General features: G+C 33.1%; 1 protein-coding gene across 23 annotated transcripts; it reads right to left on the reverse strand.

Annotated features, from left to right (window-relative positions):
* Positions 1 to 1,093: 1,093 nt before the first annotated feature.
* Positions 1,094 to 94,665, reverse strand: Patr-1 (Protein associated with topo II related - 1). 23 transcript variants are annotated; one of them, XM_076448364.1, is made up of 23 exons: positions 94,340 to 94,477; positions 89,930 to 90,000; positions 88,635 to 88,711; positions 83,907 to 84,013; positions 83,068 to 83,243; positions 79,848 to 79,887; positions 74,155 to 74,254; positions 72,981 to 73,105; positions 69,257 to 69,346; positions 67,750 to 67,821; positions 64,145 to 64,258; positions 51,510 to 52,115; positions 49,494 to 49,599; positions 46,452 to 46,544; positions 45,399 to 45,462; positions 34,876 to 34,944; positions 32,717 to 32,912; positions 30,450 to 30,564; positions 23,185 to 23,342; positions 15,163 to 15,402; positions 13,261 to 13,503; positions 8,215 to 8,306; positions 1,094 to 3,012 (listed from the first exon to the last, which is right to left on the reverse strand). In XM_076448364.1, exons 5-23 carry the CDS (start codon positions 83,100 to 83,102, stop codon positions 2,835 to 2,837), a joined length of 2,736 nt encoding a protein of 911 aa, XP_076304479.1. In that variant the 5' UTR covers positions 83,103 to 83,243; positions 83,907 to 84,013; positions 88,635 to 88,711; positions 89,930 to 90,000; positions 94,340 to 94,477; the 3' UTR covers positions 1,094 to 2,834. The 23 variants fall into 23 exon arrangements, with proteins under 23 accessions (XP_076304479.1, XP_076304481.1, XP_076304480.1 ...); XM_076448366.1 differs by lacking the exon at positions 89,930 to 90,000; XM_076448365.1 differs by lacking the exon at positions 88,635 to 88,711.
* Positions 94,666 to 115,189: the final 20,524 nt, after the last annotated feature.

Below are 115,189 nucleotides of genomic sequence, written 5' to 3' on the forward strand. Positions count from 1 at the left end.
GAAACTATGCTCAGATTCAATAAGACTAATCTCTTGGTGCCAAGGAAGGTTCCAGAGCATCAACAAATGTATGACAGTGCTACTAATATTATATCAGCCAGGTAGTTAAAGCATGAAAATGTAACTTGTTGAATATACAAGAACATTTTCCCAATATATCTACACTAGGTAGAAGTTTTCCTATAGCCACTAATGCATGTAAATGATGTAAAGTGCACACAATTTTGGTACAGAAAAGGCAATGAGCATAGATATTAGAGTATAACAGAACTTAGAGCATTTTGAACACATTTCAGATATGAAAAAGAACTACCATGAAAACCTATATAAAATTAAAAATGACAGACTGAAACTCAATTAGTGGCATTTGTTCCTTTTCGTGAACAATTGTTTAATTGTACTTAATATCGGAATTATGTATTATTAATAGTAACTATTACATCAATTGACTGTGAGCATCAGGTGCATGGTGTTGAAGATTAAAAGAGATAGGGAGCCATGTGAATAAATACCTTGACTGTAAGTTTAGTTAAATATAGTAAACTATCATATTATATCTAAATATTTTACTTCTCTCCTTAGGACAGGCTAGAACACTCAAGTGTAATATGTAATAACTGACCAAGTTAGTAAGATGAAATATTTTCTGTGCATACACAACAAATTTGCAAAGAAAATAAATGTGTGCATGGATATGTGTTTTTGAATGTCAGCATTATAATTTAGAACAATATGTTAACATCTAAAAGATTTAACACTGTCCTTCAAGAAACATAATGAGAACTAAAGTCCACAATAAAAAAAAGAAAATATTGTTATAAAAATATTAAAAATGTAAATTTTGTATTTACTCTGCTTTATTATTTTTAAAGTAGAATGACTCTGGAATTGTGCTGTCCTTCAAAAACAGTCATAAAACAGCTGGCACTTTACCCAGTACAGAAACATACAAAAATCAAAATGTCACATTTTTAAGCATAAAATCAAAGAAACAGTAATTTAAAAATGCTATCAAAACTTTGTAATAACTTCTTAGAAAGTAACATTAGAGGGAATGATTAAACATGTAATGGAATAAACTAAAACAACCAAATGTCTGAACATGCAAGTTTATTTCTCAATTTTGAACTACCAAGGATTTTAAAACTGACACTGAAATGTAAAAATTGCAAGTTTCCTTTGAGAGACAAAATATGAAAGAGCAACAGCTTATTGCCCTAATTATATACACAAACAAACAGCATCTCGTAACTGAATATAAGGTATTGTTTCTTACATTAAATAAAACAAAAATCCTACCTCCATTTTATTTTTTGATACTTGATTTACATCTCTATAAAAATAATGACAAAATGTTCAGTCACTTTTGTGTTCAAAAAACATGTTAATGAAATTTCTTTTCTTTAATCCTGAAGTTTTTTGTTTTTTAGCAGTCAGTATGAACTTTATTTAAACAAGTTTCCTTACCATAATTTAGAAATGCAAAATTAAAAATCTTATTGTTAAAAAAAAAAATACATAAACTAAATAGAAATAAACACATGTCCCTTATACAACAGGCTATAAAGCAAATGTATGCCTACAAGGACTTTGACCACTGACCTATGGTCTCACAAACACTGATTAACCAGCTGACCTAAACCAGTATCCCATAAACAATTTTTCCATAACACACCAACAAAATTATATAAATGGAAAAAGTATTACAAAAATTCATTATTTAAAATACTTAGAACAGAGGATTACATATATTGTCAGAACAAATATTTAAACTGTTCATAATCATGGTAACTCTTAGTAACAATCAAGTAACATCTATTGGTTAGCTACAATGTTATTTCAACAAAGAGCAAACTAATTTTTTCTCTATCTACCCTTTCTTTAACAGCAGACCTTAAATTATAATTAAAGAAAAGTATTTATCATCCTATATATTTTATACACGCCACAATGTTACCATAACTTTTGTTTTTTCACAATAACATGTAAGTAACAAATTTTCTTCTCTCATACATAGTTTGGGTGAAAAATATACACATTTTGTTTTTCCTCAGTGTATAAAGTATGTCTAATCACTAAGCAAACTTCTCAGTATAAAACATTAAAAGAAATACCAAATGTAGTACAGTTTCTACAGAATAGATAGCTTATAAAACAATAAACATACCTACAGCCTTTCTATCAGATTTTTTAAAAACTGTTTCACAAAAGAAGGAAAAGGCAATACATTAAATAAAAAGATAATTATAAAAGATGAGACAGACAAATCTGTATTACTAAATGCTTCAAACTTAAAGAAAATAAAAACAGCTGTGAAAACATATCATTAAAAATTAAGAGGTCCTAGCATTATCATTTAGTTTACTACTTTTGTAACAGCAATTAAATTGATCATTAACTTTCCTCATAGACATGAAATTGAAATTTTATTAACAAACTACTCAGCAGTTTAGAAGAAAGAATATTAATATTAAAACTTTACAAATTGCTTAATGATTGGAAAGTGGAAACCCAATGTTTTAAAGGATAACACATCTAAAATGAAAATTATGAATCATTAACTACATTTTCTTACAAAATACTGTAAAGTTAAATATATGATATCTTGGTCTAAACTATAAGCACGTGGGATAAAGAAAGCATTAAGTACAAAATAGTTCTTACCAGTATGGTTTCAGCTTCTTGTAGTTTAACATTTGAAGAAAAACAGTAAAAAGAAAAAATTTCAATCATTTTTTAAAACAACTCAATTCTAAGTATTCTTGATTTTTAACACTCGTCGGTGAACGTCAACTTTTCTAGTTTCACTTTCCCAGGTAACCAAACTTTTAATGCTATTGCTCGCCACTGGTTAAAAGCACCAACTTGTGTTTTAAGGCCTCAAACTTTTCCCGCTCTATTGGAAAGCGTTGAAAGTGGTTGAGCAGTTTAGGATGAGATACATGGGCTGATACAATAACAGAATCAGATAGTATACACAATGTTTCAACCATATGAAGAATAACTTTAGTCCTGTTAAGAATAAACAAAAAATGTACAAATTATAAATGACTAATCTGTAATTATAGAAAAAAAACCACAAGTAACATCTATTTCACAGCAATATTTAAGTGTGTAGATACACTCCTTTATAACTACAGGTCATGAGTGAAAGGCCATGTCATCATGTTTGTCGATTTGTGTTCAGAATTGTATTGAACATATCTTATGAATTTATGTTCATACATTTGGCATCAAACTCTAGAGTATAATTAAATTTGAAGTATTATACATTATTAAATTTCTTAGTTTAAAAGTAAATATTATAAAACACTTAAACATTGATTTTTGTGTGTTATGCAATATCTTGAATGTAGTACTGGTTCAAATTAGATGTTTTTGCCATCAAAATACAAAGTCTATAGTTTCATATAAATTAGGAACTCTAATTATTGAAATTAACAAGCTAGAATATAAAATAAAAACCTTCTCTTTTCTGTTTGTTCAGATATCATTCGTGTACTAAATTACACAGTGGCCCTGCTCATCTCTTACCATTTTTGAAATCAGCCCCTTGGATACACTTACTTGTGCATATTATATGTGAATCAAAAGCTCAGTATGTCTCCCATTTTTACATTAGAACACCATCTCGTTCTTTTGAAACACAATTTCAAGGAGGTGAGCGTCTTTAGTCTACTCAAAATTTCCAATTTTTATATAGACCAAAATACAGCTTCATTACTAAACTTGATAAATTATAACAGTTCTATGGTTTTTGGAGTTATTCAGAAGTCCATATAAAACCTAAAAAAATTATTCTTATTGAAGGGTCCCCATTAATTAATTACATTTCACTAATTTGTAAGAAGAGTTTCTTAAATCATGCAAATAAACAGTTTGCAGTGAATTCTACTCAGTAGTTCACAAAAAAAGTTGGTGATGCCGGTTAGAAGCCTTCCATCTAGTCAGCAGTTCAAAGATAAACAAGAAAATAAAGTTGCTTGCAGATGTGGTTGTGCTACCACCCAGTTACCTTTCCCTATACGAGGTCTGTTCAAACAATACCCGGACTGACGTCATAAAACAAAATGTACTTTATTTAGAAGTTACAGGTCTGGGACCCCTTCAAAGTACTCTCCTCCCCAACGCACACACCTATCCCAACAGTGTTTCCACTTGTTGAAACAGTCCTGGTACGCTTCTTTTGTAATGTCCTCCAGCTCCTTCGTCTCATTTGCCTTAATCTCTGGAATCGTCTCAAATCTTCTTCCTTTCAAGGGTCTTTTGAGTTTGGGGAACAAGAAAAAATCGCAAGGAGCAAGGTCGGTTGAGTAGGGGTTGGGGGTGGGGAAGAACAGTGATCGAGTGTTTGGCCAAAGACGCACGAGTTCTGAGGCACAAATTTCGCAGCAACGCGGTGCATCTTCAATTTTTCGGTCAAAATCTCGTAACAAGATCCAACTGATATCCCACACTCTTCAGCAAGCTCCTGACAGTCAGGCGTCGATTTGCCCGCACCAGGGTGTTGATTTTGTCGACGTGTGGGTCGTCAGTTGACGTGGAAGGACGTCCAGGACGCTCATCATCTTCAATGGACTGTCGACCATCCTTAAGACGTTCATGCCACTTGAAACATGCCGTACGCTTCATAGCAACATCGCCGTAAGCCGTGTTAAGCATAGCAAAAGTTTCACTCGCCGATTTTCCAAGTTTAACACAAAATTTCACAGCAAGTTGTTGCTCCTTCAGGTCATTCATTCTGAAATCCGCCAAACGAAAAAAATCGCACTTCACTTAAAACCGCGTAGCTAATACACAAATGAAGATATCTGCAATCGGGAAATGGCGTCGTAATCAGCTGATCTGTGCGAACCTAGCGACACCAAGCGGATTCCCCTGGAACCAACTGGAGCCGCGCAATTCAAACAGTCGGCGTTTTTTGGTTTTTTTTTAACAGCCCTTGTAGTCAGCAATCCAGATTTAATTAAAGTGGTAGATAGTCCGAGTAATTTTATCATAATGAAAATTAGGTGAGTAAGATTAGTGACAACCAAATTCTTGAATCACAAATGGTTTTGAACAGTTATAAGCAGTGTAAAAACTGTAAAACTATCAAAACTTTAACTTTATAGTCCTAAACAAAATAGTTGGTGCATTGCGTGAGTAAATATACTTTAATAAAGATAAACAACAAAGTTCACTAAGTTCAATCAATTCTAATATAACCATATAGTTAATTTCAAACTTTGGTTAAAGCAATCTATCTGCATAGATCAGAACTAAAAATCAATCAAGGAGTAGAATGTAGTGTTTCATCATTTGGGCAACCTCATTACTAGCAATAGTTTTTGCCATGATCCCATTATCTCATGAGGTTTTTGGTGAACTAATGATTTATGTTTCTAAATTTATATACTAACCTTCCAATGAAAAATAGTCTAATAATAAAAAGTATAACTCTAAAAAATAATAAAAATAGATATGTATTTCAGAAGAACACTTAAGTGCTTGATGAAAGTTTCAAGTTAAAATTAACAAATATATACACATGAAGCTGTTTTTAGTTTCAATCTCAAATACTACTTTCCACTGTTTACTGAGGCCATATGATTTTATCTTAGCTTTTAAAGCACAAAGCTACACAATGAGCTATTTGTGCTGTGTCGAAAACAGGTATTGAAACCCATTTCTTAGTGTTCAACGTCTTCTGGCTTACTGCTATGTCACTTAAGGGAAAGAAGTCATCTGAAGTATTATTTAGTTTTACTATTTATTTCCATGCATATGAATCTACACTTTATTGATTATCACCATAAAAAAAAAAATTGTTAAAAAGACTACAAGAAAATAATTGTAAACAAATCCAGTTCTTTTAAGCAGTGAAAAAAGCACTACAGTTATTTCACACACTGCAAAATAAACTAAGCATGGATTATAAAAAAAAAAATCATTTCTGCAACTAAAACATTTGTAACTATAAACTAACTAATATGTAAATAATAGTATCAAACTAAATTTCATCAAAAGATTAAAAAGATCTGTTGCACACTTAAACATTTAGATTCCACATGATAGTAAGGAAACTGAGTTACATATGATATACATTAGAAGTTTCCTGGCTATTTTGAGAAATGTAGAAAAAAATATTCATGCACATCTGCCAAATTGTAAGCTCACAGTACATTTAGGTTCCCATTCCTAAATAAACAAGACTTGAAAATTGCTTTCAACATTTTGAGCAGTGGATGTGGTAAAACTACAAAAGACAATTTTAAATAAACTTTGCAAAATGTTTTATTTTACAGTTTCTCAGACAAGCATAAAAAAATAACTACTGTTCTCAAATCCAGACTTGCATATTATGATCAACTACAGTTTACAAGAACAAAATGCCAGGTCCAATTCTAATGTTGAAGCCATTTGCTCCATGAAATGTTAGTGTTTTATTTGATGGTCATGATTATGAACTTGCATTTTACAATATAGCAAACTAATACAAAAAATATACCATGCATACATACATTTCAAATTTTTTGGATGCTTCTATTTTGCATTTTCTGCTACTTTGAAGAAGTTCTGTTTAAACACATGAAAGATCTTTATATTTTATTCATTAAGATATTTAGTTGATCCTTAGTGAGCCTTTGACACCCAAGTCCAAAAGGTTTTTTTTTCCTTTTCTTAATATAAGTTAAGAATATAATATATTAATTTCTTAATATAATGTTTCTCAGTATAACCCATTTTCTTTAAAGCTGATGTTTTATGAAATATGTATGCTTTAATGTACATTAAAAGGTATTATACTAGGTATTATACTAAATTAAGGTAATAATAAAGTGCAATATAAATTACTTTCACATTTTAAGTACTAAAAACGTTATGCTGTTATGTGACAGATACAATCCAATCAAAATCATAAAAACAAATTTATATTCTAAGAATCTATGAGTGTAAACAAAGGAAAATATATCAAATACTACATTCCCTACATTCAGTATCAACAAGTCCTTTTGTCCAATTCTAGTACTCAGGCTGGTTGAGATATTACACACAAAGTAGTAGTCCAAGTACTATATACATAATCATACTCCATGAACATTTATCAAGTAATTTGTCAATAGAGAGATGAGATTACTATACACTAAACTAAAACTGTTATTTTCTATACCTTAACTTTATACAAGGTTGGCCAATTTAACTGTCCTCAAAACTACCATAAAAAGTAGAAATAAACCCTAATTACCCTTTTTTGATTTCTAGATTGACTTCAAGTTGTATGCCTTCCTTTTTGCCTGTTGATGAAACTTAACCCCACTTTTTACACTAATGGTACTACCACTAAGTTTGTTAATTATATAATGTACCTAAGAGTACAAAATAACAAAAGGCATACAATATCCTATAACTAGGATTTTTCTAGCTTTCTAACTATGCAATAAAATCTTTCAAAACTTTAGTTAACCTCTTCAATGCATTTCCTATGAGAATAAAGTTTGACTGGAAGTAAAATTAACAATTCACTAAACAGCAACAATGGAATGAATCATTTGAAAGAATAAAACTTTGGCTATGTGTTTGTTATAAATAATATATAGGATTATATGTAGGAGAGAACTGCTAGCAATTTCTGAAAGAGGGGACAAGACAAGAATGGTGTGATTTTCTGCTTTATGGCTTTGTAACCAAATAGGATTGGAGGCTATAAAAATTATGGCTTGGTTAGCCTGAGTGATAAAAACATTTTAATTAGTAATTTGCATTATATTTTGTAGTACTCAGAGGTTTGGAAAATAAATTAGTGAAAATGGTAAATGCCAATACTCATAATAGAGGAAACTGAATAGCTTTTAAAAATTGCCTTATAAAATTACAAACTTAAAAACTTGTATAATATTAAATTTTGAGGTATTAACTTTTTTTTGAGCCAAGTTCGTTCATATACCTTAATGGGAGAAAAGTTCAAATTTTGAATGTAAATCAGTGAAATCTTCTGCATACAAAAAAAAAATTCCTGTAGCAGAAGGGTTAACTGATATGTTGATCCATCCATCCAAATGTTACATTGCTTGTAAAGCCTATAAAAATCAATTATTTTAATGAACTGATATATCCAATATATATGAAAATATTTGGATAAAACATGCAAAGAACCGCAACATAAATAATGGAAGTATAAATATTTTTTGACTGTGATACCTTCAACATAGCTATAAATTACTCTCAACATACCATGCTGCCTCAACTTCTAAATCCTTCTCCAATCCAAGGCTGTACAAATTTTCTGCTGTACTCAGCATGTGGCACATAACAAGAGATCCAAACTAAACAAAAAATGTACAGAAAAGATCCAGCCAAATGAAATAATTACAGTTGTCATTCCTTAAAAAAACTAAGCAATTATTAAATGAAATATTTTTATATAAGAGTAGATAATCCCACCAAGAATTATTTATAAAAGGCAAATAAGCAGGGGGGGGGAAGACTTCAAATAACCAAAATTAAATAAAATAAAATTGTAAATTAAAAAACATTTGGCAAAAATAATAAAGTATAAATAAAAACAGATAAAATAAGAAAAACATAACATTACAAATTGTGAAAAGTAACACGGAAAATATAACCAATACAAATACAATTATATTACTATATTTATTTTCATTTAATTTTGTGTTTGTGGAATATTGTAAACTTTATTTAATTTTTGTACCTCATACAGTTTAACCTGTCTTTAAGTAACTTTTAACTTCAAAAACAAATTAAAAAGAAACATTTTTCGTCTTCATGGAACTAACATTCCTTAATTGTTTGTCTTAAAACCACCATTTGAAATTGTTTATCCACATGGTTCACTGTATACAAGCTTTTGTTATTTTTAATTTTTCTAAATCCAGTTTTTTTGGAAGTACTTAAAAGTAACTTTTATATATAAACCTAAAGTTCTAAAGCTATCAGATACATTAATTTTAAATAGGTGATGTTTTAATCAACACCATAAAACAATAACAATGAAAGTAATATAAATCAAAAACATTACAGACTCAAATGTGTATAAACCTAACAGTTTGTTTCTACCTTGAAAAGGGGTACATATGATTCAGATACTGCTGAAATATTATCAAGAAATATCTTTATGAGCTTCTATCAAACAAATTTTTCTCTTAAACTTTACTCATGCTCTGAGTGTGTCAAATATGATTAATTGTTCCACATGAAAGAAAAAACATGTTATTTTCACTGAACAGGAAACAAGATAATGATGGCAAATAATGTTTACTTGGTTGCAATGTTTTCATGCATAACAATTTAAAAAAACAAAAACAATTCTTAGGTCAACACAATGCACTAAACTCAATAATAAAAATTGAAAGAAAGCTTAGACATTAAAACCATTCAAACTACTTTTCTTATCCCCCATATTTTATATAATTGAAGAAATTATACTTGTTTTACTGCATATTCTTCACTCATCATTTCACGATGTTAATTTTTGTATTTCTTATATGTTAAATCCCTAGTTATCTCAGCATGATCTTTCAGGAAATACAAGTAATGAAACAAATTTGAACACACCTTGATCTTTTTAAAATAGTTAGTTCCATATAAAATATACATTACACATAGTAAATATACATTCTTAAAATTATAACAGAATGCAGCAATTGCTTGTCAGATATACACATTAGCATATGCAGTTCACAGAATCTTTCATTTCTACTTTAAAGTAGAAATGGGACCTAAGTGACCAGCTTTGTATAACAGTGACACCTATCATCTTTGCTAGTAAACCTGAGTTTGCAGAAAGATGATGCCATGTTTTACCATTGGAGTACTGACAGTTTAGTAATACCTGACACAAGCAAGAGCCACACTGTTGCTTTACTTTCTCCAAGAAGCTCTAAAGAATATTAGAAAAACATGTTTTTGATCTAGTGTTATGGAAAGATAGAAGTCACAAATATTGCAGTTCAAATTTTTCACAGCTCAAAGATATGTTTTATCACTGGGATATTATAATTTCAAAAGTTGCCATGAGTATCCTACAGTTTCCTTTCAAGTGAGATTTTGCAACATTCTAAAATCTAGCTTATCTTTCTTCTGAGTACAGTAACAGTCATTGTTCTTGTATTATCATTTTGGATTTAGTTTATTCTGTTTTATGAAATACAAATGTTTGCACTGTTATCTTCACTGTAATTCCAGTTTGTTTTAATTACAAGTTACATGTTTCTTACTAAATATTATCTAGGTAAAATATTATTATGACTTAAACACATGCATAGTAACATACAAAATGTTTTAGCAGTAACAATAATACTCAAACCATACAAAAAAGCATATTCAAGCAGAGGTGCAGCTAGGGTTGTCAGCACCCAGGAACAAAGTCAGTTTACGCGCCCCCTCGTAACAAAATGTAAGCCATAAGGGGGTCTATCATGCTTTCCTGAAAATTTATGAGTTTCAGAACATGAAAACCTGCATTTCGTGGTGTATTTTTAGGGTATGAAGGAGATGAAAAAGTCAAATAATTGAGGCAACAATGGTACTTTGAAGATATAATTGAATCACAGAGAAGGACAGAGTCAGAAACAAGAATGCATATAAAAAAATTAATGCAGAATTATTTTATACTAAAATAATAGTCAAATATAACATTGCAAAAACTTAAACTATTTCTTCTACTTTATGTTAACTTTTCAGGTTACTATATCCAAAGTAATGTTTTGATGTAAAGCTTTGGATGTAATTATGTAACTTCAAAGAGAAATTTTTCTTGCCTTTGCTGCTGCAAATTTATTGATTAGTTCTTCAAAATTTATGCTGTCGGTAACCTCTCGTTTCACACTCAGCAAAGCCAAGGCTGACAATCTTTCCTGTCCCATGGATGATCTCAGGTAAGACAAGATAAGTTTTAACTTACTAAAAGACCTTTCACAACTGGCAATAGATGTTGCAACAGCCAGTAAGATCTGCAGACCAACTCTCAGATTTTGAAATACATCATCCCCATATTGCACAATGATGTGAAGCAGGTCCTCTGGTGTCGAAAGCTTAACATCAGCCCTTGTCTTGAGTAGCATTTGGCAGTCCATTATTTCACTGAGCATCTATCTCCAAGCCATCCAAGTCTGTATCATAAGAGCTTCCCAGAAAAATGCATCTCTGTTTCAAGCTATTCTCATTAGTTGTGGACAGGAGTTCCTTTGTCTTCAAGCTGATGAATCTGTTTCCCATTTCTGTGTGTATTTTGTCAGTCATACTTTTCATCAGTCGTAGCATTTCATTTTCTGCTGCGAGTCCTACATCCTCTGCTGTTTCTCCAGGCATTTTTTCTTCTTCCTTTGCCGTCTATCAATTTGGACATCACAAGAAATGCACAGTTCCTTTGCTTCTTTCAGAGAATTCTTGCATATGGCATCACTGTTTTCTAGAAAATACCCTTGTAAAGCCTGAATATCTTGAGCAGCATTACGGACGTTCATGGTGTGGTCTTGAAGCCTTTTCTGAACCCATTCAATCCTGACAAGTACAGTATTCCAGATCCAAAGAAGAACCAAAAACTCAAATGTTAGAATTCGATGTAACAACTGCACGGCATCACTTCTTGAAACCAAATCCCCATTACATTTATCTTTAACAGCGAAGTCGTTATGAGTACTTTGAAATGATATAACCGATACATGAACATTCCAACTAATAAACAAATTATAGATTTAATAGCAACAATTTTCATCTTGGGCACATAATGGCACATCCAAAAATCTTATAAAATCTAAAAAAGGCCTTGCTTGAGCAATTTTGCTCTCATCTAAATCATTCTTGTCACAAAAATAGCTACGCACCTGAGATGCATCTATCCACGAATTTCTGATAAAACATTATTCCAAATGAGCGTCACTCATCCACCACCTCGGACGCAACCTGGTCTCTTGGCAAGTCAGATTCCAAATTAGCCGTTGGTTCGGTTGCGAGCTCACCAGTTTCAATTTTAAGATTAATGCCAAAAAGGTGGGAAAAGTTGAGACTCGTATCTGCAATTCATGATCTAGTCCAGTGTTAGATTTTCTTGGCTTCGCTTAGATACTTCAGTCAGATTTCCTCGGCTTTGTTTCCAGCTTTACCAGAGTTGCAGGGGTCTGATAAAGTCATTTATATTCCCATTTCAATTATCTGTTATAGCCGTTCTGTTATTCCCAAAGGACAGGGTGCTGAAGCCATGGTAGCGTTCCAAAAACTGGATCAATAGACAATTTACTGGCTTTGTTCGATAAAGTATCCATGTAATGTGCGTTCTGATTACTGATTTACAGCATATAATGTTACACTTCACAACGTTTACACAATGTTACATAACGTTGATTATTCTCTATGAAGTGACTGCATTTTGACGTTTTCAAAACATTTAGACAACTTAATAGTAAAATGTGACCAATTACAACGCTACATAGCAACGTCCATTATTTGTCAGGAAGCAACTTTGCAATCTGATGTTTTTGCAACGTTTAGACAGTGTTATGGTATAACGTGACCAAATCACAACCAAGTTGTGGCAACACATGATGTTGCAACTCCCATATATGGGACACTGGGCATTATTTGGTTAAGAGGGGAAAATATTTCATTCATTCCTAATTATGTAACATCAATTTGGCCCCACCCCTGATGCTGCGCCCGGGGACAGATGTACCTCCTTGTCCCCCCTAGCTACACCACTGTATTCAAGATCAAATTAAATGGTTTTGTTACTTTTACCTGTATAATAGGTAATGGTAATAGAACTGATGTGTTAGTAATTATTTTAATCTGTTTCTATTTTCAGTGTCAAAAAAAGGTGCTTCTCTACATCAAAATCAAATCAGTGCACATGGACATCTATACTACATTTAGGCTTCAGGACATTAGCTACGTTAAGTAGCTTGGTTAAGTTTTAATGCTCTACTAAATGCTCTATAAATATTGCAACTCAATATTTTAAAAGACATGAACAATAATAATGTCTAACATTACAAACGTGTGTGTATTTACGTTAATTTGTCCACTGTTTCACTCTAATGTGTGAATTCAAACATCCTCTGAAACAGACTATAGAAAAAAACATGTCTACATAATATGAGATTACTTAGCTGCTCAATGCATGTTTTATCTGGAGAAACATTAAAGCTTGAAACAGCATTTGCCTACTGAACAAGCATATTTGCAATTTTGTGGAAAGAGGTTTTCTCTCTCTATTTAACCATGATATTAAAAGCACTGCTATTAATCATCTTATCTACTTACCTTACTTTGAAAGGCAGCCTGATAATGATTTCTGTCTTTATTTGGAGAAATAGATTTTCCTTCTTCTGTGGTTGGTAAGTTTTGTAATGCTTGACCTAAATCCACCAAATGTTTAAGAGTACAGTTCCTTATAATATTGATCACTGTGTCAACCTGCTGCAACAAAAGCTGGTCACTTAGGTCCCTTTTCAAAACCAGTGTTAATCCACGAAATAGCTTGACAAGAACATGCATCTGTTGTGACTGCAAAAACATATACAAAGACTCAGTTATGGATAATCAAAATAACAGCACTGAATTTAAAGTATAAGCACCAAACATTTTATGAGTACAAAACATCATTATACACAAGTACTCCTTTCTAAGCTAATATCAAACCTATTCCAATATTGAAGCTATGTGTGAAATTAATACAAATTCTATGCTATTACTTGTTTCTAATACTAGGCTCCAGAAGTTCTTATAACAAGTTAACATATTTAATTTTAATAAATATTATGTAATAAGTTTATGCTATACATGCTTCTACATAGCTTAAGCAAAATGGATAAATTCACATACATGTTCAAAAACACTACACAGAATTAAAAAAGTTCTTGTTAAATCATTCAACACAATCTTTCACTTAAAAATGGCATACATGACAATAGTTCCTGAATGATTTAGTCCTACAATCAAACTCTTCTACAGAATTCCACAAACACTGGTAACAGTTTTGGACAATATTTGGTCTTAGAATAATGGTTTATTTAATAAACATTCTTGGATGATAAAACTTGTTTTGGCCATCCTCTTTTATGAGAAATAAAACAAGCAATAATCCTTAAGTAATTCTCAATCTGACAATCAAAAAGTCACAATAATCCTTAGAAAAACCTTTCTAATTATAGAAATGCACACACAATTGTAATTACAACAAATCAGTCAACTTATAAGCTGTACAATAAATTAGTATTTTGTATTTGCTTTAACCATAAGAGTATGCCTTGTTTTATGATACAATAACATTATTATTGTATGAATGTGAAATACATAAACATCTTGGTACTATTTCCTAAAACTGAGTCACACAGTTTGGTCACCACTTGACCTTCTCAGTTTCCATACAAGTCCATACAGCCTTAATATTCAAACTGGAACTATTTGCAGGCAAAACAATGGTTGTTGTGTTCCATCAACTTTTAAGTATCATTTCACCATGCTTGAAATCATTATTTTGCTGAAAGATGAACTGATGCTAAACATGTTCTATTCCTAAACAGTGCCATCAATTTTGTGTAGAACTCCAACACCATCAACCAAGATGCATGTGCATAAGGATTTCCATGCATACATAAATGTTGTACATTAAGAATGATACCAATCTCTTCCATCCAAAAAGTTGTCGACTGTTGACAAAAAATTTAAATTTGGATTCGTACGTACACAACACCCTTATCCTACTTTTCTCATCCCATTATTTCAAGTCTGATGCCAATTTTTAACCTTTCAATTTTGTTATATCGCCTAAACAATTATCCTGAGTAGCTACACTTCCACAAAAGCTACTGCACACTAACATGTGTTAATGTTCTGGAGCTAATATTTACATCTAAACTTATAGGTGAGTCACTGAACTGAAGATACGTTTTTTTTACAAAATACTAAAGTTATGTAACATCACTTCTGAACAGTCTGGGATTTCTACAAATTCTTCTATTACTAACAACAATATTTCACTTACCCTCTTCATAATTTCTATACAGCTCTCACTTTAACAACATATTAAGTCTCAATTTATATTCTAAAGATGGATGGGATGGATATTAAAAACTAATTAAAATAAAGTACAGAACAACACTATGTCAATGTGAAGATGACCTAAGATGTTCAAAGACAGTTTCAAACTTTAATTTTACTTACCTTTGTAAGATAATGCAATGACTTCAGAAGTAATGTTCGCCCCTTCCTGACTAATGATAAGTTTAGAAGAAAATCTTCATTAGATGATATGTCATTCCCTTTGCCCATGAGTCCACAAAAAAGCTTTCCAGTTAACTGATCTCTACTATGTTTTATCTCGCGGACCTCAGTGATGGCATTTTTTAAGTGTGTGTCAATTCGCTTATCATCATCATCTATTTCCAATACCAAGCTGTACAACTAGAAAATTCAAATAGAGATTTATCATTAAAACAAAGCCAAATTTGTATTTAAATATGATAACACATCTATGGATAAACCTTAACCATCAATTCTTTCTTATTTTTGTGGATTTCCATGTAGGGGTACAAAAGAGAATAAAAATGTCTTCACATCAAGTTAATGATACTGAAAGGAATCTAGTACACACACCTCCCGACTCGTGCATAGGGCACACAAACATGATAAATTGATTGATCAATCTGGGAGCACAACATCCTCTGTATCAAAAAGATGTCTACTGAATGTAAACCAACTCTTTCAAAAGTAAATGTGATTGGAATCATCCCAAGTACACTAATATTCTTAGAATGAGGAACACAGAGGGACAGCAGAAAGATCCATAACAATGCACAATTATTTCCATTGCAATACTGATGGAGTATAAATGAATGAGGAAGACATCTGTAATATGTGTGAGGACTTGTGTTAATTGGTTCTACTCTAAATCCAAAACCCAGCTATTGGGAACTATTGAGGTGAAATGCAATTTGTTTTCCCATTTGTTTTCATATTCAAAAACACCACATCGTCTACACCAGCAGAATACCACTGCCATTTCCTCTTTCTTTCTTTTTCTTTTTTGTTTGTTTGTTGCTGTTGTTTTTTTTACATGTCATTAACCAATTCAGGAGGATGTCTATGATTCACCACCCCAGTAGCTTAGAACTGGAAAGTGGTAAGGACTTAAATTCCACTAGAAGAAAAGGAGGGTAAAACACAATGGAGAGTACAGAGGAATAACAACACCCGAGACAGTGGAATGGATGACTACAAAACCTTACTTTTAAAAGTAGATAATACAAAGTATGGCAGGGATGGGCAGCTATCTCCTTCTGATTTATCCATTAAGTCCATGGGTGAGTACAGTCCAGGACAGGCAAAGTTTTGAAACAATTCTATCATGAAGATAAACCTAAAAGCAATCTTGTGGAACATCCTATCTCCACAATGTGCATTGCATGAAAGTGCAGATTTCAACAGTTAAAGAATACTTGGTCAGGTATCACTTGTCAGAGAGTGGAATCCGAACAATGAGCATTACCAAAAGAGCAAGGAGTCCCTGAAAACAAAATAAAAAACATATCATGGCAAATACTCACCAATATTCTATAATAGTTACAGGTGAAAGATAACCCAAAGGGGGTAGAAAACCACAATCCAATGGAAATAGTGAGAGTCCATGTCTGATTAAAGTACTATCTCCAAAGGACAACGAAAATGAAATGCCAAAGCAAAGCTGTCTAATTGTGTGAGAAGTCACAATGGAACAAAGTATGAGAGGAAGACAATAAAGAAGATGAATTCAATCAAATGAAGACCTAAACCCAACTGGTAAAGGAGGAAGAAGAAAGAACATAAACAAAGAACAGCTGTCAAGAAAGAAAGAAGCAGGAAGGAGCACCACAGAAGGAAGCCATGCAGGCAGTAACAAAGAGGAGCACACATACATAGCACAGAAGTCTATCTGAATCAGGACAAGGATAAAGATGTGAAACAAAATGAAAGGAAAGTTACTAAATGGAAGAGTTATCCTCATAAGTTGCCATAAGCCAGATCAATTCACAATGACAAAGAAATCCAGACATTAAGACAGAGAACAAGAAGGTCTGGAAGAAACCAGTGGCTAAGGATGGTGAAGGGATGGAGACAGAAGAAAAGGTAACAGAAGAGAAAGCTGCAGAAACTACAACCGAGATGGCCAGGAAAGAGTTATTTCAAAGATGAACGAAATCACCCGAGAAAAGAAGAGAATGGTAGTATAGACAAATGTGTAGGTCCAATCTTCACTTAAAACACCAATAACCCAAGCAAGAAGACAACAACAAATTGCCTTGGTTTCGGTCTATGGTTCCTTAAGGGACATAGCAAAAGACTTAATGTAAGTAGTACCCCACTGAAATCAAAGACATTGTAAAACAAATGAAATGTTGTTTGAACAGGAATCCAACCCATATCAAGAGTAAAACATCTAGAATATGGTATGCAATGATAGGAATATTAAGCAAGCAAGCCCAAAAAGAAAATCCAACATATGAATACAGAGGGATGAAAAATGAGTGCTTCCCTGGTGATTTAAATAAGCAACCACTGAATTTGGAATGGATCATTATCAGACAATTAATGGCCAGATGGAGAAAATTAACCAAAACACAACCTGAGTGACAAACTCCAGAACTTTGATAGAATAAAACCTCTAAATTCACAGACCAAAAACCTTTGAAAGATAAATCTTTCAGTTAATCAATCCATGACCCCCAATCCCCAAAGGGATATATCCATAAAATGAGGAAAACTTGATTAGGAGGAAGAAGCTGAGCACCCAACAAAATACAAATCATATTTAACCAAAAATTCCAACTGACAAGGGTAGGAGGAAGAGTAATAAAAGCTGACAAATAATCCCTGCTAAATTCCATTGGTCAGGAATAGCCCACAAAAGCCTGACCTAAGGGAACAAGGGCATGAAAGATCACATCCCCAAAAAAGATAAAACTCTAAGCTGTAATCAAACTGAAAACCCATACAATAAAGGTGAAGACAAGAAGGGCAGGCTGACTTGGATGTGTGTAGTAAAAACCCAAATGGACAAGATACAGGATAGTTCACAGTAATGGCTTCTCTAACTTGATAAACAGCTGTCAAGCATAACTGGCAAACTCCTATTTAAAACAAGCAAACAGTATCCAGTCGACCAAAAAAAAAGGAAGGTGCAACCTGAGAGCACATGCTCTGAACAACTAACAAAACAGACAGGACAGAAGGAAATATAAAGGGTACTGTGCATAACAGAGAAACCAACTTGTATACACTGAAAAGATGTCACAAGTAACAAAATATTTTGATAAGTGAGTAATCAATCCCAACATTCCTCTTTGTCATCAATAAACCTGGAGAAAAAGCCCATCTAATTTAGCAGTGAACACAAACTGTAAAGTGGTTTCTATGTGCAACCATTGAATCACAACAAACCATAGCAGAATCCAGTCACCTTATTATGGTCAAATATAAGCACCAAGAACTTCGCCTTGGGGACCACAGGAAGCACAACTTCACTGAGACAGAGCTCAGGTAGTCATGTGAATACCCCACTGCTGCCAAAAGTACATGCAAATGGTTTGAGAGTGAGAAAAGGTAAAACCATGTGGTGTAGTCCACTTTGGTAAATGACTAAAGGCATTCTGTAGGTGCCTCTCAATAAACCTCATGCTTGAGGACCGAGATGAGATGTGGAAGTCGTAAACAAATAGTCTGTTTTCAACTGTAAGGGGTGTTGTCTAGTAATGCCATTAATCTTTATAATGAAAAGTGCGACACTAAAGGCAAATCCCGAGGGACTCCAAGTTCCTGTGGAAAAGAAGGGGGAAAATGTCAAACCCACATGAACTTGGAATCCCCAATCCATTAAAATGTTTTGATAAAGAGCAAATTGCTATGTAACCCATATAAGTGGAGGTCTCACAAAATGCCATACCTCCACGTAGTATCATAAGCTCTCTGAAAGTAAAAAAAATAAACAGGATGTTGGAGCTTGACAAAGGCTTCTCTGAATGACATTTCAATTCAAATAAGGTGGTCCACAAAGGAATGCTGACATCAAAACCCACACTGGGTGGGTGAGAGAAGGTTGCTTGATTCAAGGAAACAAACAAGTTGAGCACTGACCATCCTCTCCAAGATCTTAAACAGCTCATTAAAGCAACTGGACAGAAGTCTAAAGGAATTTTGGGATCCTTCGTGGACTTGGAAAAAGGAAGGACAATAGCTTTATGCCAAGCATCAGGAGAGGCATTCTCTCCTGCCACATCTGGTTAAAAACAAGCAGAAGAGTAGCAAGAGAGGCAGGAGAGAGATGGTAAAGCATCTTGTAGTGATGCTTTTCAGGTCTGACTGATGCACCACTAGACTGATGAAGAGCAAGTGCAATTTCTACCACTGTAAAGGGGTAACTACAGTCCTAGAGACAATCAGCCCAAAGGGAAAGAGGCAATCCCTCTACGCAGGTTACAATGGCTAAGAAGGTGGGGGATGAAGCAGAAGTGCTAAATGCATGAGAAAAGCTTTCAATAAGAGTATTGGCAATGCTCTGGGCATCAGCAACTTTCTGGCAATCAGAGAGCAAGATTAAAAGGGTGGCAGAAGTATACTGCCCACCACCCTTCCAATTCTTCTTCCCATATGACTTTATAACTGATGGTAGAAGAGATGCTAAATGTGTATTTAACCCACCATTCCTTCTGGCTCTGATGTCTGACCTGCCAAGTATGTGCATGAACCTTCTGAAAAGCAATGAGGTGTGGGATACCTAAGAAAGGTATCCCAAGCCCGTTTTTAAATAGTCCATGCTATGTGGCAGACAGGATTCCACTATGTATGAGTGTACTGTGGAGAATGTGTTAAAATTTTAGAAATAAACTGAGTAGCTGCCTGTACAACACAGTCACTCACTGCTGCCATGCAGTCATATAACGATGGTTTACAGACAATGGCAGAATCAATTTCTGAGAAGGCATTTAAAGAGGGCCAGTTGACCTGATCCAACATCCATCAATGCACAAGGGTCAGGTGGCACTGACCATGACCAGTCTCTCTCTAAATGATAGGAAAATGATCACTGAACCTTCCAAGATAAAGATGTAAGATAAAAGTAAATGGGAGCAGATGGAGATCAACAGCAGTAAAAGATTGACTAGGTGCATGAAGTATAAGAACCAGTACTGAAGAGAAAAAAGTTGTGATCTGAGAGCATATACTATAAAATGACCCCTCCCCATCAATATCATCACCACCTTAGAGGGGGATTAAGTTCATTAAAATTCCCCAGAATTAAAAAGGTAGATGGTAACTGTTCAATAAGGGCATCAAGGTCTGACTGATAATAGGTTCTTCAGGAGCCAGGTAGAGAAAAGAAACAGTGATGATACGACTTAAGGAAACCCTGTTCACTACATCTTCCAAGGGTGTATCTAGTGGAAAAGACAGGGTGAGCACATGCTGATCAACAAGCAGTGCCACCCCTCTATGTACTTGTCCATCACACAATCTGTCATTTTTATACAAAGAAAACTGCCAAAGGGTGATTGCATCTGTAGGTTTCAGAAACATTTCCTACAAGGAGAGACAGAGGATGGTAAGAATCGATCAAATTCTTTATATCATCAATATTCAAACCCCCAACAATTTCTCTGTATCCAAGTGGCCATGTTTGTTGACATGGGCAAAAATGGTGTAGGGTGCTCTTCCATTTTTGACCACAGTTTTTTTTCTTTACTGAACGTAGATCTACTGACTACCATGCATCCTGCCCTGGGTTGAGTAGGCAGGTCTCTATATCTGTGGACAAAGATTCCATCAACTGAGAACATGAACAAAATTGTTTTGCTCCTCAGGGCTGCAGAAGAGGATGGACCCAAGGAAACACCTGAACCTGAAGCAAATGGAAGTGGACCTGGGCAGCCACTGGAAGGATTGGTGGGGGCAGAGATGGAAGTAGACAGACTCATCAACTCTTAAACATAGAGGGCAAAAAGGATTCTTCAGATGTTTTATAAATGACTCTGCTCCACTCCCACTGTAGCAGTGAAACAGAGTGCATCAGCACATGTCTGAAATGGAGTAGGGCACAACTTTTGAGCCTCTGGGTAGGAGATATTGTTTATAGTCTCCAAGCATTGAACCTCTTTCTCCTCCACCCACTTAGGGCAAGAACTAAAGTAAGAGGGGCGTGAAGCACTACAGTTTACACAGTGGTTTCATTTCACAGTAATAAGCATCATAGTCTTTGCCACCACAAAGAGCACATGTTAAAAGAACCACAACATGATGTTTAAGTGACTGAACCACTAGGGCTTGGAATGTATGGCTGTACCTTACAGTTCAGATAACATGACTTGATTGTGGCAGGAAGACGTGATGTAAATGTCAACATCAGAACATAAATAGGCATCATAATTCCATCTTTGCAAGTAACTAACGGCATCACTATACAAATTAACTAGTGCACCAACAAAATACATTTCACCTTACAACATATTTCAAGAATCACAAATTACACAACAAAGTATCTAAAGAACTAAACTCACGTTAATAATATGTATTCTCTTTTTCAGATATTGGGCACAGGACAGGCAAAACTTTTGGCGCCTGTCCTGTGAAAGTGGGTTTTCTCGGGGCACTCCCGTTTCCCCCTACAGCAAAACCTTAAGCACTGGATTTTTAGATCCCAGCCCAAGCAATTTTATTGTCAGACCCTGATTCGGGTCGTTTGTGTTCGTGTTCATATTTACTTCGACTTCTGCCTTTCGGGACGGGACGTGGCCGTTCTCTCCGGTGCTGCCTTTGCCTTAGTCTTGGATAACATTAAGAGTGACCTCCTTCACCCCAAAAAAAAAAAAAAAAAATTTAATAAATAAATATTAAAAAAAAAACTAAACCTAATAACCTTTCATGAAATGGGACGAAGAGAAACCACAACGTTTCTGAACACCCCAGCTGGAGAGAGAATTCTTACGATTTCTCTCTCTCTCTAAACTAAACGCCTGCCACGTTAGTTTGCGTATCTTTACAAGTGGAGATTCAGAGTATCACAGAAATGTCTCGTCTGGAAAACCAGCAAGGATCTTTGACTCAGGAATGTTAAGTCCCTCTCAACAATAATTCCTCAAGGAATTCAGGGTAGCATCAGGAATAACCTTAGGGGGTATATTCCCAATGCTCTTCAAACTCAGGTGTTTGGTGTGTTGCAGTGAATATGTTTCCACCAAGATCTCCTGAATGCAGATTTCTTACTGACTTGAGAAAGCCAGCAAGCCCCTCGCATTCCTTTTGTATGAAAAAAAGGAGACATCTTCCCTAAAGATTTCTCAGGCAATGAATGCAGAATGACAAATTGTGGTGTTGAGTCTGACTTTGATGGAGACTGTTTAACAGTCATCCATATGTGGTCATTTTCCAATAATCAGTCTTTTCCTTTTTATTCATGAATGGAAGTATCCATAATAAAGTAAGAACATTTCAATGCCCACTGTCCCCATCCACCATGGAGCTCTAGGAAGGGATGCAATACAATGCCAAACAAGAAGACTGCAGCAATGGCAAGGTTTTGTGAGCATTATACCCAAAAACACCTGCATCAGACAATGTCCACAACACCTGTTGAGAACATCCAACACTGGTACTTGGTTGACCCTTGCCCAAGTAGACCAGGTGATTAACCCTGGAGGGGCTAGCCCACGGCTACCTGTCTACAGAAATTCAAGGCCAAAATGGTATGTTAGGGTTGGACCCCTCAACCACCAGGATCTTCTCCTCCCCTTCACAGGTTGCCATGCACAGCAAACATGAGGGTAAATGTTGAGATCCCAAAGGAAGTAAACTGAAATTACAGAACCTTATCACCACACACAGGAATCCACCTTAAGGTGCTTCTAGTTTTTAAAGGATTTTTTAAGCTTCAAATATCATCTTATACACCAGCATATGTGGTATTAACAAAAACTAATAGAAAGAAAAGGCTAGACTGATTAACTAGTGGTTTGATTTGAAATGTTAGAAAGATATTCAAATAAGCTTTTACTATTTTACCCTGATTTTATAATTCACACTAAACTATTCAGTAAGTTTTGATCATTAATTTTCCAACTTAACTTTGTGACTCAAATATTTATTAAATTTCTTTCAAGTGCAAAAATTACATAATATGTATATCCGTAAGCTAACTCTTCCTGTAAAAATCATACAAACCTTTTCTATGTCAAGTAGAAGTTTTCGATACATATGTAGATCCTTGTTAGCAGAGGATTCCTCTTCTTCCATTGACCTGTGAATACCAGTTTCCAAAAGTTTTCTAGGATAGTTTACATTAACTACCTGAAGTTTTCCCAGTGACCCTTCAAACTGTCCTACAAAAATATTAAAGTTACAATACCTGCTGATGATGATAGTCTTTTTTTTTTTAATAGTATTAGCTTACTATAACAAATTTCATTAACAAAATATTTTAACTGAGCATTTCTTTTGTGCTTCCGTGACTACACTAAGCACCTGGCTGTTACACAGAATAGCTGATAATCTCTTGTTCACTATAACAGCAGAAGATAAAGATACACAGATTATAGTAAAAAAAAATTCAACAACCATTTAGGATACACTAAAGTCACATTCATAAACAAATACATTAACCAATTAAAAAGGTATACATTTTCTAGTTTGGTATCCCAAGAAACTTCATAATTGTTTACTTTCATAAAATATGTTGTGTCAAGTACTGCACAGCTTATAAATTTCAGGAACTAAGTGACTAATACATCACAAAAAATAATAGTACCAAGATAACATTTAAGTCCCATAATGAACAAATAATTACTTTTACATAAACACATTACACTGTGTGAAAACAGAAAACTGCCAAAGTAACTGCATTTACATAAACGTACCTTAATGTTAAGCCAGAGTTACAAAGCTGCAACAGTAACATACATATCAAAAATTGCATTTATAATCTGTAGTAGCAGTTAAACAGTTATGCACATTAAACCTTTTCAAAAAAAGAAGTGATCTTATTTATGTTGAGTTTTACTTAATCATTCTCATAAGCAGAAAATGAGAAGAATTAGAAATAATGAGTAATTATTTGTATTATGTCTTAGGTGTCTGTTTTACAGACTGGGGAAAAAAAATATTTGCTTTTTTACTGCTACTTCTGAATAAACTGGATATATATTTTATGGGCCTGTGGGGTTGTTACTTTAGAACATGAAGTACAAACTTATAATTCTTAACTGAATGCATTGTGCCATATACAATTTTCCAATACCAGAGAAGCATGTTGCCATCAAAACAGTTGTCACTTGAAAATATTTTGTCATTCATGACTGCTCTGGTAACTGCTAGCAAAAGTCTAAAATAGATCTCAGTATAAAAGCAACATTAGGTTCTGAAAAAAAACCTAATGGTTCTAATTTCAAATGTTATAATAAAGCTGAGTTTCACTTCAGGACAATAAACATTTACACTTTCAAGAATATTTTTGTTTCAATATTTTGTACACCAATGACATGTGTCACCCAGGACCACCATCCATCCAGATCTGTTAGGATTGAAGTATGGCTTGCTTTAATAACTGGTGTTAAATTCAGTCAATTCAACATTACAAAATGAAGAGTTAACTTGTTCCAGGAACAGCTAAACTTTTATAATTCAGGATAAAATACAATTCATAAAAATCATAAAGTCAAATTGATAATAAAAATGGTTTCTGATGGTAGTGATGTATCTACTTCCAAAAGTTTGCTTTCTATCATATGCAGAAGAGATTATTGAAAAATAGACAATAATGAATTTATTTTTTATTCTGACAATAACAAAACAAACAAATCATCAACAGAACATTATTCAAAACAATCAACTGGTGCTAGATTAATGATGAAATCTCATAGGCCCAGTTACAACACCAAAAATTTGTCAAATGCAGACCTAGAAGCCAAACTAAGACACAGAAAAAGAACGATAGGCATACTTTAACATACAAATGATTACTACAACAGTATATTGTATAATATAAGTTAACATTAGTAATTCAGAAGGATTAGGAATTTTCACATGCATCAGTTGCAAGACCCTCCCCCTTCTCTACACACAAAACAACATTCATAATTTTCCAACTTCTTTATAGCCATTGTTTTATAAAGTTATTATTACTACAAGACAACATTTGGTACTCGCAGAACTTACTGAAATAGAGATTAAACCTATAGCAATTATAACATTAAGACAGATTGAGCATGCAATGAGTAAAGAAAGCCAATATTTGCATAAAATATTGAGAATTTTACAGATTTCAGAATTACTGTGAATTTATTTGTTTGTTTTGATATTATACACAAAGGGATGTCTATGCTCTGCCCGCTGCAAGTACCAAAACTCAGTTTTCAGCAGTACAAGTCAACAGACACCACTGTGGGGCCTGTACATTTGTCAATGACAAGCCATATGAAGGACTCTGCATCAACAATTAACCCTATCGATACAGGTAACTAGGGTTCAGAAGATATGTCATTATGTCTGTGACTTGCATTCAAATTTTTATTGAATGACTACATTCATAAAGTTGGTATCAAATTATAGATTATGATTCAAAATTTAGTATTGCAGATTAGGTAATTTCTTAGTTTGAAAGTAAATATTAAAAAGAAAAGCTAAATATTGATTTTTGGTTATAGACTTGTACATCTAGGTTTGATCAGATTACACTTCATGATGTCCACAATATATCTATAGTTTCATAGAAATTATTTATAAACTCAAACTTCCAAGATTGGCAAGCGAGAATATAAAATAACCTCCTACCTTTTCTACTTACCAAGGTACCATAATATTTATTGAATCCACCACACTGGCTTCACCTGCCACTTCATCATTTGAGAAGACTTATCTATGCATGATATTTATATATATACAAGTTTATAACCAATTAAAGGCTGTATATTTCCTCCACACAAGTCTGAGTCTTTTTAAAAGTTACTTATGAAAGAGCAGCTATTACACTGTTGGAGAGTGACATATTCAATAATATTTTAAAAACAGATTGTTTTTTTAAACCCAAACACAGTACAGTTAGAAAACCATGAAATTTACAATAGATTTCTGTGGTATCAGCAGTAATTTATACTTTTTTGGGGGGGGGATTCAAAAATGCACACCTAAAGTTTCTGAAAATTATTTTTTGAAATGAGTATACGAAATTGGACAAGTCTTGCAATGAGGATTAGCAAGCATATCTCAAATGCAAAAAAGAAAAGAACTGCAAAACATTTTAAGTAGTGGAAATAATTGTTTACTAAATTTCATTTTTCATTTACCGTTTTACAATTTTAGAAAAATAACTGAAATTTAAAATATTTATTCATGAATAATAATATGTATGCATGTAAGCATCTATGTATGTAGTTTACAATAACCAAAACCTCACTATAACTACACATTTGTTACTGTATATGCACAGTAAAGCAGGAAACAATGTTCATAACTTTCACACCTATGTTTCCAATAAATCCAACCATCAGAGTTTACTGGATCAGATAGAACTTTCTATAGAGCCACATCATAAATATACATTTTCCCTCACTTTTAGAAAGTACTTTAGGCAATTCTTTTCACAACTGAACAGACTGTAGGAAATGTCTGCTTATTAACCAGCATTCAAATATTTACCAAAATTATTGGATCAACCTAGACTTTCGACAAAGCCATAACATGAAAATTTAATAAATGCTTTTGACAATTCTCATGATAACAAGCACACTGCCAACAAGTTGATAAATCCTATCTCCACGAAGTTTTTAGAGCAGTGAAAGTCCTGGGAACTGTGCCATAAAAGCTTATTTGATACTGATATGTCAAAGTACTCACAGTACATTAATATTTAAACAGAAACCCTGATTTATTGCTTTATATTCAGCAGATTTCTACTTCAACTGCTAACAGTAGAATAAACATATAAAATAGATGTACAAAGAATAGAAGAAACCATTGGGAGATTTACTTTGAACCTCTGTTGTTTGTACCACAAATGACAGTATATTACTCAATTTTATTATCATTTCTAAGCTATCTGCTAGAAATAAAATAACTACAGAACAAATGAAAATGTAAGATATGTAAAGTCTGATCATAAGTACTTTGAAAATGTAAAGTGTATCATTAGTACTGATCACAATATTTCAAACTATTTAGTTTCATTATATTTTGATTACTTACCTATGAGTATCTAGCATGTCAAGGTAAAGAAAATATAAAAAAAAAAGATTTACTGCAAATACATGTTTCATATTTAATTAAAAGGTTCTTTTATTTTAATTTATTTTCACTAATTTTTGTAACAGTAACTAAAATTAAAAACACTTATTAGATAAGATAATGACAGAAAAATAATCTGCATAGGGTATACGTGCCATCAGCTTGTGCATTAAGCTGTTTGAGACAGTAATGCAAGCTGCATATGCCATGTAATTTTCAAATTGTGTTGCAGTATTTTTCAGACATGGTTCAAATGTCACTAAAAACAAAAACTAATATAAATAGATGTATATTGTTATAAGATTACTCTATTTAGAATAAACATTTATGGTTTCCTGTTACTACTTTAAGTTATTCTAAAACAAGTTATTTTAGATTAATTTCCTAATTTTTTTTATGATGGTTATGAGGTCAGTCAAATTGATCAACACCACACAGTATGAGCATTGATAAAATGTATTAAACACACTATTTTTAAATGTTTGATGATAGACATTTTCTGATGTACAGAAATTACACATATGAAACTTGACAATTTTCAGATAAAGAAAAGTATTTGTAATCTTAAAATCAAAATTACTTTTCATGCTTGATAGCCAACATTCTAAACAAAAATTCACAATCAAATCTTTAATTTAAAAAATCTTAATTTTAAAAAATCTGTATTTGATGTGTGAAAGCTTTGTAGTGTTTACTAATAATCTGCAAAACTTTGTAAAGATATGCACACACTATAACAATATTTGTATAACTACTCTCGTGAATACTTTTGTGGTAACAAGCTGGATAGATTCCACCCAGCTCATATTCATAGGGTTAATATAATTTATATATGGAAGTTTAGATATCATTAGTTTATATATAAACTCTGTGAAGCTATATCCATATTCAATTTATACTACCAGTCCTAGTATATACAGCTATACAGTATAGCTTTTTAAGTTTAATTTTAAAATCATATAAAGTTTAATTCACTTTAAAGATCTAGACCATTTGCTGTTTTGCTATCACTGCTATTGGATTTAAGTTTAGTAATGTTAATTATAAATTGAGATCTTGTCAAAAATATTCACAGAATACTGACAACAGTTGTCTCTAAATTGGAAGCCGAGTTCAGAGATGCTGTAGCATTTTCTTTAACTTCAACTTTTCACGGCACTTCATTCTCCAAAACTTTTACCCTATAAAGTTGTTTTCCACAAAATGATAATCGCATAAAGATATATTATCAACACCTGTTTGAATATGTCAAAAAACCTTAGTCCCTTTTAACCTAATGTTTTCACTGCAACCATGCCAGAAATTCAAGCTTGCCTAAACAGTCTACCAAAGGATAAGTTAAAGTATTCATGATAAACCTTTGAAGAATGGATGGCAACTGCCTGTTGTGGAGACAAGTGTAGGGGACAACATTTTGAAAAAGTCTTCCACCTTTTGTTTTCCGACTCGAATGTTGTCCTGTACACTTGTGTCTCCACAACAGGCAGTTCACATCCATCCTACAAAGTTTCATCAAGCTCAACTTTTTTTAAACGATTTATATTCAGTTAAAAGATACTGACCTGGCATGCTTACACACAATACTAAGAAATTTGTCAAAATATAATACGAATGATGTAAGCACTTGTAAAAATGTATGATCAGGACTGATACCAAGAACGGGTTTATGACATCTCCTTTAGTTCAATTTCCACGAACACTCAAACAAAACTAGTTGCTTATTATGTAAAAATTACACAAAGCATTCCATCTTTTACTAAAATGTATTTAAAATGAAAATTTTAATGCATACAAAAAAGCACATTTTTAAGAAGTACTTTTACTAAAGCTATGCTTATGAATGTACAAGGTCATTCTGACGAGTAAAAGTGCAATGCAACTTTTCTGTCAAGAATAAAAAAACTTCTTTCAGTTTTCATTCGTACATCCCTCCAGAACCTTCTACACTAACATCTAAAAGTTTGTATTTTGCTCTTTTGTAAAACTTTGTACTTTATATCTTATTTTCTCATCCTTAACACACTAGCAAAATCATTTGTAGATAAAGTTGAAAACATTGAATTATGAAATAAATTTAGAAGTGCATTTTTGTTTTAAATGTAGATTGTAAAATACAATTAGTTATTTATCCTAAACAGTCTTAGATTTCCAACAGTTACACATTTGCTTTCATTTAATTTTATATTTGTACTTTCTTACAATAAGGTTGGATTAGAAGAGTTAACTATGGTTCAAAAAGAAGTACAAAGAAAGGCCACAGTTCATTTTACAGTAATCAAGTAGCTTACACTCATATCTCACAAATGTTTTTTTTTTCTTAGTTTATGTTTTGTTTACCTATCCTAGTAAGTTTCGAATACTTGCACTTTAGATTCTTTTATAACAATAAATAAAAAACAAAAATAAAATCTAAAATTAAGTACTTATATATGAACCTTTTTTCTTTGCTGTTGAAGTACTGATAAAAGTTCTTGTTAGTACTTATTTATGTATTTTAAATGTGTAACTAAGAACACAAAATCATAGTGAACACAAGGAATACAAAGTCCTATAACAATTATAATTTAACTTAGTTTCTAAACGAGATAACAAGCCTTAAATACAGTTCCCTCAGCTGCTCGATCTAAACACCATAAGTTAAACTTTCAAACTGAAGACGAAACTCCTTGCCGAAAACAATGTAGCATCACATATCAATTGATAAATTAAAATTGACTTTCTATTAAGTTAAAAATGGCAGTATAAAACATCAGTTAATATTACTGGCAATTTGTATAAATGGAGAAGGTGAATGATGGATATGTCAAGTGAGTCCAATATTCTAGTTTTTGACTTTTACAAAAATAAGACTGAAAGTTATAAGAATTAAATTTTGCCTCACTAATAGCTGTGTTATAATTAATAATGTATCTGATGTTTAATATGGTGGAAATTGGTGGTACATAAGTTTGAGAAGAATAAAGATCTGGAGGACAAATGACACGATTTTCTTATCAAGCGTTGAGAAATTTGAAGATTTTTTAAAATCAAATTAAAAACTTAACACATTACTGAATATGAACTTAAACTGTTTTTGCAAGAAGTTTACATTTTGAATGTAATTAAAAGACTAACATACACTTCCATCCTACCTGTATGCACAAGGTTAAAAGTATTCTTACCACATGCTCATTCAGTTTGAAAATATGCACTAACAATTCTTGCATACTTACTTGGAACATATTCTTTTGCTTCAGATTTTCCTTTTTCTGGAATTATTAAGTGAGGCTCATCACCAAGACCTCCATTCAAGTGTTTCTTCTGTAGAGTTTTCTTTAGCAAAAACATCTAGTTGGAGAAGAAAATAAATATTTAATTCTTTATCCAATTTTGAACTTTAATAAATGTACATCATATCACAACTAACAACCTCCATTAAGTGCCATTAACTGAAGAAAACAGAATTTTCAAAGTGACATTTGTCCAAAATGCATTCAGTGAAAAAATTTCAACATGCACAAACTGCTCTTAAGTAACAAAATTACCAATTCATAACATAAAAATTTCACAAATAACTGTCACAGTTTGTTAAACCTAAGATTTCAGTAGCAAGATCCAAAGAGTTACTTTAACAAATGATCTTTCCAATGTCATATTATGAACACTACATTCATTCACAAGAAGAATGTAAGGGTTGTAAGAAATTAAAGACAAATGAAAAGTAGTGGTATCTTTCCACAAGATGATAGATCTACAAATCTCTCAGTTATAGCATCAAAAAAATACCAAACTTTACATTATTTATAAATTGCTTTAATTACAACAAACATTTTCAAGCAAGATTAATAACATCTTTATTTTTCATTTATGCTCTTTACCGTCATTTCATTGTAATAATTTTCAAGCATAACAAAATGTTTCACCAATATTACAGTTCGGTATTTGTAGTGTTTATCTACCATTACAATACTTCATGTAGTTATTTTAAATAAGAATCCACCTCTAAATTATTTGATTAAATTAATCAAATGTTTCATTCACCATAATTTAAATTTACAGCAGTTCTTTCAAATCAAAATTTAAAAATTTAGATAGAAGCACAATTAGAAACCTAAAGCTAACAAACATGGGAAAAGACATTCATTTATTTACATTACTACTCATTAGTTTGAATATTTTCAAGTTTATGGAATTCTTCTATCTGTTGTTTCTTCTATTAAACGCTTAAAATTTTATATATTTAAATATTTTTGCCCATAATTCAAAATATTTTGTCTTTATTACAAGTGATTTCTCTTTATAATTCAAATTATATTAACTACACATTAGCCCTTCTGCTTCAGGTATTCTTTACTATGCACGATAAAGTTTTGGTCTTACATTCAAAATTTTTATTACACTGCTTTTTTATTTATGCTGTACCAATTAGTATAGCATAAAACCTTAGCTAATAATCCATAATGCAAAAGTATACAACTTTTAGGTTCCTAATTCTGAAAAGCAGTATTTCACAAAAAAATAATAAATTTCCCCCAGTGTGACATGCAAAATTTTCTGTGAGCATCTTTATATTCTTTATTTTATCCACCACCCCTTAAAAAAGAATGAAATTAAATTACTCACTAAAGAATTGTCATTGCTCAGACAAATCAATTTTTATAGCCTTCAAAATTTTGTTTAGTTCTGTAACCATCGAACAGAAAAATCAGACCCCTCCTGCCACATTCTCTCTTTCAAGATTTGTTCATAGTTCTCTCTTACATTTAATTATATATTACATATAACTAATAAAAAGTCAGTATTTTTATATATCAAATGACACACTGTATAATGTGTTCTGTAGAGATAAGTGTCAATTCCACTCATAATGCAAACATTGCCATTAGCAATTTCATGACTAGCTTGAATGAGTTTTTAATTGGTCTTTCCACAATTAGAAAGCCTGTTTTTTGCATGTTTAGTCTAAGTTCATTGGTGCATTTATTTATTTAATTAAATAAAAACTTTTAATGAAGTACTACCATTAGTATACAATGTTATAATTGAAAGTCATTCTAGGGAGAAAAAAGGGTTATTCATATTTATTTGTTGGTTAAAAGGTCTGTCGAACATACCCATACTGTTTTGAGGTAGGGTTTTTTATAAAACTATGTATCTGTTATTGTATATAAACATTTGAAATATATTTAGGAAGTTTTACAGATCATACAAAATAAAATCTGAGACTTAACATGAGAAAAAATATTTTTAATTTTAATAAAGTTACGTTGCACAAGAACTATTCAAAAGAAGTACTTGATATATTCATGCACAAATCTAAATTTTATTAAAAACACTTCATTAAAAGATGGATTTTCATGTGAAAGACTTATAACATTAACTGAAAGACTGCCAAAATATTGAAAGTTAAGTGTTAAATCTATAAAGTACATTAAATGAGTACAAAGACATCACATGGTCTGTCAAGTTGGCCAAGCCTGTGTTGAGAGAGTTAACTTACAGTGTAGTAGTAGTCATCCACATAAGGATTTTCTGTATGCAGTTGCAACATCTGAATTTTAATCAACCAATTTTTCTCTCTTTGGGTCATTAAATTAGCATAACTATCCAATGAAGGACCACTCGAGTTTTTCATTTTGTTGTCTTGTTCTAGGCGTCGGTTGTAGAATCGAGGGAATTGTAGCCTGTTTTGCCAACTAAAAGATAAATCACAATAATTATTTTAGTTAAGTGAAATATATGTATAAATGTTTTACTAAAATGCTCAAACAATTCGTGAAAATAATTTCTCTGACCTACTTCCATACAAGTACTTTGACAACATTCTTTAGAAATGGAATTTTTTTAAAAGTACTATTTGTTTAGTGTTAAGCACTTACGTTGTCACCTAAGATGTGCCCACCATAAAGACTGAATGTTAAATATTAGTATGATAAGCCCTTAAGCTAAAACTTAACCCACTGAGAAGGAGCAAGTACCATATCATGTTGAATGCTTAAATTATATTGTTAAGCCTATCTACAAGTGCATACAAATTATTCAGAATGAAAATTCACTTAATGTTTTTTTTAATATAAATTATGTTTTTAACATAAACCCATTCAGCCTTGCATGAATCTTGCCTATCTGCTAGTTAGAAGACAAATTTGCTCCTAAGTTTTATCAAACTGTAAAAATTACAATACCCCTCAAAAACAAAAATCTTTCTTTACAAATAAAGCCACTCCAATAATACCCACAAGAAAGATACCACTGATAATTTATGATTAAAGCAAAGTTACCTACACAAGTCAAATTAATTCACTATTACTTAAAAAAACAAAATCCTAAAACAGTTTTGTAGCGTTAATATAAAACACTGAAAGTGCAGTATCAAAGCCTTTGCTGTTAATAAAAGTTGGAAATAAACAGTTTCAAAGGATAATTCAAGTAGTAATGATGTTATTCAACCTTTTATTCCTGTCATTTACATAACCATTGACTAAAAACTGAACACATAGTATGACTGATATCTAGGTTTTTCAGTAGCATTTAAATTGTTTCTTATAAATGAATTATATTTCTTCCAGAGACCTGTGTACAACACAGCAGTCATGTGTGTAGATAGTTAACATTTTCTTTTCACAGTAAAATCGTCAATATGGGAAAATAAAATCCAAAAAGTCCAAAGCCTCATGCTTCTCTTTCTGACCAGTTTTCTCAAAGTGAATTAAGTGCATTTTTTACACATTTTCTGCAATCACTGCATAATATATACAGGCAAGCATACACACATACAATAAACCATATTAAATTATACATATATGAACAAATAAATGTATTAAACAATATATGAAAACATGTTAAGCATGCAAAGTATAAACACACACACACTAAGCTGATATTAATAACATGCATCAAAAAACAACCTGATAAACATGTGGCATATGTGTACTTGAACTGCTTGCGTGTACTACATGGGTTATGCATACTAGTTGAACTGTGCCATGACATATTTAATTATGTAAATAATGGTAGTCAATTACTTCTTTCCTTTCTGTGTCCACAGTGTGCTATTGTTGGCACTTTTATTTTGCAAAAGGATCACATTCAGTACTTTCAGCACATTTTGGATACCTACAATTTTATATATGTAACCAGTAGTCAGATCTGTGTTGAGTAAAAAATCTAATCGAAAAATAAAGAATTCCCGCATAAACTCAATGTCTGCATTGTCATATTACAAGATCAGTATAAAGTACAAAATGCCATCACAGTGATGTCAATACACTGCATGATCAAACGATTACAAGTTTTAATTTAATTAAGTCAATGACATTTTAAATGATAAATACAAACATACAGATAAAAAGTTTAGATCTGCCTAGTCTCTTGAAGAACTCAAACCAAAGAACAACAAAAACTGAATACCTAACACCTTAAAAAAATAGTCAAATTTTGCTTTCACATGTTACATTCTGTGATAATGAAATAAGAAAAATCTGTTCCTTTATGTTTAACGTTTTAATTATCAAAAGTTTCATGCAACATAACCTCATGAAATGGAGGTTTCTTTCTTTACCATTAAAATTAAGCAGTTGAAAATATATGCAGTTTGTTTTTTAATTGTTTAAAGACATTTAGTTTAACAAAGTATTTTTTTTAATATAAAACACCTACTTGTTAAGTAGAGGATGGGGAATTTGTCTTGGATGTAACATGTGTCTTAAGCCTGGCTGAGGATGAATGCTGTGTATGTATATATATAAAAAAAGACAATTTGATACTTGTACCACAAAACAATCAGATGCACTGCAAGTCTTTCCAAGAATAAACCATGGTAAACTACAAAGTACATTATCCCACAATATCTACAGACCATTGAAGCACTCATGTTAAATATTTCCTTTACAAAACTATGTTTAAGTTACTTTGCTAAGTGCATAGGCTTACAAAAGAAACCAAATGTAACAAACACAAACAGAAGGAAGTAATTTAGAACTTAAAGTACATAATCAAGAAAACGTAACAACAATTATACATGGGAGGGGGATTTAGAAATGAAAATACTTGAAGAAGCTAAACAGTTATTTCCAGGAAAAATATTCTCCAGGTTAGAAATATATAAAAAATTATTTTACATCATTGATGCTTTTTGAAGCTTTCAATTTCAAGCTAATGATATAAAATGTATAGCAGTTAATTTTTTGAATTATCTTTTTGAAATATTGATAAAATATGTTTAGTCAAAACTTTTCAAAAAATATGTTGGCAAGAATACAGAACACTTCTTAAAAGCAACTAGAATTAACTTTTTTGCTCCAGGCAAGTCAAAACATCACAACTTTTAACAGTCACGTTCAAAATTAAACTACTTTATTATTAAGGTATATGAATAAACTTTATATAAAAATGTAGTTAACAAATCAAATTTTAAAATTAATTTTCTAGCTCTTAATTTTATAAAGTTTTTTTTAAATCCTCAGTCTCACCCTAGTATGACAATTGTGATATTTAATAAGTATACCTTCTTCTCTAATTTATTTACCACACCACTCTGAGAATTACTGAATTTAATACAAGTTACTCATAAAAACATTATTATTCAGCCAAAGCATAAATTTTAGTCTTCAATCTTACTTGATTACAAAGCCTTATAAACAAAAAATCAGATCCCTCTTACCATGCCTACCTGTCACACCCTCTCTTTCAAAAATTACCAGTACTTCTGACATTTAATACTATATTATTTATACCAAAAGATAGCCAAAGTTTTAATCTACCAGACGACTTATGTTTTCTGTACAGTACCTTGTCTATTCTGCTTTCAAAGTTTACTCCAATAAGCTCAACTGAATTTTTAACAGCTTTTATCACTTATTTAAAAGCCACAAAAAAAAAGTTTCAGAATATTGTCTGTGTTATTATTGTATATTCTTAAATTCAATATCTAAGTAAGAAAATTATTTGCCACTAAACATAGAAAGTGAAGGATACAACTGAAATTGGGTTTGAGAATAGTTGCTACGTGTAAAGTAATTACCTGAATATTTATTAAAATGACAATTTTCCAAAAATATTAATTTTAACTTACCATCAATGTTTCTTTACTATCTTAAATTCTAAATTTCACAATGCACAGTGTTAAATATTTGAAAGAAAAACCTTAATCTGTTTGAGGTAGGAATAATCAGGCCTAAACCAAAAGTTGTCAAGCACTGTTGTTAGCCAATAATTGCCCAGGAGGATAACTAAAAAAAAACTATAGTAGATAATCACCCTTTCATATTGGGTAGGTTAGTGTGCATATGTCACAACCTGCGAGTCACATTCAAAATTTAAACTACTATATTATCAACACATATGAAGAAAATTGCATCAAAAAAAAAAAAAAAAAGAAAGAAAATTTTAATAATTCATTTTTAAGTTCTTAATTTTAAGACTGTCAAAAAATCCTGAATTTCCTTAAATTAAAAAAAAAGAATTTTACACTTTTCTCTAGGACTTCCCTAATTTATTTACCACTTCAAGACATAATACAAATTTTTTAATGTAAATTACTCATTGTAATGTTCTCATCACTCAGGTAAAGCATAATTTTCTTAGCCATCAACCTTACTTCATTATAGAGTCATCCATATCAGAAGCCTCTTGCCAAACACACCTGTCACATCCTCAATTTCAGGATTTGTCAGCAGTTCTTTCCTAGTTTTAATCCTACATTATTTATAACCAACAGAAAGCCAAAGTTTTCATCTATCAAATGACTTATTATATTACATGTGGTTTTGTATAAAAAAAATGTTCATTTCTCTTTCAGAACAACATTCAGTCCTATGGGAAACACAATGACTAGCTTGCATAAACTTGTATTAACTTATGTTGCATAGTTAAGGAAGCCAAAAATTTATAGTTATTGGACATATTCTGCTTTTTCTTGTTAGTATTCTGTGTTCTTTGAAGCATTACTGTCAAGTAGTATCAACAGTGAACAGAAAATAAAAAGCACACACGTACTTTCTTTTTTTTTTTTCCCCCATGTGTGTTCTTTATTATAATAAAAGTAACTGATTTGTAAAAATTAGTAACATTGGTTAGATTAGATAACAAATAATATTTTTTCACAAGGTAGCCCATGCATTATGAAATTTGATAGGGTAAAATGAACTGCATATCCACCAAGTACTTTCAGATTTTATGGCTGAAATATTACTTCACACAATAGTTAGTTATGTCAAGAAAACCCACTTGTAGAGAAAAATATACATGTAAAAACAGCTTGTTTGAGTTGAGAAAATATTTTACGTAGATATTTTCTCAACCCAAACGAGCAATTTTTACATATACATTACTTCACACACATTCAACATAAATATTGTAACAGTATACATGTGTTTATGGTTAAGTTACTTAGGGTAAACAAATCAAGTTTCCTGTTACAATTTGAAGTCTTTCTAGAAGAAAACAGTAATTCAGATATATATTTATATTTATTGTGGTTACAAAGTCAGTCAAGTTGATAAACCCTGTATACAGTTAAGGTAGAGAAAATCAGAAATAATAGTTTTACTAACAAAAACAAATAAAAAATTGGAATTGACTTAGAAATTATGCAAATGACATTTGATCCTTTTCAAATGAAAAGTATTATTAATCTTAAAATGAAAATAAATTTGCACTTCAGAAATCAACATACTGACAAAATAATTTTTAAAAAAGACAAAAATGGCAAAACGTTGTAGAATAGATGGCAACTGCCTGTTGTGGAGAGAAGTGTAGAGGATGATGTTTGGATAGTCTTCAGCCTTTTGTCTCTAGGTCAAGAGTTTGAAATGTCATCCTTTACCCTTGTGTCTCCACAACAGGCAGTTGCCCTCCATTCTATAGTTTAATCATGAATACTCTGCTTAAACAATTTATCAGAATTTTTTTATTAAGTATTTGTACAAGTATTCTTTGATCTGTTTGTTTAAACACACACACACACACACACACACACACAAATATTATGTTTTCATTAACAGTTCTCATAATCCATTTCTTACACAAAATTTAATCATCCTATATTCATCCTACTACACTCAAATCTATAAATAACCATTTCAACATAACTTAAAATTATCAAAATCGGAATAAAAACTTTTAGATAAGCAGGTCTCATCAAAACGTTCTAAGGATTCTTCTGTTACAGGTGCCAGTACAGAGGCAGCAAGCTTCACTGAGGTGTGTACAAAGTAAAAGTAGTGATCTACCCCACAAACAAACCATTTCTCCAGACCTTATACCCACGTCACAAAAAACATGTTCAAAGACAGATGTGTCTCTTGCTCATCATAATAAAAATGGACAGAAAAATGCTAAAGGAGGAACAGATATCCTCAAAATGTCTAGAACTACCTTTGGTGACGATTGCTTAAAAAGTAAAGACTGTCATTTACCAGTGGATAAAATGCTTTCAAGATGGCTGGGAACCAGTCAAAGATGACCCACATTCGGGGTGATGTCAACATTATTTCACTGATAAAATGGTTGCTGAGGTGAAAGAAAAAAATTTGAAGGAATTGATGACTAACTATCCACAATGTTGCTGATGAACCAGATATTTCCTTTGATCATGTCAGGTGATTTTAACTGAAAAACTATGCATGCTCCAAGTGTCTGCAAAAGTTGTTCCAAAGCTGTTGATGGATAACCAAATGTTTTACCATCTACAAGCATGTGAGAATATGAAAAAAAAGGCTAGAAACTGATCCTAATTTCATAAACATCATTATTACTGATGGTGGGTCATGGTTATATAGTTATGTCCCTGAAACAAAACTTCAGGTCATCCTAGTGGAAGTCTCCATCATCACCACATCCAAAACAGGTACAACAGTCTCCATCAAATATGAAGAAAATATTGATCTTGTTTTTTGATGTTCGAGGTACTGTTCACGAATTCACACCTCATGGCCAGACACTTAACCAGTCCTTTCAGAGGTCTTAATTCCCTGGAGGAAGAAAGTTAGAAACAAATGCTGCAAGCAGTGGGAGAATGGTTACTTGTTTCTTCATCATGACAATGTGCCTTCACACACACACACACACACACACAGCATCTGTTCAAGAATTTTTGGCAGAAAAAAACATTCCTGTGATATCACATCCCCTGCATTCTCCCAACCTTACCTAGTGAGATTTTTTTCTGTTCCCAAAAATCAAATTTAAATTTAAAAAGGAAAGATTTGATGACATTCCAACTATCCATAATAATGTGAAAGCATAACCCAGTTGCATAATAGTTGAAGACTTGCAGCATTGCTTCCAAATATGGCAGGAACTTTAAACAAGTGTGTATCAGCTGAGGGAGATAACTTTGAAATGGTAGTATACAATACTGTTGTATGTACATTATTCTTTGGGATAAAAGTGAAGTATTAGAACTTTTTGATAACACCTTGAAAATACCTTCATAAATGTTTAACAGTTTTGGTGTGGAACATGTTAAAAATGATTGAAGTTGTGTGCTTATTAAACAATTTGATACTTTCTGTAGCAGAATTCAGTCTCGGACACTGTGAACTATGTTAGAAAATATATATCCAGATATATCTTGTATCTTTAGTCACATCATTTATATAACATTACAATTATCATAAAAAAGCAAAGATTCTTCAAAGTAATTGTGATCAAATTTTGAGAACTGGTAGGAATATGAAAGTGGGTGCATAAGTATTTAGAAGATTTATTTCTGTACTGGAAGATCAATACTTGCTCTAAAGCTGCTATTTTTCATGCTCATTGCATTTTCTTTTACCAATACTGATACTAGTGTTCTACTCTTTCAAATTAGTTATTTTCATTTCTTATTATCAGATACATTTTACATTTTTTTCCTTATACCTGAAAAAAAAGTCCATTCCATCATTTTAACCTGTTCAGTGCCGTAGACAAAATAGCTCATCCAAACCGATTGGTAACACAGTGCCATGGACGAGTTAATTCGTTTTCAATAATACAACGCAAGACGTCAACACCATACATGCATTTGACCTACTTACAAAATGTTTCACTTTTGATCCAAAATAGAGTCACGAAAAAAGTTACAAAATGAAAAGCCATTAGAGTTGTATTGTAGCAGCTGAAATACTTGGCAGTCAACAGGTTAAATCATTTCCCTAATACAGTTGACTTTTCCACTACATGATTAAATATTCCAGTCATTCTGTTATATATTTCAATATCTTCTCCCTTCCATTCCACTGCAACAAAATCCAATGCTTCCAGATACTAGGTATCTAAACCTTTTTTTTGTTGTGGAGATCAGTCAAATACATGGTTGGTGTACTCAATCTCACGATTACCAAATATCACCTCAAAAGAGGTGAAACTGGTACCATCTACCATTAACTAATTTTTTTGAAGTGGAATTGATATGCATCTTTGATTCCACTAATATTATTTCTCTCTAATACTCTTTTCTGAGATATTAAGAAATGTTTTTACAATATGGTAAAAACTACTGACAGAGGAAAACACAGCACAAAAAGAGAAATGTGTTTAGAGGCTAAAATAACAAATAAACAATTTACATATCTCCTCTCTCAAACATGGATTGATCTTCAGTATCACAGTAATCATTCCAAAGCTCTGTGTTCTTTCAAAACACCAACTTTCATCTTACCAAAAAGAATTACTGATAACAGTCATTTTTATAAAAGACATCCAAGGACGAGGATACCAAAGGAACAATATGTCATGAAGGAGTAACAAATAACATCCTAGCAGATACTTCCTGAGGTGGTCTATACAAGAAACTACAAAGAAGAGCATCCAAGGTTTGCAACACTAAATGCAGGATAAACCTCTTAAAACTTCCTACAAATAAGTTGCAATAGACTTAACTTCTTAACAGCCTGGCTTTACCTACAGCCAAATATATCATTAACATTAAACCAAATTTGTAATTTTTAACAAGTTAGACAAGAGATGTTCATAAAAGGGTAGATGTGTTGCTACCACATACCAATACAAATCACAATGCTAAAATTACTTCAGACAATCCTGCTTGCTTGAATGATGCATTGTTATGGCAGCATTAAAGGGAATTTACCATTCACAAACATATATGAATTTATGGCTAGAGAGAGCTGTTACTTGTTGATATTAGCTTTACATTCATTCACAAGTTGCATTTTAATAGCAGAAAGTTGCCCTCACTATAGCAAACAGAAAGTAATGAGGTGAAGAAAAATTTGCTTTCCTCAGTTAAGAAAAAATTGTACTTAAGTACTTTTTAACAGAAACTGAGAATATATTCTGGTTGAAAAGTACGAGTTTCCAGCAAGTTCAGCCAAATACCACTTGGGCTGTAAAGGCATTAATCCTTTAACTGATGAATTACTAGCTTCAAGTTGTAAGGTAATATATCTCAATTAACCTAGGGGAATTAAAAAACAAAAATTAATAGTAGGAGCCAAAGACACAACTTCTATGTGTAAAAATCCAACAATGTGAGGCTACAAATGAGTGTACCACACCTGAAGGGTTGTCTTGGAATGAAAAATATAAACTGAATGTGCTACTCTAGTTGTACCCTTGATGTAAATAGGAATATGTCTATAACCATATACAGCAAAAGGAGCAATGCTTGTTATAAGTATGAATATTCTACTCAATAATGGAACACATATTCCCTGTATATTTACACAAGAGTCTACACAATTACCAAATATACATACAAAGTTGTAGACAAAAATCTCAAAAACAAGAAGTGAATCTGTCACATGTTAGTTTAAACTAGTGGTCCCATATTAAATCTGGTCATTGATTTTGCAAAGAACAGCTATGCTAGTTGACTGTCTACTGGGATGAATATAGCTTGGTTTCTGTGAAAAACACTAAAAATTGTTTTGTGGCATATACATCTGTGTACAAAAGCAGCTGGGCTAACTGGATTGAATAAAAGAGGAATTTTCTTGCTGACAACCAGATCCTGGATATAATTGTGCTGTGAAACAATTTCAGCCATGGCAACAAACCATGTAAGTAATGAGGATTTGGCTGAAGAATACATACTGATTACTACAACAGAAAAGTTCAATAGCTCATACCAAGCTTGGGCACTACTAATGATTTAGCGAGATAAAGCAAAACCATCAGAGATCAGTGAAGATAGTAACATGGAAACTGATGATGATGATGATAAAGTAAAAACCCTGTCAGCCAGTTGTTTCTTACTTATGTGAATTACTGGATGTAGTGAAGGCTTGTATTTCACCTCATCATTGTTATTTTAATTATCTGGTTGGGGCAAGCAATGATGCAGCACTCTACCAACTGTTCTACAAACAAGTTAAGAGTTTTGAGTAAAAATTATACTTCCAGAAAATTTCACATATAGCCTCACATGCTTTAGAGTAGCTGAAATGTGAAATTGCACATACCAACTAATGAGACTCAATTTTGCAGATTATAAAGAAGTAAAAAGAATAAAAAACATAGGTTAAGATGGTGAAATAATTTCAGCTTAAATGAGTGGACCAAGTCAGGCTATAATATAAATGATCAATAACTCAATACATCAAACTATGAAATACAGTAATCATATAACATCCAAGTGCACAGAACACATTTATATGCCAAAACTGTTTACAACTGACAAGCCTTTCCAACAATACCTTGACCAGAAAGCAGTGTTTGAATGATCCAAAACCAACTGCAAATTCTGAGAAAATATAAGCATGTAGTTGGGTTGTACACTTCATCAAATATCACCTTATACTAAAATACGAGCTCTAACATCTTGCAAAATAGGGCAAGCAGAGCTTACCCAACATCTAAGTTATATACAGATAATACTCAAACTGATTTGTTTCATTTGTCAATCTGTATTGAACCAAAATAAAATTAAAAAAAAAACAACCATGGTGTTCTGTGGAAGACTTTGTGAGAGCTCCATTAACCAAGAAAAGTTTACTGATGCAATTACACCTACAGTTCCCGAGTTAACAGAAGTGAACCATCTTCTGTAACTCCCCACTCTTTCTCCTTCATTGAAAAAATTAGGATAAAGGTGTTGAAGGAAATGTGACATTTTCCATTATCTCAGATTTTAACTACATTATCACTTCCAAACTCCATAACTCTACCACAGGGACATCCTACATCCACCTTTTTAACTCTATACATGAAAAGAGAACATGTAAAATCACCGTTTAATTCAAATGTGTCTTTGGAATTTGGCTGACATTTCTTAGTTAAATTTTTGTTTTTTTTTTACTTCCAGCCACACAGTCAAACATCTCTTCTTTTACAGGTTTTATTGCATTGTTTTACACTCTTACGATTTATTTTTCTCTAACAATAATAATTATTACTGTAATTGTTTTTTAAAAAACATGTAACTATTTAATCAAGAGTTAATTAAGTATTTTACAAGCATTTCTTCTTTATATATTCATCAGGCTTTTTATACAAAGCAATTGAAAATAATTTCTTTGGTTTTTTTTTTTTTTTTTTTTTATTTGTTGTTTACATTTAAATACTCTTTTTAGTTTTTGAAGGGTTTATATCTTTCATATATTTAGAGTTAGTATGTTCAGATGTCTTTTTTTTTTTAGTATCTTATGCTTTAAAAGTATTTTCGTTTATAAACTGTTTAGGTGATGGAAAAAGTATTATGTCATGCCTGTAAGTCTAAGGTAAAGTTTTTGCAGCGTGTTACAATGTTTAATAACCCACATGGTTCCCATAATGTTAAAAGTGGTTATCTAGCAGAATCATATGTTGTAATCCTTGGTTTAACTGCACACTTATTTCATATTAAGAATAAATTTAACAGTTTTAGGAACTGCTCAGAATAAAGAAGTGTCAGTGGTATACAGATATCACATTTCAATTTCCTAGTGTTATTTTGTATTTACAAAACTTTAAACATCTTAAGAACCATAATTCGGAAAAATAAACCTGACTGCAGCTGCGCACTATTCAACTATGTGTTACTTCATGCAACAGGGTGCAATTAATGAGATTATCTAGTGTTTCACAGGATAGTTCACATCACACATCAACGTACAAGTGAGATTACTTTGAGGCTGTCTCACACTGTACAGAGACGCCTCAAAGTACTTGTGATCCATTTTTGCTTGGTCAGCTCAAGAAACAATGTGGATCACAACAAATGTTTTGATATTTTCAGTTAGGGAAATTTCTCTCAAAAAATTAGAAGTTGATTTGTCCATCCTACTGACCATTTCTGTTTATTCTTTTATTTTGAACACCAACAGTAACTTTCAGTTATTCTAATGCAGAATATTTTTATTTATCCTCAATAATTGTTTTCTTTTCTTTTCTGCAAATTCTTCTACCCACTCCACAGACAAATTATCAGCCAACAACTGTTCAAAATAGTTCTGCTGAATTTACTCAATGAATCCTTCGTGGTTTTTTTGGTTGTTTTATTCCATCTTTACCCCATTGAACATTCTGAATTTCTAATATTATTTTGTCCAAGACATAGAAATGTTGCAAATACTGATGGGAAATAAGAAAATTAAAGTGGTCTTCATTTTTCAGCTTATTTTCAATTTCTATAACAAACCTGTTTTGTTTAGTAAAACAACACAACAGGGAAGTTCCAGAAGTTATTAGAAAGGCATTTCAAATAATTCATATCTTTTAAACACATGTCAAAGAGAAGCTACAAATAAGTCAAAAATTTTAATTCAAAGCATTTACACTATGTAAAAATCCACCAAATTATTATTCTAATACATGAATCACCACAACTAAACATCCAATCATGAAGTGTTTACTGTATTTGAAAATTCTCTTTTCCTCACTTTCTTTGCACACGAAATAATGGTAGTCTAATGATTTTCATCTCCCTCAAACAAAATTTGAACACCAAACAATTTGCACAAGTGATTACTTTACCAACTTTATGAGATAATCCACTAGCAATTACTAATAAGGTACTACGTAACAACTCAAATTACATTCTCTTTCTTTAACACCTAATTGAACACTTTTTAGTATACAGAGTATATTCTCATAACAGTTATTTAAAATACTGGAAGTATGTTAAATACTATAATATGCCACTAAATCTTAAGAGGAAGACTCTTCTCTTTAAAATAATTAAGTAACATTACAATCCTAAAAGAAATGCTGTAATTTCAATTAATGTAAATTTAAAATAAGAACAAGTAATATTATACCTTGGTGAACAAGCTCCAAATACAGGTGGTGTTCGAACTGCCAAATGATTTACAGGTATATGATCTGTAAAAACAAAATTTCAACATGTAATATCTCTGTAGCTTGCCAGAAGAATAAAGCCTGCATGCCAATTTCTTAAGAAATCAGAAACAAGAGTCAGTAAACAAAATTGACTTTACATTACCATATTTTTTTATAAATATCTAAGGCTAGGTTAAATGAAGCTCAAGGTTTTAAAGCAGCCAGCTACATCACACTGACTAATTTCTTTACACACACAGTGCAAAACATTTTCATCACCAACACTTTTGATGCAACTTTGACCAAAGTGGCAAAAATTTAAAATGAAGGAAGAAACTAAAATTTTAGTTTGAAATTATTTATGTAAAAAAAAGAAAAAAAGAAGGAAACATCATTCTAATAGACATGATAATATGAGAGAGAGAGAGAGATATCTTGACCCTCCAAAAACCAATCATTTCTCAGCTGGATAACAGTCGAAATTTATACCAATTTTCATCCAAAACCCATTCAGCTACTTGAGCAATCTTGTCGACATACGCACATACAGATGAAGACATCACCTTCATTAGCAGAGGTAAAAAAGAAATAAAAACTAAAGAATCTCACATCTCAGGTTTTTAAAAGTTCTTATTATGTCTTAACTTTTGTTCCTTTTTTGTTTTTCTTTTTTTTAAGGGAAATAGTGCACAGGTTATAATTAATTTATTGCCTTTTTTTAAGGACTAACTATCAATAATCATCTGTTTTTCTTTAATTCCTTAGTTTTTAATCCAATTTTAAAAAGAATGTCCTAGAAAAATAGCATTATTTTGGCCATCAACTACTAACGAGTAACCTGAGTGCCTCCACTTGACAAGTTTAATACTAGTAGCTTCAAACAAAGCTCGCATACTTTACTACTTAAATTTGATTTATTTTAAATCCACAATAGGTTCATCCCAATTTTCTCATTTTCTGGATACTTAGCAAACAGAACAGTTAGAGGTTATGTCTGATTTATCCTTTTGATAGCAAAAATAAATACTTACCTGCTAATCGTGTTGCAAACCCAAATGGACTTATTATTCTTGGAGGGTTGAGTATAGGATGAGGGGGAAGTGTAGTGGAAGTCACCTGTTGTCCTGTATAAAACAAATTTATAAACTAGCAAGAAGTGGCATCGCACACTCAAAATAAGCACCTTTGGATATAAAACAGTAGGATTTTTTTTTGAACCAAGTTCTTGTGCAAATGTTCCAGAGCTTTGTAGAATGAAATAATAGGTATTAAAAATAAAGACATTTTTTCATGATGTATGGGTGTTTTAGAATAATAAATCAGTTCACTTTCTATGACCTAATTCACACTTAACAAAGTTGAAATCCACTAAAATTAAAAAATAGCATTTTATTTTAAAAATGCAGCAACAGCTGTACAAAATATTCACACAGTAACAATAACACTTGAGCTATTAAAAAATCTTAAAACAAACACTTTGAACCAAGCCATTAAAAAAAACAAAAAAACAAGTGATCTTGTTTTACAGAACAAAACACTCAAGTTCATTATTTACAGTCCTCTAAATATGCTACAACTTTTCCCAACTTCAGTTTAATAACAAGTGATACTCTTGGATCTTACTCCAAAATACATTGTTTTGGCTGGAAAAGAAACTGTTGCATGCAATAAAATCACAATAATTAAATTTGCTAACAGGCCAAAATATGTTGTACTTGATTCACCGATTGTTATGACATGAAACCATATCAACAAAGCAAAATTTCACACTCATCACCAAAATCATTCTTGTATCATTACGCTCATTAAACAATGTCACACATCTTCTGATTTTCCTATACAATTGTATTCTAATATTTAGACATTTTATCAGTTTTCTGCAGCACAAAAAGAACTCCCTATAAACGTGAAGCATACTAACATGTTATTTCAGTAGTGCACACATGTATTTCTATGACAGTGAATGGCTGAAATGCCCAATATACAACTGTTAAACAGTTATTTAAATTAGTGTATTAATTTAATAATTAATAACTATTCTGCATTTAGATAGTACAGTATTTTACTATAATAAATACATATTTATGTTAATTTGTGTCTAATTCTCCATACAATATTAAAATGATTTGTTGATATGTCAATGGATGTTTATGGATTTCATGTGAACCGTTTCCAAATTGTTCAAGCAACATTTCAAGCAAACCTCCTTTCAGATTTAATCTCATAGCATCTACGTTACACAAATGTTTTTTTTGAGAGGGATGCCCCCAGTTGACTTGCTTGTTACTTTTTGCACATTGACTTTAACTTCATAACTCAATTCTAGGTTTTCAAAAGCTATTTTCTCCAAAGCTGTAAGCTTCCACCACCTAACACTGCTGAAATTATAGCTTAGGCTGTTATTAGTGTTCATAATACTGAAGTAACTGCATCAGACAACAGTTCCTACTGTGTGAAAGCTGTTACTAACATGGACTAAAAGTAAATACCATGCTTTGGTCATACCCTGAACTTAAAGTTATCATGATAATTAAATATAAAAAGGAACAGAGTAATTACACACTGTTCCAAGTTGGCTGAACACTTTTATGGAAATGCTATTGCTGAATACTGTCCAAAAAACAAGCCGATTCTCCACTGCAAGATTAAAAATGGGACAGCATTTATGCCATGTTGAAAAGTATTTTAAAGCAACAACAACCCATATATGTGTGGCATTAACAGAATTGGATAAACTAGTGTTAATGGCAAAATTATAAATGGGCAATGTCAAAAAGTGGGATGAAACCTTAAAGACATTTCTTTGAAAAGTCAAGAATTCAGCAATTAATTTTACATCACCATATTAAGTCTGTTACTTACATTTTATCAGTTAAAATTCCTCCAAGAACCTGTAAAAAGTGCCTTAGGGTAGTGCAGATTAACAAGTACTGCTTAAGAATTTTGAAAATAAACACATCAGCTGGTGCTGCTGTTGAGATTATAATGTAAGCATGATTTCAAGATCTAACCTTAAGATGCCCCATTTCTGAATGAATATGAGAAAAGTGTATGGCAACTAACAACCAGCACACTTGCAGAAGGATTGTTTACTAATGCAGGTTATATTTTGAAATGTCAGACAAATCTGACTGAATCCAGAGAATTTTGACATGTTAAGATTCCTTTGCTTCAACTGTTAACCATTTTGTGAGAACCAGTCACTAAATATTAACAAATTGACATTAAATTATTTTATTAAGTGATAACACGAGCATTATAGTATTTGAGTTGTAATTCTACTTTCTATTGTATAATTTACGTTTCTTAGTTCTGTAATTTTAAGTAAACTATAAAATGTTCATTTTCTATATTGTGTTATTTCATGTATGTTCTGCATCTGTAGCATCAATTACAACACTGAAGTCCTCAACACTATCATAAACATACTTACGAACACGTAAAACAATGCGTCTGAAATGACAAGTCTAAAAAGTTGTACATTTTACAGTACTGTTGCAAAGTTGTAGAGTTTCAACACTGAAAGATACAGAAAAAGAAATCACAGCTTTTGAAACTGGTTATCCTACTGGTTGCTAGTCCCTGTACCATTCAATAAATTGTTATATTTCTACTGATTAGAAATAAGCCAACAGGAACTGTTCTAAAACATTACTGATATTTTTGAAGGATAAGAGCAAAGCAGGCAAGCTCAATTTTCCAGTTCATATTTCAACAAAATCAGAAGCATAAAGCATTTACATTTTAGATCAGAGATACCCGATATCAAAAACTTAAATTAATACAGGGATTGAAATAAACTTAAATTGGGCATAAAAGAGTGACCATAAGTCATGTGATAAATGAAAATGATAAAAAAAGGTTGAAATTAATAAAAAAAACTTGTATAATACTAAAACTTGAATCATAAACTACATTTTGATAAGAAAGTTCACTGATACACACTGAAAACAAATTTCAATTACATTTAAATCTCTGTAAAAAGGTTGTGTCCACTTTGATCAACCTGTGCTAGATGAATTAATAATTATTTCCCTTACACAATAACTAGCATCCTACAAACTACAGCTTACCAAGTCCAGTAGTTAACATAACAGGAGAAGACCGACCAGCTACTGGGATGACTGAAACTGGTGGATTGCTGACCAAATGTGAACCAAGGAGGTGATATGGAGTCCCCTGTTAATGGTTTGAAATTGTTAATACATCAAAAACAGCATTAGATAAAACAGAATAAAATGCTAAATAACAGTATTGTTCTGGTGCTTAACTACATGTAGACAAACACTCACTGAATGACAGTTTGCTTCAGAACTTTACACAAAAAGATATACTTAATAGTATGCAGCTAATTCACAAATTATTACTGGGTCATTTCTGTCTAATTTAATAATCCTTCTTGTACCATACCCATGATTCAAAGTGATGGACAAAACTTTTCAACAAAAACTCACACAGTGATTCCTCAGATTAACAGCTTGGGCACACACTATTCACTGTACAATACCCAGTTTGAATAATACTTAATTGTGACATTAAACATTAGCTGCAAAATGAGGCATGTTCTGACAGAATACTTAATTATTTCTTATTTTATTATTTAAACAGTGGCATTCATTTCAATTTCAAATTATTCAGACAAAGAATAACTTGATTGTTTGATGCCTGTACAATTTAAACACTTAGCTGAATTACCACAGAAAAGATGTGTATAAATGTTATATAATGCTCATATTTATGTTAGATTATTTAAAATTTATATCAGTTATTTGAAGAACTAAAGTGCTAGTGGTATAGGTTGAAAGCAAAAATGTAACCAATAAAATGGATTCAGTCTCATTACTAATTTATCCTAGCTTGATACATTAATATTAAAAGGAACACAAAATACAAAGTGTGGAATTTTGTATTAACTACTATCAACAGTTTAAATTACAACATATTAATTCATTACATAGGTAGAAAATTGCCAGTTTTTATAGTCACTGTTGAACTTATCACACAAATTATAGAATCAAATCTTACAACTTTCTTTCCAATAATAGTGGGTGTGGGAACAATTATTTTGTTGATGCCCCAAACTACTTCACAATATCATAAATGAGCTCACAGAAGAGACAAAGAAAAATTCATGCCAAAGTCCAAATTCAAATATTGAAACACTAATTACCACATTTTACAGTAAGGTTTTATTCAACAGAATTTTGTCATCCTAAACCATAACTTAATAAAAACAAATGGGCTGTACATTTACAAGTGAAATAGCAGCAATTTAACCCTTTCCAGACAGATCACGGATCAAATGCCATGTCATCTGATTTGTCAATTTATTCAAAATTTTACTGAATTTTTATAATTTATATGATTACCATCAGTGCACGGAAGGTAAAGACAGAAAAAGAAAGAAAAAATTGAAAAAAAACTTGCATATGAAATGAACAAGTACCAACGGAACTTTCTTGGACTCTGTGATATGCACTGGAAACACTTTAGGAAAACATCAAACAAGGAGGGACACAAGGTTTACTTCAAAAGCAAAAAGGATTAACATAAATATGGCATTGGATTCTTTGTACATTTTTTATCATTAATTATACTATATTCATAGTTTCAGTATATTAATTTTTTAATATTAATCATACTTTCAGTAATAACTAGTTTGCTTTGAATTTTCAGACTGAATTTTGAAATTTAACTGCAATAAGTAAAGCTGTATAATGGATGATACAGAGTGAAGGTATAGTCCAAATATATTCGGCTTTTTCTGTGGCAGTTTTGCAGCTGAAAAGCAGAAAAGTACGATTAATGACTGGTTTGTAGCAGAGGTAAGACATCATGGATTCAGGTACATTGGAAATTTACTATTGTAGTGAATTTAAATAATTTTCAAAATACTCAGACCTGATAGAGAAAAAAAAAGAAGTCATTTCCAAATTCAGGACCATCGAATTAATCAGGTCTTAAAACTAAATCAGCAACAAAAGTTTTGCAGGTGCAGGCTAGTATTATTTTTAATTTATATGCCTAGTTCTATTAATAAATTAGTTGCATTTTTTTTTTTTAATTATTATTATAGTTTTTATTTTTACCTGTGGTGGAGTACCAATGGGTGGTTGGGACATAAAACTTTGACTGTGAGAGGCCAATGGCACTGGAACTGACCCAGATAGGGCAGACACAGGAGAAGACCTTTTTGACCTGGAAATTTCTTGTAACTGCCTTTCAATTTCCTGTACTGACTGTGCACGTGGCTTTAAAAGGATGTCTTTTTCTACATCATCCAATGTTCTTATTTTGTTGCTCAAGGGAAGTTGTGGACTGGATGTTTTCCATTGTTGATCTCTTCTCAATTCATGGTAAGTTTTCTCATCTTGGTGGGTTTTAGGAGTGAAAGGAGACCTCAAGTGACCTCCAGATTGAGAAGATGGTGAAATAAAGTGATTGGTCAGTGGAGATGATGACTGCATACCTAAAACATGTTTCTCTAACTGTTCTGCCCTAACAGCTCCAAAGGATATGAACTCTTTAATAGCAGCATGAGATGAATCCTGGAGCAATTCTTGTTCAGCAGGCAGAGACAACTCTTGGAGCAAATCCTGTTCAATTTCATCCACTGTATGCACATTTGGAAGTAACCTTGGAGTTGATGCAGAGAAACTAGTCGTTGTTAAATGTGAAACTCCTGAAAATGAGTTCTGAAGAAAAAAAAAAAGTAGAAAGAAAAACCCAAATAAACTAAGAATTATTAGCATTGAGTTTATGTCATTCTTATAATTTAAAAAGTTTGTTTGTAATTAATATTAACACTTTCTTGATTTAGCTTGTAAATTAACTCAAATTTTTAATTACAGTTTTAACCTATAAAAAGCCAGTCTAAAAAGACAAAACCTTTGCCTGATCTTTTAGTGTAAAGGATAACAATTTCAAGTATGAAAATTTACCACTTATGTCTAATTATAATCCTAAAAAATGAATTCTCATTTCTAATTAGTTTCAGAAATACTTACCTCGCTCCACTTTACATTAATATTCAATTAGTTTAGTATTATTACATTAAAAAAAGTAAGTTTTTAGTATTAAAATATTTAAGTTCAAAATATTCCAATTAATGTTAGAAGTACAACCAGTAAAAATAATAAATGTTAGTTATTTGTGGAATAATAACTTAAGTCATCTAATAAACTATCCTTAATATTTCTTAACATAAACCAATATTTGTTTTACAGTTTGCAAGTTTGTCAATTACATGATTTTTTTCACTATACATAGAATAATTCTTCCTTAAAACAAACAAAAAACAGGAATAGGGTATACATTTGCCCACAGTTATATAATTTTGCTTTGAAAATCCAGATTCTAAATGTGAAAAAACAATAACTCTGAAAAGACATGAACCTCAGGAAAATTTTGTTTTCGTTTTTTTTCACAACTTATTTAGTAAAAATCTTAAATAATTTGCCTCACCACAAATATGTTCAACACAGAAAACAAAGTAATTTAAAGGCACTTACAACATCAATAGCCCAACAACAAAGTCTCTATCATCTTCTTTAATAAAAAGACCTTATGAAACCATAAACACAAGCACAAATTTAAATATCTATAGATTAACCCTTCCCATACAATCTCAATTCTAGAGTGCATATCATATTTTGTACCTACATTCGAAAGTTTATTAAACTAATATTTTACAAATGCATGTCCATAAGTTCAGAACTGAACTGTTGTTTTAATTCAGGTTTCAGTATTATAATTATTGAATTTCTTAGCTCGAAGTAAACATTAAAAAAATACAAATATAAATTTTGTGTTTAACATGGTATACAGTCTTCTGTGCTCATTCAAATTGTATTATGGGCACCATAAAAAGCAAAGTTTGCTATTCATAATGAATTAAACTTATGTTACCAATACTAACACTCTCGAATATAAAATAAAACCTTACTTTTTCGGTTTGTTGATATATTAAAATATTTTGTGAACCCACTACAGTAAGTCTGCTCTTCTCCCTCTTAAAAATATTTGTTCACCCACATCCACTTCCCTCAATTTAATAGCTATAACCAATTAAGACTCATTTTGTACAATATTATACTGGCATTCTTTGCAAAGTATTTACATGAGTAAAGCTGTTATTAACATTTAAGAGTTTGAAGAGTTGTCATCAAAATAATAAGCTGGTTGAAAATGGTAACTAGAATGTATTCATATATCACAAAATACTGATATGCTAGTACTAGAACTAAAAATAGTAAGACATTTGTACTTTTGTAATGGCCAGTTTTGAGGTTGTTATGAGGTCAGTCAAATTGACCAACCAAATGTAAGATTAAGGTAGAGAAAATAACAGACATTTTTTTCAACAAAAAATTTTAGTTACTTAGCAGGTTGTAGAGATTACCATAAATGAAATTTAATATTTGAAGAAAAGGATTTTTAATGTTGTAATGAAATTTACTTTGAATGTTGGATAGTCAGCATTACCAAAAGAAATTATTCACAAGCAAATATTTAAATTAAAAATCTTAAACTTAATTTAAAAAAAAAAGGACATTTTGTGCATGAAAGCTTTGTAAAGGTTACTAATAATGTGCAAAATTTCATGAAGATACATGAGCATAAATGTTACAGCATGACTTCCTCATGAATACTGGATATGAGTGCATCGCACCAAGTATGTAACCACAAGAGTTAACATGTAGTATAAAATAATACAAAGAATACTTTTAATATACATTTCTATATTATATAAGCTAAGAATTGGCAAGTCAGTACAAACTGACTTAAAATAAAACCAGAACTGCAAAGTAGTTAAAAATGTTGAGCAAAAGTGGAAATAGTTTTGTTAGTTGTTTGTCTGGTGTTTTTTGTCTCATTATTCATTACTTTGCTCACTTTTTACAAGTTTAGCAGCTGTATGTAGTCACACACATAAGAAAGAATTCTATAATCCTATGTACTATAAAAAACTGAATGGTTGATGCAAAGTAATATTTGTAGGTTAAGGAAACAGACAAACTGCAACTTTTTTTTACCCAAAATACAAAAAAGGTGTTTCCCACTACTTTTCTCATGAATATTTATCATCCATCACACAAGAAGATTATGGATTTTTCATTCTGCAAATATCATTACACATAGCCCCAAAAACACAGACAGACTCAAGAATTCACATACTAGATTAAATGAAATACAAATTACACTTAACAAGTACATTAAAGTACAACAGAATTCAATAAATAATCCCAATCACAAACTAAAACTTTTTTTATATACATTATACAGGTAGTTCAGTATATTATATTAAGAGGAACGTGAATATAGAAATCAGCAAATCATGTTACAATCACAGACAATATAAAAGTACTGTAAAACAGCATGAATCAAAACTATATTTTAACCTTCTTTGATACCACTGAAAACTGATCACTTAGGTAGAATATTAAAGTCATTTACAAAACAAAATTCATATCCTCAGATCATAAACGTGCATTTAGATCAAAGAGAATTTTGAAGATGAGGATAGCCTTCGTACTTAAATGGCACTGTAAAACAGTGGTATGATCAACAACTCAAGCCCAAAATAAACCAATACAAAGGAACACCTTTATACCTATATTAATAAATATAATCAAACATCTAAGTATGCCCTCTACATTCTTACACAACCCCCTTCAAACACGTGGTCAGCTTTTGGTCAGTTACCTTTCTTTCTTTGTGAACCTGACGATGACTGAAGAAGGTCGAAACGTTCAATCCTCTACATAAAATTTTCTAAACCCAAACCAGCCATTTTTATGTATATAAAAGGGGAATGAATTCAAAATTCAGCAGCAAGAGTTGTCCTAATGCCTCTTGCAAAAATATGATAAAAAAAATCATTTATCTGGAAAATCAATACAAGTTGCTTCCATGACATATCACATATCTAATGCACGAAAATGGAGTATTTATGCTATTACATAAGAAGACATACAACTTAAGTCACAGGATGCAGTATGTATATATTTCTTGAAAACAAGCAGCAAAAAAAACTGTAAATCTCATAAAAACTAGCTGAATTATGTTTGGTTGGTTGGTTTGGTGCTTTATGGCACAAACTAACTAGGCTATCTGCACCAAACATTCAGTAAAAAGTTAAAATTAAAATTATTAAAAAACTCTTAAAAGGAAATTAAGATAAAACAAAAAAAGTTAAATTTTTGAATTAAAAACATAAATGGCATTGAACCGAATTTTTACATCTAGTCTACAGCAGCAAGAGAAAAACTACAGTAATACCAGTTGTAAAGGACTTTCTGTAGCACAATTGTAATTATCATAACTTGCCAGGAAGACTAACAGGTAAGTTCAAAAACCACTGTTAGTCACCTGAATTTGGCCTTTCCAGTCTTGGTTTCAAATTATTTGACATTACAGCTATTTTATACTTTCAAAACAAACTAGATATACTTTGATTCTTAAAAAGGGAATCACATTAAAAAAGGTCTAATGTATAAATTAAACAACTTAAATAGCACTGAAAAGATTAATTGCCTTTAAAAAACTAAAAACATTTCCAAATTGGATAGTGTCACCTTCATCGATAACACTGTCTAACATTATGGATAAACCTTGGGACAGAACATGTTTAACATGTTAAGTCATAACAATGGCAAGACATAAAATCTGACTTATTGTGACCAGAGTGCAACACAGACAACACGTTGATGCATCAGTCCCAGATAAAAGAAAACGACGAGTTTAAAAACTGTGTCAACTTCCTCTTTCCAATCCTTACAAAAGCAGAATAGCCAAAGTCCAATAGAGGGTTTTATTTGGAAAAGCTTATTTTTATGTTGTGGGGTCAGCAAACTTGTTTCTGCAAATACTAACGTGGCCCAATATCTGGAAAAACTGCAAAAAAGTAGATGTTAAAGAGAAATAAGTCAATCGATTATGATTATCAGCAAAAACATGGTGTGAACTAACTTGCAGCAATTCCAGAGCCAGTATAAAACCTAAGAAAATCAGTATAAATAATGTAGTTTGAGCACTGCTTAGCTTCTATATGATCCAGGGCAAGAAATGGCATACAGTTTAGCAGTAAACACAGAAGCTGTAGAGGAGATTCTACACACAACCACTGAACCACAACAAACCATGGCAGAGCTCACACAGTCACCTGATTTCAAATCATCTGTATAAATAGGAATGAAAGGATGGTTTGAAAGATGTTCAACAAGTAACAGACAGTATTTCCAATCAGTAGTGTCTGCTTTTCTCAGAAGACTTAAAAGATATGTCACATTTGAGAACTGTAATAAGCCATGGTGAGATGGGCTGGCCAGTGGATACTGCAATGTTAAGACAGACTGCACCTGGATACGAACGACAAAAGGAGCTATGGCAGATAATATGTTCTGAAAAAGTATGGTCCACCAAGGAAGGTAAACACAACCCCAGGCCAGATGCTTTGGTAAGGAATGAAGTTTTGAGGCATATAATAAAGACATTTGCAAACAATAGAGGTCCAAAGAACGTTCACGAGATTCTGTGTATAGCTCTGAACTGGGGAAGTGCAGAATGCTCCAGGGCAGAGATGAAGTCTTTCATGATGAATAGGGTCCAGCATCTTTAAAGACTTAGCAGAGCCATAGACCACTGATCCATAGTAGTGTTTCAATCGAATAAGAGCACGATACATCTTTAGCATAAAACATCAATTTGCTCATCAAGTGATGAAAAAGAGGACACTGAGGATATTCAGTGCTCTTGTACATTTGACCCATAGCTGCTTGAAGTGTCATATAAAAGGTCAGCTTACAATCAATGAAAAACTCTAAGAACTTTGTCTCAGGGACTACAGGCAACAGAACTTCATCAGTATGGAGTTCAGGATTAAGGAGAATACCCCATTGGCAGCAAAAGGGAATGCAAATGATTTTAGAGACAGAAAAGTTAAAACTGTTTGCTAGGTTCCACTTCAGTAAATCATTGAGGGCAGTCTGTAGCTGCCACTCAATATAGTTCATGTTCAATGACTGACATGAGATGTGAAAGTTGTTGACACAGAGCCCGTTTGCAACAGTAAGAGGGAGTTATTCAGTGATAGCATTAATCTTTATTATTGAAAAGTATGACACTCAAGACACAGCCCTGAGGGACTCCAAGTTACTGTAAAAAAGAACAGGAAAGTGTTAAACCCACATGAACTTGGAATTGTCTGTCCATTAAAAAATGTTTAATAAAAATGGGCAAATGGCCACGTAACCTATGTATATGAAGAACTCGCAAAATGCCATACATCCATGTTGTATCATAAGCCTTCTCAATGTCAAAGAATATCGATACAAGATGTTGTCGTTTGAGAAAAGCTTTTCCAATTGAAGTTTCAAGTCGAATCAGGAGGACCATGGTGGAGAACTGTTGTCAGATCCCACACTGGGTGGATGAGAGAAGGTTGTTTGATTCGAGAAACCTAACTAGATGAGCATTAACAATCCTCTCTAAAGTCTTACAGAGACAGCTCGTCAAAGTGACTGGATGATAGTTTGAAAGAATCTTGGTATCCTTCCCAGTCTTAAAAAAAGGTAGGACAATAGCCTGGTGCCAAGCATCAGGAAAAACATTCACCTGCCAGATCCGGTTAAAAACAATGAGAAGAATAGCAAGAGAAGCAGGAGATAGATGGCACAGTATTTCATAATGTACATCATCAGGTCCAACTAATGTACTGTCAGACTGATGAAGGGCCAGTTTGTGTTCCACCAGTATAAAGGGATGATTATATTCACAGAGACAATCAGCTCAAAAGGAAAGAGGTGATTGCTCTGCCAGAGTCTCCATGACTAAGAAGGTGAAGGAAGAAACAGAAGTGCTTGATACCCAGCAAAAGCTATCACCTAAAGTATTGGCAATGCTCCAGGAATCAACTACATCCTGGCCAACAGAGAGCAAGATCAAGAGGGGGACAGAATTATATTGCCCACTCACCTATTGAATCTTGTCACATATGAATTTGGAACTGGTGGTAGAAGATATGCTGGTTGTGAATATAATCCAAGATTCCTTCTTGCTTTTACGTCTTACCCACTGAGCATGTGCACAGGCCTGCTGGAAACCAACACGGTTTGAGAGTGTGGGATATCTACGAAAAGTATCCCAGGCCCGGTTTTGAGCCTTCCGTGCCATGCGACAGACAGGATTCCACCACGGATGAGGATATAGTGGAAAACGTGTCAAGGTTTTAGGAATACACTGAGCAGCTGCTTGTATAATACAGTCAGTTGCTGTTGCCACACAGTCATCTATTGATGGCTTACACATGATAGCAGGATAAAGTTCTGCAAGATCAGTAAAAGAGGGCCAGGTTGCTTAATCCAGCTTCCACCTGGGCACGAAGGTCGGGTGGCATCGACCACGGCCAGTTTCTGTCAAGATTACAAGAAACTGATCACTGCCTCGTGATTTATTGTTAACCCTCCATGAAAAATGGGAGAATAATAAAGGGGGAGCAAACTGAGAGATCCATAGCAGTAAAGGACTTACTAGGTGCATGAAAATAAGTCTAAGAACCAGTATTCAAAACAGAAAAGTTGTGATCTGAAAGCATATGCTGTACAGAGCAACTCCTCCCATCAATATTAGCAGAGGGGATCCTAGAGGGGATAAGGTCCATTAAAGTTTTCCAGGATTAAAAAGAGAGACGGCAACTGTTCTATGAGAACATCAAGATCTGATTGACCATAGGTCTCTCCAGGCAACAGGTAGAGAGAACAAACATTGATGGTACGACCCAAGGAAACATGGATGGCTACAGCCTCCAAGGGTGTGTCGAGTGGCTAGTAGGAAGCAATCAGTGCTTTGATGTCATTCAGATTAAACTAAACCTCTAGTTCCATTGTATCAAGGTGGTCATTTTTATTCACATGTAGGTGAATTGGATGGAGAGCCTTCTATTTGACTACATCTTTTTTCTCTATTGTCTTTATTCAAAGGAGATCTATTGACCTCCATGGATCCTGCCCTAGGTTGAATGGGCAGGTCTTTATTGTTGAAAGAGGATTCCAGCGACTGTGGACGTGAACGAATGATCGTTTTGCATCTTGGGATGAGATAGTAAAGATGTACCCAAGAAAATGCCTGTACCCAAAACTAAACAAAGTGGATCTTGGGATTTGCTGGAATGTATCTTAGGGACAGAGAAGGGTGTTGAAGTTGATTTGTCAACTTCTTTAACCATGGAGGTCAAAAGACTTCATTTGGTTTGAAAGTGATTCTTTTAGAGACATCTGTTTGCACTCCCACTGTTATAATGGAACAAAGTGCAGCAGCATATGTTCAAGATGAAGTGGTGGACAGCAACTTTCAAATCTCAGGGTAAGTAATGTTGTGAATCATTTTCAAATACTGCACCTTTTTTCCTTCCAACCATTTAGGACAAGAACGAAAGTAGGATTGGTGAGAGCCTTTGCAACTGATGCGAAAGGGTTCGTTTCACACTCATAGGCATCATAGTCCTTGCCACTACAATAAGCACACATCAAGGAACAACAACATGATGTCTTCAAGTGATCGAACTGCTGACACTGGAAACAGAGATGGTTTGGAATGTATGGCTGTATCCTGCAATTAAGATAACCTGCCTTGATGGGAGCACATGGAAGTGGTGATGTAAATGTCAGAATGAGAACATTGGTTGGCATCTTAATTCCATCTTTGTGAGTGTAGATACACCACACTGCAGAAACTCCTTGGGTGGATAAAACAGTGAGAATATTTGACTCTGGGATGTTCTTCAAATCCCTCCGAACAATAACTCCTCATGACGAATTCAAAATAGCATGAGACACAACCTCAATAGGTATATCACCAATTGCCTTTGAATGCAAGAGGAGTTCACTGTGTTGAGATGTGGATATTTTCACCAATGTTACTGGAGCAAAGCTTCTCTACCAACTTCGGAGAGCCAGCAAGTCCCTATAGTCCCTTCTGAATGAAAAAGGGAGACATAGGACCTAAAGGATTGTCTAAAAGAGAATATAGCACAAGAAAGTGAAGTACAACAGGTGTTACAGATGTTGAAAAATGCTGCTCAGAATCTTCAAGATGTGGTCATTTTTACCTAAGGACTGTTTTTTCACTATTTGAAATTTTTATTTGGAGGACCAGTGATAAAAAAAGAATATTTCAGTGCTCACTGACCCCACCACCCACATGAAGCCCTACGAGGGGATGCACTACAATGCAGCAATGCCAGGGTTTTGTGAGCACTACACCCAAACGTCAGTATCAGATGCAAATGTCCACAACACCTGTTGGGAACATACAACACTTGTACTTTGGTTGACCCTAGCTCAAGTGGACCAGCCAGCTTACCCAAGGGTTGCCACCCCAAGGCTGCCCATCTACCAGATTCAAGGCCAAAGTGGTGTGTTATGGTTGGACCCCTCTACCACCAGGATCCTTTCATCCCCTTTGCAGATCACCAAGTACGGCAAACACATGGGTGGATGTTTAGATCCCGGAGGGTGCAAACTGAAGGAACAGAACCTTCCCTGGGAGGTTCCCCTCACCACATAGAGGAATCCACACTGAGAAGCACTGAATTATAATAAACCTGTCAGGAAAGATCAGTACTCTTTGGATATGTCAAATTTATGACAGCCTCTTCAAATACGATTTTCATGGCACAATTATCAGAAAGATCATGACTGATGAAATCATGTTAATATAACACGTTCAATTCTTTATAATCCATGCAATGTAAATATTTACAAAGTGATGAATATTGGATTAAAACATAGTTACAGTGTACTTACATATACAGTATTTATGCACTGGCCTGTTAACTTTGTTTCAGTCTGAGTGAAGGTAGTCTTTTTAGTGCAAGAATAACAATATTTTCGTCTTATAATTTTCATATTTCATTTGCACAACCTCTAGAATCTCCTAAATGAATATTAACTGTGGCATAATTCTCTGTAGCAAAATTTAATAAATTTTACATTGAATCAGAAATTTTTCTAAACTTACTGCAAAATACAACAATTACTTTTTTCCCTAAAGAGCAAGGTTTTGTTATACTTTACTGCATCTGTTTTCATTAAATGTTATTGTTTCAATGCTCAATAAACGATGTTTATCTAACACAAAGCAATAAATTACCCAGCAACAGCTTAGTGCAAGTTGTGGTACACAAAGTATTACGCTGCAACACAATAAGATATTATTTAATTTTTTTTTACATTGAATTATTCTTAGGTAACCAAAAGGATTTTTTCATTTTAGCCATTTTTGTTAAAAAGTATGACAAATTAAAGAACTGATATAAAACTAAATTTTACACTTACTTTGGTTTTGACAAACCTTTTGCAATTGTATGTCAGAATTAGTAAACCTTTTCTCTCTCTCTCTCTCTCTCTCTCACCATATTAGTTACACAAAAATAATTCATAAATTTCAAGTATACATTTTAGAACAGAAGATATATCAGATACTAGATTAGAAGGTCTAAAAAACACAAAAAATATATATAACCAAACTATGAACAAGTTATAATATTTATTATTTCTTCGATCAATGTCTTAAATCTAAACATACAGAGACCTAACACAAAATTAAGTTTTTACAGCTAAAACAAGTTATAAAACTTTGTCCAATAGCAATTTAAGAAAAAATTGTATACATTTCTAAATTACAAAGGAATGAACAAATATAGGTTATGTGTCATTACAGACAGAAGATTTAGAAGTTTTATACTTTAATATTTATACCATATGTTTTTTATAAGTTGAAATTACTGTGATCTGTGGAAGGGAGAAAAAAGTTTATAAATAAAAAGCCACAATGCCACCAAGTCATGAGCTTCTGAAGTGTGCATGTTGAAAGTTTATTTACATATTTCCTTCTGAAATTAAGAAATAAATATTGATAATATACAAATTATAAATTATGGTTTGATGCCAAGCTTATTGATTTAATTTATAATAAAATAATTTAAAATTTATGTAACTCTGTAAAAAGGTCACAATATGCAGTTTTACAAACCAGCATCTGTTGGATTAATGAACAAGATAAAAATCAGAGTAACACCTCTCAAGACTGCTAATTTTCCCATCAGACTATATATGCCAGTCTTAAAGACACGTATGAAAAAGCACAGGGTTAAAAGCACAAAAGATTTGAATAATGGTCAAGAATATCATTAACCTATCATGTACCTAACTGATAACACTAAGCATGGTAAACAATTATAAACAAGTGTACAAAAAGCACATTAAATTAGAAATCTTAGTTACTGGGTTCAGTTTTGATCTATGCAGATAGCTTAAGTTTACATTACCATACTATCAAGGTGATGCCATTTTTACACCCCTTCCTGCACAAGTTACTGCATTACATTCAAAATTTAATCACTTTAACTAATCAATGTATTTTAGTTAAGTTATTATTACAAAGTACGATACAGTTTAAAATCTTAAATTACTTAAGATTTTACTACTTATATTAAAGTAACCTCTGAAACAATAATTAAAAACTAATGTTTATCGTCACGTGACATTCTTACAGTTAAAAGGTCTCAACTTTAAAGCAGGTATAGAAAAAACTATTTCCATTCAGACATTCAAGGCATATATTCAGGTTGTTTACCAGTAGTTTAATTCCAAGAAGCTGCTCCCAGAGGAAAGCATTGTAAAAATTCCTCAGTTCAAGATGAGCCACAATCTCTTGAAAAGTAGAGGTTGTGTTGCAAAGTGTCAGCTTTAACTTGAATAGTATGCATACAATCAATGAAAAGTGCATATTTCATGTTATATCTCATAATGAGAGTATAAGGAAGTCAAAACAGAGGTGGTCCATTATTGAGATTAGTGTCCTTAACCCTTGGTTATTATTCTCACGTAATACACATATTAGTTTGATAGACAAATTGCATTTAGATTTCACTTTTATATTTAAGTTAATTATATGCGTTTTAATATTCATATTTAGAAGCTTTAATGATTCTTTAGAAATATATTCTATGCTTTGTCTCAATCAACAGGTATTCACAAAATCTGCAAATGCAACTACATTTTAATTAAGGGTAAACTGTCTCTGCCTATATTATGACTACATCACCCACCAACACAGGTCAGCATAAAAAAAAAAAATATATAAAAGTACAATAAAACATTAAGACCAAAATAAGCAAAAATGTACAGACATGAAATTAAGCACAATCTGAAGAAGATATTTGTAAGACAATTCAACAAGAATTACAGGGTATGTACATATTTGTGTTTCTTAATTTCAAATAATTTTATTACATTGTACAATGATAATAGCTAGTTACTTATACAGTATAGAAAATAATAAGTAAAATATGAACATTTACCTTAAGGCTTTCTGATCTTCATTTAGGAAGTTCTACAGATCATGTGTGTGAAATGTTAAAACCATAAGATTTTTTTTTTTTTTTTTTTAAATACTTAACATGAAGATTACCTAGCAGGTCAACTATTATGATTCAGCACAAATAACTACATTAAACAAGTTTGTAGAATAAAGAGACAAGTCAAGTCTAACAATTTTATTTTTATGAAACTATAATTTCAAAAAGTTCTCAAATTTCAAAATTCAATCCACAAGTTTGATTTTTGGAAAGCTGTTTCATGAGAGTTACATAATCTACATACAACCTGTGTATGTTGTTCCAACAAGATTAATGGATTTACAATAACTTGCATCTGATAATTACCTGGTTGGAATATCTTGAAGACTGCTTTTGAAGAGATTTTAAGAGAACAGTCAGATCTCCATTCTTCTGGGGTGTTGAAGAAGGACTCCAAATAGTATGCATTTTTGGTGATCCCTAAAATTACTGTCTTATATCAAAATTTAAAGCAAAAACATAACTATCCTTATAATAATAATAATGACTAAAGTTTCAGCATAAAAAAACAAATGGAGCTAAAATAATTTTTTAATGTATAACACACCTTAGTTTATTAGTCATTTTTTTTACACATACATTTACATGTTTTATGAAGTTTGTGAAATTCATAAATTTAGCATTTTCTAAAATATTTTTAAGCTAAATATACATAAAATAAGAAACTGATTATCCATTTTTCAAATAACTGACCACATTATAATTTGTTTTTGAACACTTAAAAAATTAAAAGATACTGAAATTTGTAATACTATAGCTATGAGAATGCAAAACCTTGTTATAATGTCAAACACACAACTCCATCTCTCAATGCACCATTACAAAAATTAAGCAACTGATAAACTATGTCATCTAAAGTATAAATGGAAGGTTAAAGTCTCTATAATATATTTAGTGATCTCAGAGTTCTCTCTCAATTGTCACTTTGAAATGTATCAAATGCCCTAAAGAGATTAAGAAAGATAATTTTATTCATGTAGAGAACTATCATAAAAATGAAAGTCAGCCAATTATACAGCTATTTATTTTGAATTAACTTGAAGTGTCATAGCTTGTCATCAGCAGAATGATGTAACAATTTGGTCATAAAGACAGGTAAGGTAAATCATCAACTGAAGCACAAGCAGATCACAATTATTCATGAATTATGGCTTGCCACTATAATACAGAATTAGATTCTTTCTCTGTTTATTGTGTAAAGATGATTAGCAACAGACTTTGCAAGGTTTAATATCCCCAACATTCCAACATGTATTCCACTCATAGCAAGAAAAGAGATTGTTAACCTACAAACCACATCCAATAAATCAACAATACATGAAGCAATCTTTCCTTTACATACAAGTTGCACTTTATCATGCATTCCAATATAAAGATTATTCTTATTTAGAGAGGTTAGGAAATCAGATTTACCACATTTACACAGGTGAAGCAAATATTACAAACAATAAAAGCAAAGTAATTTTGCAAACTAAATACTATGTGGAGATGACAATGCCAGAAGGTACAAACAAGGTGGGAATGAATAAAAAAAATCATATAAGTAGCCAAATTATTTCAATAACTTCCCATCTACAACTAAAATGTTAAATCCTATCAACTGCAGGAATTCACATTTGAAGAAAATCATCCAGACTGAATAGCACTATACAGCCTAACAATGGTTAATAGCCATAAGCTTACAAGATTGATTCAATGCTTACTGGCTAGTTATGTATGGAATTTTATATGATTTTGGATATTCATTTGTACCTTGTTGCTGTACATTTTGGCAGTGCCATCCCTATATTATACTTTATTTTTGCAAGAACAATAACTAATCACCCCTCCTTTTTATGCAAGTTAACTGAAATGATGTTAATAAATGAATATTTGTTTTATTTTTATAATTTAGTGGTAATATCGATAATTTCCTGTCAATTTTGTCAGTTTCTCATTTTGGATTGCACTGGGGGTCAGTGAAGCTGGAATGGTTCCTCCAGAATGGTACAAGTGTCCCAGAGTATTGGACCAAAGTTAAAGAATACTTACAGAACCCACACCCTCCAACTTCACCATAACTCACTGCACGTGCATCCCAACTGACACTACCATGTGCTAGAGTCATGTCAGTTAACAGGAAGGATATCATACAAATTGCAGACCATAAACTATGCTACCACATATTCAAACACAGTTACCATGATCAGCCCCATTGAAAACTTGAATAAAATCATACCAATTTTCTGTGCAGTTATTTCAGTTTAAAGAGACATCTGACTAATCAGAAGTGAAACATTTATTAATTAACCCTTAAGCAGCAGAAATGTTGTAGGTAGTAGTTCACCACAAGTGTAAAAAATTAGGAAATAAAAATGCTAAAGTAATCTTTAGCATTTTTATTATGAATTTTGAACAAAATATGAAAGAAATTAAAAGAAAAGCACAATAAAGACTTGTTTATTACAAGTTCAAATGTTTTTAGAGCATAAAAATTGCAAAAACATTCTCCAATACACAGCAGTACTGTACATTCCTGACATCAGGTAGTTACCATCTTTTACTTTTCTTTTCTTGATGTACACATACATGACATTGACTTTATTCACTTTTTTTAGCTCCAAAATGTGCTGAGAAAATGCTACTTTCCCAACAAGTCTACCAGGAACAATAAGGCTGTGTCTTCCTGGAAATGTCTTTGTCACCCTTCCATACCTTTCCAATAATTAGTAATTTACATTGTAACTAAACCATATCAATGATAGTTTCTTGCCAGTTTTTACTAGATACAAAAAAAAAAAAGCTTCTTGTACCACTTCACACATTTACAAAGGCAGTCAATTTGTCAAGTTTGCATGTCACTTTTGTAACTAGTCTCATAGACGATAGTATAATTCAAAGCCATATCGGGTTTGGTTACTTGTTTAGTTCTGTAATCATCCTTTCCACCACATTTCATTTTACCTTTACTATACTAACCAAAGTAACTGGACATTTGTCTTTCCATTGAGAAGCTAAAATATTCCCTTGCTTCTTGTCCTTTCTTCAGAAATGCAATTTTAGGCATTCTTTCAATTAGTTCAAACTGTTCCACACAAAAAATCAGTATTACTTTCAAAGAGAAAGTGATATAATATCAAACTTGTATCATAATTATCAGCATATAATGTAACCTTTTCCAAGGTAGTCTTTTATCAATTACTGAAAATCCTAATTGGGGATCGTTGGGGACATCTACATCACTTGCACATCATATCTATTATAATTCCCGTCTCACAAATCACATAACACTAAAAGATCTTTATTTCAAATCTATGGTGCTTGCTTGGAATGTATTGCTTGAAAACAGCGTGACCCTTGAAAAGAATCAAAGATTCATCGACAACTTTTTGAAATGAAGAAAGAGATTCTTTAGCTTTATTCTTCACCACTGTAAGCACTTCTCAAACTTTCCATGATCAATCATTTGCATTCAGTTCTTTTTTTGTAAAATGCAAATATCTAAAAATCTCCCTGAATTGATCTTCAGAGAAGATTGCCAGTTAAAGTTTTTAGCATATATCATCAACTGATGATAGCTATACTAGGCACAAAGCATGAAATCATCAACTGATGATCACCACCTTTATCTAGGAAAATAGTTACTAATGATGGCTGCCATTTAAGGGTTAAGCCTGGAAATACACTTCCAAACTGAGCTGACTGCTATGTATTTTCTTTATTATTTCCCCACAAAAATACACGTGTTAGAATAACAGAATAAAACTACAGTTATACAAAGTGTGAAGCACTCAATAATGGCAGTTATGTTCCCAAATAAGGCTATAACTCAACTTTAGAAGCTACTGAAAACTTCAGCCATTTTCTTCTCAGCCCAGCTTAATTTACTAAACAAAATAGACAGTATAAAACTTCTTAATCAAATTACTTACACATTCTTCAGAATCAAGAATAGCAGGAGGGGGAGGGGAGCATTGCGAGTATGCACCAATATTCACAGGGTCCTAAAGTACAAAAAACACTAAGTATGAAATTTATATTCAGTTAAGAATTTAAATTTATAGAGGAGTTATACATTTATAAAGTAGGTTTTTGCATGGTGTATGTACAAAAGATCAGTGACCTTTAAACAGAGTAACAATTATATTTGCAAGTCCAATTAACACCAGTTAACAATAATGTTGAGCAATTATCCACCAGCTTCAGTTCCCTTCTTCTATTGCAAGCTTTGTAAATCGAGACCACAATGTAACATACATATACTACAACATATGATGGTCTTCCCTTTAGGAAACTCAAACTCTCATCATCTTGTGTTAACACTAATGTACTAAAAAAGAAGTTATCATGTACTTCCTTTTAAGTGAATCATAATCCCTCAATGTGAAGTACATTCAAATCATACAATCACATCATATATTTCCACTTAACTGAAGGAGAATTTTGTGATGACAAGAAACCCTCTTGAAGTAAAATATGTATCTCAAGACAGCTGGTGTGGGCATTAAAAATTTTTATTAAAATAGGGAACAACATTTGACCTTATTAGATCATCTTCAGGTTAACAAAACGAGTTTGCAACTGAACATTGCCAGGCATGTCTAAAGGATAAGAGCATTATTAAGTGGAATATTCACAATCCACAAAATGTTTTTTATGGTATTATTTTAACCTTTGAACTTCTACTGATCCTTAAATGCTCTTCATTCTATTCAAGTAACTAATCAGCAATGTCAAAACTTTAAAACAGCTTACTGGAATTACCTATATGCCAAAATCTACACAAATACTTAGAACAATAAAACATACATTAAAAAACAAATATACTCACAATTTGCTAAACCTTATACACTGAGCAAAGTATATGGCCATCATTATTAGCCCACTATATAAAAATGAAAATGTATTTACATACAGATAACTACATTTAAAACTAGCATCAATTCATAACAGCATCCACAGCATCATGAACTATTACTAAAATGAATATAACACCATCTAAAAGCACAATTTAATACATCTGTTTGGTGAGTAACACTGTTACTGTGTGAACGTTATATAGAAACTTAAAACATTAGTTTTTCTAATCCAAGCCTTTATAAATGAATGAGAGACTCAGTTCCTCCTCTCTTTCTTGCAGCTAACATCAGAACTACCCTATAGTAAATCACATAACTTGTGTAGTGTAAGCCTTAACACATAGAACTTTAATTCTAGAATGTGTGTTGAGACATATCTATGATCCAAAAATCAAAATGACTGTTTGGAAGTGTTATTGCTTGAACTGTGTTTTAAGTAACAAATAGTGATAAAATAACTCTTTTGGTTTAATTATTTCCTAAATATTTAGAAAAGAAAAAACTAAAATAAAATAAAACTTAATAAAATAGTATATTCAGCACTGACATTTTAGGATTTTTAGCTTTTTCAATGGCTTACCGATTTCATATGGTGCCCAACAGTAATGACTGCAGGATCATCAAGGTCATCTTCTAATCCTAACTGAGAAATACTCTGTTCCACTATTTCCTGAAAATGTATAAAACACAATCAACTGTGCTTTCAGTGATCACCGATTCATCCTTGGAATATGAGAATAAAACATAAAACTGGCTTGAAACATATTAAAACTATCTTAATAGCAAGTTTTCCCTTCTATTCTTAATACCCAATAAGAGTTTTAACAAGTATACACCTGCTTTGTGTGTCCTACTATGATTCACAAGGTCCTGAAAAGATAAAATCTCAGACATTAAAATATTGCCATACAATGCAAAGTTATATCCTTAAATCACTCTCTTAGAAACCAGCAAATAAAAAGGTAACGAGCTTAGTTATTTCTAGAATGACTTCTTAAAAATAAGCTAGTCATAATGTCCACTTGCATTATTCTTCCTAGATCATTTATTCATCTAATATTAATTCACACAATTATTAAACAGGAACAATGGATACTTACAGTTGTGTAAAATGTTCTTTCTTTTAATTTTTTGATTATATATGGATTATATAAATTGCCTAGTATATTAATTTTTGTCCTCTTGCATTTAAGTTTTTTTGTTTTGCCTTTCGTGAAGAGAGTTACATTTTTATGACCTAATTTTAACATTAATGTAATTTATTGAGATTGAATCATATTATTATTATTGAAAAAATAACTATGTAATATTTAATTGTGGCATATTCCAGAATTATACACATTTATCTCAAAAGCAGTACCATCAAGCCTTGTATTGAAAATTAACAGCTTGTCATTGACTAGAAAGTTGTCAACCTTGAAACAAAGAATCCATTTCCCTCCACTGTTATTAAAATTAAGTAAGTTACTGTTACATATACTGAAACTTTAACTATACTCTAATTTAATCATGGAATAGCCCAATTTCAGAAATTTTAATCAAAATCAGAAAATTTTGACCATCTGGAAAGGTTATGAAGTTTACACCCAATCTAAAACCTAAATAAGACTTCCCTATTTCAAGAATGAATATTAATAACTTAAAGGAGAACAAAAATATATGCAATAACACTAACAAACCAACACAAACTGCAAACTTTAATATATCAAAATTACTACAACTAGAAGTTTTATTTACACACTTTTCTTATTTTGTTTATTCACAAATTTTTAATAAATACTAATGGTTATTCAAAATAATTTTAACACTTTATTGTTGTGAAAAAAAATATTAAAATTTGACATTGTATAAAAGTGTAAAATGGGTTTATCTAGAAAATATCAAAACAAATGCAGAAGTACAAGTACTAAAAACAAAGTACTAACTGGAAAACAAAACCAGCCTGCAATAAGAAAATAAGAACTATAATTCCAGCTAACAAAAGTACTAGAACATTAATGTGAGAAAAAGAGAAAGATAAGGTTTAAGAAGCACTACAGGAAGAAATTATTGTAAAGCATTATAAGAAGCAGCACTTTGCAGCAAAAACAGTCTCAATTTAAAATTGTCAACCACAGGTTACGCAACCAGTCAGAACTACCTGCAACCTGCACAGCTACCCTTAACTGAACAGTAAAAATTATAAATCACCTTTATAATGTAAAAGAAAATGTAATGTGAAAATGTAAAAGAAGGCCTGGTAGTATGTCATAAGCTTGAATAATGGACCTTAAAATTCGTGGTATGGTGTAAACACCACTAACTCGAATGTAATTACTTGCATGGTCAACAAATGTATAGAAATACGTTATACACTTCAAATGCACTACTTGATAGTTGCAATCACCTTCAAAACTGGGATGGCTGACCTTGTTTCAACTTTAATGTGTGATTGTAAGATTGAAACCACAATTAAAAATAGGGGTTAAAGACGTGTTTTGGTCAAAATAGAAACTACAAATTAAGTGAACAACAACAACAACAACACAGGAAAGGGAACTATTACAAGTTTCAGAGTTCAGCAAAGACAAAATCAATCACCTCATACAAACCAAGAACAGTCAAAAGGCTGCACATTATAAAAATAGAAATTGTAAAAATTCTGATAACTTTTACCTTTAAATTTATTAAAATTTGGAAAAACTTTAATAGTAGCAACCAAACAATCTAAATATTACAACATTTAAGTACACCATTTACTGTTATATTATAACAGGGTATATTTCTGTATCACATACCATACCACACAACCAAGAATGAAACCATGTTATGTTTAAATGAATATACAAACCTTTAAGTTAAAATTATTTTAACACTACTCTTTCATTGTTAAATCTTATCTTCCATATTAACTGCATAAACAATAATACAAATATTTTTAATTGCAAGTTGGATAGTACATAAAACTTGTGTACACATCTCAAAATGCAAAGTAGGGATTCCAAGGAAAACTGTTTAATAAAACATTAGTTAGTGAATTACTGGAATTTGCTAATGGACTGTCAGATTTGTTAACTGATCCCATTCAACAAAACAACACTATCACGTAAGACTTAAATCACTTTATAATCAAAAATAAAAATAATCAAAAACAATAATTTTGATTGTTTTCATGAGTCAACATTTGTCAATTAAGCTCAACAATCTCTAATTGATAGAAAATAATGAAAACCTAAAATGGTTGTATTTAAAATCACTTGAATATTTAGTATTATCAATAATAGTAATAACCAGAGCCACTGCTTCCAACAGTTCATTAACTTTAACACACTAATCAATTTGAAAATAATGTTGGTGTGAACAGACTTTGTAGTCACTATAAGAAAGACTTGTACATTGGATAGATGAAGTGAAGTGTCATTGGCCACAATTCAGTTATTCAGATAATTTAGCCACACAACAGCAGATATAATAAATAAATCTAGTATTCTGAAAATTGTTTAATTTTGAAGTCCAAGTTCAAAGGAAGTTAGTTCAATCCACACTTTGACCAACAGGTTATTTGGTTATATCGATGTGGAATTCTAGTAACCCTGAACACAACCAAAATGTAGATTAAATTGGACTTCCCTTAAATTTAAACTTCAAAATTAAATAAATATTTGAAATAGCAAGTTTATGTACCTAATCAATTTAACCATAATCTCAATAAAGTAGATTTCCCAACTCCAATAAACAGTGTGTAATAAAAAAAGATCATACTTCATATAACATGAAAAATATTAGATTTACTAGTTCATGTGTAGCATGTACTTTTCTTTCAAGCACCAAAAATGCCTGAAGAAATGTTTTAATTTGTTAAAATTATTTTTCACGAGTAACTTTGCGACATTGACGATTATAAAAAATATACAACATGTCAAAGATAATTAAATCTCCTTTTACAAAATTAAATTCTAGCTAGTATGTGAACTATTATCTAAATAAGTTGCACTAAAAATATAGACAAACTATGCAAGTACATGTATATTTCATTATAAGGTGTGCCTGGTACATTTACATAGTAAATATCTTCAAACAGTTTAAAAGTAATAATCACCTACAGCTAAAGGAAAAAAGAAAATGTATAATTTCAAAGTTGAAGTTAAAGGTCGTAAGATAAAAATGAGTATTCATCTTTTAATTATTTCTTGTGACTTTTAGAAAAGAATGAAACATACATGCATGTTATTATACACATCAATTAAGTCAATGTTCAGGCAAAACTCCAATTAAAAAAAATTACTTTTTTTTTACCAACAAATTTCTATTTTTATTGTTCTAACCTGCTGATTGTCTTCTGTCTGATAGTTTCCATAAAATTCTGAATCATGAAAACTTGAGAAAGTATACAGCCTATGTTTCTCCTCTAAAGCAGCAAGTTTCTTGTGATCTTCTTCCCAGTCTTCTTCTAAAAACAGTCATACAGCATACTGTAACATTAAACTTAAGTTTTCCAAGGACAATAAAAATAAAACTTGCTAATTGTACTCAAGTTATTTATAGCAAAAAAGAAGAGTATTGGAGCAATTAATAATTCCAAAAAAAAAAAGTCTCAATACTTAACTTCTGTAAAAGTTGCTTTACTCATTCTGAAATGCTATTTCATATTACTTATGACAGATAATAACCTACATTATATCAAAACTTTCTTTGCTTAAACTAGTATTTATTCATCCATTTTATATTAAGACTGTTTATATTAATACATAACTAAAAATACTCACTATTTCACCCATTTAATATAGAAAAAAGGCCACATCACATAATAAAAATTGTTGATATTCATATAAATACACTGGTAAAAGATCGACATTTTCGAGATTTTAAAAATGCAAACAGTGAAAAGAACATTGTTCTACATGCAAAATCCACACCATATTTAAATCAAGGTCACTGGGAGAGATCTGTACTCTGTTATCACCTGTCTTATAAATAAAATAACAGATATTCAACTCCACTTTTGGAGACCCTTCGCTTTCTACTTTACCCTTAACAGTGCCAGTTTCATTTAACCTCTTTGAAATGTAAATTATTGCCACAATTTTCACATGAAGTATCACTTATTGGCCAATACTTTGATTTCTACACAGCTGTCAAACAGTATTTGTTGCAATACCCATGAATGGAATCACGTTGGTATTACTCGGTCAGTTATACAGCCCTTCCGCTAATTTATAAAAAAAACAAAAAAAACAAGACATTCAGGGAATAACAAATACGAACAACTTTGTTCCCAAAAATCAATACATTACACATACAGGAGTCTAAAGATGAAGGCTAGCATTTAATACTTTGTATTATCCTATTATTTTTATTTTCTGCATATTTGTAAATGCATACACATTTTTCTCAAGAATTTATTATCAAATCATGACTACTTAATTGATATTTACCAAATAAAATCACAGTAATGAAACTAAAACTTCATGTTAGTTCATAAAAATAAGTCAATACTACCCAAGGCCCCATCACCAAAAGTTTCATCATTCACAGCATCATAATCATCCTCCACATCAGCTGTAAATGGTGGTTCTTCAAGTTTTCCTGATCCCAGAGTCTGCCAATAAAAAAAAAATTTAAATGTCAGTGAAGAAATTGGCGTTATTTTGGTTTTTCTATGTAAAATTATATTTTACATGAAATAATATTAAATCATAAAATTAAACTATACTTTATGTCAAGCTTAAAACCAACTTACTACTTTCTAGCCTTATGACCTCACTTATCTGCTGTTAATGAATAATAAACTCAACAACAATATTTCTGATATATGTTGGCCTCAATCTTAGTGTTTTGAATTGAATAGGTCAATAATTTGTTAATTTACCACAATATTTTTCCAGTTGATCTATTAGAGTTCAAGAAAGTCTTAAAACATTTACATTCTGAAATGAAATGTATTAAACAAATGTTTATAATATACAGTGCTTTGAAACACCAATATTTTAGTGATAAATTACACTAGCTTCTACTACTTACTTTTCACACAAGCTTGTTTGCAATTTAGTAAAACTGTATGACACTCTCTCTTAAACTTCAACATCTTGCAAATTTGAGTGTCTAAAAAAGTTATACATCTATCAAGCATTTTAAAACAAAAAGATACTGCAACTTATGTTAGAAAAAACCTGCACTACTCTTCAGAGCATCAAATCTGATTAACATAAATCCATTAAGTCTCATCATCTAATGGTATAAGACTAAAAATGAATGAAGAATTGAAAGATATAAACAGAGGAGAAGTTGATGTTTATACTGGCTAATTAGAGCTTGATGGTTAACTCAAATGATCACATCTGATCACTGACCACCTTGAGTAGTATCATGTACAATAATCAATTATTATAAATTACAATTAAGTTGATTATTCTCACTAAGATAATCAACTAGTGTTTCCAATAGTTACTAGTTTTAATTTTTTCACTTACCTAAGTAATAAATATATTGCCATTATGTTTGTTTATTGTAAACCACAAAGCAAAATAATGAGTCCACCAAAAATACTGAAAGATGATTTTTAACACAAGTTGATATTTTGTAATAATTCATGTTTGTTCAGCTTTAGGCCAGCATAACCTTGTGATTTGGGGGATTGTCTTATTACATGTTCTGAGGTTTGATACCTGTTTCTACTAAACTTAAACTTTTACTAATGAGGTGTTATGTTCATTTCCAAGTAAGAAGCTATGAAGACTAGTTGCCACCACTCCTAGTTCTGAACTGCTGATTAAGGGAAAGAAACTAGCTTGCAGTACCTACCAAGAACTCTTGGACTTCTTTAATGCTAGGTAAGGTATAAATTTATTTTTCTTAACAATGTATTGTTTCTAATTTATAAAAATCAGTAACTGTATTACTTAATATATATAAATAAACAAAAGTACGCGCGTGTTGTTTTTTTAATACATTTCCACAATTCTCAATAAATCAGCACAAAACTTGACACAGCTCCCATAAGATGGATAATTTATATGTTGCTTCCCAGAATTTTTGTTTTCCTGAAACAACATTTGAAACTTTTTTTTTTTTTTTATAACATACCAATTTCTCCTGACTGACAACTGCACCAGCATTTTTTTTAATAACAGATTCTCCAAGTGTATATATATAATCAATGCTGTCACAATGTTCAACATAATTTAAGACATTGACAATCTACATACTTACAAGTGCAGTTGTAGCTTAACTCATTATGTTTGGTTACATCTCTATCATTTGATTTATCTGCTAGTTAATGAACTTCTTTATTCAGAGAAGCTGTTTAAAGTGCTAAATATATTAAAATACAACATACTCGGTTTGCATATTATGAAAACTCGTGGAGTATTTTCTTATTTTAAATCTTTTGCAACTTTTTTGGGGACTATCCCATACTGACTTCATCTTGGGTAAAATTTATGTTTGTATATTATACATGTACATGGAAACACAGATACCCCTACAAACATGGATTCAATCACAATATCCTCCCATGGCAATGGTAAAAATTATGATCCTTCAAACTATCACTTCCTTTAACAACACTGCACAACAAAGTTTTTGCTTCTTGAACACTGTTGGTGTTCCTTATAGATATTCGGCTGCTGATCACAAAAAATCCAAATTTGTACACTTCACATAGTTTAATTGAAATCTTCAGTTTTGTCATGTTTTTTCTTATATTTGTGTCCAAAAATTTTCATTTCTGTAAAAGACCTATGAACAATGTTTTGTGCAGTCTAGGCATGTTGAAGCATGAAATCAGGCCAGGTTGGAAGCTGCTCTGTGGAAGTGTGCAGCCCAGGCATGCCTGGGTAGGCTAGAGCCAGCTTGACACTATCTCAGCAGGCTATAAAAGTGGCTTGCATACACAGATGCTGCTCACTGGATTAATATACACCTTATAGTGTGTACATATTGTTTCAGAATATAGCATTGCCTTTAGTAGCACTGTAACAAGAAAGTTAGATGTTATAGACGTTTTACAGGATGATTGGTGTCGGTCAATATGTCTCATCAATGTCGTAACAGCCATGATACATTCTGCTATATTTGTAGCAAGTATAAGCTTGTTCATCAAATGCTCAATGACTGCTCTTGTGAAGAAAGCATATCATCTGTACTTCAGCTGTAAAATTGGTGATCAAGGCTAGGAATGGGCACTTCACATTTGTCGTGCAACATGTGCTGTCTGTCAGAGCTTGGCTCAGAGGGACTCGAGAGACAATGCCATTTGCTGTCCCAATGAGATGGCAGGAACAGAAAGACCATGTGACAGACTGTTACTTCTGTTTGACTACTGTGTCTGGCTTCTCTGCCAAAAACAAGAAGTCAATTCAATACCCTAATCTGCCTTCAGCAATGAGACCCGTGCCATATGACGACAGTCTTCCAATTCCAAAACCACCAGAAGAATGGACTTTAGACGAACCAGATGAAGAAACTGCAATGCAGGGAACTGGCAGTGACATTAATCCGGATTTTGAACCGTGCTCCTCAGGCGATCCACATCTCATAACACAGTCAGAATTAAACGATCTAGTCAGAAATTTGGGTCTGTCAAAAGCAAAAGCCGAATTGCTGGGTTCGAGACTGCAGGAATGGTGTTTGCTGTCACCAGGTATGAAAATTTGTTTTTCAAAGCCACCAAGATGATATAACCAAATTCTTTGCACAAGTTGACAGTCTTTGTTTCTGTGTTGACATCAAAGGAATGTTCTCTGCTTTGGGTTGTGACCTTGACCTGCAAGAGTGATGCGTCTTTATTAATTCATCAATGTTAAGCCTCAAAGCTGTTCTGTTACACAATGCCAACGTTCACCCTTCAATACCTGTTGGCTATGCAGCACACATGAAAGAAACCTACAAGATCATGGAAATGTTGCCGAAGCACATCCAGTACAGCAAATACAACTAGAATAACTGTGGAGATCCGAAAGTCGTTGTTGTGTTACTGGGACTGCAGCTCGGCTGTACAAAGTTCTGTTGTTTCATCGGTGAATGGGACAGTCGTACCAAAGAGTCACATTATTATAGACAGAGCTGGCCACTCCATAAAAAGTTAGTTCCAGAACAGAAAAATGTGGTGCATGAACCGCTTGTCGACCCAGCAAAGATTTTTTTGCCTCCTCTTCACATAAAATTGGGACTTATGAAAAATTTCAAGAAAGCAATGAGCAAATAAAGCAAAGGTTTTTGTTATTTAAGACAGATGTTCCCAAGAATAACAGAGGCCAAGATCAAAGAGGGCATTTTTGTTGGCCTCAGATCAGACATGTTATGAGCGACAAGCAGTTCGAAGATCTGTTAGTTGGGTTGGTAAAAGTTTGCCTGAAAAGCCTTCAAAGACGATGACAATTTTCTTGGCAATTATAGAGCCGCACATAACATTCAGCTGGTAGACAAGCTTCTCAAAGCATACAAAACAATGAAGTGTAACATGTCACTGAAGATTCATTTCCTCCACTCACACTTGGACTTCTTCCCTGTACATCTTGGTGCTGTCAGTGATGAACACGGTGAAAGGTTTGACCAGGACATTACTACAATGGAAAAACAATATCGAGGTAACTGGAATCCATCAATTCTTGCCGACTACTGTTGGACACTGCAACGTGACGCACCAGACATTGAATACAAATGAAAAATCAGGAACAAAAAACTTAATTATGTTGAACTTAATAGCATATTGGAAATAAACACAATTAAATACCTTATTGCCAGTAAATAGTTAACTATTTCTCAGAGTTCCTACATGATGAAGCAAAACCAAAACTATTTATGCATAGCCTCCAGGTATCACAATCATCAAAAAAATTTTTCAAAATTTTGTTGTGCAGTGTAATCTTAACATCTCAGTTGGGTCCTCTTTAACTATCTTACTTTTGAGAGAAAGGAAATAATTTCAGTGACTAACTTGTTCTCATGTTACATCCTTTCTATTCCAGATAGCATCTTACTAAGTCCTCCTCTAAAGTCTTTTCAACAATTTGACATTTTGCTAAGGTTAGCAGACTGAACTCCAAGATTTAATATAATACTCTAAATGTGGTCTAACCATTGACTGATACAATGAAATTAAAAGCATTGTTTTTTTTGAAAAAAATTAACAGGTTGACTCACAAAGAACACTGAAATAAAATTAAAGAAAAACAGTAAATTAAAATTTAAGTTGACTAGTATGACAGGAGATTTAGAAGATTATAGAAAATCAAGAGAGTTAGTGAAACAGAAAATTATGACATTAAAAAGGATGCAAGAGAAAAGGTTGGTTAGAAATGTAAATGAAATTTTAAAATGGGGTAGAACACTTGAAGGACAATAAAGGAAAGCTAGTATCTGATGATTATGAGATGACTGGAATACTGAATTGTTTTTTCTTCATTAAGTCTTAATAACATATAATTGGAAACAAGATAAAACTAATTAATTGCATTAATTCTGAGCTGTTTAAGAAAAATATTGGGAAGCTTAGAGAATGATAAGATTCCTGGGGCAGATAATATTTCCCCAATGGTTTTCAAGGAGGTTAAAGATTGGATATGTGAGCCACTTACTACTACTTATGAATAGTAGGCAGGTACCAGAGGATTGAAAATTAGATAATGTAATTCCTGTTTTCAAACTGGATTAATGTCACAAATGGGGTACCTCAAGGCTCAGTGTTAAGTCATTTGCTCTTTCTGATTTACATCATTGATATAGCCGAAGGAATATTCAATAAGTTACTTAATTGATTGAAGTGAAAAATCTGCTGATTTACAAAAGGATTTAGATCATTTAGCTAGTTCGGCAAGTAAATGGCAAATGGTATTTTATTATAATATGGATGAAAATAATCTTAACCTCAGTTTAATAGCTGATCATTGTCTAGAGCCATCTGAACAATGTGTTGTTACCAGTGGTATGACAAATAGGATTTTAGGTTGTATGTAGTGAAATTCTGAATACAAGTCTGAGCTTGTTACAATATCACAGTATAGGTCACTGGTTAGGCCACATTTGAAATAGTGTCTTCACTCTCATGCTCCTTACCTTACGAAATACTTCAAATTGTTGGAAAATGAGGAACAACCAGAAACCTACCACAAGAGAGTTAATCAATGGATGCCTGTTCCAGGTCTTCTTTGAGATCACAGAGATAAGATTAAAAACCTGTAGAAGGGTCATACCTTCACAATTACCTGTCCATCCACAAAGGTCAAACAACTCCTTCAGATGTTGAAGACATACAGGATCAACAAAAGAAAAAAAATAAAAGAAAAGGTGGGGGGAGGGAGAGCAGAGCAAGAGAGAGAGAGAATCATCATTCTCAACTATTTTTAAATCAAACGTTTACAATAAATCTCAAATAGCATTGTTCCTAGAAGGTTCCCTGACAAACAGGTAAAGAACATCATTCTAAACACTTAAAAAAAAAAAAAGTCTCCCTTATGGTTTGTCTCTAAAACCTATCTATATGCCTGGATTTAAAATTACCCCTAATTATTACATAATTTTCATATGAAATATTAATTTCACTGCAAAGTTCCTCATTAAATCCACTTGTTTTATTTGCAGATTTGTATTAAGTTTCCAATAAAGGCCCTCCCTCTTTTATATGCTAGCAAACCTACATAGATTCAATCTCTTTGTATTATTTTTTTATATCATCAATTTATACATAAAAGCCACTCCCCTCCAACTCTTTAAACCCATAACCTGACATTTCACAAAAATATCAAAAATTTACTACATTTAACCAAATCTCAGTTATCCCATTTTATTTCATAACCTCTTGTTTGCAATAGTAACAAAGGTTTTACAATTAATAATCATTTTATGTTTGAAAAATAGTTAAAAATATTGCTTCACATTATTCTATTAAAATCAGTGTCATTGGTCAAATTTGATGTATTCTTAACTGCTTGAAAAAATTTTATTTCTATTAATGAAAGACATATTCAACTAAGTGACAAATGATACAGGCCTATAGCCATACCAGTTAAGCTCCTTAACCCTTTCCAGACAGGTCATGAATCAAATAGCATGTCATCGCATTTGTTGACTTACATTCAATATTTCATTCAAATACTCTTTTATGAATTTGTCTGTAACTGTGGTATCAAACTTGTTCATAATTCATGTTTTCATATTATACATTTAATTTTTTAAAAGTAAATATTAAACACTTAAAACATCTATTTGCATATGTCAAGTGGTATGTTGAATGCAGCAGTGGTTCAAATTAGATGTTTGCCATGTCAAATTACAAAGCCAATATTATTGAACAAATAAGAAACTCAAATTACCAATACTGACAAGCTAGAATATAAAATAAAAATCTTATCTTTTCTAGTTGATGAGCTATCACTATATTTAGTGAATCAAACACAGTGGTTCCTGTTCACCTCTTCCTATTTTTGAAAATAGTCCCTTGTATATATCTACTTCTATATGCAACCTGTGAATAACAGATTGGAAGCTGTGTCCTCTTACTTGTTTCTCAGCCATTTTAAAATATGACATCCTCACTTTCTTTTGATACAAACCTTTGAGCTGGTAAATTTAGTCATTAGTCTGTTCACAATTTCTTTTCTCTTTTTTTTTTATTTTTTTTTTTAAGATAAATATAGATTAGTTATTAAATTTGAGAAATTATAATGGTTTTCTATAGTTCCAATGTAGTAATTTACGATTTGTTTTGGTTATTCGAGTGTGCGCGTGTAATACCTAAAAATTTCTTATCCTCCTCATGTGGAATTCCTTAAAGCTTAGCAAGCTAAGGTAAGCAGCAACCAAGTACAAAGCTCATAACTTGTAGAGATAGTTGTGCACTTTATTTATTTACTGTTCTGTCTTAAGAAAAATATGTTAAAGCACTTACTTGAAAATAGTAATAATTTTTCTAAATACTGAATTTATAATTATTGAAATGTGACTGTACTTTGCTAAATTAGTCAATTTAAATACAGCCAAGATAGGCAACTTTGTAAAAAATAAAAGGTCTTATGTTATTTGATACAGTAACAAGTTTACGTGCACCTCATCATTGTAACTTCTGTATTGTTACCCAGGCACTGCTGAAAGGTCAATATAATAAAAGTACATATTATATATACACATACATACATGTCATGAAATTTAAGTTTAGTCTCAACATTTATATTTTCATTCTATAATCTGAAGTTATTCAGGAATGAAAAAGCACAACTTTTATCCATTTCCTAATTTTATGTGGTGGTTATGGAATTGGTCAAATTGACTCAAGTTAGAGATTTGTTAGTTAAGATTTTCTTAAGAAATGTTTGATAAAACTATCTGAACATAAGAATTTCACATATGAAATTTGAATTTGTTTTCTGATGCATAAAAGTATTTTTAATTTTAAAATATAAATTACTTGGAATGTTCAATAGACAGTTGCAAAAATAAAGGCATGAGAAAAAATATTGTTTAACAAACCTCAAGACTTAATACAAAAAATCATTTTGAATATGAAAGCCTTGTAATGTTTACTAATATTCTGAGGAATTGTGAACACAAGCTTACTAATCTAAAAGTAATAAAATGAAATCTACAGGGTGTTCGGAAAGTCACTGTGCACTTCTATATTTATTAACAGACAAAACTGCACAGTGAATTTCCGAATACCCTGTATAATGTGATAACAAGCACATAATGGTTACAAGGTCAGTCCCAAGAATCAACACCATACTGGAAAAGTTAAAATCTTTTATTTGAGAGGTTTCGAGTGTAATAAAATTTCCTAACTTTATACAAACAGTTGTTTGAAAATGTGAGGAACAGTTACATTTCTTTTCATCAACAAAAATTCAATAGTTTAGTAAATTAGTTTCTAACTGCATTTCTAACTAGATAAAAACTGCAACAGCAAATCTTAGAAGTTAGAAAATTAAGTGGATAAACTGAAGCTCAGACATTTCACATGACACAAAAGTAAAGATTCTTGTGAATGACCCTTTACAAAATTAAGAAGTTAAAACCTAGATAATATGAATATCTGAATCATAAGCTATATTTTTTGTGCCAGGTTTACAAAATATGTTGATGACAGTGTTTAAATTTCAAATGTGATATTGAAATGTGACAAGTATTTCATCCAGGTCAACTGGAAAGAGTTAATTCACAACATCCAAATAGGTTCTCTTCAAGCTGTTACTGATCCTCAGCAACATCAAAGTTAATGACAATAATTTGGCTCTGGTATTCCACAAAAACCAAGTGTGTGAAACATGCTCAAAGTTCTAGAAGCAACAACTATAATATGAAAATTTCATAAAAATAGTTTGGGAACAGTATAAAATTTGATACAGACTAATATTAACAATGTTAAAAAAGATGTCATATGTGATATAGTAAAACATCACTAAAAAAATCTTTAATACTTACAGGAAGTTGTGTAGGATCAATTCCAAAAAATTCATCTGTCATATTTCTTACAGAACTGTCTTCTGTTTACAATTAAATGATTTTTCTTTTCATTAACCCCAAATGCTTCACAATAAATTCACTGTATCTTCCAACAATCCACAGAAATCATACAGTTGTATCAGCTAATTTTTAACCTTGAAGGAACATAAGGCATCATTAAGAATATGCAAGGCAAGATACAAGTCAAATATAGTTCTTTTCACAATACCTATTAATGGTGTATAACATTGCTCTTCTAACTTCAAGTAACCTAAACTTCATGATGCCATTCTTAACAAAACAAACAAATATATATGTAATGTTTACTCTAATTACCTATGAATTATTCTATAAAAAACAATTTAACTTTGCAATACGTTAGTTTACTGGATATGTCTTATTTAAAATATTCACAAAACTCATTAGTACTTATAGTAAATTTGTTTTATGTTGCAAACTTGATATGACTACTTTAATTTAAATACACATAGCCAGCTTTCTCTTGCTAAGAAGTTCATAACAATAAGTTCATTTGGGGAAATTAAACAGTACTTTTGTAAAAAAAAAAAAACACCTAAAAGATCACAAAAATGTTTCAGAATAAACACAGAAAGTTCACTTAAATGTACAAATTAACACTAAACCAAAACACCTCCTCCACAGTATAATTTCCAAATCACTATCTAAGGACTAATCCAAACCACATTTTAGGCCAGCAGCTTAGTTCAAATGAAAATTTGAAAGCATCATACCACAAAGCACAAATTATCTTAAAATTTCAGAAAACTCTTTGATCTCACTTTAACATAAACTATTACCCTTATCCACTCCTACAATGGTGGACTTTGTTTTCTTGCCTTTCTCTGACTAAAGCTCTCACTCAGCTCTGCTTTTGGCTTTCTTCCCACTCTTTTTCATCTGTTTGCTGTTATTTATATATTCATCATTTAGGCCTTTCAGAAATCTCTATATCCTCAACATCAATGGATTGCACAAGATGTTCACAATAGCCTTAATACCAACGTATACATACAGCTTTGAACTGTCTGCTTTTAACTCTTACAAAAGAAATTAAACAATCATGAACTATTGCAAAATAAATTAGTTAATACTACCTACATTAATAGTCTTTTATATCTGACATTAAAAACTTTTTTTACTATAGACAAAGACTTCTCAACCCACACACTACATTTTCTCATTAGTCTACACCAACATTTACAGTTCCTTTGTCTGCATCTCCTAGAATAGTGTCTCCAGTAGGGCTTCACCTTCGTAGCATCCCTGATCTTCCTTTCGATGTTCTGTTGCCTGTGATCTGTCTTGCCTAATCTATCTGTATACTGACATAGTATATCTTGTTCATCTTTCTTCTTCTTACCAGTCAGTTCTTTACTTATGTTGATGTCCTTGCATATCTCAACTCCACCCAGTGCTCCTAGACCTAAAAGGTCTTTATCTTCTGTAAGGAAATTGTCTTCAGATTCTCCTTTTATGACCAGCCACACCTGCAACATCCAACTATGTATAAATAGCTGCACAATTTAAGTCTTCTTCCCTCTCAAAGTACCTCTTTCACAGATTGGTTTGGTAGATTGTAGTTGTTCCCTCAATTTTCACATTATGGAGCATACTGCTTATTTTCTGTACTTTCAATAGTCCTTTCCACTGCCAAGCAAGTTTGTTGTTGTCTGCAAGTAGCAGAACTAAGACCTTCTGTCCAACCTTGAAACATCAACTCTTGGCCTTTTTATTACACAAGTGTTTCTGACTGTCTGGGTTTAGCTTTCCCAGTAGAACTACTATGACAGATCTGTTTTAATATTCCTTTACAATCCTCTGTTTTGTAAATCTCTCACCATCTTGTATTGTCCTTGACTTTCTCTCAGGCACTGTATCAGCATTCTCATGGCAAAGTTTTCCTTCTGCATGCACTTCAAATTTTTTATTACTTATTTTTCCTATCACCAAGTTATCTATTGGTTCCTTGATAAACATAACCTCATGGTCCCTACATAATATGAAATATTTAACTTTATTTTTGGTATAGAAAATATTTAATTGCTCCATCAATCAGCATACATAGGCATACCTTGCCTGTTATGTAATCATCACTTGTCTTGTAGAACCTTAACTTGTCTCTGATATAGCCTTCATATATTGGCATATCATGATTTATTGGTGTCTCTTGATATTTGTAACATGAGACAAATCATTAGTGGCATGGTTTTTTTTGCAAAATAACCAGGTTCCTTAAGTGGTTGGGTAAGAGGTTTTACTTTTGTGTAAACCTCAGAGCAAAGACATCCTTTAGAAGTCATTGCAACAAGTAGCTTAGGAGGAGTTATGGGACACACATACAGACACAATCTTATACTTGTGATAAATCAGAATTTGGAATTTACTATCACAATTTTCTGAGCATTGATGAGAAACATTTTCACCTCGTATCCATATGACACTCAAGTTATAAAACATGTTACATTTTTCCTGCATCTCCACAATACAAAAGCTACTATTTTTATTCATCTTAAGGCATTTTTTCTTTATAGCCTCAAGTTTTCACTTTATATTATCCACTTCCTCGTCTTTCTTAGTTGTTCAAACATTTTGATATCTTCAAATGCTAATCTACATTAGAAAGATATTTTTCATATAAAATTTTTTGTAATAGATTTAGCCTTAAGACTTCCCTTTTTTAAAAAAAAAAAAAAAGTGCATACACCAAATAAAAATCTTGTTTAAAAATTAGTACAACATGTGTAAAGTATATGTCAGTTTCAAGCACTATTTTCTCATCATAGTAATTTTATACATTACAGTAGGCCAAATTATAAAAACACTTATATTGTAATTTTAGTTTTTTATAAATATAGTGCACGTACAAGAGTATCTTCTCACCACAACACAGCAACAAACCAAGAGGCAAAACTTAACCCTTCTAGTACTGGTGGATGGATTCCACCCAGCTGATATACCCCAAAGTAACCATAACACAGGTATACACTAATGTTTTAAAATGTCTCTTCACAATTTTGCATGTTATCAGTATATATTGTAAAGCATTTGTAAACAAAACATCAGATTTAAGTTTAACATTTTTAATTATTTGGTCATGCATTTTTATTGTCATATGTTGACTGTCCAACAGAATAATTTTTTTAAAGATTAAAAATACTTTATAGATCACAAAATTGTCAAATGTATGTGAAATCTCTATAACCTCCTAATAACCTCAAAACAAAAACTTTATATTTTGTTGTTTTCACTATTGTATCTATATGGGTTTAGTCAATTCAAAACAACCTTATAAACCATAAAAAATAAGAAATGGATATGAACAAATTACATAACAGCCACAAATGTTTAGTCCAAATAGCTTAAATCTCTTAATAATATATGTAAATAAAAAAAAAAAAACTTCACATTTCAGCAAGTTCTTACTAATATAACAATAGTTGAATGACACTGAACACGTGCACTAATATTATTGTCCATTAATATAACACTGGCCTTTACAAAGTGACCTGTCTTCACTGCATTCTAGCAAAATATTTCTTAGACTGTGTGCTATAATTATTTTCAATTACACAACTTATTTAGCAATGTAAATTTATTATTATCCATTTAATCTTTTTTTTTTAATTCCATATTTATTTTTTTCCTGGATACACAGTATAACTAATTTCTGCCTATCTGAGGAGGTACCATTAAGCCTGCTTTAGATACTTCACATGTGCTGCAAAAAGTCTGGGCCATTAAAACTTTGGGACTTACTGTTCTAGAGAATGTGTTTAAGAAAGTAATCACATTTCAGTCATAATGTGTATATACATTACTATTTCCAAAAATGCTCTTAAATTTCAGTGTTCCTTAAAAAAATAAATAAAGTATTAAAAAATAAATCTCTTCCAGTTACAATCTTTGTACTCATTTGCTGCTTGCCATAATTTGCTATACTGTCAAGTTTGGTAACTGATGGATGAGAAACAAACTTAAGGTTATATAAGAGATAGTTTCCCACACACATATTCTGCAGAGGCTCAGAAAATCATGTGAGGGACATTCTGAACTTCCAATTGGTTACACACAACACTGGGTGAAGTGAGCAAGGCCACCTTAGCTGATTGAATAAATATATTAGTATCTCAGAAAACATAAAAGTTCTTATTTTACCTTCTAGCACATCAATATTAGTAATGAAAGTATCTAATAACTAACAATCTACAGTCTTTATATTTGGACATCACAAACATCTAATCTGAACCAATGCTGCATTGTATTAGATGCATCACATGACAAAAAAATTTTAATATTTACTTTTGAGTTAAAAAATTAATGCACAATATTAAAATATGATTCATAATCTACAATTTGATACAAAATGTATTAACATACAATCGTACTAGTTCAATTACACTTTGAATGAGAATCAAAAATCGACATGGCCTTTGACCCATAACCATATGAAAACCCATCTCAGTAAGGTTAAGTATTAATTTTATCTACTTTATTATAAAAGGTAACTATAACAAAAAAAAACAAAAAAAAACTTATTACAATAAGAAAATATAAATGGAAAAAAATTTCCAGTAAGATCTGCATGTCATCTGCTCATGAATTATGCACTTCAATAACTAACAACATAATACCAGTGCAATTCAGTTTTTGCTTCAGAGAGAAAAAAAAAAACAATAACGTTAAATGAAAGTTATGAAAAGGCAAGAGGAATGGATATTTTAGGATGAATAGCTAACTACATTTTGTAACTTAGTCATTCTACAAAGAAAAAATAACTTATTTATAATTTTTGTTGACTAAAAGGTCAACCAAATGGGCTGTAATTATGAACTATCATGATACATAATAACTAATACAATGTGCTTTTCTGCAAAAGAATTTTGATATTAATTTACAAGACTAAATGTTATGCAAAAAAAAAACTATCACAAAAGTATTTTTCACCTTAACATGAAAATCATCTTGCACTCGGTCTTTTAATTATCAGTAAGAATCAAACTATAAATTCACAGCCAAATGTTTAGTAAAAATAGTTAAATCAAATCTAATTTTTGTGTACAAAAGGCTTGATGTTTAATAGATGGTACACTTATTACATTAAAAGTTCATATTCATAATTTCCTGTGATACAAAGTTAGTGAAAATGACCAAGCCTGTACAGAGAGGATTAATCAAGACATGGGAAGATTGGACAACTGTAGCTCAAGATTGAGTAGCAACTAGCATTCAGGCTTATCAAATAACAGAAATGCAAAAACTTGTTTTCAATTGGTCTTGATACTTGAATGATCATGAATTACAACTTAGAAACTTATCCATCCTATCTAAATAAATAACAATTAGTGTAATGACATACCAGGTATACTGAAGGTGGTTTCGATATGCATAATTTATAAAAGATTGCCTAAAATGAAACAGATGACTGGCAGTCTGGCATATTGGAGCATTTTACATTAAACCACTAATAAGCATTGCTCCTACTTTATTTTCTTCAGTTATATATTTCTTGTAATTTGAACAAGTACCTTTTCAATTTGAGAAGAATTCTGTTAATTCTTTGGTCTTCAGATGTACTCAAGCTCGCAGACTTGTTTCAAGGAAACTATAATTGTACACCTTATTGTTCACATATACAATATTCCAAATGATATGAAAAATTGGAAGTAAAAAATTTCTAAAAAATGTAACCTGCAGTTACCATTTTAGATTTTACTATAACAATGCAACATCTAAGAAACACCATCAGTTCAATGTATGTCACATTACAGTACTTAATATTATAGACTTAACAGTTGATAACCATAGAAATATAACAGTGGCTCTACTTCACATTCTCAAAATTAAATCTTAAGAATTGTTACTTTCTCAAAATAGCTTTCTTCCACTGCTCACAAAGTCAAGATTTTTAAGATGTTTCCATATAATGGACATTTTACCTTCTGGGTTTGCCCATATCTTTTTTATTCAATTAATTTATAACTTTGTGAGAACTTTAACTTGTATTGTTCTGTCTTTTGTTTCTACCTAATCTAAATTACTTGCTACTTATAAATTCCCAATTAATCTGTTAAGTTCTAACAATTTTTGTTCCTAAAATTTCCTTTGTCCCTAAACATTATTAAAACCACAATGAGCCAAATTGAAACTATTAAAACATTTATATATAAAGCTTTCTTTCAAAATCACTCGAATTCACCATCTTCACATCCAAAAGCAACCACACTATTTAAAAAGCAAAACTGTCTTAGCTGAAGACAGCTTTTACTTTGCACAAATATATATTTGTATCTCCAAATTCTGCAATTCTCAGTGATAAGTATGAAAAATGTTGAATCATTAACACTATTAGTTCCTTTTATAATCTTAAACCCTTCAATCAGACACTAACTTCCTTTTTCAAAATAAAACAATTTTAAGGATCTTCATCTCTCCTAATATGACAACCACTCCACCCCAGGTACCATTTTAATAACCCTCCTCTGAATCCTTTCCAACAATTCAGTGTCTTTTTGGAGGTAAGGAGCCCAAGATTGAACAAAATACTCCAAATATGGTCTAACCAGTGACACATACTATTAGTTTATAAAAACTTTATACACGTATTCAATACTTCCACAGATACAACCTAAAATCTGATTTACCCTACTACTAGTAACAGTACACTGCTTGTTTGACCTAAGAAACTGATCAACCCACACACCAAGATCCTTCTCTTTCATGACACTCTTAAGGTTATTTTGATCCAAATAATTTAAATTCCACCTGCATTATCTTAAATTTATCAATTAAAACCCATCTATCAAGTATTTGTTCAACTCACTAAATGATGTCAATCCTTTTGTAAAGCAGGAACATCCTCTTCAGAGCCAGCAACATTCAAAACCATATCATCTGCAAATTTAGGTTTTGATATCATCAGCAAATTTAAGTAATGTATTGGCAATTCCTTTATATGTTATTGTAACTCAAAAACAGTAACTGTCTTAAGACTGAGCCCCGAGATACACCATTTGCACCATTAATCCAGTTTAACTGAACTCCATTTGCAATAATCCTCTGCTTTCTTCCACCAAATCACCCCTCCATCCAATTAGTTAACTTATCCCTCCACACCCATGGATACAAGTTTCTTTACAAGTTCTATAATTACAGATACAGCTTCTATTACCTCCCTTCAAGAAATGACATTAACAAATTTCAAATCTGTTGGTACTTATCCAATATTCAAAAAACTTACAAAAACAATGTGGCAAGTGGCTCACTTATGCAGTCCTTAACATCCTTTAAAACCCCCTAGGAAACATCATCGGGTCCAGGAGCCTTATTCTTTAACTTTCCAATTTTATTTCAACAGAATTTATGTATCTGTCATGTTTAACTTCATTTTCATCTATCAAGTGTTGAAGATGAGAAATGTTGCTCGAGTCTTCATTAGTAAACACTTAAACAATAGCAGAATTTAATAACCTAGCCATTTCATAACCATCAGATATAAGTTTTTCTTTGTCATTCCTAAAGGTCCTATCTCCATTAATGATAAATCTAAAATAGCATTATTTTTTTGAAGATTCCTTACAGGTTGGTGAAGAAATCCATCTTGAACTGCTTCCAGAAACCTTTCTCCTTCATGATTTGACTACCATTTCCCAATCAACATGTCTAAAATTAAAATCATCCATAATAACTTCCTTAGCAGTTGAAACTTTAATCTCACTGTAAAGTTATAACTTCATCATTTTCATCTGGTTTTCTGTAACAAATTTCAATTACAAGTTTTTCCTCTTGATATCCACCAACAAGAAGCCAAATGGATTCAATCTTGTTGTAACTATGCTTAATAATCTCAACTTCACCAAGATGAATTCATACTTAGAGACACTACTCCCCCTCTCATTACTACTTTGTCCCTATAAAATAACCTAAAATAATTTATTTCAAAGACATTTCTATCATCACAATATCTACATTTAACCACATTTCAGTTATTCAGATATCAAATTCTTCTATTCCTACCAGTGTCCTAAAGCCATCCATTTTATTTCTTCTAGCATTACAATAGCAACAATTAAGCCTATTCTTATAACTACTCATATTGATTTTCTATGCTTAACTTTCCTTAACATCTCAATTTTATTTCACTTAGTTTATCTTTGCCCTCACCACCATCTTGTCCAAGTTTAAAACTTCCCTTATAAGTTAATAGCCCTAACAAACATTTTTTACCTATCCTACTAAGTGTAAACCATCTTATCGAAACACTTTCCTCCTGACACTAAAGTAGTTAGGAATCCAACAAGCTAAACTGCTCATCCTTACCTATTAAATGTCAACCAAACATTTAACCCTAGTGACCTACTCAAAATTTCATCTTCACAGTTACTTCTTAGCAGTATCCCTGACAATTAATTTATGACCTTTATCTTTAAATGCTTTTATCAAACCCCTTGTACTTATTCATTAGCTCCTCTGACTTACTACTTCTTGTATCCTGAGCCCATACGTGTACAACAAACTGCACCATTGTAAGACCCATTCATTTTTGTCTCTTTTAAGCTGACTTGGTTCCAAATAAAACTTAGGTCTTTTACTTTTTTTTTCAGGCAACAGTGATACATATGAAAAGGGTGTATGATTTTGTTCAAAACATAAAAACAAGAAACTTAAAAGATAGTGACTCAACAAATCTGAAATGAAAAACCTGTTGTAGAATATCTGCTTTACTAACCTCAGCTGAACTCTTCCAATTAAATAAGGTTTGCTGTTAAATTCATAGTGCTAGTTCTTTGCTAGAAATATTTATTAAAACATTCAATTTATTTTTAGTTGCTAGTAATATTACTAGTAAACTAAAACTCAACATACACCTAACACCTTTTTGCACTTCAGTATTTCACTACCTCTTCATTTTACCAGTGACTTGTCATATTCCTAAAACTAGGTTTACCATTTATATAAAACAATTAATAATTATGTATAATGACTTATGATTTCTTCTATTGTTCGAGGATTACTATTTATGACACTCGGCAAATTTAGTAGATACATTAAAATCTGAAGCACACACGACTTTCCCTTTTAAGCCACTTTCCTAATAACTCTTTAATCAAATACTTGGAGAACCAAAACTGATCACATTCCTCTATGAAGTCTCATTAAATTTTACATTCATTTATTGTAATTTTTTGCTTTTAAGTTAAAATTCAAAAAAGCCTGCAATGACAACACTTTTTTGAAACCTTCAGAAAATAAAAATAAACAATCTCAGCTGAATTAAACTCTGTAGGCCTGCATGAAAGCACACCTGCAATTCAACACTCAGTCCACAAGTTAAAATTATTACAAACACAAACAAAAATTTCAAATACCGACGTATTTTTAATGATCGATAAATATCCTTCCAATCCGAATTGCTAAGCAACAAGGCTGAAAGTGCACTAGTTTACTCACTGTCAAAGATAGTGAATTATCCCTTAGCAGGACAAGCCAGAGGAAATTCCAATGGAGATATAAAACAATTCTCAACAGGCTTCCAATTAACCTTAAGATATATATATATATATATATATGCTTATATAACTTGGTTCAAATTCACACAAAATACAGCAGTGGCCTCATGTTGCACAGTATGTAGCTTAGTTCTTTAGCTATAAACAGCCATTTTCTCTCTGCTTTCTACAAATTCTCTCACTAGAGATGGTCAAGAAAGACCAGAGAAACCTTGCTTACTACTTATGGTGACTAAATGCAGCACCTGCTTGAAAATCAACACTACTATCCAACACAAGGAGAACATATTCTAACCAACTATAAATTCCAAACTTTGTGATTAACCAATATTCAGCAATGACTTTTTCTGACAGTAAAGTGCAATATTTGGAGATAAAAGATATACCCATTTACTGAAATATTTTTCTTATCCTAAACTTAAATATCAGAAAATGGAAATCTTCAATAGCTTATCCAGTCTCCCAAATAGTCTTACTGACTTGCACACCAAGTTAAAAAGATATTGTATCTAGTCTTCAGAATTACTTAAGGTGTTCCAAAAAGTGATCAGTTGTTAGAATAATGCTCAAGTTTTATGACTTCTATTATAGAAAATAAACAAAATCCTGATGCCTCACTAAATTCTACACCATTATTACCTCATATTTGCCACATACTTTTCAAAGTTCATAAAATCTACTTAACTTCCAGTCATAAACATGCATGGCATAGCCAATATGTATGTTACACTTTCTATGTTTCATTGAACAACACCATCATGTATTCAGTCAAATGAAAACTACACTATCATTGTTCCAACAATTGAAATCTTAACGTTTTTATATGAATGTTCTGGAATTGTAGGTATTAACAGTTTAAAAGCTACATGGCAAACCTATATACTTGCTCAGTATTATTGTATATAATCACAAAAATGAAAGTATATATGCATATGATTATGTGTTTACAGTCAAATAAGAATAGAACTACCTGGAAAGCAATTTACAAATTCTGATGCTATACGTGACTTTTCTCTAATATTAATTAATGGCATGTTCAACTGTGTCAACCATATACTAACCTAACCTGGATAGCATAGAAAAACAAAAATATGTAGCATGCTTATTTTTGCTGATCATAGTTCTTTGTCTAGAAAGATATGTAAACAAATATTAATATTTCTAATGTTTTTCAAACATGTATAATAATTTCTATACAATTCATTTCACAGGATAAACAAACACAAGAAAAGATTGCTCATAAAATTACATCAGTTGTCACGAAAACACCAATCTAAACTGCTTTTTTTCAATCTTGATTTTACAAAATTACTCCACTACATATAGGATAAGTTAAGACCAATTACAATTTATAAGATAGGGATTAAGAAGTTACAGATACAGGTTCTCAACTTCCAATTTCATCTACAATAATTATTATTAACAATGTCATATTTCATTAGAATTATTAATAACTAATACGAATAACAAAGTTTAGGCCTATTTTTTGGAATTAAAACTTTACCTTTATTTTATCCTCTGATTTAACCAAAGCGTGGATTCAATGTTCAATTTGAAATACACCTTTGGCTTGAATTTTGAAGTTTAAAATATTTAAAACTCACCCACGTCTAAAAACGAGTATATTCGCAATACTACTCTAAAGTCTAATTCTAAAAAAAGAGTCAATCACTGAAGGCAATAGAGAACAATAAAACCTCAGTAGTTAAACCTGATAAACTTACCTTCAGCTGTAAAAGTATTAATAAATTTACATAAACATTATTACAAACAAAACATTTACAAGCTAACTCCAAAAAAGATAAACTAGCCCATACACATCACCGAACACACGAAAACTCCGTACGAGCGTCAAATGCTCACATTACCCAATCATGTTAAGTACTATTAAACCACGAAACCAAAACATCCAAGAACTTCATTGAACTCGTAATAAATTAAAATACTTAGATTTTTTCTTAATTAGAAAGGGAAAAATTATTTAAATAATTAAATAAGCAACAATATTAATATACCTTCAAAGCTTTCCTAACTATATAAAAAAAGAAAAGTTGTAGCTATTTACACTCAAATCAAACGAGTAGAAAAAAAAATTGTATTCAATATAGTCACCCACCACTATTCAATACAATAAAAACAGTGTCAGTGCGCAAAGGCAGAGGTTATGACCATCATTTTGTACAAACGTTATTTAATGGTACGTGTCAATGTGAACTTAAAAGTGTTTATGCATCGCACAAAAGGATTTAAATTACTGTTAATTAACTTTTTTCTGTTAGAATTACCAATAGTCAAATAAAAAAAGAGTGTTGTATGCAGTGGCGGCGCTACAGGGAGGGAGGAGTGAAATATTGCTCATCCATATCTATATTGCCCTCCCTTCGTTGGGACCCACAAACATTTAATCGTATGTACATCAAATAAATGTAATGTGTATAACAAGAAAACACATTCGCACACACAATATCGTTAACCAGATATATTCTTCAATAATGGGTATCCTCTTTAACCCCACTAGCTTTTTTGTTTCTACTACTAGTATTACTGCACTAAATATTTATTTATTCAATCAAATAATGCACCAAAAAACATAATTTATTAATCTAGTTTAAAAAAACTAATTATCCCTCCTAAAATCATATTGCTGGTATGCTAGAATGGTTAAAACGAACAACTTCTGGTCCTTTCCAAAGTGTATGAGTACTTTGAGGCTTCAAACCTTAATGTTTGTTTGTTAGTTTTTTGAATTTCGCACAAAGCTACTCGAGAGCTATCTGTGCTAGCCGTCCCTAATTTAGCAGTGTAAAACTAGAGGGAAGACAGCTAGTCATCACCACCCAACGCCAACTCTTGGGCTACTCTTTTACCAACGAATAGTGGGATTGACAGTCACATTATAACGCCCCCACGGCTGAAAGGGCGAGCATGTTTGGCGCGACGGAGATGCGAACCCGCGACCCTCAGATTACGAGTCGCACGCCTTAACACGCTTGGCCATGCAGGGCCACCAAAACTTAATACCAAGTACTTTTTGAAACCCAAGCGTGGCTCAACGTCAGCGCTGAACTAGGGAGAGAATATTGGGTCCCTTGAAAATGCCCCCCAATGGCTCAGCGGTATGTCTGTGGACTTACAACGCTAAAAACCGGGTTTTGATACTCGTGGTGGGCAGAGCACAGATAGCCCATTGTGTAGCTTTGTGCTTAATTCAAAACAACAAGAACAACCCTTAAAAATTACAAATGAGTAAAGATGTCTTTTTTATCTCCCAAAATGTTGGCTTACTCGTCCTTATCCCAAATTGCCGGCGCCTCTACTGATTGTATGATTTTGTTTTTAATTTAAATGTAATGTAAGAAAAAAGTAGAGATCACACTTACTGTGGGAATATACTTTACACAGTTTAATGTGTAGGTTATTGACATGATGGAAAAATGCACACTGGTAATTGACTTCCTGCAGATACCTAGATGTGATCTTAAACCAGTTTCAAATAGTTTCATAATCTATTACCATTAAATCTATATACAGTAAAAAGCAATTACACCATCAATGACTAGATATTCACTGATACAAACATGGAATCCAAAGATAAGGAAAATATCAAACCTAAAGTGCAACAGAGAAAAATCGAAAATACAGATGGTCCAAGTCAAAGATCGTCCTTCAGGATCATCATTTCAGTGTAATAATACACGTGAATGTATTGCCTTCACTTCTACAATCAGAAAGTTGCAAGTGGAAATGCATCGTGTTTCCATATTTCAATCTTCAATATTGATTTTTATTTCATGATCATCAGTCTCTTTAATTCTTATATTTTGCTCTTTCATGGAACTATATGTCATGCCAAAGTTCTTTTCATCAGCAGTTTTATCACATTCTTGATCTAGATGTTTGTAGATATTTTTCGAATTGCCAGCACTCACATTAATCTAATTTTTTGGCAGTTATTTCAGCTTTTAATGTCTTCTAGAATTCACTAAAAACTTCGAAATATGGCCAGTGGTACACAGAAATTTGCTTTTTCTCTTTGCCCCACTCGTTAAATATGATAAAGCTAAATCATGAAGATTAAATATTTGGTATTAGAGGCGGAAGTTTTTAAACAGTTGATTGATAAATTTCTGGACGGACTCCTAGTTAATCTATACAACATAGCTTGGGTCTTTGAAACATTACATCTCTAACTGAAACCATTTGCGTAGCCGTACATTACAAAATTGTGACTTCAGTTAAGTTGCCAAGCAAAATATAGAAATGGAAAGGTAACTAAAGTGGCTCCTCCAGCAACACTGCAATTGATCGCTGACCCCACTACACCGAAAGCTTCAGTAGATTGCAAGAAACAGAAAACACCGTACAGGAATTCAACTTGATCCAAATTGATCAGCATTCAAATAAGAGAGGTACGGGGATGCGAACCCGCGACCCTCAGATTACGAGTCGCACGCCTTAACACGCTTGGCCATGTCGGGCCGACTTTGTTAATCACTGATCTATTTGACATATAGGCCCGGTGTGGCCAGTTTGTTAAGGCACTCGACTCATCATCTGAGAGTCGCGGGTTCGAATGCCCGTCACATCAAACATGCCTGCCCTTTCAGCCGTGGGGGCATTATAATGCGACGTTCAATCTCACTATTCGTTGGTAAAAGACTAGCCCAAGAGTTGGCGGTGGGTGGTGATGACTAGCTGGTTCCCTCTACTCTTACGCTGCAAAATTAGGGACGGCTAGCGCAGTTAGCTTTCGTGTAGCTTTGCGCGAAATTCAAAACAAACCAATTTGATATGTAATTTAAATATATTAATTTAATTGATTAATTTTTAATTGATTATACTTTCATTAGCATATCATTTGCATATTAGTTCTGCCTACATAATGTCATTATAACTATTCTCGCCTCTGGTTATTGGCAAGTTGATTTCACGAAGAAAACAAGGCTCAAACTACTTTCTGTATTCAGGAAGATGTATATGAATATAACACCATGACATTTAGCCTTTGTACTGTGGAGATACTTTCGAATGATTGATGTAATCTGCATTAAACGGCACTTTGAAGTGGAATAGTGTCTGGTTAACATTGATCACCTTCTGGTGTTTGATCATAGGATTCAGGCTACATTTGAAAACCTAGGCATTGTTTGTAACAAACACATATAAGAACTATGTACAAGCTAACTGAGTTTTTAAAATTTGCCTTGATTAATACTACAGTGCTAACTTGTCCAAAGAGATATGTCCCTTTCACCTTGAATATGGATATCAATAACAATGGAATTTGAGCAGTGTTAACAGAAGTACAATACAAAACAGATCATGTTGAAGCCAGAGGCGTAGATCCTGGAGGGGGGAGATACATCCCCCTTCATTTTAGGTAGGGGGTATGGTGTATACAATCATCCCCCCTACAGTTTGGTCTGTTGAATTATTTTATTGCATCACAGGCCTACAAATTGTGTGTTTGTTCTTGTAATTTTCGTGTTCTTACCAATCGAATTACATAATTAGACCTAGACGTAGGCTTTTTCAGAAGCCGAAATGTACATCTTTAATATAGGCGTGCTTCTAAGCTTTGCGATCTTAGCAATAGGTCGCAAGTATCAGTTAGTAGGCCTAAGCCTACATGCAAGGCTTGCAAGCACTATCACAGCATCTACCTACGTCTTGTACGTAGTATAGGATTAAGTAAAATTTTCATCACAACAAATCTGTGAACAGAGCATGAAATTCGAAAATATTTCTTCCAAGCGTAAACTCCTGTGATCTAGATCTGGCAGGCAATTTGTAGCTTGTAGCTGCATCAATCTTATTTGTATATTGTGCGGTTTTCCTACACCATTTGTTCTTATGCGTGTCTAGCCGGTTTTATTGTCGAACACCTTACTCTCCTTAGCTGCCGAAGTCACTGACCATAGTGTATGTTTAGTGTACAGTTAACGACAGGTTCGGGCCGCTCAGATCCAGACGCGCCCTACATCACCCCTCTCCGCTCCCTTTAGTCTGAGCCTCGATTTTACAACAGGGCTCATTAGACCTGTGTTTGTGGCCCTCATTAATCCATGAAATTTCAGATTATCACCGCCCTCTAATAAAGTGATGGTGCTTTATGGTAAAAGAACAATATATTCTCTTATCATAGATAGTAAAAATATTGTATTTTCTTGTATAATTAGAACAAAAAAGGAGCGATTTCAACGGCCTGAAGCCTCTACTCGAATTGTATTGCTACTTTTTGTTTAGGTGTTTTTATTTAATAGACGTGCTTATAGACATTATATCACAACGTGTTTGCCTTTTGATGAGCTTTAACAGGAATATAATATACTTGTGATTGTTTAAGTATTTTTCAAGAAACTTGCAATTACTTGTGTTGTAACTAGCACACATTATTGTCCCAGTGATGCCCAGGCGGTCAGTCGGTTCGGTAGTCACTGTGAGGTACGCACGTTCGACTTAAATACATTGTACAGTTCAGTTCTACTCCCATTCTATTCTATCTTTTTTCGTTGTACATTAGAGTTTTTCAATAAAGACTGTATTTTAGCCTGTTCAGCCATCCGGGAAACAGATTCCAATTATGACAAGCAAGCATCTGAAACTTTCCGATATTAGACAGTTCTGCAAGTCAGTTACTACTACTACAAGTGACAATGCAGATGCAAATAATCCAACAACCTCAAGCAAAGGAATATAAACTTGCCATTCAGATGAAATACCATGTTCATCAGAGGACGAGTCTGAAAATGGTTGTGCAACTATTGCACATCATGAACCACCAGATAGTTGTGAAACACGTTTGTGCAGTAATAAAAAATCTGACACTCTACAGATACAGAGTGGAAAGCCATATCATCCAGACGCACAACTAATACCACGACAGAAAGCAAAATCTCAAAATATCAACTCCCAGGGCAAGTGGTTTGATGAGTTCCCATGGCTGCACTTCGATAATCAGACTCAAAAAGTCATATTTTTTCATTGTGCCAAGGCGGAAAATGGAGGCCTCTTTACAGGGAAATTGGAGAGGCCAGTGGAGTATACCTTCATATCCACCGGATTTTGCAACTGGAAAAAGGCAAAACAGAAATTCAACGAAAACCAATCCTTCTCTCAACACAGATTCGCTATATATCCAGAAGGTTCACTTGATGTAACTCCAGTGACTGTCCAGCTACATAATGGACAAAAGAAGCAGCAGGAAGAATTCAAAAGAAGTCTAGCAAAACTATTCAGAAGTTTACGTTTCTAACTGCATCAAGGTTGAGCATTATGTGGACATACTGATACGGAGGAGAACTTCCTGCAGTTAATGAAGCTCCTGGAAGAGGAAGATCCTGAGTTGACGGCCTACTTGTCAAAGAAAACCACATTCACATCACCCCAGGCTCAGAATGAAATAATGGATATGTTCAGTCATCAAATACTGAGGAACACGAAGTGCAGCAAAGTAAAAACTTTGCATTAATGGTTGATGGCACTCAAGATGTTACAGGTGCTGAACAGGAAGCAATATGTGTACGATATGTAGATGAGAACCTTGACGTCCATGAGACATTTCTTGGTTTGTACAATGTTTCCAATACAACTGGTGAAACAATATCCTCGACTATACTTGATGTACTGACTAGACTCAATTTACCACTGTCAGGATTAGGAGCACAAGCTTATGATGGAGCCGTTAACATGAATGGTGCGTGCAGTGGATGCCAGGCAAAAATAAAAGAGAAGCAACCGTCAGCTTTGTTTCTTCACTGCGGAGCACACAAGGCTAATTTAATAATGCAACATGCAGTTGAAGCTTGTGAATGTGTTCGAGATTCTATCCAGTTGGTACATGAACTTGATGTCTTGCTTCAGAAGTCAGGCAAATACAAGACAATCTTTGTAAATATTGTTTCGTCAGACAGCCACAATGGTCCAGGTAACTACATCCGCCAACTATGTCCAACACGCTGGTTGTGCCGCTTATTTGCAATTACATGTGCTAATGATCACTACAGTGGCATTGTTGATTCTTTGTCTGAATTCGCAAATGAAAAACCAGATGTATCAGTGAATGCAAGAGGTCTGCTGGATAGATTTGATAAAGGAAAGACAGTTTTAGGATTGTTGATGGCTCAGCATCCATTCGCTGCATTAGAGGAACTAAACCGTGCATTCCAAGCAAAATCAGCGACAGTATCTGGCATGATTGAACCATCTACAATGACAGTTGAGCAACTGCGGGTTTGCGAACAGAGGAAAATTACAAGACATTTGATGAAGCTGAGAAAAAGGTAACTTCCCTGGATCTGGTGCCTATTGAACTACCACGTGTTCGCAGACCCCCCAGAAAGATCACAGGTGATAGCTCAGCACACCATTCTGCAACAGCTAGAGATTACTACAGAAGCCAATATTTTGAACTTGTGGACACAGTCTTAGAAAATCTAAGCACTAGATTCAATGCAGACAACAATGACTTGAGGCAATATCTGGCACTTGAGAACATGATCACATCTGGCAAGATTCACAACTCGGTTATAAACTTCTATCCAAAAATCTTTGCAAAACGGTTCAAGTTTCAGTTGCCCATGTTCAAAGGAACAACAAAAACAGTATCTCTGAAAGGTGCGAAGGATGCTTACTGTAAAATGCATAAAACAAGCCAGCAGATGTTTAGTGAAGTGTTTCTTCTCATGAAAATTTTGTTTGTATGTCCAGTATCCAGCTGTGAATGTGAATGCAGCTTTTCTGCATTAAGACGGCTGAAGACGTGGTTAAGGTCAACTATGTCTCAGTGCCGCCTCAACCATGTGGCAGTTTGCCACACTCACAAAGATGAGGTCGACAAGATAAATATAGAAGAGCTTATGAAAGAATTCATAAACAGATCATCACAAAAGAGGTCTACGTTTGAGAACATGTAAACTAGAGGACTAAATAAATCTTACTTCAATGAAATGTATGAATAATTATGTGCTACATTGTATTGATGTGTAATTTTTAAGAGCTCTCAAAAACATTTTAATTATTTTTATCAAACAATATGAACATTTTTTTCAGTAGATATACACTTTTTAAGGGTAATTACTAATTTTATTAATATTTGAAAATGTAATTTATGCAATGAAAGTTATTAGTAACCTTGCCATCTTTTATACTGTGCAGTGTGCAGGAATAAATTCATGTAGCAGTTAATTTGTGACACATTTGTCTTTATTGTATTAACATTTTTGAAAACTGTTCACAACACCTCACTTATACAAACCTTCATGGAAACCTTGAAGTATCGTGGCAATAAGATTACTCTGTGACTGCATGTTTACAGCTTTCAGGTTCACGTAATCAGAGATTACCAATTTGCAAATTGAACAATCTACATAAGTGATTGCAAAAATCATCCTTCCCCATCGGGTGTAAAATATCTACGCCCCTGGTTGGAGCACACACAAACCATATGCTCACACCTGATTAATACTATTATTGTACGGTGAAGAAGGAGTTGCTTGCAGCAGCAGTGTTCATTAAGCACCTTAATCTTGGTTTGTATAACTATGAATTTTATATTTGGGTAGATCACACGTCGTTAAGATGATTAATGAGCACTTCTCAAAGAAAGAGCTGAATGCACCAGAGAAAATTCCATCAACTATTATCAATTCTCCGTTTCAGACAACAGCCATGAATATTTGTGATGAAGTAAAAATATATTTCAGGACGGCTGATATGGGTATTAATACTTTTAATAATAAAGCATAGAACAACGTTTCGACTTTCTTAGCCTAAAGATGACCTAAGATGTTCGAAACGTTGTTCTCTGTTTTATTAGTAAATGTGTTAATACCCAGAGCTGCTGGATATTGCCAAACCTCTCCTAGGAACTAACCATAGTAATTGATGCATTATGAACATAATCAATTACTTCGCTTAATGGGCTGAAGCATATTTACTGGGTCATTTAGTAGCTCCAACATTAACTGACGTGTTTTTCAATGTAGTGAATAACTCACTTTGACAAGTAAGGACAGTAAGGAGTTCCATACTGATCAATGAGCAATCCTTAACAGCTATTTGTTGAGTTATATAATGTAATGGATGTGGTGAAAATTCGTGCTTCACCGTTTCATCTTCAGTCTGACAGTTTTGCTGAGCAACTCATCAAAACTGTAAAGAACATGCTTTACACATTAGTGAGCTCAGACCGAATTGACTTGGATGATTACCTTTTGTGCACAGCAATGCATACTTCACAACAAAAGAAAAACAGTCTACTGGCTGTTTTCCAAACAACCTAATGTTTGGACGAGAAATTTCACTCCCTTTACACGAACTGTAAAGCTAACAAAAATCCTATAAAATTATTTAGAATATTTGTGACCCACGTTGGTTGAAGTATGCATATTCGCACATGAATATATGGAAAAAGCAGGTCAAAAAACAAAAGCAAACGCATGATAAAACGATAAAATAACACAAGTATGAATGAGAAAAGTGTGTGTGGCTCTGATGTACTATAGAAACACGACAGCTACTCAGATTTGGCTGGACAGTTAATTGTTTTATTTTACAGGAACTTGATCTGCTGAACTATGAGATTCATTATTCATACGTCATGCAGAAGCACGTTGAACAAGTTGCTGAGTTAAAACTATGTTAATGATGAGGCTCTGTAATCTTTGCTTAACCAGAGAGTGAGGTGTGAAGAAATTCTATCTGTGTGAAGATGAAAGTATTGTCTGGTGAGTCTGGAGTATTAACGATAGGCGAACTGTTGAAATTAGCAAGTATAAGTAAAACATAATTGATGCTTGAAATAAGTTAATGTATATTATGTTCACAAGTTTTAGCACACAGTTTGAGCACTCGTTTATGCATTGTCATGGATAATTTTTGTTCTAGTTTACTTGTGGTATATCTATGATGATGCTTTATAGAAAGAATGATTTATCACTAAATGTCGCAAAATTGTCATACAAATTTATATGAAGTATATAGATTGGTTGAAACTAAGTCTACAAATGGTAAAATGGTCGTATGTACAGTGAAGATCAAAAGTGCACATGAAAAAAGAGTAAGCCTACATATAAATATTCATCATAGTATGTGTGTAAAAAGAAAATAATGTGGGAAATACAAATATGGCATATGTATGTAATTTGTCATGATTATATCATGAACAAACTGTGACATTTCATTAAAATTAAGTAGACAGTGAGAATATTTTTTTATTTTTAATTACTTTTCAAAATTTCTTAAGTGATTAATGATTTACATTCGTTTTGTGTTTGTATTGTTTGATTTGTAAGATTTCAATAAAGAATGATGAAATGTTTGAGATTCTGTGAAAGTACTTAATATAATAACAATTTAATGTGTTTAAAACTTCTACTAAACAAAATGGATATGTTAGCGTGTGGTATATATGTATACTTGCATTTTTTGTTTTTGATAAACATTCAAGAAACCACTGTTGGCATAAGTACCCAATTCCAAAGACATGGTGAAGCCAGCTAGGGCTGAAACAGAAAAAAAAAGCCTCATGCCAAGCCACCTCGAAAGACCTTCAAAGAGGTGTGACGATCATCATAAGCAAAAATATGAAATACAAACACACATCTAACTAGAACAGATCTGAAGAGGCCAAATAACATCTACACACTTACGTAGCCGCCAATATGGAAACTACAAACAAACTGTCTTAAGATCTACCATTAGACAAAAAAAGATGGGATTGAGTAAAGGCACAATGAAATGGAAGGCTCCATCCTACCTCTCGGTTACCATTTTGTCTTGTCATGTAATGTTATGTCTGTTTAGTTTCAACAAAGGTTGTGGTGTCCGTAAGGTTTTATCAAATCGTGCTATAGCTTTCAATGGATGTTATATTTAAATTAGTGTATGCTTGAGAACAATCCTAAAATATGGTGGAGGAAGCAAAGTTATGTTCTTCACTCGTTACTTTTCAATACTATATATTTTTTACTTATAAAAATGTTTGATTTCTTTTAGTTCTTATTTTGGAACACTAAATCTTGTAAGGATCATACCATGAGATAAACTGAATCATGTATGCTACTTTTCTTTGTGGCTTGTCAAGTTAAGGAACTGATCTGCTGTTTCATGGAGTAGTTGAATCGTATACTACTTACACTTAACCTTGAATTTGGAGAATACGTTGTGGCTGTTATAAAGAACAGAAATGCTTTTGCAACAGAGCAGTTTCTTAATAGCCAGCTGCAAGGAAATTTTGTATCGTCAATACCGTTTTGGCACTTTTAAGGAGATTCACCCTGATGTTTGGGAATTTCTGTTCGTCAGTTTAACCGAGACGAGACTAGTTTTTTCTGGTTATATTTATACTTAACAATAGTTTTTACAGTATTCAACTTTCCTCAAGTTACCCATAATAGTTATACCACTTTACTCGTTTGTTTATATTTCTGAATTTCGTGCAAAGCTATACGAGGGCTATCTGCCAATTTAGCACTGTAAGACTAAAGGGAAAGCAGTTAGTCATCACCACTTACTGCTAATTCTTGGATTACCCTTTTACCAAAGAATAGTGGGAGTGACCGTAATATTATAAAACCCCATGGCTGAAAGGATGACCATGTTTGGTGTGACGGGGATTCGAACCAGCAACCTGCAGATTACGAGTGGAGCACCCTAACACCATGGTCATGCCCGGCTAAACACTTTAATGTTTCCCTATCTATTCCAGCTTCCTTTACTTTAAATAAAAGAAAATAATCCGTTTTTATTTCCACTTAAATATTTTGCTTGTCTATTTTATCCTAACTGTCACAAGTTGCTGCATATTTTTTTCTGTGTATATATATCCACATATTTTTTTTCCACAGATCAGCTGTTGCTTGGTCGATTTGTAGTTAAGCACAAAGATATACAATTGATTATCTGTGCTTTACCAACCACAAGTATCAAAACCCGGCTTCGAGCATTGTAAGTTCGTAGACAGTTTGTTGTGCCACTGGAGGACTGGTATAGCTTCGAATTATCACAACTTTTTTGTTGTTGTTCAGTGGGAGTTGATAACGTTACATCGTAAGAGTGTGGCTTAATGATCATAATTTTCTTGAAAGTTTAAGAAACGAGTTGAATGGCGTAAAATACGTGTTAGGCGAGACTAGTGCTGGTTGGTTATTAAGTCATCTAGATCCAGTCAGTTAGCTCATTACTGTAACTTTTCAATTTATGTTCTTTTAAAACTAATATTAAACAAATAAAAAGTACCGTTGTTTACGTTCAAAAAATTTTAATAAGGCGAAAATCCATTTGAGATCCAATTGAATATGGAACCCGGTCAACACCTGATATCAGTGACAACGCAGAAAGAAAAAGTGTCAGCGAAGGAAAGAAAAAGAAGAGAGATGGGGAAAATATGATACTAAAAACTATAAGCAAAGTTTGAAAATGTACAAAATACAACAAAATATGAACAAAAAGATAAGGCGTGAATGAAAAGGGCAGTGAATGCACAAGTGTTAAACTTTAAAAAAAAGAAACAAAAGTATCAACATTTTGTGATGGTGAATGTATGGAAAAGAAAAGACGTCAAGTATTTAATTGAGACAAGCTGGAACTGTTACGGAAAAAGATGTATTGAAATTTTACCCCTCGGTGTGAATTCCTGTATGTGGTAAAGGGACCTCCCAGGGAAGGTTCTGTTCCTTCAGTTTATCTCCTCTGGGATCCAAAAATCCACCCATGTGTTTGCCGTGCGTGGCAACTCGTGAAGGGGAGGAGAGGATCCTGGTGGTTGAATGGGGCCAACCATAACACACCACTTTGGCCTTGAATTCCTGTAGACGGGCGGCCTTTGGGTGACCCCCTTGGGTCAATCGGCTGGTCCACTTGGGCTAGATTCAACCAAGTACCAGTGTTGGAAGTTCTCAACGGGTGTTGTGGACATTGTGTCTGATGCTGGTGTTGGGGTAGAGTGCTCACGAAACCCTGACATTGCTGCAATGTCCTTGCATGACATTGTAGTGCGTCCCCTCGTAGGGCTCCATGGTGGGTGGGGTCAGTGGGTACCGAAATTTTCCTTTTTTCCAATGGCTCCTCCTACACAAAATTTAAATAAAATAGTGAAAAACAGTCAACAGGTAAACTACCACGTCTTGAAGACTCTGAGCAACAATCTTCAACATCTGTAACACACGTACCTCATTTTCTTTATTACATTCTCTTTCAGAAAAACCTTTTGAGCAAATGTCCCCCTTTTTTATTCAGAAGGGACTTGCTGGCTCTTCAAAGTCAGTAAAGAAGCTTCGATCTGGAGACACATTGGTTGAAACATCCACATCCCAAAAGAGTGAATTCTTCTTGAATTCAAAGGCAATTGGGGATGTACCTATTGAGGTTACCCCTCATGCTACCTTGAATTCATCAAGAGGAGTTATTGTTGAGAGGGATTTGAAGAACATCCCCGAATCAGAGATTCTCGCTGGTTTTATCCACTCAAGGAGTTTCTGCAGTGAGGCACATCTCCACTCACAAAAATGGAGTTACACTGCTGACAAATATCCTCGTTTTGACATTTACATCACCATGTACACTTGCCACCATCAAGGCAGGTTATCTAAATTGCAGGGTACAGTCGTACATTCCAAACCCTTTTCGATGTTTCCAATGTCAGACGTTCGACCACTCAAAGACATCATGTCATGGTTCCCTGACATATGCTCGTTGTGGTGGCAAGGACCACGATGCCTATGCGTGTCATACGGACTCACATTGTGTCAACTGCAATGGTTTCCACCCTTTCTACTTTTGTTCTTGCCATAAATTGTTGGAGGAAAAAGAGGTGCAGCGTTTGAAAACGACTCATAGCATTAGTTATTCTGAGACTCGGAAATTGCTGTCCGCCACTCCATCTCAGACATATGCTGCTGCACTTCGTTCCACAGCTACAGTGGGAGTGCAGACAGATCTCTCTGTGCCTCCAAGAGAATCGTTTTCAAAACAAATGAAAAGCCTTTTGACCTCCATGGTTAAAAAGGTTGATGAATTGACTTCTACACTCGTCTATGTTCCTCCCATACATTCCAACAAACCTCAAGATCCACGTCCTTCGGTTTCAAAAACAGGCATTTCTTCTGATACATTTTTTTCCCCATCTCAAGATGCAAAACACTCATTAGTTCGCGTCCTCAGTCACTGGAATTCCCTTCCAACAACAAAGACCTGCCCAATCGACCCAGGGCAAAATGCATGGAGGTCGATAGACCTCCTCTGAATAAGGACAGTAAGGAAAAAAGGCGTGGTCGTAAACAGAAGAGTTCTCCAGCCACTTCGCCTACCCGTCATTAAAAATGGCCACCTTGATACAATGGAACTATCAAGGTTTACGTTCTAATGTGGATGACATCAAAACACTGATTGCTTCCTACCATCCTGTATTTATTTCCTCACAAGAAACATTTCTGAAACTTGCCAATACAGTCACCTTTCGGCAGTTTTCTCTGAACAGAAATGACAGGCTGTGTGATGGAGGGGTGGCACTGTTGGTTGATCAGCATGTGCCCACCCTGTCTTTGTCACTCAACACACTCTTGGAGGTCGTAGCCATCCGTGTTTCCTTGGGTCATACCATCACTCTTTGTTCTCTCTACCTGTCACCTGGAGAGACATATGACCAATCAGACCTTGATGCTCTCGTTGAACAGTTGCCGTCTCCCTTTCTAATCCTGGGGGGATTTTAATGGACATCACCACTTATGGGGAAGTGCTGGTATTGATAGGGAGGTGTCGTTCTGTAGAGCGTATGCTCTCTGATCACAATCTTTCTCTTTTCAATACTGGTTCTTCCACTTATTTTCACGCACCTAGTCAGTCCTTTACTGCTATTGATCTTACGGTTTGCTCCCCTTCATTATTCTCTCATTTTTCATGGAGGGTTGACAATAATCCACTAGGCAGTGATCATTTTCTTATACTTTTGAGAAAGACTGGCCGATGTTACCCTACCCGCTTGCCCCGGTGGAAGCTGAATCAGGCAGACTGGTCCACTTTCACTGCTCTCGCAGAACTTGATCCTGCCATCGTGAATCAGCCATCAATAGACGACTGTGTGGCAGCGGTAACTGACTGTATTATACAAGCAGCTGCTCAGTGTATTCCTAAAACCTCCACACGTTTTTCACGATATCCTCGTCCGTGGTGGAATCCTGCTTGCCACTTAGCACGGAAGGCTCAAAAAACGGGCCTGGGATACTTTCCGTAGATATCCCACACTTTCGAACTGCTTCGCTTTCCAACGGGCCCGGGCCTAGCGCGTTAAGGCGTGCGCTTCGTAATCTGAGGGTCGCGGGTTCGCGCCTGAGTCGCGCTAAACATGCTCGCCCTCCCAGCCGTGGGGGCGTTATAATGTTACGGTCAATCCCACTATTCGTTGGTAAAAGAGTAGCCCAAGAGTTGGCGGTGGGTGGTGATGACTAGCTGCCTTCCCTCTAGTCTTACACTGCTAAATTAGGGACGGCTAGCACAGATAGCCCTCGAGTAGCTTTGTGCGAAATTCCAAAAAAAACCAAAAACAAAAAATCCAACGGGCCCGTGCACATGCTAGGTGAGTAAGACGTCAAAGCCAGAAAGAATCTTGGATTAAGTTCACAACTAGCATATCTTCTTCCACCAGTTCAGGTCATATGGGACAGGATTCGAAAGGTCAGTTGGCACTACAATTGTGTCCCTCTCTCGATCTTACTCTCTGATGGCCAAGAGGTAACTAATGTCCGGAGCATTGCCGATACTCCAGGTGAAAGCTTTTGCCGGGTATCTAGCACTTCTGCTTCTTCCTCCACCTTCTTGGCCATCAAGACTCGGGCAGAGCGTTCACCTCTTTCCTTTCGAACTGACTGTCTCTTTGACTATAATTGTCCCTTTACACTGGTGGAACTGAAAATGGCCCTTCATTGGTCTGGCAGTACATCTGTTGGACGTGATGATGTACATTATGACATGTTGTGCTATCTCTCTCCTGCTTCTCTTGATATTCTTATATTTGTTTTTAACCAGATCTGGCAGGAGAATGTTTTTCCTGATGCCTGGCACCAGGCTATTATCTTACCTTTCTCTAAGCCTGGGAAAGATCCCAAGATTCCTTTAAACTACCGTCCAATTGCTTTCACGAGCTGTCTCTGTAATACCTTAGAGAGGATGGTTAATGCTCGTCTTGTTTGGTTCTTTGAATCAAACAACCCCCTCTCGCCCACCCAGTGTGGGTTCCAACGACAGTACTCCACCACGGACAACCTAATTCGACTTGAAACATCAATCAGAAAAGCCTTTCTCAAGCAACAACATCTTGTATCAATATTCTTTGACATTGAGAAGGCTTATGACACAACATGGAGGTATGGCATGGGTTAAATGACCATTTACTAATGTTTATTAATTTTTTTTTAATGGACAGAAGATTCCAAGTTTGTATGGGTTCGACACCTTCCGGTTGTTTTCTACAGGAACTTGGGGTCCCTCAGGGCTGTGTTTTGAGTGTCACACTTTTCAGTATAAAGATTAATGCCATCAGTGAACAATTCTTCTCACTGTTGCAAACGGGTTCTATGTCGACGACTTTCACATCTTGTGTCAGTCGTCAAACATGAGATATATTGAGCGGCAACTACAAACTTCGCTTAATCGTGCACTGAAGTGGACCACGGCGAAGGGCTTTAATTTCTCTCTCTCTAAAACCGTTTGCATGCACTTTTGCCGCCAACGGGGTATTCATCCTGATCCTGAACTCCGTATTGGTGAAGTTTCGCTGTCAGTGTTCCCTGAAACCAAGTTCTTGGGGCTTATCTTTGACCGTAAGCTGACCTTTATACTACACTTAAAGCAGTTACGGGTCAAATGCACAAGAGTACTGAACATCCTCCGTGTCTTCTCTATCGCCAGTTTGTGAGCGGGTCGATGTTCTATGTTAAAGATATATCGTGCTCTTATTCGATCAAAAATCGACTATGGATCAATGGTCTATGGCTCTGCCAGACTCTCGGCCTTGAAGATGTTGGACCCCATTCATCATCAAGCACTTCGACTCTGCACTGGGTCTTTCCGCACCTCCCCAGTTCAAAGCTTATATGTAGAATCTCATGAACCTTCTCTGGACCTTTGCCATTTGCAACTGTCTTTACTATATTCTTCGAAACTTCATTCCTTCCCAAAGCATCCCACCTGGAAATGTGCTTTCCTTCCTCGGTGGGCAGTACTTTTTCAGAACAGACGATCTGCCATTGCTCCTTTTGGCCTTCGCATCCAGGCGCAATTGGATGAATTGGGTATGTCCTTGGATAACACTGCAGAATCCACTGGTCAGCCCATCCCACCATGGCTTATTACAGCCCCCAAATGTGACCTTTCTTTAAGTCATCTGAAAAAGGCAGATACTCCCGATTGGAAGTACAATCTTTTATTTACTGAACAACTTTCAAACAATCATTCCATTCCAATTTACACGGATTGTTCCAAATCAGGTAATTCTGTGGGCTCTGCCATGGTTTGTTGCGGTTCGGTGGTTGTGCGCAGAATCCCCTCTACAGCTTCTGTGTTTACTGCTGAACTGTACGCCATATCTCTTGTCCTGGATCATACTGAAGCTGAGCAGTACTCCAACTGCACTATTTATACTGACTCGCTTAGTTCTCTACTGACCCTGAAATCGCTTCACGTTGGCTTACATCCTGTTCTCGCTGATATTGAAAACCGACTGGCCCATTTTTCATTAACATCTACTTTTATCCAGTTTTTCTGAATACCAGGCTACGTTGGTATTCGCGTGAACGAGCTTGCAGACACGGCAGCTAAATTTATTTGCTCTGGCACTATCACCACTGTGCCTATTTCGTACATGGACTATGGTCCTGTATTCAAGGCTTGGAGTGAGCCACGCGACAACAAGATTTTTCAAATAAAACCCTATATTGGGCTTTGGCCGTCTAGCTTCCGTAAGGTTCGGAAGAAGAAAGTTGTTCTAACTAAACTACACATTGGTCACATTTTTTTAACTCATCGTTTTCTTTTATCTGGAACTGTTGAACCAGTGTGTAGTTTGTGTAACACTCAAATCACTGTAAGCCACATTTTACTTTCTTGCCATCGTTACGATTCTCAAGGACGGCACTATTTTAAACATGTTTTGTCCCAGGGTTTGTCCGTAACATTGAACAGTGTTATTGGTGATGGTGACACTGTCCACCTTGATAAAGTTTTTAGTTTTTTAATGGCCATTTATCTTTTTAATCTCATTTAAGTGTTGGATATTTATTCATTACATCTTTTTAATTGTGGTTCCCTATTCAGAGTCTTAATCTCTCTAGTTTAATTTCAAATTGGAAAACGACCAGAACATTAAATAACTCGACACCAGGGCTGGAAAGGCCAATTTCAGGTGACTAACGCTGCTTTTTGAACTACCCGTTAGTCGTCCTGGCGAGTTGTTATTACAATTTTGCTGCATGTCTTTTAACACTTTTATTACTTTACCTTTTGATACTGGCCATAATGACATATAACCCGGAACCAGGACTGGAAAGACCAACTTCAGGTGACTGACGATGGTTCTTGTAATTACCTGTTAGTCATCCTGGCGGGTTATGATCATTACCATTCTGCTACAGGAAGTTCTTTACAACTTTGTAGACTGGATGTCAACATTGGTTTTATGCCATTTTCTGTTTTTAATTGCTGTTTTGTTTATACCTTTGTTTACTTTTACGAATTTTACTACATTTACTTTGCTTTTACCTTTTTACAGGACATTTGGCGCAGATAGCCTAGCTGCTTTGTGCCATAAAACACTAAATCAATCAATCAATCAATTGAAATTTTATATAAAAGAAACAAATATTAATACAAAAGTGTTTGTTTGCCTAAGAAGAAAGTTGAAAGAAACGGAAGAATAAAAATTATGCAGGTAAAGACAGAAAAAGATTTGTGAAAATGTGTAAATAAAAAAAGCAATAAACTATAACTGAGAATATTATGTTGAAAAGTACGTAGTTCCAATAAATAATAACATTCAATGGCTGACTCTAACCAGTTATTCTCTTAAATGCGATCGTATTATCTCACTGACTAGCAAAACTCATGACCATCAGTGAATGTAATCTTACTTTCAAGGGACGCAGCACTCAGGTCTAGTTGTATGGTTGGTATTGGTCTAGAGGTTCTATAGTGACTGTCTCACCAGACCTCATACTCTATAACCCGCCTGCTGTTTGCCCTGCAATCTATAACATCCTAAGACTAGCCTGAAGATAAGAATTAATTAGACTTTTTGGATACTTCAAACACCTCTTGTTCTTCAGTTTTCTAAGTTGTCACCCACATAAAGATAGTCTCCAAAGACCTTTGCAGCACTACAAAACATCCCAGAACAATTAAAAAGCTTTCTACGTATCTGAACTCTACCAAAAGAGAACTGCCCCAGCCGACAGCTCATTGTCTTCCAAATCATATACCTTCTATGGTGTAGAAAAACGCCATTTGTACCACTAGACTAGCACCCTCGCCAGGCTATTATAATTCTACTACTTTTACAAATGTATCTCAGAACGACTGGAATGGGTATTAATACTTTTATTAATAAAGCAGAAAACAACGTTTCGACCTTCCTAGGTCATTTTCAGGTTAACAAAGAGAGAGTTTGCAAACTCTTTACCTTCTCTCTTAAGCATCAATAATAATAGTGTGTTTCCTGAACTTTCATGTACTGCCATTCAATAGCTTATAAGTAGCGTTGTAATACAGTGATCACACGTTTTCTGATGTTCATCAGCATAAAATAGTTAACATTGATTTAAAGATGTGTGGTTGTATCTTTACATCATGTCATCAGAAGATAAATGAAAAGATGTTGTTCTGATCATATTAATTGCGAGGATTTCAATTTTGTTTGTTGTTGTTTTTTTGCAAACAAGGCTAATTGAAAGTTCCATCCATGTGAAGCTCCATATATACTCTAAAGTTTGAAATGAATTCATTGAAAATTATTTTTCTTACTAGAGCTTCTGCTTCGTGGTTAGTAGCAAAATATGATTTTGGCCATTTAGTAAAATAGTCCATTATAACCTTGGTTTATCTATTCCTACTGTTGCTTTGCGGCAGAGAACCAAGCACAGTGAAGCAACTCTCTCAAGTGGTGCTCCAATAAAAGTTACCCATGTTGTTTCTTTCATGTGTCTTTACACTCACTACGTGATTCAGGTGATATATATTAATTATCTTCATATCTTCAGCACCCACCCCAGCAAAAGCATTCTCTTACTCTTTCCAGTGTCTTCTAAACACCTAAGTGTCCAACCATTGGAAAGTGTAGAGATTATGAAGTCTTTAACAATGTAGATATGTGAAAGTACCAAATGTAATTTGTTGTTTTTGTTCACTGGTAGCTCCTCGTTTCCAGTATAACAAACCCTCTTTTCATTACAATGTACCCCACTCTGCCTAGTGCATTTCTTTACTTTTTTCTATGGAGCTACTTTCTACCAAGAGGGCTTTTCTGTATTATTCTGCATCTGCTCAATGATTTATTTCAAATTTGTATCTTTTTCTTTCTGAGAATCATTTATTTGAGTGTTGTACCACATTAGTTCTTTGTCATTACTTATAAATGCCCCATTTTTGACTATGCTCTGTTGCATTTCAGATTGGTTTCTTTAATATCTTATGTTTCTCTTCTAACTGTGATCTTTACATCTTCATTAACATATAATATTTGATATAATGTGTTTATTTTCATGGTTATCCTGTCTAGGATGCCGCAGTGTTAAAAATGCATTTCTAGAGTTTCAAGAACCACGTTATAATCTGATCTTCTGGATTGCAAAAGTTTTCCAGTCTCTTCAATGCTGCATTACCTGACCAGAGTGTAAATGTAAAGTCAATGATGAAAAATTTTACTTGCTTTCTTCAGCATTTGATACCTTGCTGTATTAAGCAATCACCCGTTCTCTTCCATGTTGTACTTAAGATAATACAGTTCCCACCGCAAAATCACTAACATCTGTATCTGAAATGAATATCTTCAAAAATTGGTTTCGTCAGTACAGGAAAAATGGCCAATTCTTTGTTCAATTCGTACAATGCTTTTTCGAAGTCAGCAGCACAGCAATGCTTATCTGATTTTTAAGTAATTTGTGTAAGCGACGAGTTATATTAGAGGATTATTTTAGAAAATGGCGATATTAAGGGTACATTCCACGACATTCTCTTATGTCACACAAGTTCTTTGGTATTGGCTAACACTAAACACATTAAATCTTAGAAAAGAACCTGTGAACGTCCATTTTTTGTGACTATGTATTCAATAAAACTCATCTTTTGATGGAACAATTGACTCTTCTTGGAACTGAACTTGAAGTTTTCTTTCTTCAACCAAACCAGAACTTTACTTAGCCATTCAATGCATTGTCAAAAGTTGTAACATGTCCGATTATGTTATTCAATGAGATGAATGCAGTGTTAATGGGTAGCTCAGAGACAACATGTTACATTAGTCAGTGTAATATGGCAAATGCATTATTTAATTCACATGATGACACAAATTCATTTCCAAAAGTAAAGAC

This window comes from Tachypleus tridentatus, chromosome 8 (assembly GCF_004210375.1).
Source record: "Tachypleus tridentatus isolate NWPU-2018 chromosome 8, ASM421037v1, whole genome shotgun sequence".
Classification (NCBI taxonomy): Eukaryota; Metazoa; Arthropoda; class Merostomata; order Xiphosura; family Limulidae; genus Tachypleus; species Tachypleus tridentatus.

Excerpts from the sequence above, each read along its gene's own strand:
- Patr-1 (XM_076448370.1), bottom strand. The coding sequence starts at position 83,102 with ATGAATTTTTTGGAATTGATCCTACACAACTTCCT. Across the intron at positions 73,106-74,154 it reads TTTTGGTGATGGGGCCTTGG|AAGAAGACTGGGAAGAAGAT; the intron begins GTAGTATTGACT and ends GACTGTTTTTAG. Across the intron at positions 32,913-34,875 it reads CCCCATCCTCTACTTAACAA|TTGGCAAAACAGGCTACAAT; the intron begins GTAGGTGTTTTA and ends TTTATCTTTTAG.